Here is a 144,179-nt window from a genome sequence, read left to right on the forward strand (position 1 = left end):
AGCTAAAGGACCTACCATGAACTCAGGATTCTTCTCAGTACAGGGGGGAAGGACGTATGCCAGCAGTCACCTTTCCACCCCTGTATGGAGTACAAACGAACACACATAAAATGCAGCAGGGCAATGAACAGGATACTTCTCCTGGTCGCCCCCACGGGTTCTCAAGACGAACCTCTGTCACACTGTTATACTACCAACAGGCAGATTTCACAATACACAAGAACGATAAGATGCTGTCCTTGAGGCGACTATATAGTACTCCCACAACACCAATGCGGGAATATCGCTTTCCGAAAGTTAAAGCCCTCCGCCCTATTGTGTGTCAATTGAGAGCTATGACCGGAGTGAACACCGGACCTAGGTGTTTGCGACCCAGCACGCCGTAGTTAGGCTTCCAACGGGGCCACGGAAATTTAGGGCAGGGACAAACAAAGACAAACTCCCCTTCGCGAGGAGTGCTGGACCAGACCAACACGGAGAATGGCGACCCCGCACGCCTCAATGCGGCATCCAACGGGGCCACTGTACTCGGACCCTGAAAGACAAGACGAACCTCGCCTTGTCACAGCAGAAACAAACAACGAATGTCTGAACGACCGAAGCCAGCAAAGAACCACAGTTTTGGTGCTGAGCACCCCTACCCGAACGCTGTTCTCCGCTTGCACTTCCGACCTGGATACAAAATAACCGGCACCTGACTGCAGCCGGATGTTTCCCTTTTCTTCGCCGGAGCGTCCAGCGTGCTGACGTCACGCGCGTCAGCACGCATTGCCTCATGGGAATGGTAGTTCCCGTCATGTCCGCCGACCGCGGTTGGTTCCCGCTCGGACTGGCAGTGCTCTCTGGCGCAACCTGTGAGCCACAACATATTTCAACCCATACGAATGTATGTGAGTGGAGAATCTGGAACAGTAAAAAGTTTCGTAATTAAGTAATCACCAGTTATCTGCAGAAAACAACGGACTCACATTTGTCTTGTGTTGTAACTGCTCCAACTGGGTTGGCAGACCACAACATTAAAGGAATTACATTGCTTCGTTTACTTATGCTACCTGTGGAGCATTAAAACAAATTGGTATATCACAAGCGAGAAGCTTGTTATGAAGTTTCAAGAGTACTAAAAAAAAGAAACTTCTGATTATTGATGAGGTAAGCATGGTCTCAAACTTAATGCTTGCTTTTGTACATTTAAGAATGCAGAAAATTCTTAAAACAGAGTACAATGAGTTATTTGGAGGAAAACATGTCATAGTTTTTGGAGATCTACTGCAACTTACTCCCGTAAAAGGACAATCAGTATTTAAAACACTTGCACATAAAGACACCAAAAAGTCCTTGGGAAGTGTCGGAAATGTTAACATTTTGTCATATTTTGAGTACAAAGAACTCACTAAAAATATGCGACAGGCAAATGATGCTGAATATGGAAGTATTCTTCGAGATATAAGAATTGGAGTACTGACAGAACTTGGCAAACAAGCTTTGCAAAGTCGACTACTTACAAACTTGTTTCCAAATGAAAATATACTTCCTGAAAAAATATATAAAAAAGTTGCAGAAAATAATGATATAATCTGCTTAATGCCAACAGTGCGTGAGTGCTCTATTTTCAATTAAGAACTTTTGAAGCTAGAAAATAAACAAATAATAAAAATGGAAGCTATTGATAAAATAGAGCATGAAGGAATCACTATTATTTTGACGGACAAATTGAAAACAAAGTTGGATTTAGAAATCTCTTTCTAAAACTGCAGGTTTAGAAAATAATTTTTATGTATGTGTAAGCTGTCGAGTTATTTTGCGGCCTAACTTGGATGTTAAAAATGGGTTAGTGAATGGAGCAACGGGAAAAGTTGTTGATTTTGTGAATTATCAAAAAAAAAGATGGAATCGTATGTTTAAAAATAAAATTTGATCAGATTGAAGAAGTGAAAGAAATTGCATCTTGTTCTGCTCGTTTTTTGCTTGTTAAAGACGTAGGAAACAGTTCCCTCTTTCTTTGGCATATGCAGTGACTATTCATAAATCTCAAGGATTAAATGTAGACAGTGCTTTGGTGAACATTGGAAGTACCGTGTTTAAAGAGGGAATGGCATATGTTGCTTTGTCGTGAAGAAGTTTATCTGGTATGTTTTTGATTGATTTTGATGAGTCAAAGATTACTGCAGATGCAAACTGTGTAAAAGAGTATAATAGGTTAAGAAGAGCGTATGCTCCCCATTTAGGGCAATATCCTGTGTTTGAAAAGCGTGTGGTAGGTCAAAAAAGAAGATATGAGAATATCTGTAGTGAAGTTATAGAGAAGGAAAAAAATCATAATAATGTTGAGATTCAAAGCAAAAAGAAAAAGGATACTGTAGAAGAGATTGTTGGTTATCAGTTTGAAAATACTTCTGGTATCAACTGCTATGCTAATGTAGTGGTCAGTGTTGTTTTTTTTTCTTTAAAGATTGCAACAGCAAATTGAGGAGATTCAGCCAAAAAGATTTTGTTCCTTGTTGCATTCTGTTCATGAAAAATTGAGAACAGATAAAACTAAAATGCAAAGTGTTTCTGATATTCGTAATCTTTTGCATATATGTTCTGGTTGACAAATAAGTAACTTTCCTAGGCAGCTCGGGACTCATTGAGAATTAAGCCTGATACATACCAAACTGATAATAACATAAGATCAGTGTACCACATGAATCAGTAAAAAATTATTTTCATTTTTTTTTTGAAAAAGTAAAAAATGTGACATAATTAAAGATGATAAGAAAAATACATGACAAAACATACATAAATAATGTTGCTTGACTAACAAATACATTTAACAATAGTGTTTCACAAAACAAGGACAAGTCATTAATAAAAATGACCTCAGTGGCAAGAATGTAATACCATTTTATAACTTCTTGAATGAAATCTTCTACGCGCGTTTCGGCGACAAAAAGCACCTTCTTCAGGAAGAGCCACAATTGAATCTGTACAAAGACAACATATATATGAACAAATATAATTATAACACAAATACTGGTACACTGAAATTTATGTGAGGATAAGGGCTGTACAAAAAATAAACATGTATGACGTGTTCCAAAAAATAATGTGTTACAAAACAACCCAAAGTGCTCCAAAATAAAAATTATTCAAGAAAGAGAATAAAGAGAAAAAAAGGGAGAAAAAAGTCTCGCTAGAATAAAAAGAGAGAGAGAGAGAGACAATTATAAATGTCCCAAAATAGGTGCCATGCTGATTGAAACATCAGTGATAAATGAATCATAGAAAGATTCTATGGAATGATATACAGTCTTACCAAGAATACGATAGGGTAAAACCTCTTAGAGGTTTTACCCTATCGTAGTCTATCATAGTCTTGGTGTCCTGGAGTCATTGTTTCAGTAAAAAAATCAATACTAATTATCCACTTAGCCAAAAAAAGGTTCTTCAAAGAACAGAGATGCTCCTCCAAAGAAGGTCTAAGAAGAATGATTGAAATGGGTGGGATCTTTCAATAGTTAGAATAGGAAGTCTAATGAACCAATCAAATCTCTTTTTTTCAGGTCACCCTGCACATAGGCGGCACGCATCCAGCGCGACTTAGCGAAATCGCATTAAAAAGTTATATAGGTTTATTAAAAGTAAAAATATATTATTTTTATGAGTAGCTCAGATTATGTCTTGTCTTAATATTTATATTAAATACATATATATATATTTTCGACATAAACAAATTCGCAGGATTTGCGCACCCACCGCGCCAAATACGTATATTACGTCACGTGGAAGTGACCGAGCATTACGTAATGTACAACGTATGCGTCGCATATGCGCTTGAAGTCGCATACGGGTCGCATAGCAAACGCGCAGGAAAATACGTATCCATCGCAGACCCTATGCGGATCCTTATCAACAGTAGTAAAGTGGCGGCTAGGTTCCATGCATTGTTCGAGAACGGTACGCATTGGGTGGGCAACATCCAAAAAAACCAATAAAAAAATATTAACAATATATTTAAAAAAATATAAAATAAAAAAAATTGAGTTAAAATATTTTTACAAATACATTAAAAACATGTAACGTAATTAAAACAAAACAGGTAAAAAAAATAAGTTTAAAAAATGAAGAAAAACGGTATAAAAAACCTAAATAAAACAATTAATACACTTAAAAATTATGATTTAAAAAACCTATAAAATTCAGTAAAAAAACATAGGTTAGAGATATGTTATAGATCGAAATTATCATTTAAAAGACCTTTGATGGGACCGAGGTTTCCGGCCCCGAGTTACATCACGAACGTATGCGGTCGCGCCGGGCGCGCGGCTCCCGTAAAATGTTTATCTTTTAAAAGTATATATATATATAACTTTATTATGTGTATTAAAGGAAGAGATTATGTAAACTAAATAGAAAAATGATATATTTCTAATTGGAATAAAGTTATATTATTGTTAAATATATTTTCCTCAAGTCGCTCCGGGTGAGCGCTGGTTGAGCCCCTGGTGCGCGACCCCCACATGATTTGAAAAGAAAGCATCTTTTTGGTTTACAAGGTTTTGTTTCTAGAATGTGAAGTACCCCCTCCCTTTTTTTTCATTACTACATCTACATCCTAGGAGACACACCTGTTGTGTTCGCTAGCTACCTTATACCTTTTTTAATGTTTTTTAATCTAAAAAATGGCTTCTTCAACTGATGTCAACCTGGTAACAGAGAAAGAAGAAGAGATTCAGGAAAAAGTAAAAAAGAAAAACAAATCTATTGTTTGGGCGTTCTTCAGAATTCCTGACGGGGAGAAGAAGGTCAATGATAGAAAAGTAAGCTGCACTCTATGCCCGAGGGTGCTCTAACGCGGAAGGTAAAAAAATATTCTTGTGGCACGTCCAGCATGCTCAAACATCTCCAGACACTACATCCTCCTGCGAACAACAGTGTTGTGGCCAGGAAGCTGTGCAGCATGATGACCAGGCTGCTGGACCAAGCACCTCTGGAGAAAACCGCGGACCTGACATCCGTCCACAGTTCACTAATCTTAAACAACTTTGCATCAAGTGCAACGCTATAGTGTGTTTAGGTGAGTAGTCTGTTCATGCTGTGGTTTCTGCCGCAAAAAAACATAAATGTTAATTTTTTTTGTTGCATTTCTTCCTACAATGACTGTTTAGTTGCAACATTGGACACTTTCTTCTAATGCTTTTCCTTTTTTTTAAAAAACACCCCCAAATTTTCCAAAATATTAAAAAACACAAAAATATTATAAAATTGAAAAAAGGAGAAAAAAAACGGTTCTGTTTAGAACCACCTATTCTGTTTTAAAAAGTGCAATACGTATATGGTACTGCCTGGATGATTGCATGGGTACACATGTAGAGCTTGAGTGATTGAAAGAGTGCATGGGTAGTGCATGAGTGATTATATGAGTGCATGGGTAGAGCATAAGTGATTGTATGAGTGCATCACTAGTGCTTGTGTGATTGGATGAGTGCAATGGTAGTTCCTGGGTGATTCTATGAGTACATGGGTAGTCCCTGTGTGATTGGACAAGTGCATGGGTAATGCCTAGCTGATTGCATGGATAGTGCCTGGTGATTCGACGAGTGGATGGGTAATGTCTGGCTAATTGTATGAGTGCATGGGTAGTGCCTGTCTGGTTGCATGAGTGCATAGAAAATGTGTTGTGATTGCATACGTGCATGCGTAGTGCCTGTGTGACTGGACGAGTGCATGAGTAATACTTGGGTGAATGCATGGGTAGTGCATAGAGGAGTGTAGCAGTGCATGTGTTGGTGACTGTATCATTGCATGAGTACAGAGTGGATGATTAGAGTACTGCAAGGAGAATGCATGGTGAATTTATAAGTGCTTGAAAATTGGCAGAGTATTTGGATTAGTACATGGTAGTGGCTGTGTGACTGGAGGAGTGCACGGGGAGTGACAGGGTGATTGCTGGACTGCATGAGTACTACCAGGCGAATTGAAGGAGCAAATGAGAAGTGTGTAGGTGGTTAGAGGACTGCATGGGTAGTACACAGTGATTTTAGCAGTGCATGTGATAGTGCCTGGATCATTGCATGAGTACATGGGAACTGACTGGACGATTAGAGCACTGCAAGGAGAGTGCCTGAGTGAATTTATAAGTGGGTTTTGGCAAAGTGATTGTATAAGGACATGGGACTGGCTGGGTAATTGGAGAAGTGCATAGGTAGTAACAGGGAGATTACTAAACTCTATTGGTAGCACTCAAAAGATTGTAGAAGTGCATGAGTTAGTTCCTGGATAATTGCATGAGTACATGGGTACTGACTGGATGATTAGACTACTGCAAGAAGAGTGCATGGTGAATGTATAAGTGCTTGGGTATTGGCAGACTGATTGGATTAGTACATGGTACTGGCTGAGTGATTGGAGGAGTGCACAGGGAGTGACAGTGTGATTGCTGGACAGCATGGGTACTATCTGGGTAATTGGAGGAGTGAATCAGTAGTGTGTAGGTGGTTAGAGGACTGCATGGATAGTGCACATGTGATTGTAGCACTGCATATGTTAGTGCCTGGGTCATTGCATGAGTACATGGGTACTGACTGGATGATTAGAGTACAGTAAGGAGAGTGCATGGTGAATTTATAAGTGCTTGGGTTTTGGCAGAGTGATTGGATAAGGACATGGGACTGGCTGGGTAATTGGAGGAGTGCACGGAGAGTGACAGTGTAATTGTTGGATGGCATGGGTGCTACCTGGGTAACTGGAGGAGTGAATCAGTAGTGTATAGGTGGTTAGAGGACTGCATGGATAGTGTACATGAGATTATAGCACTGCATGTGTTAGTACCTGGGTCATTGCATAAGTATATGGATAGTGACTGGATACATAGAGTGCTGCAAGGAGAGTGCATGGTGAATTTATAAGTGGGGAAAACAGACAAGGGGCTGGACTTTTACAAATTAATTATACAACTCGAATCAAAAAGAAGGGGAAAAAGAAAATGACAAATAAATTAAGCTACTTGGGGAAAAGAAAGTAAAAAAAAAAGGAAAAAAGGTTTTCTTTTTTCTCTCCTTTCCCCTTCCTTTCCTATCTTTCCCCTTCCTTCCCCCCCCCTTTCATTGCCTGAGCCACTCCTCCAATGGAGCCCAAATCTTACGGCCCAACTCACACCTCCTTCTACCCCGCCTCAGATAAACTGAAGACTCCAGATTATGCAGAGCAAGAATCCGGGGTCTCCAGTTAAAGAAAGTAGGGGCTTCGGGACTAAGCCACTGTTATGTAACGCATAGCCGGATTAGAGACATTGTTATAAACAGAAAGGCTGAGACGTGCATTGTCCTTCCGACCGGGGCAATACCCTCACACCCCATTATCACCATCTGAGGAGAAATACTGAACGGTATATTAAGCATAGAGTTTATAAAACACTCAACATCAGATAAGTAAACCCCAACTTTGGGCACATATAAAACATATGTAGGTCGTTAGCAGCTTGAACCCCGCATCTGGCACAGCAATTGCCCTTGCAACCCCCCCATTTTGCAATTTTCGCCAGTGTATAATATAAATCGAATAGTGCCATATAGCTTTGGGTACGTAGACTCCCAGACACTAAGGCATAGCTTGCTAACTCCAAAGCCAAACATATATCCACACCAGTCGTACCCAATTTGCCTTCCCATTTGGCATTATGTAGTGCAAGATCATCAGGAAGACCAGCTAGCAAATGTTGATACAACGTCCCAATTCTAGCCTTTCTTTGAATTAATTCAAATAGAGTCACCTTGTCAAAGAGGTTGGAGGTTTGATGCTGCATTTTATCTATGAAACTTCTGATTTGCAGATATTTGAAGAAGTCATGGGTACTAAGATGAAACGTATCCTTTAAGAAGGAGAAGGAGGCCATTTGTCCATCAATGCCTAGGTCACCTATGACTCCCAACCCCAATAACTGCCACATAAAAATAACCTGATCTTGAAAAATAGCAGGCAGGAGTAAAGGGAGTATAAAAGTTAATATTTGAAATTGACCATTTACGACGAATTTTACGCCAGACTGAGAACACAGCCCCAGTGACCTTAAACTTTGTCTTCTTAAATTAACTTGGCTCTAAAATCCGCGTCAAAACCCCCTTAGCAGCATCCCGAGTCCTAGTTCATAAATAGTGGGTCTATTAGCGATCAGGACCTTAGCACTGTCACCCAAAAATGGCAGCCCAAAATGTTGAAGCATGGCAGACCAATAATATAATAAGAAATTCGGGACTGACCAACCACCGTGATCTCTAGAAAGGCACATCCATTTGGCAGCTCTGCGTGGGTGGCGGTATCCCCAGAGAAATCTATAACAAATACTTTCAGCCCTAGCCAAGCTTTGGTCTGAAAACTCCAGTGGGATGGTCCTAAATAGATATAAGAACTTTGGGAGGACCAACATTTTAAAAACATTGCATCAGCCATATAGAGAAAGATGTAGATTATCCAGTCTTCCCAACTTAGAGTTAACTGATTCAATAGTCGGAAGGATATTAAGATCTGGGATATTGCCGACTAGAGCAGTAATTTTGACTCCTAGATAAATTGCTTCAGGAACTACAGGATCTTGGGAGGGGCCCATAGCAGATGTTTGAATAACCTGTGTTTTTTTGACATTGAGCCTATAACCTGACAGCCGACCAAACTGTTCTGCTAGAGTCTTTAAAGCAGAGAAGGCGATGGCAACATCACGGGTAAGGACTACAATGTCGTCTGCATATGCCAGCGTCTTATACTCTGTTACATTAACCCTAACCAGCAAAATATCAACAGTGACTTCAATCTTACTAAGAAAGGGATCAATGTACACAGCAGGGAGCAGGGGCGAGCAGGGACACCCCTGCCCAGTGCCCCTGCTGATGTTAAAGGACGCAGAGACCAGGCCAGAAATACGCAGCGTTGCCACTGGAGAAATGTACAGCGATTGAATCGCCCGAATACACTGGGCACTAAAGCCCTTCTAGCGGAGAACTGCCCATAAACACCCCCAGGCGACCCTGTCAAACGCCTTCTCGGCATCCAACAGGATCACTCCGAGGGGGGAGCCAGTCACTTGAGCCCAATCCAGGAGTGCAATGACCCGCCGGACATGGTCGGCCGTATCCCTGCCTGGGATAAAGCCATGCTGGCGTAATGAAACCAATGGGATAATTACCAGCGCCAGTCTAGTAGATAGAATTTTAGAGTATATTTTACTATCTGTATTTATCAGGGAAATAGGTAGAAAAGATGAGGGGTTGAACAATCGTGGTTTGACGCCACGAGTCCGGTATAATACCCCTCTGTGCTGCCCTGAAGACTGATAAAATATCCTGCCGTATCTCCGGGAGGAATGCCCTATAAAATTCCAACGGGATGGCATCAAGACCAGCGGTCTTACCATTAGCGAGTGATTTAATTGCCAGCTCAACCTCCTCCCACTCGATAGGGGCAGAGAGATCTACGTTCTGCTGAGTTGTAACTTGGAGGGTATCGATGTCCTGAAAGAAATCCCGGGCTTTAGGTTCGATATCAGAGACAGGATTCTACTCTGTATAGAGTATAGTATAAAACTCCTGATAAACCCCCCATAACACCCTCCGGTGTATCATGAAAATTACCCTGGTGATCTTGAATTCTGATAATACGATTAACCAAGCTCTTCTGCTGAAGCCGTTTCGCTAAGATTCTGCCAGATTTTTCCCCAAATTCATAGATCATCGAGCCGTTCTGCAGGTATTTAGCAGCCAAGTCCTGCCCGAAAAATTCCAGGAGTTTAGACTTGATTATAGCGACAGATTGCTGACTTTGAGCTATATCGAGACCCTCCTTAATTATGCGTGTTAATTCCATCTCTGCCAGCCCAAGCTCCTTGATACGCCCCTTAATTTGCTCCTGTATAGTTTTCTGCCGAAATGCTGCAAAGCTCTTGGTCTCCCCACATACTGCGGGCTTGAGTGTGTCCCAGACTATACTGTTGGAAGCAGTGCCCCTATTAATGTTTAAGAACTCAATTAACCAAATTCTCATATGATCCTGATAGCCCTGCTCCAATAACAAATTCCCTTCAAATGTCCAGGTCCTAGGGACACTGGCCCTAAGAGAAAGGGGGCATTCTACAATCAGAGGATTATGATCAGATAGAATTCTTGGGGGGGGCAGAGATGGAAGCCACCTCTGCTACCTAGTCCGACATAAAAAATTAGTCCAAGCGAACCATTTTATTATGAGGGGCAGAATAGTATGTGTAACCATCTTGATCCTTATTATGGCAATACCAAAGGTGAGACAAGCGATGTTCTTGGATTAATGCTTGAAGAGCCCTAAAGATTGATTGATTGATTGATTGATGATGTATTTGTAGAGCGCAGCTATCACCCTACGGGCATCTTGGCGCTTTAGACTGGGGAACCAAAACCGGAAGGCAGAAGGAGGGACAGGGAGAGTGGAACCACGTTAGACTTTGGGATAGAGCCAGGTTTTGAGTCCCTTGCGGAATTCGAGTAGAGAGTTACACTCTCTCAGGTTCAGAGGGAGTTTATTCCACAGACCGGGGGCTGCTATGCTGAAGGCTCTGCCGCCTACCCGAGAACGTTTAAATCTCGGGACTACCAATAGGCCTGCTGTAGAGGAGCGCAGCTGTCTGGTTGGTATATGGCGAGCAAATTTGTCCTGCAGAGGGGCTGGGCCCAATCCATGCACTGCTCTGAATGTTATACACAGAGACTTGAATGAGACTCTTTCTACGACCGGGAGCCAGTGTAGGTCCCTTAATGCTCCGGTGGATGAGGAGCTGCGTTGTCGATCGAGCACTAGTTTAGCTGCTGCTGATTGTATCCTCTGCAGGCCCTGGAGGATGTACTGCGGGGCTCCTAGGTAGAGGGAGTTACAGTAGTCGAGCCTACTTAATACTGTGCTACGTACTACCATAGCGCGTAATTCCCTGGGTTTCATACCCAAATAGCCTATGCACTCCTCCAATCACCCAGTCAGCACCATGTACTTATCCAATCACTCTGCCAAAATCCAAGCACTTATAAATTCACCATACACTCTCCATGCAGCACTCTAATCATCGTGTCACTACCCATGCACTCATGCAATGACACAGGCACTAACTCATGCACTGCTACAATCCCCTGAGCACTACCCATGCAGTCCAGCCATCACCCTGCCACTACCCATGCACTCCGCAAATCACCCAGCCAGCATTATGTACTTATCAAATCACTCTGCCATAATCCAAGCACTTATAAATTCACCATGCACTCTCTTTGTATTACCCATGTACTCATGCAATGGCCCAGGCACTAACACATGCACTGGTATATTCCTTGGGCACTACCCATGCAGAACTCTAACCACACTACTGATTCACTCCTCTATTTACCAAGGTAGTGCCCATGCACTCCAGCAATCCTTCTGTCACTACCCATGCACTCCTCCACCCATCCAGCATCATGTACTTATCCAATCATTCCACCAAAACCCAATCTCTTATAAATTCACCATGCAGTGTCCTTCCAGCACTCTAATAATCCAGTCACTACCAATGTACTCATGCAATGACCCAGGCACTAACACATGCACTGCTACAAAACCCTGAGCACTACCCATGCAATCTAGACAATGCCCTGTCACTACGCATGCACTCTTCCAATCACCCAGCCAGAACTATGTATTTATCCAATCACTCTGACAAAAGCCAAGCACTTATAAATTCACCATGCACTCTATTTGAAGTACTTTAATCATCCAGTCAGTACCCATGTACTCATGCAATGACCCAGACACTAACACATGCAGTGGTACAATCACCTGTGCACTGCCCAGCCAGTCTTCCTATCACCAAGCCAGCACCATGTACTAATCCAATCACTCCGCCAAAACCCAAGCACTTATAAATTCATCAGGCACTCTCTTTGCAGTACTCTAATCATCCAGTCAGTACCCATGTACTCATGCAATGGTCCAGGCACTAACGCATGCACTACTACAATCCCATGACCACTACCCATGCAGACCTCTATCCACCTACACACTACTGATTCACTCCTCCAATTACCCAAGTAGTACCCATGCACTCCAGCAATCCCTCTGTCAATACCCATGCAGTTGTCCAATCACCCATCCAGCATCATGTACTTATCCAATCACTCCACCAAAACCCAAGCAGTTATAAAATCATCATGCACTGTCCTTGCAGCACTTTAATCATCCAGACACTACCCGTGTACTCATACACTGACCCAGACACTAACTCATGCACTTCTACAATGCCCTGAGCACTACCCATGCAGTCCAGCCATCTCTCTGTCACAGCCTATGCACTCCTCCAATTACCCAGTCAGCACGATGTACTTATCCAATCACTCTGCCAAAATCCAACCACTTATAAATTCACCATACACTCTCCTTGAAGAACTCTAATCATCCTGTCACTACTCATGCACTCATGCAATGACACATGCACTAAATCATGCACTGCTACAATCCCCTGAGTACTACCCATGCAGTCCAGCCATCACCCTGTCACTACCCATGCACTCCTCCAATCACCCAACCAGCACCATGTACTTATCAAATCACTCTGTCAAAATCCAAGCACTTGTAAATTCACCATGCACTCTCCTTCAGTACTCTACTTATCCAGTCAGTACCCATGTACTCATGCAATGGCCCAGGCACTAACAGATTCACTGCTACAATCCCCTGAACACTTCCCATGCAGACCTCTACCCACATACACACTACTGATTCACTCCTCCAATTACCCTGGTAGTACCCATGCACTCCAGAAATCCCTCTGTCACTACCCATGCACTCCTCCAATCACCCAGCCAGCACTATGTACTTATCCAATCACTCTGCCAAAACTCAAGCAGTTATAAAATCACCATGCACTGGTCTTGCAGCACTCTAATAACTCAGTCACTACTCATTTACTCATGCAATGACCCAGGCACTAACACATGCACTGCTACATTCCCCAAGCACTACCCATGCAGACCTTTAACCACCAACAAACTACTGATTTACTACTCCAATTACCCAGTTAGTACCCATGCACTCCAGCAATCCTTCTCTCATTACCCATGCACTCCTCCAATCACCCAGCCAGCACCATGTACTTATCCAATCACTCTGCCAAAAGCCAAGCACTTATAAATTCGCCATGCACTCTCCTTGCAGCACTTTAATTATCCAGTCACTGACCATGTACTCATGCAATGACCCAGACACTAACATATGCAGTGGTACAATCACCTGTGCACTGCCCATGCAGTCTTCCAATCAGCAAGCCAGCACAATGTACTAATCCAATCACTCCGCCAAAACCAAAGCACTTTTAAATTCACCATGCACTCTCCTTGCAGTACTCTCTTCATCCAGTCAGTACCCATGTACCTATGCAATGACCCAGGCACTAACACATGCACTACTACAATCCCCTGTGCACTACCCATGTAGGCCTCTAACCACCTACACAGTCCTGATTCACTCCTCCAATTACCCAGGTAGTACCCTTGCACTCCAGCAATCCCTCTGTCGCTACCCATGCAGTTCTCCAATCAACCATCCAGCACCATGTACTTATCCAATCACTCCGCCAAAACCCAAGCAGTTATAAAATCATCATGCACTGTCCTTGCAGCACTCTTATCATCCAGTCACTACACATGTACTCAGACAATGACCCCGGCCCTAACACATGCACTACTACAATCCCCTGTGCACTACCCATGCAGACCTCTAACCACCTACATAGTACTGGTTCACTCCTCCAATTAGCCAGGATAGTACCCATGCACTCCAGCAATCCTTCTGTCACTACCCATGCAGTCCTCCAATCACCCAGTCAGTACCATTTACTTATCCACTCACTCTGCCAAAATCCAAGCACTTATAAATTCACCATGTGAATCTTCATATGTGGTGAATGCCACTGTGGACTCCGATATATAGGGAGCAATGTGTGTCCCCTAAAGAAAATAATTCTGGAACATCTATGAGCAATACAGAATGGGGACATTAATTATGCAATTGTAAAGCATATAAACAACCACACAGATAAAATGAGACAAGACATCAAGAACTTTGGGTTAATAACTGTTCCCAAGCACAAAAGAGGAGGCAATAGAACTCTGAAACTACGAAGATTAGAATCCAGAATGATCATCAGGTTTAAAACCAAGACTCCATTCGGCGGTCTGAATGGAGATGAAGAACTGTACTTTCACCTATAAATTACACAAATAAGCAAGAATTGCAATCTAAAATCATGATAATGGTCTGCAGCATGGATCTATGAAACACAAGATGGAGTAAAGGAGGACTAAAAGGTTCAATAAAAATCCAAATCAAAAGAAAAAACACGAATTCAGATGCCACATGATATATAATGCAAATAATTTAGCACTTAGCTATGACTTAACACAAACTATATCGAGCACTAAAAGGACCATCATCATTTGCAATACATGCACTGAGCAATAAGAGAGTTACTAATAATAAATAAGAGTCATTGCAAATGATTGGTCTAATATATGCACTGAGCAAGGAATAGATTTCAATTTTGTTTGTGACAACAAACATCAATAAGGCATCATTTGAACTCTGTCCTTCAAAACAAAAGTAATCAACTCCGTATAAAAAAATGATAGAAACGGAACTGTAATCAAATATCTAAACCGACAACACTTGGATCAGGAACTTCTCGAAAAGTTAAAGAAATAATAAAGATGCCGTATTTGTAAACAACATTGAACAGTACAAAGAACATAAAACTACATCTCCCATAAGGCCTCTTAATTGGTCGTACTGGAAAAGAGTATAAATTGTAACACAAAAGAAGGGCTCACATACCATGAGCAAGACCTCGAGTAGGTTGATATGCGTTGGTGGAGGTTAATGGTGATAAATTGCATGTCTGCAATAAACCCTGTTTAACAAACGATTCCCTCAGAGTGCGGTGATTTCCTTGCTGGAAATGTTTGGTGTTTACATGAAATGCGAGGACTAGCCCGTCCTAGACACCGGCACCCACTATGAGAAGAGCGCTTTCTTTGTGGGATTAGGTGGAAGATATATAAAAAATATATATATATATATATATATATATATATGTGTGTGAACAACAGGTACCCGATGATCGTCGATACCAGATGGAAAGCACACTCTGGAACAAAGATTTGAAGTATAAATACTTTATTAGTGCAGACCCCCCTTCTCTGACAGACGCGTTTCGCCTTGCGGCTTTTTCAATGTCAGTTTCTCCGTGTCATTACGGCAGTATTTCACATAGAACAAATGTATCACATGACTTATCACTAACATAGATAATGCACTAGCCTTTCATTATGTTCCACTACTGCAATTGGTGGCCATCTTGTAATGTAGTGATTTGCATGTGAATTTTATACTGTCCCTTTAGTATAAAAGTGCGTGAGTGTAAAACAAATTCTATATATACATACAGAATATAAAAAAATTATTACAAAACAATTAATTAATTAATAAATCATACTTTAAAATATGTTGGGATCAATTTTAGGTCATGTAGGTTCTCAGTTCTTTGGTTTACCCGGTGGCATCTATGATAAATTCAATGTGCAATATCTGAACTGATGGCAATTTAAGAAAACTGCCATTAACTATTATTTTGAAAATTATACATGTACCTATGTTTTCTCTTACGAGACCCAGTTTGTGTCATAATTGTGCCAATGATGGGCAATTCAACAGGCGGTAACTTCAATTCATAACGCTTTTCAAGTATCCATGTTTTCGTTCACTTATATGGGCACGATGTTATATTTCAATTAATTAATTAGTCATATGCCACATCTATAATATATCTAGACTCCAAAATGCGTAGCTTTTTAATCCTGTCACCCCCTCTGTCTCCTCTCTCCTCCTGATCTATACAAAAGTATTTAGGAGATCTCGATCGCTGTGATGAAATTGTTCGAAGTGACGTGCCACTGCGTAACTAGCATCTTTATTTGTTATAGCACGCATATGTTCTAAAATACGTTTTTTGGCTGGATTAATTGTACTACCAAATGTAGCGTTTCTGACATGGGCATTCTAGACAGTATATTACATGATCCGAATTACAATTAAGGAGTTTTTTTATAACTCTTACTGGTCTAGGGTCCTCTGGTCTACCAGTATAGGTTGTGGTTTTCTTGCTAAATTTACAAGCCTTACATCGTAGGCATGGAAAAAACCCTGAGATATTAAGTCTATTTTTAGTTGTTGTACTGGGATTCAAATCGCTGTGTGTTAGACGATCCCTTAAAGATTGACAACGTTTGTAGGTTATTAGAGGGCGAGACGGTAAATGGTTTTTAAAATATTGTACGTCTGCAGAATATGCCAATTTTTTTGAAAAATGTGCACCACAGCATTTGCTATGTTGTTATAAGTGGTGATCATTCGTACATCATCATTCTTGGTGTCAGGTATTTTGGGTTTGGTCACCAATAGACTTTTCCGTTTGAGTCTATCGACTCTAACCTCGGCTTGTCTTAAAGTGGAATCACTATAACAGCGACTTTGAAATCTTTTCATTGCTGCATCCTTCGCTGCTATAAAATAATTTCTGTTCGAACAATTGCGTTTAATTCGCAATAGTTCTCCAAATGGGATGTTTCTAATCATGCTTTTCGGATGATAGCTAGCAGCATGCAGCACAGCATTTCCCGCAGTTGGTTTTCGGAAAAGTCTAGTTTGCAAATTGTCATTCTCAATAAAGACCTCTAAATCTAAGTAATTCACTGAGGATTCACTAATTTTGCCTGTGAATTCCAAGTTTAGCCCATTGTTGTTTACGGAGGATATATACTCTTCAGCCGAAGAGCGAGTTCCCCTCCATACGATGAACAAGTCATCAATGTACCTGGCCCATAGAATAATGTTGTCCAGCCATTTATCATTTGCCTCCCCCCAGGCCACGTGCTCCTCCCACCAGCCCATGAAAAGATTTGCGTAGCTGGGGGCGAAGCACGTGCCCATGGCGGTACCGCGTTGTTGTTAATACCGATTCCCAGAAAACAGGAATATATTGTTGTGTAGACAAAAATCAATAATTTCTAATAGCAAAAAAAAATATATATATATATATATATATATTTTTTCACTGAAAAAACCATAGGTTTCAGGAACGTTATAGTTAGTTAGACATTTCACTTGTATAAAACCATAGAAATTCCGGCGTTATAGTTAGTTCAGCTAACTATAACTCGCGCCCCCACAATGAACTGCTGATGACATCACATATTATATGATTCATGACATGGTCAGTGACATCACTGATGACACCACTGATGACATGTCAAATGACATCACTGATGACATCACTGTTGACATCATCCAGTGACTGTGTGTTTCTGTAAAGTTTAAATTTGTTTATATGTGTGCCAAGCTGTATTGAAGAATGAGTGGGTTATAAGTGTCTTTATGGAGGATTTAGTAGGTATGTGACTAAAAAGCGAGAATTGAGCAGTGGTCTTGAAGACTCACAGAACACCCAGGAAGTCTGTCTGTAGCAGATATGGACCTAATGTTAGGCTTTAAATGTATTGACAATGAAGACGGTCGATTTACAATGATGGCAAATCAAGATGAGAAAAATATTCCTTTGGATCAAGAAGAGGATTCTCCAATCTCCATGAGTCAAGCACTAGTAAATGCCAGAGAACAAGAAGTTGAAATCAGTGCAAATGAAGTTTGAACCAACAAATTTCAGACCACCATCAAGATTCATACCTATGACTGCTAAAGATTCTATTGACATTTTCAATGAACTAGTTATCAATGATTTGAAGAATTTGGAAAAATGTACTAGTGTGAAACATAAAGTCTATTCACAGCATGAAAAAGAGTACTCTGCGTTAGTTACTAAATTAACTTCTGATGGTAACTGCATTGTGAGAAATGCTGACAAAGGAGGGAATGTGGTGCTGTGGGATAGAACTAGATATCTGAGTGAGGCATATAAGCAACTGAATAATCGCAGTAATTATGTAAGGGTCACTGATCTTGTCATGCAAACCAGTTTTACTAGGTTTAATGAACAACTAGAAGACTGGTATAATCAATGTTTACTTACATCAGAGGAACGTCTATCTTTAAAAATAGATAAACCAGTTGCTCCCGTCTTTTACCTCATTCCTAAAGTCCATAAAAGTCTAGAAAATCCCCCAGGTCACCCCATCATCTCCGCCATTGGAGGAGCATTTGAAAATACCTCCAAATTTGTGGATTCGTTTCTGTGCCCCATAGTAAAAATTCTACCATCTTATATACAGGACACAGGGGATTTTCTGAAAACAATATATGAGTTGCCATGGGAGGATGACTTTCTGTTGATAACAATTGATGTGACCACACTGTATACGAGCATCAAACATGAGGATGGCCTGAATGCCATCAAATACTTTCTTAGTAGCCGACCCATCAAACTCTGGGCTCATACCCAGATGTTATTAAGCATGGTGTCTACATGTCTGAAAAGCAATTACTTCCTTTTCAATGATGAGCGTTTTCATCAAATCGGTGGGACAGCGATGGGCACCTGCTTCGCTCCCAGCTATGCGAATTTGCATATGGGCTGGTGGGAGGAGCAGGTGGTCCGGGTCGCGTACCATGCAGAGTGGGAAGAAAATGTGCTACACTGGAGTCGATTTATTGACGACTTGTTTGTGGTTTGGAAAGGATCGGAGGACTCGGCAAAAAATGTTATCAAAAAACTGCAGGTGAACAATTTAAATCTTAAATTCACCAGTACCATCAGTAACACGGCAGTCAATTTCCTAGATCTCTCCATCTATGTAAGTAATTCCAACTAGAGACTAAATTGTATAGAGAACCCACTGCAGGAAACACTTTGCTTCATGCAGAGAGCTTCCATCCCCAGAATTTGATCAAAAGCATCCCGTATGGGGAATGTTTGAGAACTATGCGTAACTGCAGTGAAAAGGAAGTGCCAGATGAAGAACTAGCCAAACTTGCCTCTAGATTTATAGCTAGGGGGTACACTAAGACGAACGTGCAAGCAGCAACTAAGAAAGCCAAGGAAAGATCCAGAGAAGAAATCCTCTTTAATCCCAGTAAGAGCAAAACTAAAAGGGCCGAGTTAGAGAATAATCAACCTAGAATGATTACCACCTATAACCGTAAACATGGCCAAATCAGAAGTATCCTCACCAAACACTGGCACTTGATCAGAAATGATACGATTCTGGGAAACTGACACAGAAAAGACCAGCAATCACGTTTAGAAGGGCTCGGTCCTTCAGACAAATGCTTGTAAGTAATGTGGTTAATAAGAGGCGTCCAAACAAACAGTCCATGAATTGGCTAAAACCCAGAGATGGGTTCACCAAGTGCACTAAGTGCAAAGCTTGTAGCTTTGGGAAGAACACACAGGTATACACATTGGGGCTATCTAAGCGCATGAAAAAGATCAAAGGACACTGTACATGTAAGACTGATTTTGCTGTCTACGTCCTTCAATGCCCATGTGGCTTGAGGTACGTGGGCAGCGCGATCCACCCAGTCCAAAAAAAGAGTGCTACAACATCTTAGAGCAATACGGAATGGGGACAATTCTTACCCCGTTGCGAGACATTTTGAGGCATACCACAATAAGAATACACAAGGCTGTGTGTATTTTGTGATAGACTGTATTCCTCTGAACCAACGAGGAGGCAATAGAGAGAAAAAGTTACGTAAGTCCTGCTACATTTTAGAGCTAAACACGCGATCCCCGGCGGGATTGAATATCGAAGAAGATTTAATCACACATTTATAATTCGATTGTTGATAGCTTTTCAAGATATAACAGATTACCAAGTAGGCAACTTCTCTGCCCCGTTTTCAAGTTTGTAATTTTTATTTTTTATTTTTATTTTTGCATTTTCTTTTTACAGGGAGACTTAGATAGTTAATAAAGTAGTAGATTCTTGACTATACTCTACTGTTAGCCCACTGGGGCTGAAGGTAATGAATTTGTTTTTTAGCGTGAATCTGTTTTTTAGCGTGAATTTATTAAATGGTATTTTAGATGGAATTGTCTGCCCACTGGGGCTCAATTGAGACTGGCACTTCAGAGGGGTAATTTGTGCTCTTCATGTGTATATAAAATGTTTTGGGGAATAATATATCTTTCCTAAAAACAAACCAGCCGTGATTTGATAATTTTGAATGGCCGTAATTTCTTGTGCAAACACAGTACTGACTTGTTTTGTGGGCTATTCTGTACCATTGTAGTACGACACAGTACTCTTCCAGGTCTTAATATATTTATTTTTTGGAATCATGAAGGGTATTCTACCCGCGGTAATTTCACCATGTAACCAGGTGTTTCATATTGTGATATTTTTGTACATTGCAACGTTGTCACGCTATCTATTTGTTTGAAAAAACTACAAGTCTTTCTTTTAATACACTACGTGAGTAGTTTCAGTCATGTGACATGACGTGAACATTGTATTTAAAAATGGCTAATCAAACGGGTAAGCCGTTGGTGAACAAGCCTGCTAGACAGGCGAAACGCGTCCTACCAGTCGAGTTCAATAAAGTTTTCTTTGCCAGAACACGGCGTCGTCATCCTTGTGCTACGAGGAGTTTTGCTATATATATATATATATATATATATATATATATATAAAATGGTGAATAATTTTTAGTTAGGAAAACTATAGTGAATCTTTTATTAAAAAATATTATACAGAAGTCGCGCACCCTACACGATGGCTGCGCGCATTCTGGTCGCCATTTTGAAACGTCGCGCTGGGTTCGCGACTTCGGCGTAATTTGTAAAGTATGAAATATCTTTAAATTAATTATAAATAAAAGTTTTCCTTTAGGTGTTTGTCTAAATTTATTAATAAAAGTATTTTTAAAGTATTATTTTCAATATAATTTCGACTAAAAATTATTCGATTGTTATTGGATTCGGAGGTTAGGAGGGATGGCAATTTTGCTTGATCTGTTTTGCAAGATTTTTTGGTCTAGTCAGGCGGACACCCTCCTCTGGGTGAGGTACGGCTTGGGGATTCTATTTAAAAGGTGTGGAATCCACAGGCAGAAGTATCCATCAGAAGAACAAGTTACTTACCTTCGGTAACGCTTTTTCAGGTGGATACAGTGTCTGCCTGTGGATTCCTCACTGTCCCACCGCCTCCCCGTTGTCCACCTGTTTCTACCAAAAAGGTGCTATTACTGTATGTCATGAATGTTTTTAATATGTCCTAATCATGCGTATTCGCATAGCTGGGGGCGAAGCAGGAGCCCATCGCAGCCCCACACACTTGGTGGAACAATTCTCCATTAAAAAGAAAGTAGTTGCTACCCAGGCAAGTGGCAGTCATAGCCACTAGCATCTGGGTATGGTGCCACAGCTGTAAAGGCCTTACACCCAAAAAGTGTTTAATCGCGTTAAGACCATCCACATGTCTGATGCTTGTATAAAGCGTTGTTGCATCAATGGTCATCAATAACAAGTCTGGTTCCCAAGGGATGTCGTAAATTTTTCTCAAAAAATCACCCGTATCCTCTATAAAAGACGGGAGTTTTTTAACCAAAGGATTAAGAAAAAAATCAACATATTTTGAAGTATTCTCCAGCGCACTAGAAATGGCCGAAATAATCGACCTGGGGGGCTCTCAATGCTTTTATGAACCTTGGGTATTAAACAGGCGTCACTGGCTTATTGATTTTTAAAAACTGTAGTTCATCAGTGCTAAGAAGCCCACGTCTATGCCAATCCACTACCAAGTTGTTAAATTTATCGTGGCTTGCAATCATCACTTCCCTTGTGACTCTTACATAGTTTGATTTGTTATTAAGTTGCTTATAGGCCTCCTTGAGGTATTGATCCTTACCCCACAACACCACGTTCCCCCCTTTGACAGCATTACGTATAATACATGCATCATTATTGGCTAATTTTTTGACCAAAGCATAGTATTCTTTGTCACGCTGAGTATATGCTTGTTTCTTCATCACTAGCTAGACCCAATGCTTGTTGTAAAGCATTGGGTCTAGCTAGTGATGATAATCTTTGTATAGAACAAAGTGTACCAACTAACTTTAAGTTAAAGTCCAAATTCACGCCACTGGCGAGCAGGGATTCTGTAGATGTGTTTAATGACTTGGTGGTCAATGATGTGAAGAATCCGTGCCATTCATTAAAAATGAAGAAACAAGCATATACTCAGTGTGACAGCGTGACAAGTGTGTGGGACTGCGATGGGCTCCTGCTTTGCCCCCAGCTATGCAAATTTTTTATATGGGCTGGTGGGAGGAGCAGGTGGTTCAGACGCAGTTTCCTAAGGAGTGGCAGGATAATGTACTATTTTGGTGCCGCTTTATTGACGAGTCGACCTGTTTGTTGTGTGGAAGGGCTCCCAGGAAAGTGCACGTGATTTTGTTAACGGATTACAGGTCAATGGTCTTAATTTGAAATTTACTTATGAGATCAGTGCAAGCAGCGTCAATTTCTTGGACGCGACTGTATACATTGAGGACGATAAATTGAAAACAAAACTTTATCGTAAGGCCACAGATGGTAATACCCTTCTCCATGCAACAAGCTTTCACCCTAATATTTAGTGAGAAGTATCCCTTATGGTGAATGCCTAAGAGCTATGAGAAATTGTAGCAGTACTGAAGATTTAGATGCAGAACTAGAATGCTTGAAAGGTCGCTTTGCAGCTAGAGGGTATCCCTGGGTGTGGGTGGATGCAGCCATTTGGAAAGCCCGCAAAAAATCGAGGGAGGAAATACTATTCAACCGTAAAAGCAACTCAGTAGGACAGGACAGTGATTGTGACAATAAATGCCGATTGATTACCGGTTTTACCATGCAAGAAGGAAGCTTGCGTAAAATCTTACAAAAACACTGGCATATTATTGCAAATGATCCCATTCTTAGAAAATCTGTAGGTCGGAGACCATTAATAACGTTTAGAAAGGCCAAGTCACTGAAACAATCTTTGGTCAGCAACTTGCTTCCAGGAGCACAAAGGAAAACAGCTCAAAATTGGTTGAGTAGAAAAGAGGAATTTATTAAGTGTGCGAAATGTAAAGCATGCACTCATGGCAAAAATACCTCTACTTTTGTGGGAGGCCTTACGCCGGAGGTGAATAAAACCAAGGGGTTTTCTCCTGTAAATCAGACTGTGCTGTTTATGTCCTTCGCTGTCCATGTAACCTGCGATATGTGGGTAGTACAATACTCCCGGTACATAAGCGAATCTTGCAGCACCTGAGAGCCATTAAAAATGGGGATAAAACATACCCTGTGGCTAGACATTTTGATCAAGTCCACAACAGAAGCATTAAAGGATTTGAGTACTACGTAATCGATGCAGTCCCAGTGAACGAGAGAGGGGAGATAGAGTTAAGAAACTGAGAAGGTTGGAGTCTAATTACATCATTAGGCTCAATACTAAGATCCCCGAAGGCTTGAACATGGAAGAAGACTTTCATACCCATTTATAAAATGATTGTGGTTTCACTCCCTATGCCTGAAGTGGAATGAATTTTAGAATGTTTTTATTGTATCTCTTTAAAGTGATGATTTATGATTTATACACGTGCACATTTTACAGACTTGTTTATTCAAACAGAGAGTAGATGAGATGGACATGTTAAGGGGGCTTAGAATTTTGCTAATAGCCCACTTGGGCTGAATTGTGTGAGATTTGGGTGTTCTGGTACTATTATCGTAACAAACGCAGGGTACTGTGTTTTTGTGATTGGGATCGAGTTGGCCCACTGGGGCATAACTTGCGCTTATGATTCACTTCAACCCAAACTTATATGACGGTCTGCCCTCTGTAAAATGCAAATTTGTACTATACATTAATTCTGTTTACAATTTTATTTTAGAATTCTTAATGATTGAGCAGAGGAGAGCAGACTATTTGTATTATTGTGAAATGAATTTAGCAAAAACATTTTTAAAATCAGCCGCCGGGGAGTCCGTGATTTAGTTTGGACTACAAGTCTGTTGTCACTCTTTATTGTTTAGTAGTTCAACACGTATCACGTTCACACGCAACGCTTATAATGGCGGCAAAACTTTATGGAGATTGTTAGTGAACAAGCTTGCAGGACAAGCGAAACGCGTCTAATGTTGTAGCTGACTGAAATAAAGGACATTTTGCGCATACGACACGGCGTCGACTCTCCTGCTTTGTAGGAAGTTTGTCAAATATTCGCTTCATCACTTGATGAGATTTCCACGAAAAACATCATGTTCCAGCATGCAACCTGCCAGGAAACGCTGCGTGAGGAGGTACACACCTGGTCACAAGGAGGAGCCAAGTAACTGCTACACTGGGAGTGGTCACTGAATGTTTTAAAGATCTCCTTGTGCATTTGAACCTTACCTATGACTCCGGCACTGATGAAAGCCGTCATGGCCAGAAACGCGTCTGCCTCAGCGATTCATGGACATCCTGTGTGCGCATCAACTGCTTCAATAAAGCCACTTTTTTAATCCCTGGAGCTGTGTCCTGCCTACTTCGTATAAGGGAGTGAGCATTTGGAGGTGAATGTTTAGCCGGTACTGTCGACACCGGCAAAGGACACGCCCTCTCGTTCTGGCGCTCTGCTGGAGTCGACAACTTTTGTTTGGCGCAATGACATTGCAACGCAGAGCCCCGTCCAAGCGGGTAATCACCATTCAGGTATTACTTTTCTGCATGGGTGAGAGAGGAGGAGTAATCGTACTGCCTGAGAAAGGGGAAACGAGTGGAAAGAACCGGAAAATCTCACCTTGGCAAGCCGCGGCGGAATATGGTGCATTTCGCCAAGTTTGGGGGCAACATTGTGTGCTTTGGATTCGCTTCATCACTTGATGAGATTTCCACGAAAAACATCATGTTCCAGCATGCAACCTGCCAGGAAACGCTGCGTGAGGAGGTACACACCTGGTCACAAGGAGGAGCCAAGTAACTGCTACACTGGGAGTGGTCACTGAATGTTTTAAAGATCTCCTTGTGCATTTGAACCTTACCTATGACTCCGGCACTGATGAAAGCCGTCATGGCCAGAAACGCGTCTGCCTCAGCGATTCATGGACATCCTGTGTGCGCATCAACTGCTTCAATAAAGCCACTTTTTTAATCCCTGGAGCTGTGTCTTGCCTACTTCGTATAAGGGAGTGAGCATTTGGAGGTGAATGTTTAGCCGGTACTGTCGACACCGGCAAAGGACACGCCCTCTCGTTCTGGCGCTCTGCTGGAGTCGACAACTTTTGTTTGGCGCAATGACATTGCAACGCAGAGCCCCGTCCAAGCGGGTAATCACCATTCAGGTATTACTTTTCTGCATGGGTGAGAGAGGAGGAGTAATCGTACTGCCTGAGAAAGGGGAAACGAGTGGAAAGAACCGGAAAATCTCACCTTGGCAAGCCGCGGCGGAATATGGTGCATTTCGCCAAGTTTGGGGGCAACATTGTGTGCTTTGGATTCGCTTCATCACTTGATGAGATTTCCACGAAAAACATCATGTTCCAGCATGCAACCTGCCAGGAAACGCTGCGTGAGGAGGTACACACCTGGTCACAAGGAGGAGCCAAGTAACTGCTACACTGGGAGTGGTCACTGAATGTTTTAAAGATCTCCTTGTGCATTTGAACCTTACCTATGACTCCGGCACTGATGAAAGCCGTCATGGCCAGAAACGCGTCTGCCTCAGCGATTCATGGACATCCTGTGTGCGCATCAACTGCTTCAATAAAGCCACTTTTTTAATCCCTGGAGCTGTGTCCTGCCTACTTCGTATAAGGAAGTGAGCATTTGGAGGTGAATGTTTAGCCGGTACTGTCGACACCGGCAAAGGACACGCCCTCTCGTTCTGGCGCTCTGCTGGAGTCGACAACTTTTGTTTGGCGCAATGACATTGCAACGCAGAGCCCCGTCCAAGCGGGTAATCACCATTCAGGTATTACTTTTCTGCATGGGTGAGAGAGGAGGAGTAATCGTACTGCCTGAGAAAGGGGACACGAGTAGAAAGAACCGGACAATCTCACCTTGGCAAGCCGTGGCGGAATATGGTACATTTCGCCAAGTTTGGGGGCAACATTGTGTGCTTTGGATGCGCTTCATCACTTGATGAGATTTCCACGAAAAACATCATGTTCCATCATGCAACCTGCCAGGAAACGCTGCGTGAGGAGGTACACACCTGGTCACAAGGAGGAGCCAAGTAACTGCTACACTGGGAGTGGTCACTGAATGTTTTAAAGATCTCCTTGTGCATTTGAACCTTACCTATGACTCCGGCACTGATGAAAGCCGTCATGGCCAGAAACGCGTCTGCCTCAGCGATTCATGGACATACTGTGTGCGCATCAACTGCTTCAATAAAGCCACTTTTTTAATCCCTGGAGCTGTGTCCTGCCTACTTCGTATAAGGGAGTGAGCATTTGGAGGTGAATGTTTAGCCGGTACTGTCAACACCGGCAAAGGACACGCCCTCTCGTTCTGGCGCTCTGCTGGAGTCGACAACTTTTGTTTGGCGCAATGACATTGCAACGCAGAGCCCCGTCCAAGCGGGTAATCACCATTCAGGTATTACTTTTCTGCATGGGTGGGAGAGGAGGAGTAATCGTACTGCCTGAGAAAGGGGACACGAGTGGAAAGAACCGGACAATCTCACCTTGGCAAGCCGCGGCGAAATATGGTGCATTTCGCCAAGTTTGGGGGCAACATTGTGTGCTTTGGATTCGCTTCATCACTTGATGAGATTTCCACGAAAAACATCATGTTCCAGCATGCAACCTGCCAGGAAACGCTGCGTGAGGAGGTACACACCTGGTCACAAGGAGGAGCCAAGTAACTGCTACACTGGGAGTGGTCACTAAATGTTTTAAAGATCTCCTTGTGCATTTGAACCTTACCTATGACTCCGGCACTGATGAAAGTCGTCATGGCCAGAAACGCGTCTGCCTCAGCGATTCATGGACATCCTGTGTGCGCATCAACTGCTTCAATAAAGCCACTTTTTTAATCCCTGGAGCTGTGTCCTGCCTACTTCGTATAAGGGAGTGAGCATTTGGAGGTGAATGTTTAGCCGGTACTGTCGACACCGGCAAAGGACACGCCCTCTCGTTCTGGCGCTCTGCTGGAGTCGACAACTTTTGTTTGGCGCAATGACATTGCAACGCAGAGCCCCGTCCAAGCGGGTAATCACCATTCAGGTATTACTTTTCTGCATGGGTGAGAGAGGAGGAGTAATCGTACTGCCTGAGAAAGGGGAAATGAGTGGAAAGAACCGGAAAATCTCACCTTGGCAAGCCGCGGCGGAATATGGTGCATTTCGCCAAGTTTGGGGGCAACATTGTGTGCTTTGGATTCGCTTCATCACTTGATGAGATTTCCACGAAAAACATCATGTTCCAGCATGCAACCTGCCAGGAAACGCTGCGTGAGGAGGTACACACCTGGTCACAAGGAGGAGCCAAGTAACTGCTACACTGGGAGTGGTCACTGAATGTTTTAAAGATCTCCTTGTGCATTTGAACCTTACCTATGACTCCGGCACTGATGAAAGCCGTCATGGCCAGAAACGCGTCTGCCTCAGCGATTCATGGACATCCTGTGTGCGCATCAACTGCTTCAATAAAGCCACTTTTTTAATCCCTGGAGCTGTGTCCTGCCTACTTCGTATAAGGAAGTGAGCATTTGGAGGTGAATGTTTAGCCGGTACTGTCGACACCGGCAAAGGACACGCCCTCTCGTTCTGGCGCTCTGCTGGAGTCGACAACTTTTGTTTGGCGCAATGACATTGCAACGCAGAGCCCCGTCCAAGCGGGTAATCACCATTCAGGTATTACTTTTCTGCATGGGTGAGAGAGGAGGAGTAATCGTACTGCCTGAGAAAGGGGACACGAGTGGAAAGAACCGGACAATCTCACCTTGGCAAGCCGTGGCGGAATATGGTGCATTTCGCCAAGTTTGGGGGCAACATTGTGTGCTTTGGATGCGCTTCATCACTTGATGAGATTTCCACGAAAAACATCATGTTCCATCATGCAACCTGCCAGGAAACGCTGCGTGAGGAGGTACACACCTGGTCACAAGGAGGAGCCAATTAACTGCTACACTGGGAGTGGTCACTGAATGTTTTAAAGATCTCCTTGTGCATTTGAACCTTACCTATGACTCCGGCACTGATGAAAGCCGTCATGGCCAGAAACGCGTCTGCCTCAGCGATTCATGGACATCCTGTGTGCGCATCAACTGCTTCAATAAAGCCACTTTTTTAATCCCTGGAGCTGTGTCCTGCCTACTTCGTATAAGGGTGTGAGCATTTGGAGGTGAATGTTTAGCCGGTACTGTCGACACCGGCAAAGGACACGCCCTCTCGTTCTGGCGCTCTGCTGGAGTCGACAACTTTTGTTTGGCGCAATGACATTGCAACGCAGAGCCCCGTCCAAGCGGGTAATCACCATTCAGGTATTACTTTTCTGCATGGGTGAGAGAGGAGGAGTAATCGTACTGCCTGAGAAAGGGGACACGAGTGGAAAGAACCGGACAATCTCACCTTGGCAAGCCGCGGCGGAATATGGTGCATTTCGCCAAGTTTGGGGGCAACATTGTGTGCTTTGGATTCGCTTCATCACTTGATGAGATTTCCATGAAAAACATCATGTTCCAGCATGCAACCTGCCAGGAAACGCTGCGTGAGGAGGTACACACCTGGTCACAAGGAGGAGCCAAGTAACTGCTACACTGGGAGTGGTCACTGAATGTTTTAAAGATCTCCTTGTGCATTTGAACCTTACCTATGACTCCGGCACTGATGAAAGCCGTCATGGCCAGAAACGCGTCTGCCTCAGCGATTCATGGACATCCTGTGTGCGCATCAACTGCTTCAATAAAGCCACTTTTTTAATCCCTGGAGCTGTGTCCTGCCTACTTCGTATAAGGGAGTGAGCATTTGGAGGTGAATGTTTAGCCGGTACTGTCGACACCGGCAAAGGACACGCCCTCTCGTTCTGGCGCTCTGCTGGAGTCGACAACTTTTGTTTGGCGCAATGACATTGCAACGCAGAGCCCCGTCCAAGCGGGTAATCACCATTCAGGTATTACTTTTCTGCATGGGTGAGAGAGGAGGAGTAATCGTACTGCCTGAGAAAGGGGACACGAGTGGAAAGAACCGGACAATCTCACCTTGGCAAGCCGTGGCGGAATATGGTGCATTTCGCCAAGTTTGGGGGCAACATTGTGTGCTTTGGATGCGCTTCATCACTTGATGAGATTTCCACGAAAAACATCATGTTCCATCATGCAACCTGCCAGGAAACGCTGCGTGAGGAGGTACACACCTGGTCACAAGGAGGAGCCAATTAACTGCTACACTGGGAGTGGTCACTGAATGTTTTAAAGATCTCCTTGTGCATTTGAACCTTACCTATGACTCCGGCACTGATGAAAGCCGTCATGGCCAGAAACGCGTCTGCCTCAGCGATTCATGGACATCCTGTGTGCGCATCAACTGCTTCAATAAAGCCACTTTTTTAATCCCTGGAGCTGTGTCCTGCCTACTTCGTATAAGGGAGTGAGCATTTGGAGGTGAATGTGTAGCCGGTACTGTCGACACCGGCAAAGGACACGCCCTCTCGTTCTGGCGCTCTGCTGGAGTCGACAACTTTTGTTTGGCGCAATGACATTGCAACGCAGAGCCCCGTCCAAGCGGGTAATCACCATTCAGGTATTACTTTTCTGCATGGGTGAGAGAGGAGGAGTAATCGTACTGCCTGAGAAAGGGGACACGAGTGGAAAGAACCGGACAATCTCACCTTGGCAAGCCGCGGCGGAATATGGTGCATTTCGCCAAGTTTGGGGGCAACATTGTGTGCTTTGGATTCGCTTCATCACTTGATGAGATTTCCATGAAAAACTTCATGTTCCAGCATGCAACCTGCCAGGAAACGCTGCGTGAGGAGGTACACACCTGGTCACAAGGAGGAGCCAAGTAACTGCTACACTGGGAGTGGTCACTGAATGTTTTAAAGATCTCCTTGTGCATTTGAACCTTACCTATGACTCCGGCACTGATGAAAGCCGTCATGGCCAGAAACGCGTCTGCCTCAGCGATTCATGGACATCCTGTGTGCGCATCAACTGCTTCAATAAAGCCACTTTTTTAATCCCTGGAGCTGTGTCCTGCCTACTTCGTATAAGGGAGTGAGCATTTGGAGGTGAATGTTTAGCCGGTACTGTCGACACCGGCAAAGGACACGCCCTCTCGTTCTGGTGCTCTGCTGGAGTCGACAACTTTTGTTTGGCGCAATGACATTGCAACGCAGAGCCCCGTCCAAGCGGGTAATCACCATTCAGGTATTACTTTTCTGCATGGGTGAGAGAGGAGGAGTAATCGTACTGCCTGAGAAAGGGGACACGAGTGGAAAGAACCGGACAATCTCACCTTGGCAAGCCGTGGCGGAATATGGTGCATTTCGCCAAGTTTAGGGGCAACATTGTGTGCTTTGGATGCGCTTCATCACTTGATGAGATTTCCACGAAAAACATCATGTTCCATCATGCAACCTGCCAGGAAACGCTGCGTGAGGAGGTACACACCTGGTCACAAGGAGGAGCCAATTAACTGCTACACTGGGAGTGGTCACTGAATGTTTTAAAGATCTCCCTGTGCATTTGAACCTTACCTATGACTCCGGCACTGATGAAAGCCGTCATGGCCAGAAACGCGTCTGCCTCAGCGATTCATGGACATCCTGTGTGCGCATCAACTGCTTCAATAAAGCCACTTTTTTAATCCCTGGAGCTGTGTCCTGCCTACTTCGTATAAGGGAGTGAGCATTTGGAGGTGAATGTTTAGCCGGTACTGTCGACACCGGCAAAGGACACGCCCTCTCGTTCTGGCGCTCTGCTGGAGTCGACAACTTTTGTTTGGCGCAATGACATTGCAACGCAGAGCCCCGTCCAAGCGGGTAATCACCATTCAGGTATTACTTTTCTGCATGGGTGAGAGAGGAGGAGTAATCGTACTGCCTGAGAAAGGGGACACGAGTGGAAAGAACCGGACAATCTCACCTTGGCAAGCCGCGGCGGAATATGGTGCATTTCGCCAAGTTTGGGGGCAACATTGTGTGCTTTGGATTCGCTTCATCACTTGATGAGATTTCCATGAAAAACATCATGTTCCAGCATGCAACCTGCCAGGAAACGCTGCGTGAGGAGGTACACACCTGGTCACAAGGAGGAGCCAAGTAACTGCTACACTGGGAGTGGTCACTGAATGTTTTAAAGATCTCCTTGTGCATTTGAACCTTACCTATGACTCCGGCACTGATGAAAGCCGTCATGGCCAGAAACGCGTCTGCCTCAGCGATTCATGGACATCCTGTGTGCGCATCAACTGCTTCAATAAAGCCACTTTTTTAATCCCTGGAGCTGTGTCCTGCCTACTTCGTATAAGGGAGTGAGCATTTGGAGGTGAATGTTTAGCCGGTACTGTCGACACCGGCAAAGGACACGCCCTCTCGTTCTGGCGCTCTGCTGGAGTCGACAACTTTTGTTTGGCGCAATGACATTGCAACGCAGAGCCCCGTCCAAGCGGGTAATCACCATTCAGGTATTACTTTTCTGCATGGGTGAGAGAGGAGGAGTAATCGTACTGCCTGAGAAAGGGGACACGAGTGGAAAGAACCGGACAATCTCACCTTGGCAAGCCGTGGCGGAATATGGTGCATTTCGCCAAGTTTGGGGGCAACATTGTGTGCTTTGGATGCGCTTCATCACTTGATGAGATTTCCACGAAAAACATCATGTTCCATCATGCAACCTGCCAGGAAACGCTGCGTGAGGAGGTACACACCTGGTCACAAGGAGGAGCCAATTAACTGCTACACTGGGAGTGGTCACTGAATGTTTTAAAGATCTCCTTGTGCATTTGAACCTTACCTATGACTCCGGCACTGATGAAAGCCGTCATGGCCAGAAACGCGTCTGCCTCAGCGATTCATGGACATCCTGTGTGCGCATCAACTGCTTCAATAAAGCCACTTTTTTAATCCCTGGAGCTGTGTCTTGCCTACTTCGTATAAGGGAGTGAGCATTTGGAGGTGAATGTTTAGCCGGTACTGTCGACACCGGCAAAGGACACGCCCTCTCGTTCTGGCGCTCTGCTGGAGTCGACAACTTTTGTTTGGCGCAATGACATTGCAACGCAGAGCCCCGTCCAAGCGGGTAATCACCATTCAGGTATTACTTTTCTGCATGGGTGAGAGAGGAGGAGTAATCGTACTGCCTGAGAAAGGGGACACGAGTGGAAAGAACCGGACAATCTCACCTTGGCAAGCCACGGCGGAATATGGTGCATTTCGCCAAGTTTGGGGGCAACATTGTGTGCTTTGGATTCGCTTCATCACTTGATGAGATTTCCATGAAAAACATCATGTTCCAGCATGCAACCTGCCAGGAAACGCTGCGTGAGGAGGTACACACCTGGTCACAAGGAGGAGCCAAGTAACTGCTACACTGGGAGTGGTCACTGAATGTTTTAAAGATCTCCTTGTGCATTTGAACCTTACCTATGACTCCGGCACTGATGAAAGCCGTCATGGCCAGAAACGCGTCTGCCTCAGCGATTCATGGACATCCTGTGTGCGCATCAACTGCTTCAATAAAGCCACTTTTTTAATCCCTGGAGCTGTGTCCTGCCTACTTCGTATAAGGGAGTGAGCATTTGGAGGTGAATGTTTAGCCGGTACTGTCGACACCGGCAAAGGACACGCCCTCTCGTTCTGGCGCTCTGCTGGAGTCGACAACTTTTGTTTGGCGCAATGACATTGCAACGCAGAGCCCCGTCCAAGCGGGTAATCACCATTCAGGTATTACTTTTCTGCATGGGTGAGAGAGGAGGAGTAATCGTACTGCCTGAGAAAGGGGACACGAGTGGAAAGAACCGGACAATCTCACCTTGGCAAGCCGCGGCGAAATATGGTGCATTTCGCCAAGTTTGGGGGCAACATTGTGTGCTTTGGATTCGCTTCATCACTTGATGAGATTTCCACGAAAAACATCATGTTCCAGCATGCAACCTGCCAGGAAACGCTGCGGGAGGAGGTACACACCTGGTCACAAGGAGGAGCCAAGTAACTGCTACACTGGGAGTGGTCACTGAATGTTTTAAAGATCTCCTTGTGCATTTGAACCTTACCTATGACTCCGGCACTGATGAAAGCCGTCATGGCCAGAAACGCGTCTGCCTCAGCGATTCATGGACATCCTGTGTGCGCATCAACTGCTTCAATAAAGCCACTTTTTTAATCCCTGGAGCTGTGTCCTGCCTACTTCGTATAAGGAAGTGAGCATTTGGAGGTGAATGTTTAGCCGGTACTGTCGACACCGGCAAAGGACACGCCCTCTCGTTCTGGCGCTCTGCTGGAGTCGACAACTTTTGTTTGGCGCAATGACATTGCAACGCAGAGCCCCGTCCAAGCGGGTAATCACCATTCAGGTATTACTTTTCTGCATGGGTGAGAGAGGAGGAGTAATCGTACTGCCTGAGAAAGGGGACACGAGTAGAAAGAACCGGACAATCTCACCTTGGCAAGCCGTGGCGGAATATGGTACATTTCGCCAAGTTTGGGGGCAACATTGTGTGCTTTGGATGCGCTTCATCACTTGATGAGATTTCCACGAAAAACATCATGTTCCATCATGCAACCTGCCAGGAAACGCTGCGTGAGGAGGTACACACCTGGTCACAAGGAGGAGCCAAGTAACTGCTACACTGGGAGTGGTCACTGAATGTTTTAAAGATCTCCTTGTGCATTTGAACCTTACCTATGACTCCGGCACTGATGAAAGCCGTCATGGCCAGAAACGCGTCTGCCTCAGCGATTCATGGACATACTGTGTGCGCATCAACTGCTTCAATAAAGCCACTTTTTTAATCCCTGGAGCTGTGTCCTGCCTACTTCGTATAAGGGAGTGAGCATTTGGAGGTGAATGTTTAGCCGGTACTGTCAACACCGGCAAAGGACACGCCCTCTCGTTCTGGCGCTCTGCTGGAGTCGACAACTTTTGTTTGGCGCAATGACATTGCAACGCAGAGCCCCGTCCAAGCGGGTAATCACCATTCAGGTATTACTTTTCTGCATGGGTGGGAGAGGAGGAGTAATCGTACTGCCTGAGAAAGGGGACACGAGTGGAAAGAACCGGACAATCTCACCTTGGCAAGCCGCGGCGAAATATGGTGCATTTCGCCAAGTTTGGGGGCAACATTGTGTGCTTTGGATTCGCTTCATCACTTGATGAGATTTCCACGAAAAACATCATGTTCCAGCATGCAACCTGCCAGGAAACGCTGCGTGAGGAGGTACACACCTGGTCACAAGGAGGAGCCAAGTAACTGCTACACTGGGAGTGGTCACTAAATGTTTTAAAGATCTCCTTGTGCATTTGAACCTTACCTATGACTCCGGCACTGATGAAAGCCGTCATGGCCAGAAACGCGTCTGCCTCAGCGATTCATGGACATCCTGTGTGCGCATCAACTGCTTCAATAAAGCCACTTTTTTAATCCCTGGAGCTGTGTCCTGCCTACTTCGTATAAGGGAGTGAGCATTTGGAGGTGAATGTTTAGCCGGTACTGTCGACACCGGCAAAGGACACGCCCTCTCGTTCTGGCGCTCTGCTGGAGTCGACAACTTTTGTTTGGCGCAATGACATTGCAACGCAGAGCCCCGTCCAAGCGGGTAATCACCATTCAGGTATTACTTTTCTGCATGGGTGAGAGAGGAGGAGTAATCGTACTGCCTGAGAAAGGGGAAATGAGTGGAAAGAACCGGAAAATCTCACCTTGGCAAGCCGCGGCGGAATATGGTGCATTTCGCCAAGTTTGGGGGCAACATTGTGTGCTTTGGATTCGCTTCATCACTTGATGAGATTTCCACGAAAAACATCATGTTCCAGCATGCAACCTGCCAGGAAACGCTGCGTGAGGAGGTACACACCTGGTCACAAGGAGGAGCCAAGTAACTGCTACACTGGGAGTGGTCACTGAATGTTTTAAAGATCTCCTTGTGCATTTGAACCTTACCTATGACTCCGGCACTGATGAAAGCCGTCATGGCCAGAAACGCGTCTGCCTCAGCGATTCATGGACATCCTGTGTGCGCATCAACTGCTTCAATAAAGCCACTTTTTTAATCCCTGGAGCTGTGTCCTGCCTACTTCGTATAAGGAAGTGAGCATTTGGAGGTGAATGTTTAGCCGGTACTGTCGACACCGGCAAAGGACACGCCCTCTCGTTCTGGCGCTCTGCTGGAGTCGACAACTTTTGTTTGGCGCAATGACATTGCAACGCAGAGCCCCGTCCAAGCGGGTAATCACCATTCAGGTATTACTTTTCTGCATGGGTGAGAGAGGAGGAGTAATCGTACTGCCTGAGAAAGGGGACACGAGTGGAAAGAACCGGACAATCTCACCTTGGCAAGCCGTGGCGGAATATGGTGCATTTCGCCAAGTTTGGGGGCAACATTGTGTGCTTTGGATGCGCTTCATCACTTGATGAGATTTCCACGAAAAACATCATGTTCCATCATGCAACCTGCCAGGAAACGCTGCGTGAGGAGGTACACACCTGGTCACAAGGAGGAGCCAATTAACTGCTACACTGGGAGTGGTCACTGAATGTTTTAAAGATCTCCTTGTGCATTTGAACCTTACCTATGACTCCGGCACTGATGAAAGCCGTCATGGCCAGAAACGCGTCTGCCTCAGCGATTCATGGACATCCTGTGTGCGCATCAACTGCTTCAATAAAGCCACTTTTTTAATCCCTGGAGCTGTGTCCTGCCTACTTCGTATAAGGGTGTGAGCATTTGGAGGTGAATGTTTAGCCGGTACTGTCGACACCGGCAAAGGACACGCCCTCTCGTTCTGGCGCTCTGCTGGAGTCGACAACTTTTGTTTGGCGCAATGACATTGCAACGCAGAGCCCCGTCCAAGCGGGTAATCACCATTCAGGTATTACTTTTCTGCATGGGTGAGAGAGGAGGAGTAATCGTACTGCCTGAGAAAGGGGACACGAGTGGAAAGAACCGGACAATCTCACCTTGGCAAGCCGCGGCGGAATATGGTGCATTTCGCCAAGTTTGGGGGCAACATTGTGTGCTTTGGATTCGCTTCATCACTTGATGAGATTTCCATGAAAAACATCATGTTCCAGCATGCAACCTGCCAGGAAACGCTGCGTGAGGAGGTACACACCTGGTCACAAGGAGGAGCCAAGTAACTGCTACACTGGGAGTGGTCACTGAATGTTTTAAAGATCTCCTTGTGCATTTGAACCTTACCTATGACTCCGGCACTGATGAAAGCCGTCATGGCCAGAAACGCGTCTGCCTCAGCGATTCATGGACATCCTGTGTGCGCATCAACTGCTTCAATAAAGCCACTTTTTTAATCCCTGGAGCTGTGTCCTGCCTACTTCGTATAAGGGAGTGAGCATTTGGAGGTGAATGTTTAGCCGGTACTGTCGACACCGGCAAAGGACACGCCCTCTCGTTCTGGCGCTCTGCTGGAGTCGACAACTTTTGTTTGGCGCAATGACATTGCAACGCAGAGCCCCGTCCAAGCGGGTAATCACCATTCAGGTATTACTTTTCTGCATGGGTGAGAGAGGAGGAGTAATCGTACTGCCTGAGAAAGGGGACACGAGTGGAAAGAACCGGACAATCTCACCTTGGCAAGCCGTGGCGGAATATGGTGCATTTCGCCAAGTTTGGGGGCAACATTGTGTGCTTTGGATGCGCTTCATCACTTGATGAGATTTCCACGAAAAACATCATGTTCCATCATGCAACCTGCCAGGAAACGCTGCGTGAGGAGGTACACACCTGGTCACAAGGAGGAGCCAATTAACTGCTACACTGGGAGTGGTCACTGAATGTTTTAAAGATCTCCTTGTGCATTTGAACCTTACCTATGACTCCGGCACTGATGAAAGCCGTCATGGCCAGAAACGCGTCTGCCTCAGCGATTCATGGACATCCTGTGTGCGCATCAACTGCTTCAATAAAGCCACTTTTTTAATCCCTGGAGCTGTGTCCTGCCTACTTCGTATAAGGGAGTGAGCATTTGGAGGTGAATGTGTAGCCGGTACTGTCGACACCGGCAAAGGACACGCCCTCTCGTTCTGGCGCTCTGCTGGAGTCGACAACTTTTGTTTGGCGCAATGACATTGCAACGCAGAGCCCCGTCCAAGCGGGTAATCACCATTCAGGTATTACTTTTCTGCATGGGTGAGAGAGGAGGAGTAATCGTACTGCCTGAGAAAGGGGACACGAGTGGAAAGAACCGGACAATCTCACCTTGGCAAGCCGCGGCGGAATATGGTGCATTTCGCCAAGTTTGGGGGCAACATTGTGTGCTTTGGATTCGCTTCATCACTTGATGAGATTTCCATGAAAAACATCATGTTCCAGCATGCAACCTGCCAGGAAACGCTGCGTGAGGAGGTACACACCTGGTCACAAGGAGGAGCCAAGTAACTGCTACACTGGGAGTGGTCACTGAATGTTTTAAAGATCTCCTTGTGCATTTGAACCTTACCTATGACTCCGGCACTGATGAAAGCCGTCATGGCCAGAAACGCGTCTGCCTCAGCGATTCATGGACATCCTGTGTGCGCATCAACTGCTTCAATAAAGCCACTTTTTTAATCCCTGGAGCTGTGTCCTGCCTTCTTCGTATAAGGGAGTGAGCATTTGGAGGTGAATGTTTAGCCGGTACTGTCGACACCGGCAAAGGACACGCCCTCTCGTTCTGGTGCTCTGCTGGAGTCGACAACTTTTGTTTGGCGCAATGACATTGCAACGCAGAGCCCCGTCCAAGCGGGTAATCACCATTCAGGTATTACTTTTCTGCATGGGTGAGAGAGGAGGAGTAATCGTACTGCCTGAGAAAGGGGACACGAGTGGAAAGAACCGGACAATCTCACCTTGGCAAGCCGTGGCGGAATATGGTGCATTTCGCCAAGTTTAGGGGCAACATTGTGTGCTTTGGATGCGCTTCATCACTTGATGAGATTTCCACGAAAAACATCATGTTCCATCATGCAACCTGCCAGGAAACGCTGCGTGAGGAGGTACACACCTGGTCACAAGGAGGAGCCAATTAACTGCTACACTGGGAGTGGTCACTGAATGTTTTAAAGATCTCCCTGTGCATTTGAACCTTACCTATGACTCCGGCACTGATGAAAGCCGTCATGGCCAGAAACGCGTCTGCCTCAGCGATTCATGGACATCCTGTGTGCGCATCAACTGCTTCAATAAAGCCACTTTTTTAATCCCTGGAGCTGTGTCCTGCCTACTTCGTATAAGGGAGTGAGCATTTGGAGGTGAATGTTTAGCCGGTACTGTCGACACCGGCAAAGGACACGCCCTCTCGTTCTGGCGCTCTGCTGGAGTCGACAACTTTTGTTTGGCGCAATGACATTGCAACGCAGAGCCCCGTCCAAGCGGGTAATCACCATTCAGGTATTACTTTTCTGCATGGGTGAGAGAGGAGGAGTAATCGTACTGCCTGAGAAAGGGGACACGAGTGGAAAGAACCGGACAATCTCACCTTGGCAAGCCGCGGCGGAATATGGTGCATTTCGCCAAGTTTGGGGGCAACATTGTGTGCTTTGGATTCGCTTCATCACTTGATGAGATTTCCATGAAAAACATCATGTTCCAGCATGCAACCTGCCAGGAAACGCTGCGTGAGGAGGTACACACCTGGTCACAAGGAGGAGCCAAGTAACTGCTACACTGGGAGTGGTCACTGAATGTTTTAAAGATCTCCTTGTGCATTTGAACCTTACCTATGACTCCGGCACTGATGAAAGCCGTCATGGCCAGAAACGTGTCTGCCTCAGCGATTCATGGACATCCTGTGTGCGCATCAACTGCTTCAATAAAGCCACTTTTTTAATCCCTGGAGCTGTGTCCTGCCTACTTCGTATAAGGGAGTGAGCATTTGGAGGTGAATGTTTAGCCGGTACTGTCGACACCGGCAAAGGACACGCCCTCTCGTTCTGGCGCTCTGCTGGAGTCGACAACTTTTGTTTGGCGCAATGACATTGCAACGCAGAGCCCCGTCCAAGCGGGTAATCACCATTCAGGTATTACTTTTCTGCATGGGTGAGAGAGGAGGAGTAATCGTACTGCCTGAGAAAGGGGACACGAGTGGAAAGAACCGGACAATCTCACCTTGGCAAGCCGTGGCGGAATATGGTGCATTTCGCCAAGTTTGGGGGCAACATTGTGTGCTTTGGATGCGCTTCATCACTTGATGAGATTTCCACGAAAAACATCATGTTCCATCATGCAACCTGCCAGGAAACGCTGCGTGAGGAGGTACACACCTGGTCACAAGGAGGAGCCAATTAACTGCTACACTGGGAGTGGTCACTGAATGTTTTAAAGATCTCCTTGTGCATTTGAACCTTACCTATGACTCCGGCACTGATGAAAGCCGTCATGGCCAGAAACGCGTCTGCCTCAGCGATTCATGGACATCCTGTGTGCGCATCAACTGCTTCAATAAAGCCACTTTTTTAATCCCTGGAGCTGTGTCTTGCCTACTTCGTATAAGGGAGTGAGCATTTGGAGGTGAATGTTTAGCCGGTACTGTCGACACCGGCAAAGGACACGCCCTCTCGTTCTGGCGCTCTGCTGGAGTCGACAACTTTTGTTTGGCGCAATGACATTGCAACGCAGAGCCCCGTCCAAGCGGGTAATCACCATTCAGGTATTACTTTTCTGCATGGGTGAGAGAGGAGGAGTAATCGTACTGCCTGAGAAAGGGGACACGAGTGGAAAGAACCGGACAATCTCACCTTGGCAAGCCACGGCGGAATATGGTGCATTTCGCCAAGTTTGGGGGCAACATTGTGTGCTTTGGATTCGCTTCATCACTTGATGAGATTTCCATGAAAAACATCATGTTCCAGCATGCAACCTGCCAGGAAACGCTGCGTGAGGAGGTACACACCTGGTCACAAGGAGGAGCCAAGTAACTGCTACACTGGGAGTGGTCACTGAATGTTTTAAAGATCTCCTTGTGCATTTGAACCTTACCTATGACTCCGGCACTGATGAAAGCCGTCATGGCCAGAAACGCGTCTGCCTCAGCGATTCATGGACATCCTGTGTGCGCATCAACTGCTTCAATAAAGCCACTTTTTTAATCCCTGGAGCTGTGTCCTGCCTACTTCGTATAAGGGAGTGAGCATTTGGAGGTGAATGTTTAGCCGGTACTGTCGACACCGGCAAAGGACACGCCCTCTCGTTCTGGCGCTCTGCTGGAGTCGACAACTTTTGTTTGGCGCAATGACATTGCAACGCAGAGCCCCGTCCAAGCGGGTAATCACCATTCAGGTATTACTTTTCTGCATGGGTGAGAGAGGAGGAGTAATCGTACTGCCTGAGAAAGGGGACACGAGTGGAAAGAACCGGACAATCTCACCTTGGCAAGCCGCGGCGAAATATGGTGCATTTCGCCAAGTTTGGGGGCAACATTGTGTGCTTTGGATTCGCTTCATCACTTGATGAGATTTCCACGAAAAACATCATGTTCCAGCATGCAACCTGCCAGGAAACGCTGCGGGAGGAGGTACACACCTGGTCACAAGGAGGAGCCAAGTAACTGCTACACTGGGAGTGGTCACTGAATGTTTTAAAGATCTCCTTGTGCATTTGAACCTTACCTATGACTCCGGCACTGATGAAAGCCGTCATGGCCAGAAACGCGTCTGCCTCAGCGATTCATGGACATCCTGTGTGCGCATCAACTGCTTCAATAAAGCCACTTTTTTAATCCCTGGAGCTGTGTCCTGCCTACTTCGTATAAGGGAGTGAGCATTTGGAGGTGAATATATATATATATATATATATATATATATATATATATATATATATATATATATCCGGGATGGGAAGCTGAATGTTTTCTTCTAAATAAAGGTGTTACCTACCTGCTACGGAGTGCGTCCTCGAATCTGGTGAAAACTTTGTGAAGGCAATTAATCACGGCGTCTCCAGGCCGTGGAGTGATCTCACTGCCCAGAGGAGCTGGAAAGGGTCCGTGTGAGGGAAAATTGTGTCCCTTCACTTTCGGCGCAGCAGAGAATAATTTGAACATTCAGAGTCTCATCCAGAGGCTCAATGAGGGGCTGCTACAATTGTCCTACCATCGACGTGTGCAACTTCAACCCACTGGAGGGTAATAACTTGAAAATAAGTACTGCAATAACCAGCGTGCAACAGACCAGTGAACTATTCAAATGGCACACCGGAGGCCAATTAAGACTTTTTAGAAGCACGCAGGGTGAAAAGCAGGCACGTAATTGAAGATGCACACGGAGGCCTCTGAGGAAAGGGAAAGGATTCCATGAAACGCGTCAGGCCGGGGACTGCATTCGGGATGGGAAGCTGAATGTTTTCTTCTAAATAAAGATGTTACCTACCTGCTACGGAGTGCGTCCTCGAATCTGGTGAAAACTTTGTGAAGGCAATATATATATATATATATATATATATATATATATATATATATATTCACTGAAAAAGCCATAGGTTTCAGGGGTGTTATAAGCTGGACATTTCACTCATACGAAACCATAGAAATTCCTCCGTTATGGTTAGTTCTACTACCTATAACTCGCGTGCCCGCAATCCACTACTGGTGATGTCACATATTACATCATTCATGACATGGTCAGTGACATCACTGGTGACATCACTGATGACATCTCAAATGACATCAATGATGACATCACTGATGACATCATCCTGTGAATGTGGTTTATTTTGAAATTTTAATATGTATTATATATATAGCAATCTGCATTGAAGAATGAGTGGATATATAAATATCTGGATGGACGATTTAGTAGCAGTGTGATTGACTTTTTACTTGTCTAATTTATAGTGTCTCACTAAATATATTGGATAGTTACTAAACTGTGTGAATATCTGTATCACTTTGTCAGTTGTTGTGTAAACTGCTGCACCAGTTGATTACTAGCTATGTGAAAGTCTATATTAGTTATTGATTAGTTAATTGAGCATTTGTATGGGAGAGTGAATGTGTGTCTGGTTCGGTGGGGTTGTGTTACTGCCCAAAGATGTGTGAATATTTGAATCAGTAGGTATATGAGGTTAAGACTACATGTTATAACAGTTGTTTGGGTGAGTGAATATCTTTATGGGTGTGGTGATGAACAAATATATCTCTCAATGGTACATGTCCAACAAACTAGAAAAATAAAAAGCAGTGTATGTGACAGCTGTTGTATATAAATAAGTATACATAAGACTCAGTGATTGTATGAGTGACTGTATGGATAACTGTATACTTCTAATGGTGATTTTATAACACACTAAGTATGAGTTACTGAATAAATGAAGTGGTGTTTGTATTAAGGGTGGGCGTAGTTCGCGAAGTAGCACTTCGCGAAGCTACGAAAAGTGCAGTTCGCACTACGCGAGCTTCGCGTAGCGCTTCGCGAACTGCGTAGTAACATGTTCGCACTGTGCAAGATGTTGTTTGGAATGATTGCACAGTGCGGACAAGCAACCGGCACTGTGCAATCATTGAAAATGGCATCTTGCACAGTGCGAGCTGTAGTTTTCTGCTGCTCGAGGAGATTTTTACTCGAGCGGCAGCTTTCTCAACGCGAACTGGTAGTTTCTCATCGCGAGCGGTCGCGAGCATGCGCGACCCCTCGCAATGAGAAACCTGACCTCCTCGCGTTGGGAATCTCGCCGGGAGGTTTATTTTCCTTGTTCGCGATCACCAACTTGATGTTGCTGATCGCGAACAAGGAAAAAGTCTTGCCGGGATGTCATTTTGCTTGCTCGTGGTCGCCAACTTGACGTTGAGGACCGCGAGCAAGCAAAAAATGACCGCAGCACTACGCAAGACTACGCTATGCGTGTTCGCACTGTGCTACGTGCAATTCGCGTAGTGCGAAGTAGCGCGAACTTCGCAAACTTCGCGAGCGTAGCGTAGTGCTTTGCCCAGGCCTAGTTTGGATAAGTGTGTAGCTGAGTAAATGTAAGTATGATACATTGTTTGCATAAGTAAGTAGGATGACTGCATAAGTGAATAGGATGTGTGCTGGTGTGTAATGTTGATATAGGTGTCCTATTGATGATTGACAGTATGTATGACTGAATCTATATGTAAGTGATTAGATGTGTGTGTAGATCTAGGAATCACTGAGTGGGTTTTTAGAAACTTGTACTGGTGTGTAAATGGATTCAAATATGGTACTCTGTATTTTACAGTGAGTGATGAAAGGTTATATTAGTGTATGATGAGGTGTATCTGATTCAAAACACTTTGACACCTCTGTTGGTGCCAATACACGCTGCACAGCCGACTTGAGGAATGAATCCAATCAATTAAACACTTCTTAATTCTTCCTTTGCAATTTAACTACATTTTTCTCCTTTGCTTAACTCTTGATATTCGTTCAATTCATTTTACTCAATCCGTGGACACAAACGAAGGAGGCGTGATAGATTCCACATGCCACAGCTTTATTAAAATCACCCAATGCATTTCGGGAAACAATTCCCTTCGTCAGGGGTATCTAAAATACAAAATAACATCATTGTCGTTTGTTTGTACCTTGAAACGCAATTCATACTGACAATCTTATTATGAACATATGTCTGTATAATACGATTAACTTGACGATTCCTTACTTCAGTTACAAGTTGAAAAATTATATACGTCTATGGCTGATCTCCCATTTATGTATAAACGCTAATTTAAAACCATTGCTGAACTAAACATGCGTATATGCTTACCGTGACACATGGCTAATCCTCCTCTAAGAAAAAGGTACGAACGTATTAAACATCCGTGCTCCTGGAAACATCTCAAACCGGTATGAAAATACCGCTTGCCTAATTGCAGAGAACCAAATCAACTACTGATTGCTGATGGAACTTATACCCCACCTCCCTTCATTTCCACAGGTGGATGAGCACGTTTACGCACGCTAGCAAGCACGATCAACACTAAAAAAAGACTTATCAGCTAGAACTACTAACGACCTTGATCATAAAATGCTTAGAACTACAGTTTAACAAAAACCTCGTAAATCCGAACTATTCTCGCTCGATAATTAATGTTTAAAAAACGCAGTTCTTAATTTCGTGTCCTACGCTCGTGCAGTCAGGTTCAAACAATTTTTAACAATGTGCTTAAAAGAAAGTGTACTCTGTGTCATGTAGCATATAAATCTACCAAAGTGAACAGTCCGTTATGAACATAAAGTACTGTAGAACTGAAGTATGATGATAACCTCGTAAATCAGGTCTTTTCTCACTCGTAAACTAATGTTAAACAAACACAGTCCTAAATTTCGTGTCCAGTGCCTGTTGGCTATCTTGTTCAAACAACTTTTCACAATATGCATGAAAATAAATATACTCTACATCAAATGGCATAAAAATCTACCACAGTCAATAATCCATTTAGAAATAGATAACAATTCTATTTCTAAATGGATTATTGACTGTGGTAGATTTTTATGCCATTTGATGTAGAGTATATTTATTTTCATGCATATTGTGAAAAGTTGTTTGAACAAGATAGCCAACAGGCACTGGACACGGTTTGAGATGTTTCCAGGAGCACGGATGTTTAATACGTTCGTACCTTTTTCTTAGAGGAGGATTAGCCATGTGTCACGGTAAGCATATACGCATGTTTAGTTCAGCAATGGTTTTAAATTAGCGTTTATACATAAATGGGAGATCAGCCATAGACGTATATAATTTTTCAACTTGTAACTGAAGTAAGGAATCGTCAAGTTAATCGTATTATACAGACATATGTTCATAATAAGATTGTCAGTATGAATTGCGTTTCAAGGTACAAACAAACGACAATGATGTTATTTTGTATTTTAGATACCCCTGACGAAGGGAATTGTTTCCCGAAATGCATTGGGTGATTTTAATAAAGCTGTGGCATGTGGAATCTATCACGCCTCCTTCGTTTGTGTCCACGGATTGAGTAAAATGAATTGAACGAATATCAAGAGTTAAGCAAAGGAGAAAAATGTAGTTAAATTGCAAAGGAAGAATTAAGAAGTGTTTAATTGATTGGATTCATTCCTCAAGTCGGCTGTGCAGCGTGTATTGGCACCAACAGAGGTGTCAAAGTGTTTTGCTTCATTGTTACGCGCAATTGGGCGGAGTGCGCTTCACGTTTTGCACGCCAATACAGGTTGAAAGAGTACATGACTGAAAAATTTCTGATAAAATCGGTGTGCATCTCACTACTTGTTTAGAGGTGTATCTGATTGTCACGTGGATGATGTCATCAGTGATGTCATCAGTGATGGCATTTGAGATGTCATCAGTGATGTCATCAGTGATGTCACTGACCATGTCATGAATGCCGAAATATGTGACATCATCAGCAGTGGATTGCGTGCGCGCGAGTTAAAGTTAGTAGAACTAGCTATAACGGAGGAATTTCTATGGTTTTGTACGAGTGAAATGTCCAGCTAACTATAACACCCCTGAAACCTATGTTTTTTTCAGTGAATTTCTAAGGTTTTTTAAATGCTAATTCCTAACTATAACATACCTGAAACCTATAGTTTTTTCAGTGAATTTCAAAGGTTTTTTAAATGCTAATTCCTAACTGTGACTAAGGGTGAGCGGAATTTGCGAAATTGCCTTTTGCAAAATTTCGCGAAACGGCAAAAAATCTCCGTGAACACGTGAAATTTTGCGTGCTCGCAGAGATTTTGGGCTGATTAATGCGTTACTGAATTTGACCTTCAACTCGGGCACCTGCTTTATATATATCTGTAAGTGCTTCCTGTTGAGGTTTAATTTTTGTGACAGGAGTATCGTGCCAGAAGGAATCCTGCCCTGCATATTTATCCAAGAAGATGCCACCGTCCATTTTGAGCAATAACTCTACTCAACTGGAGTACTTTCTACTGGCTAATCAGTAAGTGCTACCTCAGTGGGTAAATGTATAGTGCTTTTCCTACCCTACAGCTGTGTAAAGGGCCAGAAGAGTTGTCTCCAGCGACCATGTGTGTCTGTAACTTTTGCCACCGTGCCGATGGGCGCCGGGATCCCTCGAGTCAGCTGTCCATCATAGTGGGGAAAGGGCGGGAAGACGTTGCACACCGCTGGTGTGTGGGCTGGGGCCTAACTGCGGGGCTTCTATGCCGTTCACATGCCTCTTGTTTATAAAGGGTCAGAGACCGACCAGAGCAGCAGATGAGGAGACAGAACCTCCTGCTGTCAGAAACTACACAGGGATTGGGCTCGAGAAACTCATGGATGCACAGACCTCCATCAAGGATTACAGCAAATTGTTGATGGTGTATATGGGGAGAAAGCACTCCTGCCTAGCCTCCACCGTGCTCACAAATCTTTTGTGCTTAATAATGCATTACTGAATTTGACTTTCAACTCGGGCACCTGCTTTATTTAAATCTGTAAGTGCTTCCTGTTGAGGTTTAAAATGACAGGAGCATCGAGCTAGAATGAATACTGCCCTGCACATTTCCGTTCCGCGAAAATGTCAAAATTTCGCAATTTCCGTGAGCGGAAGGGAGATTGTCGCCCATCCTTAACTATTACTCCCTTGAAACCTATGTTTTTTTCAGTGAATTTCAAAGGTTTTTTAAATACTAATTCCTAACTATAATGCCCGTGAAACCTATGGTTTTTTCAGTGAATTACAAAAGTTTTTTAAATGCTAATTTCTTACTATAACAGACCTGAAACCTATGGTTTTTTCAGTGAGTTTCTAAGGTTTTTTAAAACCTAATTCCTATCAATACCTTATCTGTAACCTATGGTTTTTTACTGAATTTCATAGGTTTTTAAAATCATAAATTGTAAGTGTATTTATTGTTTTATTTCAGTTTTTATACTGTTTTTCTTCATTTTTTAAACGTCATATTTTTTTAAAAATTACATTACATGTTTTTAATGTAACATTTTAAAAAAATATTTAAAAAAATATTTTAACTCATTTTTTTAATTATAATTTTTTTTAAATTTAATGTTAATTTGTATTATTGTTTTTTTTTAATTTTCAATTTTTGTTTGGAAGTCGCGCACCCAATGCATACCGTTCTTGAACAATGCACGGAACCTAGCCGCCACTTTACTACTGTTGTTCAGGATCCAGCAAGGGTGTGCGATGGATACGTATTTTCCTGCCTGATTGATATGCGACCCTTACGCGACTTCAAGCACATACGTTGTATGTTATGCGACGCTCGCGCGCTTCCGCGTGATGTCATATACGTATTTGGCGCGGTGGGTGCGCGAATCCCGCGAAATTTTTCAATGTCAAAAAAGATATATATATGTATTTAATATAAATATTAAGACAAGCCATAATCTGAGCTACTCATAAAAATAATGTATTTTTACGATTGATAATCCTATATTACTTTTTAATGCGATTTCGCGAAGTCGCGCTGGGTGCGTGCTGCCTATGCGCAGGGTGCGCGGACCCCATGTCACCTGAAAAAAAGAGATTTGATTGGTTCATTAGACTTCCTATTCTAACTATTGAAAGACCCCACCCATTTCAATCATTCTTCGTAGACCTTCTTTGGAGGAGCATCTCTGTTCTTTGAAGAACCTTTTTTTGGCTAAGTGGACACTTAGTATTGATTTTTTTACTGAAACAATGGCTTCAGGACAGCAGTCATCACCTCAATCTGAGCATTCATCAGATGATGAATTTTTGGTTGAACCTCCACGCCCTGAGAGGTATACCTCTGTTGTTTGGAATTTTTTTTCGTTTCCAGAGGGACAAAATAGGACCAATGCCACGAAAGTGACATGCAAAATTTTTCAAAGAGTGCTGTCACGCAGTGATCCCAAAAAAAAGTACACATGCGGGACTGCAAGCATGATGAAACATCTAAAGACTTTCCATCCTGTTAACCTGGCACGTGAGGAATGTCAAAGAATGCGAGTTCTTCCACCACATGCAGCACCGAGTACTTCCAGGATGTCTGCCTCTGATGAAGATCTGGACATACGTCCACAATTTGCAACCCTAAAGGTGCTTTGCATGAAGTGCAACAAATTACTGTGCTATGGAGAGCAGTCCATAGATTTAATTTGCCGGTTGCAAGAGAATCATCGGTGTTAGAGTTTTTTTTTCCCCTGAAGTTCATTGTTTTGTTCCTCCAAAAAATCCAAAAATTGTTCAGAAAATTAAAAAAATATATAAAACAAAATAGAAGAAAAAAAAAATTCTCGTCAGAACTAACTTCTCTGATTAAAAAAGAGCTATATTTGTATGATAGTGTTTGAAAGTTTAGATGAATGTATGTGTAGTGCATATTTGACTGAAGGAATGCATTAGTAGTGTATGTGAATGTATAAGTGCAGAACTATGAGGAAGTGCTGCAGCATCACACAGTAAGTTCTTTAGCTGCAGTGTGCTGTGGTACTTCTGAAGCACAGGGATGCAACATATGTACATAAATATATTTCAAGTCTATGCTTCCCGCTGCACTGCTGCTTAAACAGCAGCCATGTGGTGACACAGGCACCCTTGCACCATGGTGCAAGGATATCTGTGTCGTGTGGAGTTTATTTGTGTGCAGGAAGACACATCTTCCTGCACAAAAAAACAATCAGTAAAGGCATTTTTCTCCTTCAATGTATGCTGAGCATTGTAGCACATATTGAAAGAGAAAAATGAGAAGAAATTAAAACAAATCTCCTTGTTGTGCCTTGCTACACCAATTGGAGGATGGTGCAGCATTCACACACATGTCCAGATTTATTATTTCTGATAAATCTGGAGATGTGTCTTTTTCTATGAATATTCTGTGCAATCACGCACAGCAACACCTATAGAACGCCCTTTCAACACAAAGTGGTGTGTATGATGAGGTAGTATTTACATGGAGAAGAAAAGGTACACAGAGTCCCTTTTCCTCTCTTTGTAAATATGAAAGAGTGCCCTGCACTATAAGTATGTTACAAAAAGGGACATATTTTTGGCACAGGATGCTTCTAAAATAGCCCTATAAGTGCTTAGGGATTGGCTGGCTATTACAATAACAACATTTTGGTAGTAAATTGTTTTAAAAATAGCACAAGAATGATAGGAGGTAAGCACAGACTATTGACTCCAAAGATGCTCAAAGAAGAATGATTGAAAAGATTGCGGTCCTTCAATAGGTACAATGGGAAATATTATGAACCAGTCAAATCTTTTTTTTCAGGTCACATGATATCCTATGACAAGGAGATTCCAAACCTACATAGATACAAACTTGCTGTTTTGAAGACGAAGACTGTATTAATACTTTAATGCTTTTTGCAGATCTTTTTGCAAAGTATATAAAGACATTTTCTTGTAGTAGGGTTAATGGATAGGCCAATCCTTAACTATATGAGTAATAAGTAGAGTAATTTCAGTACTGCAAACAGAGAACACGACAAATTTATAAGTACTTACGTTTTGGCAAACCATGTTCCATTTTATACCTCTCTCCAATGCAAGTCTTTGGCACTTTCTGCATATATCTGGTGGGTTACTTGGCCACAGGGACACTTAGTATTCATGTTAACTTTCTCCTGTAACTTAAAACACACACTGAGCATCTTTCTTCACCAGTGTGGAAACACGGCCCATTGTGCATATTAACACTCAGTTAAACTTACCTTCACATTAATTGAAAAAAAAATGCAACACGTTTTTTTCAGTTGTTTTTTATCATTTAAATTTCAGAAAATTTCAAATGTCATAATTAGTATCTGTGAAAGAGAAGAAAAAATACAGTTATAATATATAATAACATATTTTTTACAACACAACATCATTTTAACATTTTGTTAAATTATTTTCTTTGCCTTTTTTGCTGTTCTCAGAATAAATTGAATTTCACTACAAACTGTGATTTAAATCGTACTCATCACATAACAGCGGGCAAAAAAAACCAATCAATTGGATTGCTTAAAAAAAAAAAACTCTATCTAACATATTTATCATATATCCAACTGTTTTTGAATATTCCACAAAAACTACATCCTCAATAACAAACCATATAATACAAATCACCCAAATGTAAAATGCTTTCTTCTAAGAGAAATTTCTTACTTGAATATGAAAGAAATCAAATAATACGATGAACTATTATACATACATCGTCAATAACAAACCATTTCATTCAAATCACACATATATTTTTTTTACTTGAATGTGAAAGTACTCAAATAATGATTCAAGAATAATTCAAATGTATACCTTTCCTCAGGGCCAAATGGTATTGCTGAAATACTTTAAACTGAAATTGTCCAATAGTAATCATATTAAGACATTTTACCATATTCCTAATAAACTGAATTATATTCCTAAAACTTTGGCTTTTAAAATATTAGGTAGGAATTTGGTAATTCGCAAGGCAAATGTTGTTTAAAATCCAATTGAGCATCATTACAATATGTCCATCCATTATCATATTTTAAATACGCAGTGTAATGTCCAGATGTTGTAGAAGGACCATCATGGAAAATTATTGCTACTGCTACAAAAGTTCTTCCTAATATTGATAGTTGACTTGCTACAATTTTTTTAATTAAAGTTTCCAATTTTCTTTCATCAGCTGTACAACGTTGCATCATTAAAATTATATATTGTCCATATCTTTGTGTAAATAATGTTGATAACATTTCTGAGTTGCAATGGCTACACTCCATGTTCTGATTTGCTGCTTTAACTAGTTTGTTGAAAGACACTGATTTACAGTCTGGTAATGTCAAATATATAAATCTTTCAGTGTCTATGTCAGTGCTACATGTGAACATACAATTTTCACATTGATGTTCCCATTTATAACGAAGGCCAAAAAGATTTTCAATTTCTATGCCTTCATTTTCCAATACGGTAAGCATATACATTATAAAGTCCTGAGCATCTTGTTGGATATTCTGTGTAAATTGTGTACAACCAGAACATATATCCAAAAGAATACGAATATCAGAAACGCTTTGCATTTTAGTTTTATCTGTTCTCAATTTTTCATAGACAGAATGCAACAAGGAACAAAATCTTTTTTCCCGATTCTCCTCAATTTGCTGTTGCAATCTTTCAAGAAAAAAAACAACATTGACCACTACATTAGCATACTAGTTGATACCAGAAGTATTTTCAAACTGATAACCAACAATCTCTTCTACAGTATCCTTTTTCTTTTTGCTTGCAATCTCAACATTATTATGATTTTTTTCCTTCTCTATAACTTCACTACAGATATTCTCATATCTTCTTTTTCGACCTACCACACGTTTTTCAAACACAGGATATTGCCCTAAATGGGGAGCATACGCTCTTCTTAACATATTATACTCTTTTACACAGTTTGCATCTGCAGTAATCTCTGACTCATCAAAAACAATCAAAAACAAACCAGATAAACTTCTGACTCGCGACAAAGCAACATATGCCATACCCTCTTTAAACACGGTACTTCCAATGTTCACCAAAGCACTGTCTACACTTAATCCTTGAGATTTATGAATAGTCACTGCATATGCCAAAGAAAGAGGAAACTGTTTTCTACGTATATACAAATCTTTAACAAGCAAAAAATTAGCAGAACAACGAGCAATTTGTTTCACTTCTTCAATCTGATCAAATTACATTTTTAAACATTCAATTCCATCTTTTTTTTGATAATTCACAAAGTCAATAACTTTTCCCATTGCTCCATCACTAACCCTTTTTCAACATCCAAATTACGCGGCAAAATAACCCGACAGTTTACACACACATAATACTTCTTTTCTAAACCTGCAGTTTTAGAAATAGATTTTTCTAAAGAATCCAACGTTGTTTTCAATTTGTCCGTCAAAATAATAGTGATTCCTTCATGCTCTATTTTATCAATGGCTTCCATTTTTATTATTTGTTCATTTTCTAGCTTCAAAAGTTTTTCATTGAAAATAGAGCACTCACACACTGTTGGCATTAAGCAGATTATAGAATTATTTTCTGCAACTTTTTTATATATTTTTTCAGGAAGTATATTTTTATTTGGAAACAAGTTTGTAAGTAGTCGACTTTGCAAAGCTTGTTTGCCATGTTCTGTCAGTACTCCAATTCTTATATCTTGAAGAATACTTCCATATTCAGCATCATTTGCCTGTCGCATATTTTTAGTGAGTTCTTTGTATTCAAAATATGACCAAATGTTAACATTTCCAACACTTCCCAAGGACTTTTTGGTGTCCTCATGTGCAAGTGTTTTAAATACTGGTTGTCCTGATACGGGAGTAAGTTGCAGTAGATCTCCAAAAACGATGACATCTTTTCCTCCAAATAACACATCGTACTCTGTTTTAAAAATTTGCTGCATTCTTAAACGTACAAAAATAAGCATTAAGTTTGAGACCATGCTTACCTCATCAATAATCGGAAGTTTCATTGTCTTTAGTACTCTTGAAACTTCATAACAAGCTTCTCCAGATAGCTTGTGATATTCCAATTTGTTTTCATGCTCCACAGGTAGCATAAGTAAACAATGCAATGTAATTCCTTTAATGTTGTTATTAGAAATGAGATTTCTGGTTGGCTGAGACTTATGCCAAAGCCAGGCAGAAACCACCACACTAGTCAGGGCAAGGGAGTTACACGCCAAAGATAACCCCTGCTCACCCCCTTTGTAGCTTGGCACGAGCAGTCAGGCTTATTCCGGAGGCAATGTGTAAAGCATTTGTGCACGCCCACAGCAACAACATCTCAGGCCCACCACAAAAGAATCTCCACACAAGGTTATATATAAAAATAGCCTTTGTATTACACATTAGAATAGTAAGCACATATTATACAGGGTGTCACCTGGCACTGAGTCATATCTAAAAGGGATTATTTACACCTGACAGGGCCAACTGGACCACTGTCAGTTAGTAAATGCAGAATTTTATCATAAACATAGAACACAACCAGTAACTACTGGTAATCACTGTACTTAGCATCGGCCTGTAAAATAAACTACATTATGCACAGCATCACATCAGGCGCAAATTACATTCTGCGCCAACCTCACCAGCATAAACAAATTATGCAATCCTCTCACGAGTCTAAACACATTAGACCCTAACCTCCTAAGCGCAACTCACATTAGGGGCATAAATCACACAAAGAGACATAATCTCACTTGCTAAAACCATGATACGCAAAACAACCTAATAATCATAAAAGACTACATTTAGAGGTATAACACAGGGTGCGTAAAACATACTACATGAATTACATTTCCTAGCACCAAAACACTTTTAGCACATAGATCACTTTAGGGCCGGGTGCCCTTTTTACCTTCTAGTCCCCCTGGCCAACTGGCCATCTCACACAGGGGGCTCAAATGCCCTATGTCCACAGAGTTAGGGTGCGCTGCCGATGCAGCGAAAGTCAAGGCTGCACCACTGCACAAACCTAAACGTAGCAGCTGCCCACTACTTGCTGCGCAGCTGTGAATGTCAGGGGTAAAGGAGTGCATCTCACTCCTAACTCAGGCATGTCCCCCAAAGTAAAAGAAAGACCTAAATGGTGCAGCTGCCCACTACTTGCTGGACAGCTGGGAGTCAATGACAGGCCTGGGCTCTCACAGGCCCTTAAAACAAATGTGCCAAAACTGCAGGAGGCACGAGCACTGACAACATGCTCCAATCTGGGAGCCCCCACTGGGCTCTGGAATCACCTCATCATTGCAGTTTTGCCCACTGCCACGCGGGGCAACTCTGTTTCTTCTAACACTAATTATGCCCCTCGTTGCAGCTGCCCTCTAGCAAGCGGGGCAGCTGGAGAATATGACGAACGTTGGAGCCACACAGGGAATATTCTGGGCCCCTCTGGGCCCCCCAAGCAAATGTGCTTATAACGTGGGAGAGGCCCGCTGCCAGGCGGGAACGTCAAAATGCAGGTGTGTCCCTGTGCCTCCCCCGGCACCCTCAACACGGGAGATAGCCCCTACTCACCGGGACTGTGGGATCGGACACCTCTGGTCTCTTCTCCCTCTCCCTCTCAGCATGAGGTGATCTCTGGCTTCGCCCGGTCCCTCTTCTGGGACCGAGACTTCAAGGTAGAGCCCCCGGGGCTCCGGACACCTCCTGGCCACAGACTTCTTCTCACTTCACCCGGGCCCCCTCATGGGACCCGGGACTTTACCATGTAGCCTGCTAGGCTCCGGATGAATCTCCGGCGCTCCAGCTTCCCCCGAGGCTCCGCCCATGTCCGGGCGTCTCTTGCCTGGCTTCCTGTTTTTGCCCCACCACAGCGGTGATTCTCGCAGTAGAACACGGGGTGGGCTCCCGACGTTAACACAAACCCAGAATGCGGCAATACTGCGGAGTAGGCACCCGCTAAAGCATGCGAACAGCAGGGTGGGCACCCGTGATATTAGAAAAACGCTGGGTGGGCATCCGCAGTAAAAGCACAACGGGGGAATCCCTGGGCTGGGGATTCCTCCAGCAAGGGTTGCAGCGCGGTACTGCGCACCCCCCAAGTTCTCCCTCTCATTCAGGGGAAGTCCAGGTCCTTTCCAGAATTAAAGCAAAGCACTCACAGTGCGCTGGGAACACAAGAGGTCCTGGAATCCAAGCAAGGCAGAAGGGTCCCAAGAATCAGTCCTCCAGGCATCCAGGGGCAGGGCAGAGCCCAGGGAGGCAAGCCCTCCCCTGGGCCCCAGCATCAGCACGCCCCTGGTAGATTCAAGTCCACAACAAGAACATTTACTTGGGGTCACAGCCCCTTATTTATACAGCTAAATCCTGTGTCTAAAAGGTGCAGACAATGGGAGAACCAGATACAACTGGTTCAGGGGAGCTTTGGAGAACTTTGTTTTGCTCAGCTCCTCTCTCCCTTTCACAGGACAGGCTAGGTGCTCAGACGCACCACTAGGGGCGGAGCCAGCATTGTGGAGGGAAGGCACAGCTCTATTCAGTTCCCAGGTGCAACTCCTGCCTCCCATCTACATGCAGATCTGTCCATTCACCACCAGGCAGACTCACCCTGGCTCCTGGAATTCCCCAGCCCTCTCAGCTCCTATCATTCACAAGCCAGACATGCACTCCACATCAGGCAGGCAGACACAGTACACAGAAATGCCAACTTCTAGAAGTGGCACTTCTCCACCAGTCACCATAAATCTGCGCACACTATTGCGCAGCATTTATTCTCACGAGTTGGCACATACCAAACTCGACCCTGCACTCCACTCACATCAGGAATTACCATGGACACACATATCCCCATGCATTCCAATGGGAGAGCAGGCCCATCTCACCACACATACACAGAGAGCACACGCACTTTACACTGGACCCCAGTGCTAAAGTGCTCAGAGGCCTAAAATTACCAACAGCAGGTTACAGAAAAAGGCTAGGAGAACGCAAAAGGTTTCGGGGTGAACCTGCCAAAAGGGCCAATTCCAACAGTTGTGTGCTGCCAACCCAGTTGGAGCAGTTACAACACAAGTGTGAGTCAGTTGTTTTCTGCAGATAAGTGGTGATTACTTTAATTAAGAAACTTTTTCCTGTTCCAGCTTCTCCACTCACATACATTCATATAGGTTGAAATGAGGTGCACGTGCATTCTTTCTTTTCATGAAGAAATCCATAGTCAATCTGTTGTCTCACTTGCTGATATATTCCATTCTGTTCAACATTTAGTTGTTCTTCCAAGTTGGCTAAGTCCATAATATCTTCTTGAAATTCATGCATTTCTGTTTCCACCTCATTCATGGCGATTGCTGCTTCATTTTCAACAATTGTTTGTCCTAGTGGATCTTGACTCAGTGAAGCAGAGCTTTGATTGTCTTGAGAACTGTCCCTAGCAATCTCAGCTGCAATAGTAGCTTCTTGATCAATTTCATTGTTAAACATTTTAACATTATTTGCAAAAACAGAACATTCTATGGTATCTTTACAAGCATTGAATGAATCTTCATAGCTGTGAAACTCTCCAAGTAATTCCAATTCTGAACGCCACGTTTTGAACAGTTACAAAAGTGCTAAATCCCTTTTATCAGGAGTGTCACAACTCAGTTTCCTGTGATTAATTACATTTCCTTTCCTTTGTTTCACCAAACATCCTTCGGAATCAGTCATTGCATATTATCCATCATTGATGTTTTCCGTAGTATTCTGTTTAAAAGTGTAGTTTTGCAGCACTTCATAGAGACATATGTTCTCAATATGATGACTTCTATTCGGATAATATGTGTCCAACATATTTGCTTTCAGAATATCTGTACTTTCTGGTTCATTTAATGCTAAATATTCAATTTCTTGTACAGATTTAAGTACTCGATTTCGTGTTGCAGCAAGACCTAGACTCACCCAAATGATTCTTCTAGATTTGGAGTATAAACTTGCAGATGATAACCAATCTGAGCATTCATACGCTCCAAACTCTTGATGGGATAACATCTTCAAACTGAAACTGTATAATTTCTTACTTAGACTCTTCTCGTGAGAAATCTCTTCCCACATTTCTTTTAATTCCGTCTTTTCTGATTTTGTAATGTAGGATGTTACATACTGAGCGACAGCAATGGAATTATCCGCTACGTACTGAATATCCATGTTAGTATTCCACATAGAGAGAATAACCAGATTGTAATCATTTATGTATTTTGATTCTTCACATCTTGTCAAATTGTAGGAATTTTTGGGAGACTTTCTAGTGATAGTATGTCTCACTGCTGACATAAAACTGCTTACTCTTCCTTTTGATATTACAGGACATGGAAATCCAAAACAACATTTGGTATAAAACATTTCCTTAGACTTGTACTTTCGTCAACAGTATTTTCCACATCGATGGCTTTGGAATCGTATGACTTGTTGTGTTAAATTGTTTTCTTCTATGCTTTTGGGTATGGAACATGTGGCATATTCTTCAATGAACGACAAAACAGTATCATCAGAATCAGTCCCAAATTTGGGGGCATCTTTGATCCATATGAGCATATGAATGTGAGGAGCACCTCGAGCTTGATCCTCCTTTCTCCAAAAGAAATCCACAACTTCTCCAAGAGGAGGATTCTTTTTATTGCAGTTAAAAGACATCATAGCTTCAAATCTGTGATTGAAATACCTGCATATATTAACAGGATCCAAAGAGCACAATTCTCCAGGTGTCTTATATTCAAAATTTTTTGTATTTGAATTTGCTTCTCGAAGAAATTCAAGTAAATCATCCCAAGCGTATTCAGCACAGCTTAGGGTTAGGAACCACGTAGGAGTTCCTAAGTTCCTTAGTATACATTTAAGTTCTCCATGACAACGGTACCAATACTCATTAGTGCCACGCTGATATGCCATCAGATTAATCAGCTGAGATTCTAAATGATCATCTCTTTGATGTACTTTATCAATAAATTCCTTTGCAGAAACATTTTGAAAATGTACTCCTGTTTTCAATATGTGATTCACTGCATATGAAAGTCCCGACAAGTCACTCTCAAACAAAAGATGAAATATATATGGGATACATTGTCGAAATCTTGGTTCTTCTGCATACAATCTTGTTGTGCGATATTCAGATACAGGAATCTGCACAGGTCGTTCATCATATCGTCCACCTTTTCCTGTTGGGAACAACTGTGGAAAACAACAAGCTTCCAAGCTTTTTTGCCATACACCCATGGGAGTTTCCTTTGCTTTTTTCATTTGGAATAACGCAATAGTATTCCCCATCACTTCTTTGGAATGAAGTGGATGTACACTGTAATGTTCATAGATTCCTTCACTTTTGGACATGTCCACTTTTTCAATTTGACAAGTTGACGTTTCAGTGTCATCTCCTAAAAGTATGTCTTCTTCCATATACACATTTTCATAGTACTCATTGTTTTAAATCAGATACAACGTTGCCTCGTGCACTTTCCTAACATCCACTAATTCTTGCCAGATTTTCTTGCTCTTAGTAGGAACGCCTTTAACTAGAATAACTAGTGGTTCATTTTCTACATTCTCTACACCAATTGTTTCAATATTTTTCTTTAAATCTAGAGGTAAATATACAACTCTTCCTTTTAATCCTCTCTGTAAATCTGAAGGAGGCAATTTATCTGTTTTAGGCTCCATACGAACAATAGCCTGAAATGGGTGCACACATTGAATGAGAAAAGACTCATAGGTATTTAAATCTAACAGTTCTGGAGGAATAGTTACCAACTCTAGATTATTATGCACAGCTCTAGCAGGCATTTTATTCTCATCCAATTTATTATAACAATATTTACAAATACGCTGATCAGAACCAAAATCAAAACAATTCTCTACCAACAAATAAGTTGCAAATTCCTTCCACTTATCATTATTTTCTGTTTCACTTTTTAAATATAGGTCAACAGTCCTAGTCTGATTTTTATAGTGAGTTCGCCGACAACAAATACATGAATAATTTGGCCTTTCACCTGCTATCACCTTAAACTTTGTAATTTGTTCCTTAACATTTTTGGTAGTAGTATGTTGCACATTCTCTTCAACATTTTCTTCAATTAATGTGTCAGTTTCTGCAATCTCTTGTTGAGGTCCAAAGTAACAAAACTCAATTTCATCACAAACCTTCTTCACATTTGATCCACGCAAAAGAGCAATGTTCAACTCATTTAACATTAGTGCTGGACTTTTTGCATAATACAATCTTCTGACTAACTTCTGCATCTGAGAATGATGTACTGCTAACATCCTGAAATGGTGAAAAACACTTTGACATACTTTCCTAGAAAGACAAGCCAGAGAATGACCTTGCAAACCGGTAATTGTTCTCACTCTTCAAGGGTCTAGTCCTTGCAACATCTTAATCTTTTGTTTAACACTTTTTTTTTCTATATTCTCATAAGAAATTGCGTAAAATATCAATAGATTCTTGTCGTACACTACAACTACTACTGCAATCCCAAGTGTACACTGGGGCTTTAGGACGTCTCCCTAGAACTTCATCAGCTAACACTTCTTCCACATTTCTGGGAACCATCTTCTCTTTCTCAATTGGACAACCATTTCTAACCACATAAGCTCGACCACTGGCATCAACTGCATGCAATAAATTATTGGTCTGTAAATAACTCTCTTCATTAAAAAAAGGCTCTGAACTTGAACTGTGTTTCCATTCACCCCCAAAAAATCACAAAAATTAGTTCTGTTAATTACTCTTTTCCTCTTGCTTTTGGCCTTCATTGAATGGATTGGTTTAGCCAATGATCGAATTCTGTTTAAAACTAAAATGAATAGTTTCCTGTTTAGTTCAAAAGCCTTTTGAACAATGGATTCAATATGCTTCTTCTTTTTATAAAACAGTGCTCTTTTTCTATATTTTTTAACATCTTTAAGCAAGTTAAAAACAACTCTATTATAACAATTTTTTTATGGATTTCTTTATAATGATTTTGCCTTCTTTTACCATATATCAAATCTTTTGAATTTAAATTTTCTTTTCATCCTTTCCTGTAATTTGTACTCTTTTTTGTGGTCGAACCATTCTCAGTAGTTTGCACATTCCGCACACTGCTTCTAGGCTTTGTAAGTTTTTTAATGAATGCTTTTGTTGTCTTACCGGAAGACTTTTTCTTTTTAGCCACATGATGTTGGTCATCCAATACTTGTTGTTGAATTTTCTTCGCATAAGTGTCCTCAAACTGTTCTTTTCTCTTTCTTAATTTTTCAGGCATGATAACTTTATTGTAATGATGATAAACAATATCTGTAAAAAATAAACATAAATAAATCTATTGTAATACATTTATAAATTATACTTGTCAATTATTATACAAACACATTCTATATAAAAAACATTTAACCATTTTCTTTTCTCATCACTAATTGAAATTGTAATTCAAGGTGTATATTTAACTGTATAGGTGATTACAGGTCTGCATGTGTAATAGAGAAAGGTTCCTACCAGTGTTTATGTTAAGCCTTGAGACATCATATGAAAACTTACGCACTGACTGTATGAGTAGAGTACTGCAAGGTGAGAGCCTTGGTGAATTTTTTAATGTTTCGGTTTTTGCTCAGTGAATGGACTAGTACATGTTGCTGAATGGGTTACTAGAAGAGTGCAAGAGATGTGACAGGGTGTTTCCTGGAAATGTATGGATACTGACTGGGGAATTGAAGGATTGAAAAACAAGTGTGTAGGTGGTTACAGGACTGCATGCATAGTGGATAGGCGTTTGAAGCAGTCCATGTGCTAAGGCCTGGCTCACTGCAAGAGTACTTGGGTACTGACTGAATGATTAGAGTACTGCAAGGAGAGTGCCTGGATGAATTTAAAAGTGGTTGGGTTTTGGTGCAGTGAATGGATTAGTTCATGGTGCTGAATGCGTCACTGGAGGAGTGCAAGGTGAGTGATAGGGTTTTTGCTGCAACTGTATGAATACTGACTGGGGAATTGAAGGTGTGAAATACAAGTGTGTAGGTGGTTAGACATCTGGATGCATAGTGGATAGGGGTTTGTACCAGTTCATGTGCTAAGGCCTGGCTCAGTGCATGAGTACTTGGGTACTGACTGAATGATTAGAGTACTGCAAGGAGAGTGTCTGGGTGAATTTATAAGGGGTTGGGTTTTGGCGCAGTTAATGGATTAGTACATGGTGCTGAATGGGTCACTAGAAGAGTGCAAGAGGTGAGACAGGGTGTTTCCTGTAAGTGTATGGGTACTGATTGGGGAATTGAAGGTGTGAAAGAGAAGTATGTAGGTGGTTAGAGGACTGCATGCATAGTGGATAGGCGTTTGAAGCAGTCTATGTGCTAAGGCCTGGCTCACTGGATGAGTACTTGGGTACTGACTGAATGATTAGAGTACTGCAAGGAGAGTGCCTGGGTGAATTTATAATTGGTTGGGTTTTGGCGCAGTGAATGGATTAGTACATGGTGCTGAATGGGTTACTAGAAGAGTGCAAGAGGATTGACAGGCTGTTTGCTGGAAGTGTATGGATACTGACTGGGGAATTGAAGGTGTGAAAGACAAGTGTGTAGGTGGTTAGAGGACTGCATGCATAGTGTATAGAGGTTTGAAGCAGTCCATGTGCTAAGGCCTGGGTCACTGGATGAGTACTTGGGTACTGACTGAATGATTAGAGTACTGCAAGGAGAGTGCCTGGGTGAATTTAAAAGTGGTTGGGTTTTTGGGCAGTGAATTGATTAGTACATGGTGTAGAATAAGTCACTGGAGGAGTGCAAGGGGAGTGACAGGGTGTTTGCTGGAGTGTATAGATACTGACTAGGGAATTGAAGGTGTGAAAGACAAGTGTGTAGGTGGTCAGAGGTCTGAATGCATGGTGTATAGGGGTTTGAAGCAGTCCATGTGCTAATTTATAAGTGGTTGGGTTTTGGCGCAGTGAATGGATTAGTACATGGTGCTGAATGAGTGACTAGAGGAGAGCTAGGGGAGTGACAGGGTGTTTGATGGAAGTGTATGGATACTGACTGGAGAGGTCCTAACAAGTAGTGCAAAATATTGTGGCTATCGCGGAAAAGCTCACCCGTGTCCGTGTGGCTGCCGTGCAGGGTGCATCAGACCTCTTTGGGTGTCCCTCCCACTGCCGCAGCGCCAATCCATAGCGGCCGCAGTGCGGAGGGACTCCATTATCCAGACTGCCTAGCGCTCAGGGGGCTGCACCAGGAAAACAACGCCTACGCACCTGGAGGCGCTACAAAAGACTGCCTTCTTCCGGTGGAGTGGGGGGTCCTAACAAGTCGTGCAAAATATTGTGGCTATCACGGAGAAGCTTACCCGTGTCCGTGTGGCTGCCGTGCAGGGTGCATCAGACCTCTTTGGGTGTCCCTCCCGCCGCCGCAGTGCCAATCCATAGCGGCCGCAGTGCGGAGGGACTCCATTATCCAGACTGCCTAGCGCTCAGGGGTCTGCACCAGGAAAACGACGCCTACGCGCCTGGAGGCGCTACAAAAGACTGCCTTACTCCGGTGGAGTGGGGGGTCCTAACAAGTCGTGCAAAATATTATGGCTATCGCAGAGAAGCTCACCCGTGTCCGTGTGGCTGCCGTGCAGGGTGCATCAGACCTCTTTGGGTGTCCCTCCCGCCGCTGCAGCGCCAATCCATAGCGGCCGCAGTGCGGAGGGACTCCATTATCCAGACTGCCTAGCGCTCAGGGGGCTGCACCAGGAAAACGACGCCTACGCGCCTGGAGGCGCTACAAAAGACTGCCTTCCTCCCGCGTCGCGGGACAGCGCGCGGGCAGCGCCGAGCTAAGCCCGGGCAAAGGGCAGGCCGTTGTGTGGCCATTAGGGGGCCGGAAGAGGTCGGGTCGGGCCACCCCCCTAAGCCTTGAGGAACAATTTGATGTGGCAAGTAACCTTTGCGAGACATTGTGTGACGTATTGCGGGCTTAAATCAATTGAGATTGGATTATCTGTTTTAGTCCGCTGATATTAGATGTTTGTGGTGCATATATTTTGTGAGTCTGATTATAGTCAGTTTTACCTCTTAATTTACTGTTATCCATATCTGTCTAGTATGCCGCGTTCCAATAATGAAATATATGCTATCGGTCAGGGAACCATTGATAACTATCTGGTAAAGAGAGTAAGCCAGATTAATAGTGACCGGCGTGCTTCACTAGGGAGGGAGAGCCCAGCACCGGCTCTGGTGGAGTTACCCTCTCCAGCGGTGGATACTGAATGTGAGGCTTCAACGAATAACACAGTTACTGAAAATGTAACGAGACCAATGGTAGTGAATGTTGAGGTTCACTCAGACCAACATAACATGGCAGATGAGGTTATAGAGGAAATGCCAATAGTTTTAATTCCAGTGCGAAACTGCAGGAAAGCGCTGCCTAAACGGGGGGCAAAACATAATAAAAAAAGATGTGAGCCGGAGCAGTTAACTTGTACTGGTCCAACCCTAAACCCTGTCGTCTTTGCTGGAAATACTGAAAGTGGTCCGATTATGAAAATTGATCAGTTTGCCATTCTTATCAAAAACCTAGAGGCAAAGTTAGAGGAGAGGTTAGAGGAGATGATTAGACCTCTGACTACCAAGATAGACACCCTGACAAGGGAGGTGGCTAGGCTTGGCAGTCTTGTATCTACACACTTGGCAGCGGCCACAAGCGAAAGGGTCAAGGACAAGGTTACGGCAGAAGAGCTGAGAGACGTGACGAGGGGTAAAGGCTATCAGAATACCTGTAATATTGCCAACACTGTTGAAGGAGCCACTTCAGTGAACAAGACACTAATTACCCCAGATACGTTAGTAGTACCTACCCCGTTGGCGCAACATAATATAGCCCCTAGTATAGCCCTGAGGTCTAGATTAGATCATAGTACTCCCAGGACCAATCGCTATCTCAACTTGCCACCTAACTGTGCACCGTACGTGGTAGTCTTAACTAATGTTCCACATTGCGGCTCCCATCCTGCCTTACCGTACGGCGAATCACATGATTTACTTAAAAATAAGACAGTCGCATGGCTCAATAAAAACTGTGGCTTCCCAATTCCATACCGTGATCAGATAATGGCAGTGAGGAGGGTGGACTGGGTTGGCCCGTCTAAAAAGCAAGGAAATAGGGATTGTGTTGTTGTGAACTTTAAACATCCCCAACATGTGGCAACTGTACTTCTAAGAGCATCCACACTTATATATAACGAGAATAGTATATGTGTTCGTCCACTGGGGTATTTTTATACGCATTTGTGCAAAAAATCACCACCGCAAATGTTAATCAGCCCTCCGGTTGAATTTCAGTCCCCGATGACGAATACTCAATTTGTATTTAACACTGTAAAATCATGTGGGTCTGGTAATGTTGTCAAGGCTCAGAACGGGATTCATTCTGTTGGCCACTATCACCATGGGTCTAATGTTAATATACAGAATAGATATGAAGTACTATCCGGTCTCGAGATGTGCGACTGACATAAAGCACCAACGGGACAGGGTACTGAAGTAATAGGCGACTTAGCACCTGCTGTAAACTTACAGGGGAAAGTAATGACCAGTAATGTTGTCTCGTGGAATATCGCGGGACTGGCTACTAAGATGGCGGATGCTAACTGGGTTAATTATATTAAACAATTCAAGGTCATTTGTCTACAAGAGACCTGGTCGGTAGAGTGCGACCTGTTCATAGAAGGATATAAGGCCTTGTATGTGCCAGCTACACCATCATTTAGAGGTAGATCAAGGGGAGGACTGGTGACTTTTGTCTCTGTTACACTGCCCTGCAACATTCGTAGAATTGGAACCCATCATTTTGGAATGATGGGGCTAGTTTTAACTAGTGGAAACTGTTCGGCTGGCCTGGTGAATTTCTATAATGCCCCTAATGTTGGCTTAACGTCTAGTCCAATTACTGCGTTGCATGTGTTTATTACTACTTCTATGAAGGATTTTACTCATAACCTTATGATCATGGGTTACTTTAATGTACACCCGTGTGGTGACCCTTTGAGGAAATGTCTAACAGATCTGCAGTGTGAGCGCCTGGGTGGTTTACATCTGGAGCATACGGTAGATGGGGAACTTTGTAATGACTTATTGAACAATGTAGATCTTGTTTTGGCAATGTCACTTAGGGATCCTTCAAAATGTTTTGATATCCCTACTTTCAAAGGGCATGGAAGGAGCACTTTTATCGACCATATGCTTTTGTCAGTACCAATGCAGACTTTCTTGGATTCATTCAAAATAGTTCGTAGTGAATTTAGTGATCTTAACCCCTTGACAATTCGCCTAAAGGGCCGCTGGATTAATATGGAAAAACAGAACTGTAGTTCAGGCAGGCTGGGTACAACTGATGGGAGGAGGCAACTTAAATGGTCAATGGTCACACAAGATCAACTATATAAACATATTATAGACAAATGCACTGAAGATATAAAGACCTGTACATATGAGGGGGGAGACCCAAGGCAGGTGCTTATTGCATATCATAACCTGACGGAGAAGGTGTCTAAGCTGTTGCTGGTCCCCGCAAATAACACGCAGAAAGGTGGCCCAAGATGGTTTAATCATGACTGCTCCAAAGCTGCTCGCAATCTCAGGAGAGCCCTGGCAGTTAAACCGAGAATCCAGGAGGATGTAAAACTATGTAGGAGAGAATATAAATCTGTTATTACATCTCATAAGGAGACTTTAAGAGAGGAGGCTTGGAGTGAGATACTTGACCCCGCCACCCTAAAAAGTAGCTCCAGATTCTGGGCGCTAGTTAAAAAACCCTTTTTGCTAGAAGATCCTGGTCATGGTTTGGTTTGTTGCATAACCAAAGAGGAGTGGGAACACCATTTTAAACAACTATATTACTCAGCTCTCCCTGTAAAAACTAATCTAAAATTGTGTGTTAGGGGAGATATTATCAAGTTCAATAGTAGTGAGGTTATGGAGGCCATAGAGGGATTGACAGCTAGGAAAGCTCCAGGACCTTACGGGATCCCCCCAGACCTGTATAAGTCTGACCCGAGTTTCTGGGTCCCCATCTTGGTTGCAGTTTTTAATGCAGCTGCTAAATTGGGTTGTCCTTTGGCATGGGGGTTATCAACGATTGTTCCTGTGTTTAAGAAAGGAGATAAGGGCAGCCCTCTTTGCTACCGACCAATTTCACTGATCGATTCTATGGTCAAGATCATGGGGAGAATCCTGCTGCAGAGACTGTCATGTTGGGCGAATGACAATGATATTATGTCAATCTCTCAATATGGATTCTGCAGTGGTCGTTCTACCATAACTCAGTGCCTCAATCTCTTTCTGGTTTTGAGTAAATATACGGTTGTTCAGAAGGGGACGGTCCACCTTGCCTTTATGGATCTGTCATCAGCCTTCGACTGTGTAAACAGGGGAAGTCTGTGGCAGACCATGAGGGAGAAGGGGGTGGACAGGGGGATTGTTGATTTCCTGGTGGACCTGCACAATAATACCAGTGCAAACGTTAGGTACTCTGCAAATGGGGATACTACTGGTAACTTTGACAATAAGAAGGGAGTACGGCCGGGCTGTATTCTCGCCCCATTTCTTTTTAACTTTTATATTAATGATCTAGATGTTGTTTTACAGGAGGGACAGGCAGACTGCCCTAGAGTTGGCAGGCGGAGTATTCCAGTTCTTTTATACGCAGATGATGCGGTTTTAATCTCTAGAACAGAGAAGGGGCTCCAGGCTCTCCTAAAAGCTTTTAATATTTTTATGTCTGATAGAGATTTAATGGTCAATAATGCCAAATCATTCATTATGCATGTTGGCCGTCAACCAAAAAAGAATTTTGTTTTTAAACTAGATGATGCCTTAATCCCCACTACACAATCATTCTCATATCTTGGTGTCTTATTTGACTCCAAGCTTAGTTGGGGCCCTCACCTGGCTAAAAAAAAGGGGGAATTGTTGAGGGCAAATGCCTCTATTTTTAATTTTGCGACAAAACTGGGGAAGAAGACAACTAATGCAATGACTAAACTTTATAATGCTAAATCTGTAGCTACCGCTGTTTACGGTAGCGAACTATGGGGCTACGTAAATGGAGAACACTTACAGGTCGCAGAAAGTAATTTTCTTAAACGTCTACTTTGTGTTCCCAGTAGTACACCGAATATGGCAGTTCATGAAGAATTGGGGATAAAATATTTATGTGATATATTTGTCCTAAGGCCACTGATCTGTTGGGTAAATTTGTGGTTAAACAAAGATATACCGCTTACCCATCTAATTGTGAAACACCTTGTATCCCATCGTAACTCAATGTGCGTCCCCTGGTTGAAATATTTGAAATCTTGCTTTTTCAGGCTTGGCCGTCTGAATCTGTTTGAAAACCCAGGCGTGATTGTAAAGGGGGATGTGGTAGCAATTAAGCAAGCTTTCTTAACGGATAGGGTGGCCCAAAGAGAAGGGGTGGAGCTTATGAAACCCAGTATCAGAAAATATGTGATCCTTAAAACCTGTGATACAATGGAGCCGTATTTATCGTATGGATATGCTGCATTTTATATTTTTATGTAAATTTTATGAATACCCGCGTAGACGTTATCTTGTTGCCCTTTTAAAAAAACTTAATTTTAATCAAATTAGACCTGCCCTTGTGTATCTTCAGCTCCTGTATAGTGATAGTGTTTTACATGTAAAAGAATTTTTAAAATTAACTGTCAAAATGAGAAATTGTCTGGATCAATGACGTTGCACTGTTTAGCTTATGATCAGTTTATCCTCTGGAAGATCTTTTTAACACCTACCAAACCTGACATTATTTGCACTTTACTCTTAATCTGTTATTTGCCTCATGTACTATGAATGTTTTTAAGTATGATTAATGTTAATATCTAATGTGTTGTAAATGTGTACTTTTATGGTGTGAAATAATATCGAAATAAAGTCTGGATTGATTGATTGATTGACTGGAGAATTGAAGGTGTGAAAGACAAGTGTGTAGTAGATTAGAAGACTGCATGCATAGTGGATAGGGGTTTGAAGCAGTCCATGTGCTAAGGTCTGGGTCACTGGATGAGTTCTTGGGTACTGACTGAATGATTAGAATACTGCAAGGAGAGTGCCTGGGTGAATTTAAAAGTGGTTGGGTTTTTGGGCAGTGAATTGATTAGTACATGGTGCAGAATAAGTCACTGGAGGAGTGCAAGGGGAGTGACAGGGTGTTTGCTGGAGTGTATAGATACTGACTAGGGAATTGAAGGTGTGAAAGACAAGTGTGTAGGTGGTCAGAGGTCTGAATGCATGGTGTATAGGGGTTTGAAGCAGTCCATGTGCTAAGGACTGGGTCAGTGCATGAGTACTTGGGTACTGACTGAATGATTAGAGTACTGCAAACAGAGTGCCTGGGTGAATTCATAAGTGGTTGGGTTTTGGCTCAGTGAATGGATTAGTTCATGGTGCTGAATGGGTTACTAGAAGAGAGCAAGGAGAGTAGGTTTTTAAGCAGTTATGTGTCAGGAAACAGATGAAGTAACCACATGGCTCTGTTAGAATTCTTGCACAAGTGCACATAGACTCGCAGTGTGATTCTAGATAAGCAAAACTATTCCCTGGACTTTAGTAAGAGAAACTCAGTAGACTGGAAGGAGTAAGATGACTGCATACATTCTACATTTTTCACTACTGCACTCTAGTGTGAATGCCTGACTCATTCTCTGAATGCATAAGCAATGACTGGGTTCTAATACTACTGAAACTTGACAACAGGATAGATTTTTCAGCAGTTATGTCTCACCAAAGACATGAAGTAATCCTTCTGTCACAATGGTTGCAGAAGTGCACAGAGACTCACAGTGTGATTCTAAGCAAGCAACACTATTCCCTGGACTTTAGCAGGAAAAACTCACTAGAGTGGAAGGGGTAAGGTAACTGCACACATTCTACATATTTCACTTCTGCACTCTAGTGTGAATGCCTCACTCATTCTGCAAATGCATAAGCAATGACCAGCTTCTAATACTACTAAAACTGGAGAAACAATGTTTTTTTTAACCAGTTATGTTTTTGCAAGGACATGAAGTACCCAAATACTTCTCTCACAATGTTTACCCAAATGCAGACAGACTCACAGTGTGACAAGCAACACTATCCCTTGGATTTTACCAAAACACATTCACTACTCTGGAAGGGGTAAGGTAACTGCACACATTCTACATATTGCAGTACTGCACTCTAGTGTCAAAGCCTGACTCATTTTCCAAATGCATAAGCAATGACTGGCTTTTAATTCTCCAAAACTTGAGAACAGGATAGGTTTTTAAGCAGTTATGTGTATACAAAGACATAAAGTACCCAAATGCTTCTGTCACAATGGTTCCCAAATGCACACAGACTCACAATGTGATACTACATGAGCAAAAGTAACACATTACTCTTATTAAAAACAAAGTCACCACATACAACCCCTCACAAATTATTAACTCACCTTTCAAATTGATTTGTAGATTAAGAAAAATGTCAGTCACACACCAGATTATCTTATACAGAATATTTGTACTGCAATGCTCTTAGCAAAACCCAAAAATGGCAAACTTTCGCGACTTATTCGACACACATATACATTTAAATATCAAATCACGTTGCTTCCCACATTAATTCAAAAGCTAACACACATTTCTATTGGTTACACATTTCAACCCTTTCCAATTGACATCAGTTTGAACCCTACCCCCAACCGGCCTACTGCCTGTTACCACGGAAACAGTTCATGGAACAGTCAACTGAGCACAAAGGTCACAAGTTCAGCACACAATGTTGCTACTCCAAACACCAAGTGTGCTTGACTTTTCAAAATATCAGCTTATACTATGCAATGTTCCTTTCAAATAGTTTTTGTTAACCAATAAGAAACATGCTTTTAACAAATACAAACATGCACCCTACTTTTCAGTCTAGAATGTTCTCAAACAGCCAATCATTTATTTTCTTTTTTCAAAACTACATTTAATCCACCATTTTAGAAAAATCTTACTTTTCAAACTGCCATTTCACATACAGACACCTTCTGAGTGCATCCAGACGTCCTTCCAAGATGCTTAGAGTGTGGATTGTGGGACACAGCTATATTTTCTGGAGCCAAAGGTATGCAGAAAACACAGGTATTGACAAAGTCCTGGCTTTGCCAAATGTTGACATTAAATGGATTGGTCAGAGAGGATTAAAGTGGCACCAATTGATGCCATTTGTTAAATCCTTTTTGCATCTCCAACACCCTGATAATTGTGCACTGTGGTGGCAATGACCTAGGCACTTTGATTGGGGTAGGTCTGGAAATGCTTATGAAGGACACCTTTGGCAAATTAATGTCACTTTTCCCCAAAACTGCCTTTGTGTATTCTAACATATGCCAAAGACAGAAATGGAACTGGTCCAATCATTTTTGTCCACAGATTCCAAAAGCTAGGAAACATGTCAATAAAACTGTTTCTGCTTATCTCATAGATTATAGGATGGGGACCATTCACAACAACAGTCTGCGTTTTAATATGCAAGGCATCTATAGGAGAGATGGTGTACATTTTACTAATGAGGGTAACAGAGTCTTCCTCAACAACTTTAGACTCTGTATAGGTACTTACTTGTAGGTACCAAAATCTCTCAATAAACACAACGGCTCTTTTTAGAGCCACTCAAGATCTAAACACATAAGCTTGATGTTTATCTCAAAAATATTTCATTTTTTTTGCTTGGAGTCGCGCAACCGACACGTTAGGAATCGCACACCCTACGCGAGAGGAATCGTGCACCCAACGCGTGCACACCAGGGGCTGCAAGCGGAATCGTGCACCCAACGCGATAGGAATCGTGCACCCAACGCGTGCACACCAGGGGGCTGCACTGGGTGCGCGACTCCTAATTTGCATGTAAAAAAAAATACCACCTATCACTATTTTCTATTCTCCCCGGGGACCCCATCCGCCGGGACCTATATACAACGTTGGGGACCGTGGGGGGAGGCCCAATGCCCCCACGGTCCCAGCCGGCTACCCACGTCCTTCGGGAGCCGGCAGTGCGTTTCCACACGGGGAGCTGCTAACATGCAGCTTCCCGTGTGGAAAAGCAATATGGTTTGCATTTTGAAAGAGAGAGCAGGTTTCCTGCTCTCTCTTTCAAAATCCAAACCAAGTTTGCTATGACAGGGCAGGAGCCTCGGCTCACGTCCTGCCATAGCAAACAGCAGTGTCCCGGGGTGGGCACCCCGAGACACTGCAGGAGCCGGCCCTGGGGGGTGGTGGTCCGCAGGGCAATCATAGGCTCCAGGGGGGGGGCACGCAGCCCCCTCCCACAATATAAAAAGCCCCGGGGGGTGGAAGTCCGCGGGACTTGGGGGGACTTTGAGCCCCCCCACCCATTTATTTTGAAGCCCCGGGGGGTGGTGATCCCTGGCGCTGGGGGGCCACTCTGGGCCCCCCCATCAAATTTTATATATTTTGCCCCCAGGATTTTGCCCCCCCGGGGTCTAATTATTAAAAGCGTGGGAGTCCACGCTTTGTTTTTGTTTTGTTTTTACGGAAGGATCTGCGCACCCAGTGCGCATTTTGCCGTTTTTGTCCAAAAAAAAAAAGTTTGGGCCCTGGGGGTTCTTGTCGGACCCCCTAAGCAGGTCTAGAGGGTCAGGGTATTTCTACCCTGCCCCCTTTATACGTTTTGCGCACTTCATCCACTGATTTCTTAAGCCTCGCTTCTACCGAGGCACAAAATGGCTGCCAACACTTCCTGGTTTGGAGTGTTTACAGCCAGTTGACAGCCAATTAGCCTGCAGCTCGTGATCGGGAGGGTGCGCTGGGTGCGCATAGGGTGCACGGATGAGGCCATAGATATATCTATGATTATACTTTTGATTTTCTCAGCAACTACTGAACGGATATACACCATTTAACCAAAAGGCACAAGTGTGAACCAAGGGCTACCTCTTTGCCAAATTTGGTGTAAATCCGTTCAGAAGTTTGGGCTGCAGCTGCGATTAACGGTTCCTATGAAAAATTGCATGGGAAAAAAACATTTTGGGACCCATCTTTCTTCTCAGCCCCCGCTTGACAAATCACCCAGAGACTTTCAGAATAGGAGCGGACGGGAGAGCCTCACCAGTTTTGAAAATTTCGCAAAGGTTTGTCAACCGGCCCAAAAGTTATTCCAAATAAAATGTTGCAGATTTCCTATAGATAGTAGGTCCTAACTATAACTACCTACTGGCGAGCGCCAGTACGTAATATATATATATATATATATATATATATATATATATATATATATATATATATATATATATATATATAAAGAATCCTCGCTCTTCTGCGCTCCCTTTTGTTGAAAACAAGACGAGAGTGGACCCAAGTGAGTGCTTATTTTTCGTTTATTGCAAGTAGAAACCCTCCGCCATGACTCGTTTCGGCAGCTCCTCTGCCTTGATCACATGACAGCGTTAACCCAGTGATTCACCATTTTTAAAGTGCTAGTGCCTGATCACATGATAAAATAAACATAGAAAAAATATGTATCATTGTATTTTACATTGCAAACTTTCTCTTAATGTTAAAAAAGTATCATGTAAAAAACCTGTTCAATGGATGCATAAATTCTGGATGGGTATTAGGATAAAAACAAATCATTATTTGCATTTAAAATGTTTGCAATTGAAAGTTATTTAGCTGTGAGTAAAATGCATGATTGCATATTAAACACATGAACAAAACTCCATATACACCATCTCCATATCAATTGCTTAAATGCACGTCAAAATCCAGTTACTTATAAGCTTATAAGACACCGGTGCACCCGTATACATATAATTTCAAAAGGCCTGATCCTACAAAAATCATTTCATGAATGCAAAAAAGGATCTTATATTAGACCAATGTCTATTCCATAGATTTGGCACTGCATATAAAGAAGAAATAACCATTAACATACCAAAAAAAGTGGATGAATTAAAGAACAGGTGCTAAAGTATAAAGTGCATGTGCAGAACAATTAAATATGATCTAAAAAGTTTTACATTTTTAAGTTTTTAAAATTGTTTCCTTGTCCCAGACCTGATTATCATAACCGTTGGTTGTATTGAGTATGGTTCTGGAGACAAGTCGAATAGATGTTCCAATGAATGTTATCATCAAGACTATTAGGAAATATCTAAACATTAGATTGGTTATTTCAATAGGCTAAACTTGTTGAGGTAATTGATTCCCACTATTGTATTAATAAAATCGATAGAATTAGTATATAAATATTAAATATATAAATATACAAAATTATCAATAAATACAATTCAATTCCTAAAATTCACCATAAAACAATCTAAATAAGAACCTTTTGTTAAAATGAATCATATACAAATTCCTTAAATATCTCAAGTACATGAGGTTTAAAACACTATATCTTTCGGATGTTTTAGATATGATATGTAATGGTGTCAACATTATTAGCTATGATAGGCAGTGATAGTAAAACAGTTGCTATGCTTAGAGTGGTCTAACACTCACCTAATCCAGATCAGTGTATAAGTCTTCACTTGTGTTTAGACCCCCTGGCTATTTGGTATCTAGCTCCAGAATGTAACGAGTTTCAAGGCGCCTCAATTTTAGTTCACAATCCCCACCTCTTTTCTTCGGGGGTACCGCGTCAATGACAAAGTATTGTAGATGTTGCAAACTATCATCATGATGTATTTTGAAGTGCCTAACCACGGGATAACTGGGATCAGTATTATTAATCGCCCTGATGTCCTGTAATATGCGCTTATGGACCGATAGTTAGTGCTGCCTATGTATAACAAATTGCAACTGCATTGTAAAACATATACAGCATAATCTGTCCGGCATGTCAGATGCTGTTTTATGTCTAGGGCCCTCTCACTGAAAGCAGTCTGATATGTAGTTCTATTAGAGCCATAATGACATGCTTTGCAGTTGGAGCATTTGAAGAATCCCTTCCTTTTATATATATATACATATATATATATGGAGCTCTGTGTTGTCATTTCAAGTGCCTCTCGAGCTGTGGGATACAAGCAAGAGCGTTGATATATATATATATATATACATATATATATACCCTCTTCTCACAAAGTCCGGTAGTGCGGGGCTCAAGCTCGCGGTGGTCCTGAACGGATCCCGGACATCCTTAAAATTACCTCAATTATTCCTTTTTGAAAAGAAAATAATTCAGGACACTCCGCAGTACTCAAATGCTGTTTATTGCAGACACGATCATATATATATATATATTCACTGAAAAAACCATAGGTTTCACACGTTATAGTTAGCTGTACATTTCACTCGTAAAAAAACAATGAAATTCCATGTTATAGTTAGTGCAGGCAACTATAACTCACGCGACCGCAATCCTCTGCTGATGATGTCAGATATTACATCACTGATGACATATGTGTCTTTATGAAAAATAAATATTTGTAATATATGTATAGCTAAAGATACAGTATTAGCATCAACAGAGGATTGCGGTCGCGTGAGTTATAGTTGCCTGCACTAACTATAACGTGGAATTTCATTGGTTTTTTACGAGTGAAATGTACAGCTAACTATAACATGTGTGAAACCTATGGTTTTTTCAGTGAATTTGCAAGGTTTTTTAAATGCTAATTCCTAACTATAACGTGTGTGAAACCTATGGTTTTTTCAGTGAATTTGTACGGTTTTTTAAATGCAAATTTTTTTTTGTGATTTTTTGTAAACCTATGTATAAAATAATATATGTACTATATCCTGCATTATGACAAGGTTTTTTTTTTTTTTTTGCATTTTTATCTGTGCGCGTACGGTAAGCTGACGGTACGCGCTCCGTACGTCATAAGTACGGTGCGCGTACGTAATAGCATACGCGTACGGTAGGCTGACGCTACGCGCTCCGCACGTCATAAGTACAGCGCGCTTACGTGATATGTGCGTGACGTACGCGTACACGCCGAAGCAAAGTCGCGGTTACGCAGGGGCGTGTAATGCACATGCGCGAGTGCGTCTTACGTACGCGCTCCGTAAGCGCTCCGTAAGCGTCACGTTTGCGCATGCGTACTTGTTTACGAGCGCGTACCGTAAGCTTACGGAGCGCGCACGGTAGGTCATGTGATCCACAAAGAACACTTTTCATTGGTTGAAATTACTTTCAGTTCCAGAAACTTCCCACAACACACCCATTCCCCTCATTACTGGTTGAAAGAACACTTTTCATTGGTTGAAACTACTTTCAGTTCCAGAAACTTCCCACACCACACCCATTCCCCTCATTACTGCTTGTGATTCTCTAGGAGCAGGAGCTGAATTGTCTTTGGGATACAATGGCAGAACAGCAGACCTCTTCTGAGAGTGAGGCTAGCAGCACCACCATCATCCAGAGAAGGAGGAAACAGAAGAATTCTTTTATATGGGAGTATTTTACTTTTCCAGAGGGGGAGAAAAAGGTCAATGCTCCACTGGTCACTTGCACACTTTGTGACCGTGTTTTATCAAGAGGAAATCTTAGGAAAAAGTATTCCTTTGGAAATCACTCTATGATGAGACACCTTAGGGATAAACATCCCAGGACCTTTGCTCGACATACTGGAGAAAACTCTTCAGTAAGTCACCAGAGCCCAGCCTCAGAAGCTCAGCCGAGTACATCATCGGCAGCTCAGCTGAGCCCTTCCTCTGAGGTGGGAGCATCACCTTCTTCTGCTCCTCTGGATGTTAACCCTCGTTTTGGGAGGGTTGTAATGAGGTGTATAACATGTTCTGGTCTTATTGTTTTTGGGGAGACCAGTGTTCCCCTTATTAACAATAAGATAGACCAGCACGTTTGTAGACGCTCATAATATTCCCATTCTTTCTTTCCTCCATCCCTCTATGAACCCAACGGCTCTTTTAAGAGCCAACCTTACCTCACAATTTTTTTTTTTTTTTTTTAAGCTTTCCTTTTTGAAAAAATTGTTTTACCGTGCGCGCACGGTACGCGTAATTTCGCGGAATTTCTCCGTTTACGCCGTGCGCGTACGCTACGCGCATTCGGCGTTTTTTTTTTTTTAAATTTAAATTCATTTTTTGCCCTTGGGGGTCCTTCTAAGACCCCCTGACAAAGGCTAGGGGGTCAGGAACTGTCCAGCCTGCCCCCTTTTCACGTTATCCACCTTTGTTTTACACCCCCTCAGACTGCGAGAGACAAAATGGCGGCCGACACTTCCTGATTTCGACCGATTCGAATGTTTACTGATATCTAACAACCAATCAGAATCCCGCTCGCGCACGGCACCGTGCGCTTACGGTAAGCTTACGGTAAGCGCACGGAGCGCGCTCACAGATATATATATTGATTTAAATGCTATTTTCTCAGGACCTACTGAACAGATTTACACCAGACCTACAAAAGGCACTTCCTTGACCTGAGGACTACCTCTCTGCCAAATTTCAAGTAGTTCTATTCAGCCATTCCGGCTGTAGCTGTGTCTAAAGGTCCTATGGAAAAATGCACGGGGAAAACGCGTTTTGGGACCCCCCTTTTTTCTCAGCCCCCGCTTGACGAATTCCCCCAAGACTTTCAGGGTGGAGGTGGCAGGGACAGGTTACAGTCATCTGACAATGCTAGGCAGGTGGGAGGGGAGTGTCAGCTCAACAGAACACTCAGAGTAGATAGGAGTGGCAGGTCCATGGAACATGGTGGGCAAAAAGGATGGAGCAGGGGCATACACAAAGACATCGGAGGGCAGGGGGAAGGAGAATAGGGGCAGCAAGCTAAGCACAGAGTTTAAGCAGGAGGTCAATGATGGGGCATAGAATTGGGCAATGGAGGGCAGGAGGAGTGGACTGGTACATCATACTAAATTGAGGGCAGTGGCAGCACATCAGACCATGCATGGCAGGAGGGAGGAGGCTAGTCCATGGATTCACACAACAGAGGATAGGGAGGAGAAGGATGGGGCAGCAAGCTAACTGTTCAGAGAAGGCGGGTATTGGGAACTTTATTGTTTTTAAAACGTGTGTCTGTGCGAACTACTTAAAATATGAACAAGTATGCAGCATAATCTCACTTTTATTCAGGAAGAAGAGGACGTTTGTGACTGTGACTCCGGGCTCACTTGGCAGAAACACCCCCTGACCCTCCACGCCTATCGCAAAATGTAATGCCCGTGAAAAGGGTAGGTGAACACAGTGTTATATAGAACATAGTCCTGAGAGCACGATTGAAAATGAAAACTAGATATAGTGTATGGTATAAACTATGCACCAAAAAGTGTGATATAAGATGAACCGGGCATGAAATATAATATGCAATACATTGTGCGCAATGACAGATTCATTGGAGAGCGCGAGATAGCACAGGCACTAGCGCGTGCTATGCGATATGCGCCTTGGAGTGTAATATGCACAGGGCAGTGTTGTGTAACTCAACTAGTCTCTAAAGTTGTAATATAAAATATGTGCTGGGGAGTGTAACGTTGCATATGCACTGTGACAAAGATATGGATCCCTTATTGTAATATGTATGGCATAGCACTGTGCGTTAGAACATAGGCATTGAGGAAGGCACGTTAGATGGGGCAATATAACCCGTGCGAAGACAAGTGTGGCATGACATATTCACGGGGTGGTGTTACAGTGCACATGGGCTAGAGAGTGTCATAGCATATGCACTAGCTAGTGGGATACAACACAGAGGTGTGTGGCACTCAGCAGGCAATGGTGGGTGTAACACAGTATTGGGCTCTACCAGGAGCGCGCTGTGACTCTCAAGTGATGTTCGTCCCCTTTCCAGAGAGTAAAATAAAAAGTATTACACATCCGGCAGTGGATGTGTGTTTTATTAACCGTGAGGGGGGTTTCTTGCATAGTTTTGGTCGAATTTTTGTCGAATCCCCTTTGAATGGCTTGGTGTGCATGTGTATTAAATGTGCCCGTCAATAGCTACCCATGTTTGTATAAATAAACGACAAGGGTGTCTACCGGGATTAGGCACGGTAGGGCATCAGACATGTCAGAGCTTCACTAGTGGTGTAAATACATTCCATGTGGATTCATTGTATGCATAGTTGCCTTTTAATGAATATCACACAAATCGTCATGGTGATAGGTACGTACGGTTTGTCCAGCATGTCCTAGGTGTGTCTATAAATATATATTTTTTAAAAATAATAAAAAACAGTGGCCGGCCCTGGGGATTGGGGTCAAAAAAATATAATTAGGAGACAGGCCCTGGGGGATGGGGTCATCAGGGCCAATAAATTAGAATAAGAAGGGGAACCACACAGCCCTCCTTCTTAAAAAATTTAAATAAATAAAAGACTGGCATCGTGCTGGAGGCCACGCCCCCTCCTTGCAGCACTCTGCAAACGCGCCCCCTGGCGGGTTGTAAGTTGAGGAATTAATTCCTCTTCAATACTGAGGGTCCCTGAGGGCCAACTAGCCCAACAGGCATCTCCAGTATGCACCAGGTAGCTGCGCTGCAGACAGGTGTTCTGAGGCCAAGCCCCTTTTTACACCTCTCTGCAACGCAGCTCTGTGGCGCTTACTGGAGGTACCTAGTGGTCTAGTTTGACCCTAGGGACCCTTAGGATTCAAGGGGACTTAATCTCTCAACTTAGAACAGCCACAGGGCGCGTTTACACAGTGGTGAAGGGAGGGGACGGAGCCTGAGGTGACGTGTGCAAACACGCACTATGGCACGTTTTAAATTTAATTTTCCTTCAATACTGAGGGCCCCTGGAAGCTAACTAGCCCACCAAGTGCTTTCAGTAAGCGCCACTGAGCTGCATTGCAGAGAGGTGGTCCAGGCCGTGCCACTTTTTACACCTCTCTGCAACGCTGCTCTGTGGCACTTACTGGAGGTACCTAGTGGGCTAGTTGGACCCTAAGGACCCTCAGGATTCAAATGAACTTAATCTCCCAACTAAAATCGGACACAGGGCATGTTTACACAGTGGTGAAGGGAGGGGACGGGGCCTGAGTTAACGTGTGCAAAAACGCCCTGTGGCCTGTTTTAAGAGGTAGTTTTAATCCCCCTGCCCTATTATATACTAGGGGCTTACAGAGGAGGTCATGCTAATCACAGGGGGACCCCAACGCATAATGTTCCCATTACATTAAACATTACATTAAAATTATTTGTAACGCGCACTATCACCATCGGTTTCTTGGCGCTCATTGACAGGTAACGTGATCCAGGATGAGAGGGTTAGTCATATGCGGATTGAAAAAGCAGGGTTTTTAAAAGTCTGCGGAAACAGTCGTACTTTGGGCAGAGACGGAGTGAAGGTGGCAGGGAGTTCCAGGTGGAGGGGGCCTGGACAGAAAAGCTCAAGCCACCGTGCTTTTTTCTTTTGAATTTGGGGACCTCAAGGAGATTAAATGATGCTGAGCGAAGAACTCTAGAAGGGATGTGACGGGTCAAGCCCGAAGAGATGAACGCGGGGGCTGCATCCGAGAGGGCCTTGAAGGTAGAACATGCCAGTTTGAAAATGCAACGTTTGGAAATGGGGAGCCAATGCAGACTATGGAGGAGGGGAGTGACGTGCTGATGTTTGGGCTGGCGGAAAATCAGGCGGGCAGCTTGATTCTGCACCAGCTGTAGTCGGAGAAGGTGGCATGCAGGAATTCCCGCGTACAGCATGTTGGCATAGTCGAGCCTGGAGGTGATGAGTGCAATGACAACTTGGGTCAGGGCTTCTTTGGTAAGAAACCTGCTGATCTTGCGGATCCGCCTGAGGTGGAAGAAGCAGGCTGAGGTGACCGCGTTGATTTGCGGTCTCATCGAAAGATCTTCAGAAATGATCACCCCCAGGCTTTTGACTGAGCTCACAGGAGTGGGTGCTGTCCCCAGAGATGTTGGCCAGAAGGTGGAATTCCATGGGTGATTGGGGCCTCCTACCAGGACGAGCTCAGTTTTGGTAGGGTTCAGCTTTAAGTGGCTGTGGTACATCCACTCCGCAATGGTCAGCATTGTGGACTGGAAGTTAAGACGGGAGGAAGGAAGGGAATCTATGGGAAAAATTAACTGGAGGTCGTCCGCGTAGTTAAAAATTGTGACCGGGGAGTTGCGGAGGGAGGCTAAGAGGGGTTGGAGATACAAATTAAAAAGAAGAGGGGATAGTGCAGAGCCCTGTGGGACGCCGCAGGGAAGGGATGTGTAGGGTGCGGAAAAAGTGAAAAGATGGACGGACTGTGATCGCTGGTGAAGGAAAGATCTGAGCCAGTCAAGGACCACTCCCTGAATGCCGGCATTGTGGACACGGTCGATCAAGATGGTGTGATCGACCGTGTCGAATGCCGCCGAGAGATCTAATAGGACAAGGGCCTGGGAGATGGTATTGTCAGCGCCCTTCCTGAGGGTGTCCATGACTGCTACTATGACCGCCTCGGTGGAGTGGAGGGGTCTAAATCCCGCTTGTTGAGGGTCCAAGAAGGAGGATTTCTCTATAAAAGAGCTCAGGCAGCGGGTGACGTAGGTCTCCAGAATCTTTCCTAGGTAGGGGAGGAGGGAAATGGGTCTGTAGTTGCTGAGTATTGTGGGATCTGCGTTGGGTTTCTTTAGGATAGGTAAGACGGCAGCTTGCTTGAAGGAAAGAGGGACCTCCCCAGTGGCAAGAGAGTTGTTAAGTAGTGCTAGGGGGGGGCCTGGACATGCGAGAAAGGCTTCTCTCAGGATCTGCGGGGGGCAACGATCATTGGGGGATCCCGAACTGACTTTGTGAAGGAGTGAGGCGAATTCTTGTAAAGAGATAGGTGGGAACTCCGACAAGGTGCTGGTATTTCTAGGGGGAAGAGGTGGGGGAGTAGGAGATGCCGGGGACGGGATGTTGTTTTTTATTGTTGTAATTTTCTCTATGAAGTAGGAGTTTAGCGAATCACAGAGGGTTTGGGTCGGCTGGGGTTGGGGGGTGACCCTATCCGGCAAGGAGAGCTCATTTACAATTGAAAAAATATCTTTCGTTTTGTTATTTGAGTCCAGGATTATTTGTGAGAAATATGCCGTCTTAGCTACCAGGATCGATTGTTTATAAGATTTTAAAGCCTCAGTGTAAACAAGTTTAAGCTGTGGGTAATAGTGGCGACGCCAGCGGCGTTCAGCTTGCCGCAGGGCAAGTTTGTCCGCTTTGAGTTGGTCCGTAAACCATCGTTGTGTGTCGTGGGGGCGCTTAGCTTTGATCTTTTTTAAAGGGGCAACTTTGTCACTAGCCTGACGTATCCATTCATCAAGTTTGTCAGCCTGATCCTCTAGTGAGGTCAAAGACGTGGGTGCAGTAGAAGCCAGTGAGTCGTGAAATTCAGGCAGATTGGCTCTTTTCCAGTTGCGAGCCGTAAGATTCTTAATGCGGGGGGGAGGACACAGAGTGTGCAGATGTAAGTGAAAGGAGATGAAGTAATGGTCAGACCAGGAGCAAGGGAGAACTGAAGGAGGTGAAATATCGAGATTAGATGTCCAGACTTGGTCGAGGATATGACCTTTCTGATGGGTGGGGGTGTGAATGTGTTGGGAGAGATTCATGCCTTTTAGAAGGTCAGTGAATTCCACCGACTATTGGCTTTCATGGACATCAGAAGGCCAATAATTAAAGTCACCAATCACCACGATGTTAGCGTGGTTGATTGCTAGTTGGGCGATAGAGTCGCTGAAGAGTTTGGGAAAGAGAGGCATATAGTCGGGGGGTCTATATACAAGAACACAAATAAAAGACGACTTAGGGGAGGTAAATTTTAGTGCTAAGTAATCAGTTTTAGGGATAGAAGTCACCGTGATCTCGGAGAAGATATGTTCAGAGCGGATGATAGCCGCCACTCCGCCACCAGTCTTCCCCGCGGGCCGGTTGGCGTGCATAATGTAGTATCCCGTAGGGATTGCTGCGAGAATGTCGGGGGCTGAGTCTTCAGTGATCCAGGTTTCTGCTAAGAGAAGGATATCGATGGAGCTCTGATGCAGTAGTTGGAAGATCTCAAGCTGATGGCGGATAAGGGAACGTGTATTAAGATAGTAAATCAGTAAAGAGGCGGAGATCTGCGGTAGTGAGGGGGAAGGGTCGTGAAGAGAATCAAGTGCCGAGAAGTCAGATGGAACAAATATGCCACATGCCTGAGCCGCTCTGACAGCACGGGCGGGAATGAGTCCTGAGGATTTGAGTCTCAGGAGATCGTAGGAGGAATAAGAGTAAGATTGGGCATTACGACAGGGCCCTGGGCCTGGTCGGCCGCGGACGGGCGCAGACGGGCTTGACTTGTGCGCGACTTCGGCGCGAAGTCGGCGCTCCCGCTGCGCTCATCCGCTGCGCTTCCTCCATACTGCCATTATATACTAGGGGGTGAGGGAGCACTAGACCGCTAACCTGCGAAGGTTTCGTGCAGGGCGGAAGTGGTGTCACGAGCAGGAAGTGACGCTCCTCAAGCTGACCCTCCGCACAAACGGCACAGAGCCGGGGCGGAACGGGGTCACGAGGGAAAGGAAATGCAGGTAAGTGCAAGAAGTGCAAATTACAATTTTAAAATGCTTTCTAGGCGTGCTATTAAAATCAGCAGCAAAATACAGTTTTTAAAAACAGCGTCCACAACAACACACAACCGCAGCCTTGATCGCCGCGTTTGTCAATGGGGCTGGGAGCTGAAAGCGAGGTCTATATACTCTGCAGGCTCGGCAGCACTAGACCGCTAACCTGCGAAGGTTTCGTGCAGGGCGGAAGTGGTGTCACGAGCAGGAAGTGACGCTCCTCAAGCTGACCCTCCGCACAAACGGCACAGAGCCGGGGCGGAACGGGGTCACGAGGGAAAGGAAATGCAGGTAAGTGCAAGAAGTGCAAATTACAATTTTAAAATGCTTTCTAGGCGTGCTATTAAAATCAGCAGCAAAATACAGTTTTTAAAAACAGCGTCCACAACAACACACAACCGCAGCCTTGATCGCCGCGTTTGTCAATGGGGCTGGGAGCTGAAAGCGAGGTCTATATACTCTGCAGGCTCGGCAGCACTAGACCGCTAACCTGCGAAGGTTTCGTGCAGGGCGGAAGTGGTGTCACGAGCAGGAAGTGACGCTCCTTAAGCTGACCCTCCGCACAAACGGCACAGAGCCGGGGCGGAACGGGGTCACGAGGGAAAGGAAATGCAGGTAAGTGCAAGAAGTGCAAATTACAATTTTAAAATGCTTTCTAGGCGTGCTATTAAAATCAGCATAAAAATACAGTTTTTAAAAACAGCGTCCACAAAAACACACAACCGCAGCCTTGATCGCCGCGTTTGTCAATGGGGCTGGGAGCTGAAAGCGAGGTCTATATACTCTGCAGGCTCGGCAGCACTAGACCGCTAACCTGCGAAGGTTTCGTGCAGGGCGGAAGTGGTGTCACGAGCAGGAAGTGACGCTCCTCAAGCTGACCCTCCGCACAAACGGCTCAGAGCCGGGGCGGAACGGGGTCACGAGGGAAAGGAAATGCAGGTAAGTGCAAGAAGTGCAAATTACAATTTTAAAATGCTTTCTAGGCGTGCTATTAAAATCAGCAGCAAAATACAGTTTTTAAAAACAGCGTCCACAACAACACACAACCGCAGCCTTGATCGCCGCATTTCCCTAGTGTATGTAGGTGTTTTCACTGTATTCTAAGTGTCTTTTAACATAGCACTGGCTCTAGGACTGGTTAGTCAGACTCAGTTACCACCAGTATCCGTCTGAAAAAGTTGAGGGTACAGGATGATTTTGCAACAAGGCTTCTTTCTGCTCTTCTTTTAGTTCTTTCTGCACGTTATCCTTCTTCCTGCACTTTTCTTCGTTTTTGAGGACTTCTGTTGCTTCTTTCTGCACTTCTTTTTTTTCTTTCTGTGCATTTTTTCTTCTTTCTTCACATGTCCTATCTCTGTAGGCATAGTTAGAAATTAGCATTTAAAAAACCTTTGAAATTCACAGAAAAAAACATAGGTTTCAGGCACGTTATAGTCAGGAATTAGCATTTAAAAAACCTCAGAAATTCACTGAAAAAACCATAGGTTTCAGGGGTGTTATATTTAGCTGGACTTTTCACTTGTACAAAACCATTGAAATTCCCCCTGTATAGTTAGTTCAGCTAACTATAACTCGCGCGCCCGCAATGCACTGCTGATGACGTCACATATTACATCACTCATGACATGGTCAGTGACATCACTCATGACATCACTGATGACATCTCAAATGACATCACTGATGACATCACTGATGACATCATCCTTGTGATAGAGTGGCAGACCTCCTCTCACCCTAATATAACCTTTGGTACACACATTCAAAAATAGAGACTAAACTTTACAAAACAATGGACATACCTATACCAGTTACAACAACCTCTTCAGTAATTCTAAGATCCACATACACATCCACTCATTCACCAACAGACCTATACAGTCACTCATACATGTATTCACTCATCATATGTACTCATACACCTATACATCCTGTTACACAATGCCACTCATCCATAGAGTTACTCACGCACATAGTCACTCATGCTAATAAAGAATCAAACATACATTTATTTGCATATACAGTTATACACACACCACCACACTTACTTCTACGGAAACTTACACATACTTAGTCTTTTAAACAATCACTTATAGAAACACATACTTATTCATACAGGAACTCTTTCAATCTCTCAATCTCACATATACTCACTTATATACACCAATAGTCACATATACTAGTTTAAAACATATGTAGTTACTCATAAAGACACTATTGAGACAGTCATTCACTCACTAACACACCCATACACACAGTCATCCACCCATACAGTCCTGCACACATGCTGTCTTCAACACATACAAAGAGTGAGTCACTCATTCATGCACCTATGCACTACGTAATACCCCCCACGGAACAATGCAGACACTCAGACTGATACTCAAAAAACCAACTAATAACCTATATAGACACCCATGTAGCTACTCACCAACCCATGCAGCCACTTATACACAAAGTGAGAGACTGATACAGATATTTACATATTTAAACATTACTCACTAAGCCATGTATTCACTATGATACACTTAATCAGTCAGTTACACAATCAATTTTTCAAAAACAAATCATCCATTTAGACACTTATATACGCATTTATTCTTCCATCGACCTTGAGATATACATATATAAAACATATTTAATTTTCAGAAAAACACACATTCACTGGATGATGTCATCAGTGATGTCATTTGAGATGTCATCAGTGATGTCATGAGTGATGTCACTGACCATGTCATGAGTGATGTAATATGTGACGTCATCAGCAGTGCATTGCGGGCGCGCGAGTTTGTGATGCTCCATATTCACCAGGCAGGCACTAAGCACTAAGCCAATTGTCTTGACTTAATGCTGTCTTGTAAATATTGTTCCCTTTACGCAGTTTTCTGTGGTTAAAGGGGCCTGCAGTTGGTGTTGCTGGGGGAGTCCCCAGCAACATCCATGGCTTTTTGACACTGCCCCAGATTCATGAGAAATTATTACTCTGAGGCAGTACCAAAAACGTACGACTCCCCAGGGGTGGTGTAAAGGAGGCCCAACAAGGAGAAATATCTTTATTTCTCCTCGTTTTTTGTGTGTGCTTCATTCTGCAGCACACATAGAAAGAGGAAAAAGCCTCTTGTGATTGTTTTTGTGCAGGACCTTTTCCCTTCCTGCACAAAAATAATCATTCCCACAATGCAGGGACCCCTGCAACATGGTGCAAAGGTGCCTGCGTTGGCGCATGACAGCCCATTGTGCACCAGCACAAGGGAAAAGGACAGGAATGCGCCATATCTGATAGATACGATGCCTTCCGCGCCTTTTCTTTTGCCATAGGGTAGCGCTGTAGGAAAGGCTGTGGCGCTGTCCTATGGAAAAAACTCATAAATGAGGCCATATGAGTAGTTACCCACCAAGCAAAACTTTTCATAGAGCAGAGCAATGCTGAATGACCCTCTCCCTGCTGACACATATTCTTGGCCCCCACATATCTTACCCAAAGTCCACCTAAAGAGATTTCTCAGTAGCCCTAACTTCTCTGTGTAGAGAGACACAACCAAACCCTGCCCATCTGCTGTGCATGCCAGCCTACATCATGGCACCCCACGTCCTCCCTGACTCCACACTGTATTAGCAGCCGCTCGCGATATCTGCTGATGTCCTTTTGGGTGCAGACATCTCCTTGCCATTTCCCATACCAGGACACAGTTCTCCGCATCATTCGTCAGCACAAAACGGTCAGGACAAGTAGAGCACGTTACAAAAATAGGAGGCTCTGGGTTTTAAGTGGCTGATACATATAAATGAAATGTAACCGTTGTCTCATACACAGTTACAATTTCACACACCAGTAACCTGGATCCCAACTAAAGTTATTATAGGCTTTTAGGTTTTGGGCTTCGATGTGTATGTTTTAGCAGGAAGCCAAACATAGATTATGTATCACTAGTAAAGATGTGTCAAGGCAAAAACAAATACAAAAGAAGTCCGGTCCAACCAGGCATTCTCAGCGAGAGTCTCATGTGGCATAATGTAAAACTTCTACATTTCTTAGTTTTCTGGAAGAAGGTCTCCTATTTGTCTGCTTAATCAATGGGAAAGGAGGGTCGGATAAGGGTATCATCAAATGGCAATTCCTCCAGTATGAACTGGCAGGAATTACATCTATGGTGTACATTCTATTGCTTTAGGTTTTCATGGGTATTATACATTACTAGCCTTCCATACATCTGGTCCACCAGCAAAACCAGCTAAACCTTTTTCAGATACATCAGAAACCTAAATAATAGGAAAATAATTTACAGATGTGCTAAATAAAGTAAGATTGTTTGGTATACAAAAGATTACTGATTGTTCAAATTAAGCTAGCAAGAAGTTGAGCAAGACCTTAAGCCTCAGTATCGTCAGCTCACAGTCCAATTAGTAGCAATGCATATATTGAACTTCCAGTACATCCACTGTGATCTCTTATACATTATCAGACTAATCATTTCAAATAGCAATAACTATACTAGAAATGATTCTCCGTTCTAACTGCAGTCAAAACATGGCAGGGCTGGTGGGATAATACATTCTCAATGACATCCCTGAAATAGTCACTTTTTTTCGCTTTCTCCGAACAAGCACATACAGTGGAATCCTTTGTCTTGCTGTAAATATTGAAGGGAAAATAGAGTTGTTTTTCTAAATATCAGCTGCTGAGAAAAGTATAGTTCATCTTAAGACATTTCTGACCCCCCAGTGTTTGCCTTTCCATTCCCTCTCCTCAGTGGGTCTTTCTTGGTGTAAAATCAGTATTTGATTGTAAGTTATGTTTGTTTTGCTAGAATGAGATGGCAGCAATATTCCAAACACACAGAATGCATTGGCCAGGGGTGACCTAAGACTCTTAGTGCTATCTCACAGTGTTTCAATTTAAAAAAAGGTAACTTTAACTAAGACAGACCTGTAAGAAACAAGTTAAAAATTACATGTTAAAGGATAACTTTGAGATCATTGATATCTAATGAAGATATACTTCCCCCTGAAAATCTAACAGGACAACATTAACTCCTCTAAGGTGCATCTGTACTGATGACAACATTTATGAAAAGATGGGTGCACTGCCCTGTATTGTGCTTGAGGACACTTTCGGGCATATTTAAAACGAAATGAGCTGCACTCTGACATTTCCAAAACCCTGGGATGTGCCGTATTTACAACAATACAGCCCACCACTATGTTTTCCCTAGCACTGGTGTTAAAATTAGCCACCTAGCACCAACACAAGGCATAATGGCCATGTGTTACTTCTATATGTACTACAGAATGCAGCACACATAGAAGTAGCAAACTATCATTATTTAATGATTGTTTATCTGCAGGAAGGGACACCTTCCTGCACATAAACAATCATAATGACATTTTGCTCTTTCTTTTTTTAAATATTTTTTATTTTCTTCGTCAAAAAAATGATCAAGCGAAAAGAAAGAGCAAGAGTAACAAAAGTCCATTCACATAGTGGGCTTGAGTACAGCTGGGATTTGACAGTAAATCAGTGAACACATCTCATATTCATTATTCCGTTTACTGATACAACAAACAGACCACATATAGAAGAACAAATTTACTTTGAAACAAAAAAGTAAAGAGAAGAAGATCCGAAAACAGAAAGATTCCTTTTCTAAAACTGGTATTCAATTCATAAGTCTCAGCAAGTCACTCAGCCTAAAAGAAAATTGATGGAATTAAATCTGATTTCTTGGATTAGCATGTTGAGAGGATCCCAACTAAGACTGTCCAAATAAAATCAAGCTTTCTGATGGACTTAGCCAGGGCAAATTCTGAATCTGTAACCTTGTGAGGTAGACCCAAGCTCTTCCAATATATTGCCTGGCGGCGAAAATATTGTTAGCCAGAAGCTGCCTCTGCAAATTAGCTTTGTTCATCCTACAGGCTAAATGTAATCTATAACATAGCATGATCTCCTTATGTGTAAGCTGTATGTCCATGCCAGTGCTAGAACTAGTAAGTTGTACAACCCCTGTCCAGAGTTCGTATAGCATAAGGCAGAAAGTAAACATCTGAAGGATATCAGCTGCTAAAAGACCACACTTAAGACATTTGGGGCCAGATGTAGGTAACTTCCATTTAGTGAGTCCTTAATAGCGATTATTACCGAATCGCTATTAAGGACCGCTAAATGGAATGCAGGAAGGAATCGCTAAAATATTAGCGATTCCGTAACATTCCGTAATTCTGATTCGTTATTAAGGAATACCTAGCCATTCATTCCTAAGGGCTAGGAGGCCCATAGGAATGTATGGGAAGAGAATCACTATTAGCGATTCGGTATTACCGAATCATTAATAGCGGGAGCTATTTCAAGGGTGCCAGGGTGCCCAAAGGACACCCTGTTGCACCCCTGAAAAATACATGTGTGCACGGGCATGGATGTGTGCCACATGGCACATTAAAAAAAGCAAAAAAGTGTTTTTTGTAAGAAAATCGCTACTTACCACCAAATTGAAGTTGGTGGTAAATAGCGATTCCTTAAGGCTGAGGTGCACTGTTTTCAGTGCTAAGTACATTGCATTTAAGGAATCGGTATTTCCGATTCCTTAAATGCAAGAGCAAAATAAGGAATTGCTATTTTGCGATTCCTTATTTTGCATGTAGGTTTAAAGTCACCTACATCGCACATGGCTAAATACCGGTCGGTAACGCAGAAATTTCACGAATTTCGGCGTTACGACCGGTATTTAGCTACCTACATCTGGCCCTTGGTCTTATCCCACTAACAATTTCACAATATTTAACAATTTTATCTGGTGTATAATACAAAAAAACATATCGTTTTGAATTGCTATAATTTCAAATTACTTGAATGTATCGAATGGTCAATGGTATCTCAAGCTGAGCTTATTTCAGAGGGTGAGACTTCATCTGAGAGGAGCTGAGACCACTTGGTGGCAAGAGTAGTAATATTGTTAGAAATATGCCGGGTAAGAGCTAGATCTACCGTACTAATACACGATTTCTGAAGTAATCTAAGTAAGCTATCTAGTATATACGAGCGGGAAGCCAAAGTAGTAATCTTGCAGCCCGTCAAAAAATAGGGTTTGATCTGTAAATACTTGAAAAGAAACTATGTGGAAGGTGATCAGAAGCCTGAAGCCAAGCAAATGAATAAAGGCCATATAAATATTGCAGAAAGAGTTAATACCATACTGAGACAATGCTCTACCTGCCCGATCGTAAAAAATTACAGAGAACATTGGATTATCCAAAGCGGTGTATCTGGGTGCTTAAGGGTAAAGACACATTTGATGGACATTTCCCGAAAAGAGGAACTATGTCCCAAATGACCTTAAATCTCACACGTTTGAACTAAAGTCTGATCCAAGAACACATCGAAAGTAGAAATCAGCAGAGTCAGAATTGGGAACAGTCAAAATGCTGCAAAGGTGCCTAGCAAATGCTGTCCTGAAATAAAAAAGTCCACCATAGTTTTACTGTAGTATAAAGAGCTGAATTGCCCATTGGCTCTTCAAAAGCCCCAGATAAAACTACTGAGGAGTCCGTCAAGTTGTATAAAAAAAAGAAAATGGGACACGTAAAGGGATAGCCGAAAATAGATATATAAGTTTAGGGAGAACATTAATTTTAATGATACTCCAGGATAGAAGCCTGCGTTCTAACCATCCATGGTACAGCACCATGATTAGTAGCATCAATACTATAATCAATGACGCAATTAAGTCCCCCATAAACAGTAATTCTCCAGACCAATCCAGCAACTGTAACAGTCATTTATTGAGCAGGCTGGGTTCAGTAAAATTAGAGCCATACGCTGTACATAGCACAATTTTAGAGCCATAGATTGATAAATGAGCTATGACCTACCTGCCTCTGGAGTCAGCCTCTATTTTTAATGTCTTATATTCTAGTTTACTATCTGCCAGAATGGCAACCCCGGAATAGAGACTGCTTGAGAAGTACATGCAATAATGTTATGTCCTAGTTGATTTAGGAGGGCTCGATCCATGTAGGCAAGGTGGGTTTCTGTTAGAAAATTAATCTGAGGCATTTACATTCTTATTTCTTCTCAGACTAGCCGTCACTTGCTGGCAGAACTGAGTCCCGAGACATTCCAACATAAACAGGTCAATCTACACATTTGTATAATGTAAAATTATGACCTTAAATGAGATGTTTTGATGAGCTAATTGACCCCAAGCCCTAAAATGAAACAAAGACCAGGATTAAGAACATATAATAATGTTTTACCATTTTGACTTAATTCACCCTAAAACGCTGAAAGAATGATAAAGACAGACTCCTCCAGACCTCTCCCTCCCACCCAACCCCTCCCAGGTGAACCCAACCCTCGGTCTCTTGCTTAGGGAATCATCTCTTGCTCAAGACTACAGCTGGAATGGCAGTCTAGGGTGCAAGCCTTCCCAAACCCTTCAGTCCCACCTACACCGTGCGTCTAGATCCACCACCTATCCTGTGATAATAAAGATTACCCATCTACTTCCCCTTTGTTTGCCATTATCCCTCCCCCTGCGGGAGGAGAAAAATGAGAATGCGAAAAGCAAGAGTAGCTTAACTAGTGTGATTCAGTATCACATGATTGACTCGCCTCTGTTCAGGGTCAAACGGAAGACGCTGTCATTCGGCACCTCCCACTTCCTCCCACTTCCGCCTTCAATTCACTGGGAGCCGCAAGCCGCGAGCAACACAAGTGACGCCGCAGGAGTAGCGGTTAATTACTGTGCAAATTGGTTTTTTGGACGGCACGAGAACCCACCTTATAACAGAATAACGTGGGGATGGCGAGGCGAGGCAGCGGCCACTGGAGACGTGAACCCGGTTGCACGAGCCGCGGGCTGAAGCTGCGGGCCAGAGCCGCTAATAAATCGGAGTGAGTGAATCGGATGGGCTTCCCTAATCAGGCCACAGCTAATAAGTGCTTTCATCCATTTAAGGGGCATGTGGAAGCAAAGGAGTCGGTGAAATGAGCAATGGAGGTCTTTAAACCACGCACAGTTGGCTCTTCATAAAAGTATAATACTAATTTAAGGCTCAAGTGGCAGAGGGGCCATTAATTGTTTGTGGTTAACTCAGAGAACGGAATTGTGAAGTAGTGGTAGAGAAGTGGTGGAGGTGAGAGCGGATGACCTTCAAACAGTGGTTTATTATTGCCTACGAAAAATTCCCCGCAAAAAGGAAGTAAAGGGGAGAATTAGTAGGCATATGTGGTGTTGGGCTCCAGAATCCCCATAGTTATCACTCAAACTTAAGGCACCTAAGGAGAAGAACTCTCTAGCTGTTTTTTTTACCTGTAGGAAGGAATTCAGGGACGGAGGGACCCTAAGAGGAAGGAAAAGAGATGGCCTTAGGGAAATCTAAATCCCAGAAAGTCCCAAAAATTCTAAAAAATCAGGTAATAAAAGCCCAAGGCTGGAAGATTCAACTGAATTACCGAAAGGATTGAGTGAAGGGAATGGTAGCAACGCAGCACCATTAGGAACCAAAAAACCAGTGAAAGGAAATACTAAATCACTGAATTTAACCCCACAGTCAGCGACGACGTCTACAAAGTCAGTGGGTCTAAAAGGAGGATCAGTAGTTTCAAAGTCGATTAAGGATTTTTTAGGGAAGCATTTTAAAGGAAAGGAGACACCTGAGAAGGAGCAGAGCATTGCAGAGACTCCCCTAATCATAGAGGGCCCGGCAGCTCTAAGCTTGGAATCTCTGAATCAAACGAACTTTAACATCACAGAGATTTCTATGGAACCACGTTTATCCTCCTCGCCTAGGTTATTCCGATCATTGTTTGGTCATGACATTGAGGCAGAGGTGGTGGAGGAAGAAGGAGCCCCACAAAGTAAATCTTTGTGCGAGGGAGACGCTAATCAAAGGAAAGACTGTTCTAATGTAAATGGATGTCTGGAAAACTCCTATGTTGCTCGATCTGACTTAACTTGTCCATCACTGCATAGTCTGGAGGTTACGGGATCCTCCAGCGTATCAATGTTAGAGGTTATGCTGATGCTCCAGAAAACCCTGCAGGGTATTTTAGAGGTTTCAGTTTTTAACAATGACATTTTAAAAACACAAAGTAAGCAGTTTAAGATTATGACTGGGGAGCTGACACAAATTAAAGATCGAATGCCCTCGTTAGTAAGGCCAGTAGAAGCCCATCGGGAAATAATAGCTGGTGGGGAGGAAGAAGTTGCAAGGAACAGAAAATCACAGAAGGATGAACCTATGGTATATATATCACGTTGCCCAATGATTATAAAAAGATGTGGGGAAAGGCGGTATAATAAACAATACATTCCACAGGCAAGAAAGGGGAGGAAAGGACCACCTTAAGGTCACCCCTTAAGGCGACAGGTTAACGGGAAAGGGGGAAAGTTAGAACAAAGGTCAAATGGTAAGGCAGTGACTCCAGAGTCTAAAAAGATTAGTTCTGTAGAACCCTGTAGTCCAGAGTTACAACCTAGATGGTTAAAGGGAAAAATATCCTCAAAGAGTGTAAATGATAGGAAACCTTCAAGGGAAAATAAGGAGGTAGTTGCAGAAAGAGGTTTGGGTATGTCCTTAGGTGTAGGGCCCAGCAACCCCAACTCTGACAGGGCCCTTAAGAAAAGTAGTATTGATGTGGCAGATAGACAAAGAATGGAAGAGAGGATTGATGGATACCCACCAAGTTTATATTTAGAACGACGGGGGGACCTCTGGCTCTTTTTGGAGCCTATGGGACAGGGCAAAGGTGGGAAAAGAGTTAGGAAACTAAACCCCCTAAATCATACCCAATTACTCTCTTCTTTTTCTAAATGCCCAAGTCTACGATACGTTAGCTCTGAAGACCTAAAAGAAGTTGGGCTTTTAACAAATACTAAAGGGGAAGAGGTAACCAAAATTCTACTTCACTCTGCATTAGTAAAAGTAGCCTTGGAAAAAGCTGAACCTGAGATGTTAAAAGAAGGCATAAGAATAATAAAAAGAGAGGAAATGCCGACAGATAAACAGGGGAAAGCTTTTCTTAGGAACCATGCTGGGATGGGTGATCGCCAAATAAGAATGATCAACTCCGGATGGGGTAAGAAGGATGATCTTGAAATCACAATAGCCCCTAAGCATCTAGGGTGGGATGATGAAGATGTGCTGGTCGGGAATAGATATAGAGAGCTTGCATATATGGAATGTCAAGAAAATGGGTATATGAGTGATATCGACTAGGAGTTGGGGGGTCAGTTGACGCTAGTCTCTACAAAAATTGCTAGGAAAATAGAATCCCTTGAACTTAAATGTAAGTGGGTGCTAGGTAGCAGAGTGTTGACATTGAATAATAATCCATGTTACGAAGGCATTTGTATCGTCAATGTATATATCCAGAAGGGAAAAGGGAAAGATTACAAGGTATACCTGGAAAGTCTAAAAAAGGACTTAGAGGGCCTTTGCGATACTTACACAAGAGATGTGCTTTTGATTTTGGGTGATTTTAACCACAGACTAAACCCCTCAAAAACAGACTCATGGTCTAGAGATTTGCTAAGAGCCTACAATATAGAGACCGCTAAGTTTCCCAGCAGTGACATTTCGCCTTAAGATGTGGCACTTGGACAACTGTTGGGCTCTTTAGGCCTGGTGTGTTTAAATGGAAGAAAGGAGGCGGATAGACCTGCTAAGCCTACCCTTACAATAGGGCAGTAAATGTGTCCGATAGATTATATATTTTTACAGACTTGGAGCTTTGAATTAGTAAAACACTTTGAAGTAGCAGGGGTGGAAGGTAGTGATCATTACCCTTTACTGATGAAATTATATGCAAAAAGGGCGCCTTGGAGACAAAATGCCATACAAGTACAGGTAGAATACCCAAAGCGACTTACAACTCGTATTACAGAAGAACATATACAAAACTAAGGGAAGTCCAGCTGACATTCATACATGGAAAATTGATATCAGAAGAGGGTATTATCTGGTATGAAGATATGATAAGACAATTGGTAGAATGTCTCAGGATAAAAATGTAATGGGGTAAACCTGGGTCAGAAAGTAAGGAAAAACCACATACTAATAATAAGCCTTGGTTTGACGAGGATTGTCGCAAAGTAAAAGCCAGCATTAGGCAAAAGGAAAGAAGCCTAAGGGGGAGATACAATGACGATCTGTTACTTAGCCTTCAGAAATTAAGGATAAAATATAAAGCAATTATTAGAGATAAAAAAAGAACTTATAAGGACAGATGCTGGGTGAAGTTACTCAAGGTAATCGAAGAAAAAAATGTGAAAGGCTTCTGGAATTTTTTACAAGAGAGCACTGGAAAAGTTCTAGGGTCTTTACAGTGCTCGGTGCCAGAGGATAAGTGGGTGGAATATCTGGAGGAAATCTATGGGAAATGGCCAAGGATGGAGGAAATAAATAACATCGTATGGCCAGGTGCAAGGGATGAAGTAAAAGAGCACTTCTCCCCCAGCCATATTAGAAGTATAATATCCAGGTTAAACCTAACTCAAGCTGCTGGTCCAGATAATCTGCTGGCCGTGATTATAAAAACGAACCCAGTGTGGTGGTCAGAGTTCTTTTCGAATATGTTCTAGGGGATTCTTAATACAGGGGTCATGCCGGAGAGTTGGAAAGGGGCGATTGTAAAACCTATACCTAAAAAAGGTGATGTAAACTCCCAAAAAGCTATCGTTTAATAAATCTCCTGGACGTAGGCGAAAAGGTGTTTGCCAAAGTAATCCTGGGTTTGCTCAAGGACTGGTCAGAGGAAAAACAGATAGTGCCTCCAGAACAGGGAGGAGTTAAAGAGGGTCATTCGACGGTTGATCACTGTTTCGCTCTCTGGTCCATTGCGTGGAAGTCGATTGAGCAGAGGGGCAATTTGTTTTGCTGCTTTGTGGACTTCCGTGCAGCTTTCAATCTGGTGAACAGGGGGCAGCTGTGGTCACCCTTGTTAGGGTGCAAAATTAAAAACGATTTATTGGCCCTGATCCAAGCCCTGCATATTAAAAATTGGGCCCAGATAATCCAGGATGAGAACGGAGGATTGTCCAGGAGGATCCAGATTGGTAATGGGCTAAGACAGGGGTGTGTACTTGCCCCCTTACTTTTTTCCCTGTTTATAGCTGACCTGCCCTTAGAATTAAGAAAGGTTAGAAGGGCCAGCCCGAAATTAGGAGGAAACCACATCCCCTGCTTATTATATGCAGATGATCTGGTCATTATGGATCAGATGGAGTTTTGTCTGCGAAGAAAATTAAACATGTTTAAAGAATATTGCCAAATCAAAAAACTAGTTGTGAACATGGAAAATACCAAAATTCTGTGTTTTGGAAGAAGTAAAACAAAATTGTCCTGGTATCTGGGCACTGAGATGCTGGAAAAAGTAACAGAATACAGAAATCTGGGGATGTGGTTCGCGAGTAGCCTCCATTGACATACCCATCTGGATGCACTAAAAATGAGGGCTTCTACTTCAGTGAAGGGATTAAAAAGATTTAATAGTGTATAAGGTGAAAGTCCGATGTTAAAGGCCTATCAAGCAATGGTCCCTCCATAATTTGTGTATGGCGCAGAGGTACTCTATATAAGTGGCAAAAATAGATGGGATAAAGGGGAGGAAAATATCCTCAAATGTTTGTTTGCACTGCTAAGTTCGTCTATGGTACAAGCGGTAAGATTAGAATTGGGAACCACCGCATGGAGCATCATAGCCTGCATGTCTTTATTACGTTTTTGGCAGCGGCTAGGTTTGGGTGAGGACCAAAAAATCTCACAGTGGTGCAATAATAAAAATTGCCAACAGTGAACTTACGTGGGCAAAAGAGACGAGAGCCTCAATTAATGAATCGTATGGTGTTTTAAACCTAAAGTGGGGCCCTCAATCCCTTGAACTGAAGTTAGATAAGAAAGATCTTAGGAATCTGGGATTAGACGTTTCTCGAATCCTTGATCAAGAGTACCTATCACGGAAAAGTTCAGTCTCCCATATGGCCTCAGCATGGAAAAATTATCTACATTATCCTTATATCGACAGGCTACCTAGTTGCCAGTTAAGGCGTGAAGTGCTACGATTGAGAATTGGGATAAACCCTTGTTACATGAACAAAGGGGTAAAAAACCGTATGATAAACAGCAATGGAAAATGCACTTGCACTTTAGGTACTACGTGTGATATATTACACATATTGGTAGATTGCTGGAGGACGTTCGATATATGAAGAGAGATTTTAGGCCCGATTTTTAAAAAATATGATATTAAAAATAGGATGCAAGCTGTAAATCTTTTAGTGGGAATGATGAATTTAGATATAGCCTGTGCCATTGGTAAATATCTAAATAATGTTAAAGAGTTCCTTAAAGGTAAAGAGTATTGATGAAATATAGATCTTTTAAGTGATAGGGAGTGTGAGGTATATATGGATAGAAGTATGGTGTAAGACATACTTGAAGGTCAATGAGACCCAAGAAAGGACCGCTTGTTTTAAAAAAGAATTTTTAAAGATATTTATCTCTTATTTTAAGGTTATGTTAACTATAAGTTTAAGAAATGTATTGTGTATTTTATGGTTCTAATTCCTTACTTTATTGTCTTATATGCTGCTTAGTGTATACTTTTATGATTGATTGACTGGTATAGATTAAGTAAAGAAGCTTCACTGGCAGGTCAAAAACACTCCTCTGGAAGAAGAACATTTGCTGGCAGACTTGACCTGGTATATGTAGGAGAAAATATTAACAGATTTGGAAATATCCTTCAGTAAGGAGTGGCAGAAAATAATTCCTCCTGGGAGTAATAGTGCGTTTTGATGCTCATATCAGCAATATTGAGCTCGAGGTCCACAAGGTTAGTCTTTGTCTATGCACTTAAGTTACAGGGCACACAGCTATTTGCACCCAGGCTTGATGAGAAGCAAAGTCAATGAGATCAGGTAGGGGAACACCACTCTCCAGCGTGCCTAGTAGCCTGATTAGAGGGCTAGAGTTATCTAGAAATGATCCATGCAAAGTCACGTTCAACCCCTGTGAGATCTACTACTGCCATACCTCTGAAATCCATGGCAAGAGTGGCTCTCATACTAGCATCAATACTAGCTCTGTCCTAAGTAACATGTATCCTCCACTCTGTAGTGCTCATTGAGTAGACATAGTAAAGATGCACCTATCAACCTCATTCAACAAAAAGTGCTAACTGGATCTCAGAGTCTGAGCCCATCCACAGGCTCCTTTGTCTTTCAGCAATGCCGCAGTGACTACTTCACCTGCGCATTTGACAAGTAGGAACATCTGTAACTTGCAGCACACTTAAGTATCATACTGCTAAGAGGGAAATCACTCCTTTTGATTTATTACAACTTCAATATATTGTTGGCTTAAAGAGGATACATTTGCATTGCTCCTAACACCTTGATCCCAATTACTTTACTTTTTATTTGGACTAATATCACCCACTACCGGGACCTCACCCTGATGCATGACCAGTATGAACAAGTAAACTAGGAAAAGTTTTTAGTAAATGTGTTAAACTTCATAATTCTTTTCCCAAAATTATGAAAAATGTCCAGAAAAGTATGCAAAATAGGCTTTGTGGTATTTCAAGGTAAAACTGAACATGGGGGCATCCCTCCTTGACTTTCAAAGTCACTTAAGGTACCAACAGGAGGACAGATTCAATTTAATTTCTGCTTGAGTGAGTCCTCGCTATTGAAAGATTTTGTGAAATTTCACCCAGGTGTAATTCCTAACTGTTTGAAGAATTACTGTAACACAGAAGTTTGCGAATTGTGAAATTTACATTAGCAGAGCAGAGCATTTCCTCTGGAACTAGTCTTTAGGTCAGTATGATGATTTTGTGTCTATATACCTCGATAGGACACATGTGTCTATTGTAGTGAGGCACTTATTGTCAATCAATAGAGAGGACCCACTGTCTATGGACATTGACTAGTCGTATACATATTTGATAAGCAGGAGCATCAAGACACATGAGGACATATTCTGTATGAGTTCAGTTAAATGTTCGTTCCCTTACCTTGTTAATGTCTTCTACCAATAAATTCGACCGTCGTTGGGTATTCCCAGAGAAAAGAGGAGATAGCTCACAACTCAGCAAATAAGAGGACCAGTGATATCATTCAACGTTGTGTAAACATAATCATTTCAAGAAGACATCTTACAGACTTATGTGCTGTTAGACAGCATTATGTCGCAAATGCTGTGTGCAACATGCCTGCTGCTTCTCCCTACTTATACAACCTAGCTTAGCCTTACAGAAATATTCAATCTTAGGGCGGCAATAACAAAGCAGAAATGTTGAATGATGACTATATAAATATATGTGAAAAAAAGTTATCTACTGGCGGTCGCCAGTAGATAGTTATAGTTAGGACCGAGTTCCCTTAGGAAATCTGAATATTCTATTTTGAATAACTTTAGCGCCGGTTGACTTATCTTCGTGAAATTTTCAAAACTAATGGGGCGCTCCGCTCAGCTCCTACCCTGAAAGTCTCGGGGTGATTCGTCAAGCGGGGGCTAAGAAAAAAGGGGGGTCCAAAAACGCATTTTCCCCATGCATTTTCCCATAGGACCTTTAGTCGAAGGTACAGCCCGAACGGCTGAACAGAATTACTTGAAATTTGGCAAAGAGGTAGTCCTCAGGTCAGGCATGTGCCTTTTGCATACATGGTGTCAATCTGTTCAGTAGTTCCTGAGAAAATTGCAGTTAAATGTACATAAATATCTATATGCGCGCACCGTGCGCGCACGGTGCTCGCACGGGGCGCGCACCAAATGTCCGCGAGCGCAATTCTGATTAGTGGTTAGATGTCAGTCAACATTCCAATAGGTCGAAATCAGGAAGTATCGGACGCCATTTTGTGTGTGACAGTGAAAAAGAAAGGTGGAGAACGTGAAAAGGGGGCAGGGTAGAGAGTTCCTGACCCCCTAGCCTTTGTCAGGGGGTCCCTGAAGGTCCCCGAAGGGTGAAAAAAACATTTTATTTTTTTACGAAAAATCACGGGGTGCGCGCACGGTACGCGCACCCCTCAGTCGCAATTTTGAGTTTTAGAGGCCGAAGAGAGCTAAAAACACAAGTGGAGAACGTGAAAAGGGGGCAGGGTAGAGAGCCCCTGAGCCCCTAGGCCTTCTCAGGGGGACCATGAAAGACCCCTAAGGTCCCCAAAAAAAAATTAAAAAATTATAAATATTGCGCCGTGCGCACACGGTGCGCGCACGGCGGCAAACAATTCATAAAAAAATAGAATTAAAAATCAAGTTTAAGTGTTTAGATGTTGGTTGGCTCTAAAAAGAGCCGTTGTGTTCATTGAGTGTTTTTTGTACCTACAAGTAAGTACCGATGCAGAGTCTAAAGTTCAAGAGGAAGACTCTGTTCCCTTCATCTGTGAAATGTACACCGTCTCCTCTATAAATGCCTTGCATGTTGTAACACAAGTTGTTGTGGTATATAGAACCCATAACATAGTCTCTGAGGAAAGCAGAAACAGACTTATTGACGTGCTTTTTTGCTTTCTCAATCTGCGGACAATATTGGTTGACCAGTTCCACTTTTGCCTTTGGCATATATTAGAATATACAAAGGTAGTTTGTGGAAAAAGTGACATCAATTGCACAAAGGTGTCCTTAACAAGCATTTCCAGACCTACCCCAGTTAAAGTGCCTAGGTCATTTCCACCACAGTGCACAATTATAAGGTCAGGCTGTGGGAGAGGTAGAAAGGATTTCACCAAAGGCATTAATTTGTGCCACTTTAACCCTCTCTGTCCAATCCATTTAATGTCTACATTTGGCAAAGCAAGGTCTTTCACAATACCTCTTTTTTCTGCATACTTTTCACTCCAGTAGGCATAGCTATGACCTACAATCCACACTGTGAACATCTTTCAAGGAGATCTGGATGCACTCAGAAGGTGTCTTTCAGTAGAATGGCAATATGAAAAGAAAGATAGTTGTAAAATGGAGGCTTACATACTTTTTTTTAATAAAAAGAACTAATTGGCTGTTTCAGACCATTCAACACTAGAAACTAGGCTGTATGTTTAAATTTTTAAAAGCATGTTTTGTATTGGTTCAGAAAAATGTGTTCCCACAGAAGATTACTTTGGATATGCTGTTAGGTTTGAAAAGTCAAGCACTCTTGCTCTTTGGATTAGAAACATTGTGTGCTGAACTTCTGACCTCTCTGCTCACACCAGTGTTCCATAATCTGTTGCTATGGTAGCAGGCAGAAGTCATGTTGGGGGTAGGAATCATTTGGAAAGGGTTGACATTTGCAACCAATAGAAATGTGTGTTTCCATTTAAAAAAATGTGGGAAGCAATGTGATTTGAAGTTAACATGTATATGTGTGAAAAAAGAGAGGGGAAATTTTGCCATTTAGTGGTTCTGGTGAGAGGAGTACAGCTCAGAGATTCTGGCTCTGATAATCTGCTGTGTGAGTGGCACATTTCTTTCTCAACTAACTACTTTTAAAGGTGAGTTATGAATTTGAAAGGGGATGTATGTGGTGTATTTTGATATAAATAATAGAAATTTGTTTCTTCTTTTAAAGTTGTGTTTTACATTTTATGTTTTGGAAGATATTTAACTGCCTTGAACTTGTAAGATATTATGGAGTATGTTTTCACCATAAGTTAAGGTGTACTGGTATCACCCAGGAATACTGTTTTGTGCCTAGAATCACATCATGAGTCTGTGTGCACACAGGAATTGTTGTCAGAGATTTAATTCGTGTTGCTCTTGTTCTGTAAGACTTGCACTCGTAGGAAAGGGGCAGCTTGTTTTCTTGAACTGTGATGGTTAGCATTCAGCAGAAATGACTATCTCACAGATAAGAGGCAAATGCTAACACATTTGAAAACAACAGGGTAGATTTTCCTTCCACTCCTGCAATGGGTGAGGTGGTTCCTACATGTTCAAAACTCCAATTAACCCTTACCACAGGTGATCTTACATACATCTCTGCAGTCTTCATGCAGTTGTGCAAGCGTCCATGCAGATCTCTCTTGCACCTGACAATACACAGTCTCCAGAAACACACTCTTAGCACACAGCCAGCTGCTTCTCCTGCACTCCCATGCTTACTATTCAGCACTGTGTGGTATTTCAGATAGCAGTGTGTAACGCTAACACATTCAACATCACCAAGGCTCATTTCCTTTGCTCTAGTCTAATCACTCACCCAGGTTCCACATGCTCATGGTCTCAAGTAGCTGTTAGGACATGTGCTCTTTTCTACCTCTCTAAACTATAAGGAAAATGTGTCAGGCTGTTACAGTAATTATCACTTGCTCTACCACAGTAGTAAACGTGCTTTGAAATTGCCAATCAAATATTGTGTTATGAAATCCGATTGGCCGCACTCTGCTAGTCCTACCAGCGTGTTACCCCAAAGAATTGTGGTCCATGAAGTAGCGTCGGCAGGTACGCCTATGCCAAATGTTTAAAATGAAAATGAGTGTCGCGTTAGCCATCCCTGGACACGTGTTTCAAGGTAGTTGCCTCTCGTCAGCAGGGAGTAGGTATGTGTGTAGGGTTGCTGCGTAGGCTGCCAAAAAATATTATCAGGTAAAGTACCACTCAAGGCGCGCAGGTGCGTAGCCATGGGCTCGTCAGCCCCACCGGCTCAAGGGAGCCTGAATATAAACAAAAATCCGATTGGCCGCACTCTGTTAGTCCTACCAGCGTGTTACCCCAAAGAATTATGGTCCATGAAGTAGCGTCGGCGGGTACGCCTATGCCAAAAGTTTAAAATGAAAATGAGTGTCGCGTTAGCCATCCCTGGACACGTGTTTCGAGGTAGTTGCCTCTCGTCAGCAGGGAGTAGGTATGTGTGTAGGGTTGCTGCGTAGGCTGCCAAAAAATATTATCCGGTAAAATACCACTCAATGCGCGCAGGTGCGTAGCCATGGGCTCGTCAGCCCCACCGGCTCAAGGGAGCCTGAATATAAACAAAAATCCGATTGGCCGCACTCTGCTAGTCCTACCAGCGTGTTACTCCAAAAAATTGTGGTCTGCCTAGAATCACACCATGAGTCTGTGTGCACACAGGAATTGTTGTCAGAGATTTAATTTGTGTTGCTCTTGTTCTGTAAGACTTGCACTCGTAGGAAAGGGGCAGCTTGTTTTCTTGAACTGTGATGGTTAGCATACAGCACACATCACCATCTCACAGATGAGAGGCAAATGCTAACACATTTGAAAATAACAGGGTAGATTTTCCTTGCAGTACTGTAATGAGTGAGGTAGTTCCTTCATGTTCATAAGCCCAATTAACCCTTACCACATGTGCTCTTACATACATCTCTGCAGTCTTCATGCAGTTCTGCAAGCGTCCATGCAGATCTCTCTTGCACCTGACAATTTACAGTCTCCAGAAGCACATTCTTAGCACACAGGCAGCTGTTTCTCCTGCACTCCCATGCTTACTATTCAGCACTGTGTGGTATTTCAGATAGCAGTGTGTAACGCTAACACATTCAACATCACCAAGGCTCATTTCCTCTGCTCTAGTCTAATCACTCACCCAGGTTCCACATGCTCATGGTCTCAAGTAGCTGTTAGGACATGTGCTCTTTTCTGCCTCTCTAAACTATAAGGAAAATGTGTCAGGCTGTTACAGTAATTATCACTTGCTCTACCACAGTAGTAAATGTGCTTTGAAATTGCCAATCAAATATCGTTTTCTGCCTAGAATCACACCATGAGTCTGTGTGCAGACAGGAATTGTTGTCAGAGATTCAATTCAAGTTGCTCTTGTTCTGTAAGACTTGCACTCGTAGGAAAGGGGTAGCTTGTTTTCTTGAACTGTGATGGTTAGCATACAGCACACATCACCATCTCACAGATGAGAGGCAAATGCTAACACATTTGAAAACAACAGGGTAGATTTTCCTTGCAGTACTGTAATGAGTGAGGTAGTTCATACATGTTCATAAGCCAAATTAACCCTTACCACATGTGCTCTTTCATACATCTCTGCAGTCTTCATGCAGTTGTGCAAGCGTCCATGCAGATCTCTCTTGCACCTAAAAATACACAGTCTCCAGAAACACACTCTTAGCACACAGGCAGCTGCTTCTCCTGCATTCCCATGCTTACTATTCAGCACTGTGTGGTATTTCAGATAGCAGTGTGTAACGCTAACACATTCAACATCACCAAGGCTCATTTCCTTTGCTCTAGTCTAATCACTCACCCAGGTTCCACATGCTCATGGTCTCAAGTTGCTGTTAGGACATGTGCTCTTTTCTGCCTCTCTAAACTATAAGGAAAATGTGTCAGGCTGTTACAGTAATTATCACTTGCTCTACCACAGTAGTAAGTGTGCTTTGAAATTGCCAATCAAATATCGTTTTCTGCCTAGAATCACACCATGAGTCTGTGTGCAGACAGGAATTGTTGTCAGAGATTCAATTCAAGTTGCTCTTGTTCTGTAAGACTTGCACTCGTAGGAAAGGGGTAGCTTGTTTTCTTGAACTGTGATGGTTAGCATACAGCACACATCACCATCTCACAGATGAGAGGCAAATGCTAACACATTTGAAAACAACAGGGTAGATTTTCCTTGCAGTACTGTAATGAGTGAGGTAGTTCATACATGTTCATAAGCCCAATTAACCCTTACCACATGTGCTCTTACATACATCTCTGCAGTCTTCATGCAGTTCTGCAAGCGTCCATGCAGATCTCTCTTGCACCTGACAATTTACAGTCTCCAGAAGCACATTCTTAGCACACAGGCAGCTGTTTCTCCTGCACTCCCATGCTTACTATTCAGCACTGTGTGGTATTTCAGATAGCAGTGTGTAACGCTAACACATTCAACATCACCAAGGCTCATTTCCTCTGCTCTAGTCTAATCACTCACCCAGGTTCCACATGCTCATGGTCTCAAGTAGCTGTTAGGACATGTGCTCTTTTCTGCCTCTCTAAACTATAAGGAAAATGTGTCAGGCTGTTACAGTAATTATCACTTGCTCTACCACAGTAGTAAATGTGCTTTGAAATTGCCAATCAAATATCGTTTTCTGCCTAGAATCACACCATGAGTCTGTGTGCAGACAGGAATTGTTGTCAGAGATTCAATTCAAGTTGCTCTTGTTCTGTAAGACTTGCACTCGTAGGAAAGGGGTAGCTTGTTTTCTTGAACTGTGATGGTTAGCATACAGCACACATCACCATCTCACAGATGAGAGGCAAATGCTAACACATTTGAAAACAACAGGGTAGATTTTCCTTGCAGTACTGTAATGAGTGAGGTAGTTCATACATGTTCATAAGCCAAATTAACCCTTACCACATGTGCTCTTTCATACATCTCTGCAGTCTTCATGCAGTTGTGCAAGCGTCCATGCAGATCTCTCTTGCACCTAAAAATACACAGTCTCCAGAAACACACTCTTAGCACACAGGCAGCTGCTTCTCCTGCATTCCCATGCTTACTATTCAGCACTGTGTGGTATTTCAGATAGCAGTGTGTAACGCTAACACATTCAACATCACCAAGGCTCATTTCCTTTGCTCTAGTCTAATCACTCACCCAGGTTCCACATGCTCATGGTCTCAAGTTGCTGTTAGGACATGTGCTCTTTTCTGCCTCTCTAAACTATAAGGAAAATGTGTCAGGCTGTTACAGTAATTATCACTTGCTCTACCACAGTAGTAAGTGTGCTTTGAAATTGCCAATCAAATATCGTTTTCTGTCTAGAATCACACCATGAGTCTGTCTGCACACAGGAATTGTTGTCAGAGATTTAATTTGTGTTGCTCTTGTTCTGTAAGACTTGCACTCGTAGGAAAGGGGCAGCTCATATGATAGGATTTGAAAAGCTCAAAAAAACATATAGTAATATATTTAAATTGCATAAAGGTATTTTTTTTTAGTTTCCTTTAGGTATTGCTGAACAACACTAAAATAAATTAAACATGCCTATAAAATCAAGAAAGAGAAAAGAACAGCAAAAACATCTATATTTGAAGACAACTGGACAACAGAAATTAGTTGAAGAACCTCATGTTGGAAAAAAGAAAAAGTCTTCTGGTAAGCAGACTAAGGATTTTTTAAAAAATATCCTCAAACATTGAAAAAATGTACAAAGTATATCCACTGCAAATAGTGTTTCAAGAAGAAAACAACAAGACAATAGAAAGAAAATACTAAATGCTAATGTACAATCAGAAGCAAGAAAGAGTGACTTAAAAAGAAAAACAGAATTTCAAAACATTCGTTAAAAAATGTTTCAGAGAAGAGTGGTGTTCAATTTGCTAAAGGATGTGAAAAAATATAGGAAGAAAGCAATATTTTATAAGAAAAAGAAACATATTGAATCAATTGTTGCAAAGGCTTTGGAATTAAAAAGAAAATTATTCATTTAAATTTTGAACAGGATCCGTACATTAGATAAAATAGTCAATGTAATGAGGTCAAAAAGCAAAAGGAAAAGAGTAGTGAAAAAAAATAACTTTTGTAATGTGTTCTTAGGAGAATGGAAGCATAGTTCAAGTACTGAACCATTTTTTAATGAAGAGAGTTATCTTCAAAGTAATAGTTTGCTGCATGCAGTTGACACCAGTGGTCGAAGTTATGAAGTTAAAGATGGTTGTGTAATGGAAAAGGAGAAAATGGTTCCAAGAAATGAGGAAGAAGTGTTAGCTGATGAGGTTATGGGGAAACGTCCTAAAGCCCCAGTGTACACTTGGAATTGTAGTAGTATTTGAACTGTACGACAAGAATCTATTGATAAATTACGTGACTTTCTAAGAGAATATAGTAAAAAAAAGTGTTAAACAGAAGATTAAGGTGCTTCAAGGACTAGATCCATGCAGAGTGAGAAAGAATTCTGGTTTGCAAGGACTTTCTCTGGCTTGTCTTTCTAGGAAAGTTTGTCAAAGTGTTTTTCACCATTTTAGGATGCTGACAGTACATCATACTGAAATGAGAAAGTTTGTGAGAAGATTGTATTTTGCTAAAAGTCCAGCACTAAAGTTAAATGAGTTGAATAGTGCTCTGTTGCGTGGATCTGTATCAGATGTAGAGAAAGTTACTGATGATATTCAGTTTTATTACTTTGGTCCAGAACAAGAAAGTGCTGGAAATGACACAGTTATTGAAGTAAATGTGGAAGAGAATGTAGAACCCACTGTTAGTAACATTTTTGAAGATCAAATGACAAAATTTACTATCCTCTCTAATGAAAGACCAAATATTACTTGTATTTGTTGCCGGAGTAGCCATTATAAAACTCAAACAAGGAATGTTGATCTCTATAAAAAAAGTGAAAAAGAAAATAATTATGAGTGGAAGGATTTTGCTACATTTTTGTTTTTGGAAAATTGTTTTGATTTGGGTGAAGATCAGCGTATTTGTAAATACTGTTATAACAAGTTAGAAGAAAATAAAATGCCAGCTAGAGCTGTACATAATAATTTAGAATTGGTTGATATTCCTGCAGAACTTAGGACCATATGTAGATAATTTCTATTTACCGATTCATAAATACCGAATTTTACCGATTCTGTATTTATGAATCGGTAAATATAATGTAGGTAATATAATGTAGGTAAATACCGAATTTTACCGATTCTGTATTTATGAATCGGTAAATATAATGTAGGTAAATACCGAATCGGTAATAGGGGGAGCATATTCATGGGTGGCAGGGTGTCACATTGACACCCTGTTGCACCCCTGAATCGTGCATGTGTGCACATGTAGCGCACATACATGCCCTAAGGGCATGTATGTCTGCCACATGGCACTTTTCAAAAAGCACAAAATTGCTTTTTAAAAGGTATTCGTTATTTACCATCAACTTGTAGTTAGTGGTAAATAACGAATCCAGAAACCAGAAATGCACTCACTTGAGTGCCCCCTACATAGGATTTCAGGATTTGGTAATTTACCGAATCGGTATTTCACCGATTTCTTACAATTCCGATTCGGTAAAGGGAATCACCATCACCTTTATGTCTGTCTATGCCCCCCGGGGCTACAGGCCACTACATTCTCAGATCTCAGTGCTGTGCTCCGGTCACTGCCTGAGGGACACCCAGTGAATGGGGGAGACTTCAACTCAGTGGTGTCAGGTACATTAGACAGATACCCCCCTGTACACTGCCGCCAGCCGCTCACTCTTTCTCTAGCTTTTTAGAAGCAATGGGACTTGAGGAATGCTGGAGAGCTTACCACCCTACCCTAACAAGATCCAACACACCTTCCACTCGGGTGCTCATAATAGCCTCTCGCGGCTAGATTATGTCATCGTCCCAGCCCCGCAGGTGACGAACATACACGAGATACGACACTTGGCTAGGGGCATCTCTGACCATTCTCCCCTTTGGGTTCACATTGTCCTTGATGACACCCCGGTGGGACGCATCGCCCCAATCAATCCTTGGCATCTCTAGTGCTCTAAGATGCGGGCCAGTCTCATTAAATCCATTGACAATTATTTTCTTGATAATGAACGCTCGGTAGACTCTCAGCAGACAGTGGGAAGCCTTCAAAACAGTGATACGGGGTAAAGTCCTCTCCTCAATAGCAGGATCCAAAAAAGATAAGTTCAGGACATTTACCGTCTGGAAAATGATCTTGATCCCGACCCCAAGCCGGAAGCCCTCCATGCCCTTCACCTCAGACAGGAGGAGGAATATCGAGCCCTTGTCACCGACCGTGCCAAGATACTAGGACAGTGCAGACTGGGACGGATTTACGACTGGGGTGACAAATCCGGGAAATTAATCACCTGGCTTGACAAAAAGGAGCGTGCTAGCCGACTAGTTCCCGAACTAAGGGATTCTGGAGGATCAGTTATAGTGGATCCCCAAGAAATAGTTGACCACTTTGCAGCCCATTTCCGTGCAGTCTACCGCTCCAAAGTGCCATACACCGAAGCAGACTCCTCTGAACTCTTACAGGACATCTCTTTACTGGTACTATCTGACAGTGACCGTGCTTTCATGGATAGCGCTCTTATAGCTGATGAGATCGCGACTGCAATCAGAACACACCGCCCAGGCAAGGCCCTGGACCCTAATGGCCTCACGATCGAGCTCTACAAACTCTGCCCTGACAGATTAGCAACACATCTGAAATCAATGTTCGAGGCCAGCCTTGAGCAGGGATCACTTCCCCTAGACCAGCGAATCGCGACTTTTGTCGCGATCCATAAGGAAGGGAAACCAAAAACTGACTGTGCCTCCTACAGGCCTATTTCATTGTTAAATGCTGAGCCCAAAATACTGGCTAAGGTGCTCGCAAATAGATTGATCAAGGTTATAAGCAGCCTGGTGCACCCTGATCAATCGGGATTTATGCCCTGGCGAAATACCGCACTTAATATTCGCAGACTGCACGGGGTACTGGGCAGGGCACTGATCTTGCGCGAGGACGCCGTCGTGGTTTCCTTAGACGCCACGATGGCTTTCGATACACTTGAATAGCCCTATCTATTCGCAGTGCTCAATAAATTAGGATTTGGGCCTGGCTTTATTCAATGTATACGATTGCTGTACAGCTCCGCAATGGCTCAGGTGGTTGTGAATAACAGGAAATCTGATTCCTTTATAATCAGTCGAGGAACGCGCCAAGGATGCCCCCTTTCCCCTCTGTTGTTTGCCTTAGCCCTTGAACCCCTTGCGGGTTGGATCGGCAGGGATGTAATTGTTATATCTTATATGTTATATGTTATATCTGATCCGCGGGTTGCGGTGGTCGGCTGACCGGGAAGACTGAATATCCCTGTATGCGGACGATATTCTGCTATACCTCGCTTCTCCCAAAAGATCCCTTATTGCACTATTCGATATCCTTTCCGTCTTTGGTAGATACTCCGGGTTTGGCATCAACTGGCAGAAGTCTCTCCTCTACGTCTTGAGTGGAGAGGTCCCTCCGATACCTCAGAATTGTCCCATACCAGTAGTTTCAGATGATTTTAAATATCTGGGTAACTTTATTTCACTAGATAAAACCCTCCGATTCACCCGAAATCTGGCTCCCCCGATACAACGACTGAAGCAAGATATCGCAAATTGGAAATCACTCCCCCTCTCCTTATTAGGCAAAGCGGCCCTCTTCAAAATGATGTCCCTACCCCGCTTTCTCTATGTCCTCCAGAATTCAGCAGATCCAGTACCAAACTCTTATTTTCAACAAATAGAGGGATTACAACGAGACCTTCTATGGAATGGGAGGCCTTGTATTGCTCTTAAAAAGCTCACCCTCAACTGGTTCGACGGGGGGATAGGATTGCCTGACATTAGGAAATACTATTGGGCCTCACATCTAATAGCAATAAACCACTGCACCTATGGGCGGCCTTACGATCCCGGGTTCAGTATGGACAGACACCTCCTCCCCAACGGTTCCTTTACTAGGGCCCTTTATTCCAAACCGAATAGATACCCCCTCACCGGTCCCACTTAGCATTCCGTCCACATTTGGCACACGGCGACCGCCTCAATGGGCCGGACCAATAAACTGACCCTTTCCACACCCCTGTGGGACTCCCAGAAGCTTGGGGACTTGGGCAACTCACAGGGTTTTGATAAATGGGACCTAATCGGTATTTCACATATCAGGGACATGTGGGATAAAAACGGGGTCAAATCTTTTGACTCCCCACAGCTTCAATATACTATGGTGGACTCAGAGCGTTTCCGATACTTGCAAATAGATCACAAACTGTTAGCAGCACTGCCCCATGACACCCCCCCACCTGATTATACACCGCTGGAGGACAGGCTGCTGGATGGCTACTTGCCCGTGAGGGCCATCTCCTTAACATACAGGAAACTCATCAACAATATGGACGACCCGCTGGTGCCTTTGCGAGAGAAATGGGTAAAGGACGGTATAGAATTGGATAAGGAGAGTTGTCAGACCGCAGTTTCCTCCCCTAAAACTGTCGCCATCTTGGCGCGCCTCCGCCTTTTACAACTGAAAATCCTACATCGAGTTTACATCATGGGGCCCCAATTGATACACATGGGTAGTTCAGCGGATGGTTCTTGCAGAAAGGGATGCACGCAGCTAGGCACGTTCACTCATATAATCTGGCACTGCGACCCCATACAGGCTTACTGGCGGGACATCCATAGCATTATGAGCCAAGTACTCAAGCTTACTATACACCCGGAAGCCCCTAGATGCCTCCTTAATATCTGGGAACCTACTGACCTAATCTCGCACGCTATACAATGGGTCACACTAGGCTGCATGGTCGCCAAAAGAAACATCGCTCAACTCTGGGGGGCTGCACAAGCCCCAAGGGTCATAGATTGGGAAACTGACCTTGACTGGTGCATGCTGAGAGAAAAGATAGTTTATGCAGCTAGGGGCTGTCCCCGAAAGTGGTCTAGGATTTGGTCTCCCTGGAACGCATATCGTGGCTACGTATGTGTCCCACCAGATGATCCTGAATGTGATAGGCCCCCTCACCATAACTTCCACCCTTCATCCTTTTAATTTTGTATGCCTTTGTGTCGCTGTGTTCTCTGTCATTGATCTGGTGGAACTGTACCCATGCTGAATACATTGAATAAGTTTAATAAAAAGAATTATAAAAAAAAAATAATACTTGCCTTTCAATTTGCTATTAGAAAGAAATACAAAATCAGGGTGGCAAATTAATAGGTTACTTCTCAATGATAATTATGGGAACACACACATAAATGTTTATGTTAAGGAGATCTTTGTAATGAACTTGGCTACCTCAAGCATTGGTATTGTACATGGTTTCCAGAACAATTGCCATATATAGAGAGAAGAAAGGGATACAGATGGAGTTGCAAGACATATTCGCGCAATTCCAAGGATTTTTGGAAATCATATCACACAAAAATGAATGTGTCTTGGAATCAGCGAAGACAGCTTCGAGGTTTTGTAATTTTCCAATTGGATAACTGTTAGCAATTCATTTTGCCTAGCAATGGTATGGAGAAAGGGAATATACTATGAAAATGGTTACCTAGGCAGCAAGGCTTAAAACAGAAAATAAAAAAATGTGAACGCTTCTTACTCCATTAACTAGCGAACCTACATCGCACATTGAAGAGTTTAAGCAACTCTTTACAATTCACTACACACCAGTTTACAATCATGAGAAACCATAGGGGATGATGGGATCATTTATTATATAAACAAGCATGAGATACCAAGATTTGAAGAATTTGACAGCCAGCAAATAATATCTCCTTTTTTAGGACAGGAAATAGAAGAGGTAAGTAAGGGATTGCCTAATGGTAATGCAACCAGAGAAGACAGGAATCCCTTTTAATGTTATAAAATATTTAATCAGGTATTATCTCGAATAATAGCAACAATATTGTAAAAAATGCATCCTTTTTTCCCTATCACCTCCAATCAATTTTTTTAAACTGATAATGATGGTAGCTGACTCTGATTGTGCCCTATGCTCTGCTTACCAGATCCAGGGCCAGTGATCTGTGTAAAAGGTATATGGTAATTAGATTTAATTACAATTGGTATGGCAACCCACCTGTAAGCCCCTAGTAGGTTTAGAGGTCTAGCAGATTTTATACACTTAGGTGCCGATTACGATCCGGTAAAAACCGGGTACGAACCGTCGGTCGGAGAGTTTTCTCCGTCCGACTCGTACCTGGTCGGAAAACTTTACAAACATGGAATTACGATTCGCACGGAAACATCATTTCCGTACGAATCGTAAAAAACACCGACCGACGAAAATATACGTACGAATGTGATCCGGGAATGCTGCGACGTGACGTCGGGACGCTTTCAGGCAGCGTTTCACGACCCAGGAAGTACGATTCGAACCGACAGCAGTCCGGACGGGGATATTTTCACGGCACCCAAAAAGTGCCGGAAAAACGAAGTACGGCGCGAAACGACCAGAGTAGGTGGCCCGGTACGCGCCGTACCCCCCCCAGCCCCCGTATGTATGCGCCAACCCCCCCAGCCCCGTACGTACGCGCCGACCCCCCCAGCCCCCGTACGTACGCGCCGACCCCCCCAGCCCCCGTACGTATGCGCTGACCCCCCCCAGCCCCCGTACGTACGCGTCGACCCCCCCCAGCCCCCGTACGTACGTGCCGACCCACCCCAGCCCCCGTACGTACGCGCCGAACGTACACGGGTGTACATACACGGGAGGGTATGACACGTACACGGGTGTACATACACGGGGTGTACGACACGTACATGGGTGTACATACACAGGGGGTACGACACGTACACGGGTGTACATACACGGGGGGGTTCGACACGTACGTACGGGGGCTGGGGGGGTTCGACACATACGTACGGGGGCTGGGGGGGTCGGCGCGTATGTACGGGTGCTGGGGGGGTCGGCGCGTACGTACGGGGGCTGGGGGGGGTCGGCGCGTACGTACGGGGGCTGGGGGGGTTGGCACATACGTACGGGGGCTGAGGGGTCGGCGCGTATGTACAGGGGCTGGGAGGGGGGTCGGCGCGTACGTACGGGGGTGGGGGGGTCGGCGCGTACGCACGGGGGCTGGGGGGGGTCGGCGCGTACATACGGGGGCTGGGGGGGGGTACGGCGCGTATGCGGGCACATGTCTCCATGGTTGCTATGGGTGTTCGGTGCGGACGGTGTTTTTTCCATACGGTTGTAACATCGGACGCACGGGATGGATCGTGATTCCACGGTCGGACTTCACATTTCACATTTGTACGGTAAATCGTCAGAGGACGTGTCGGACACATTTTCCGACCCGAGGACGTGTGGGGAATAATTCCCAATGCGGTTCGTATGGACTTTTTACCATGCGAATCGTGATTGGCAGTTTGTACGGCACTTGTACGATTCGTACGGTAAAAAGACCGGATACGAGTCGTACGGGGAATTTTTTTGCCGGATCGTAATTGCCACCAATATGGGCACTGCGGTAATGCCTGCTGTCATTTTAAAGGCGGCCCTGCTTTCAAGGCTGCTTTTAAATTATATCCAAGTTTGAATTTGGAACTAAAGGTACTTTCAAAGTCTTAAACTACCCTATTTATACATATGTGTCTACCCCTAATGTCACCTCTAGGTGCCTCAGGGGTAGGGTGCCTTAATAAAGTATAACTAGTCAAAAGTAGTGAGCTAAAATATGATTAAAATTATATTTAGAATAAATTTAATAACTTGCCACGGTTGGATTTATTATAACTATCACAGAAAATACGTTTTTTAACACGCTTTTTGATAACCAAACCCAGCTTTACAGCAATTTCTCCGCAGCACTGGCCAGCGTTTGAAAGGCTGAGACAAACTGCTTTGAATGAGGTGTGAACTGGCCTGCATAAGGACACATTAAATCTACTGAGAGGAGATCTAAAGCTGCAGAGCAAAAGGCAGGATAGGGGTGGAGTAGCCAAACTGGTCTTCAAAGATGAGAATGACAGTAAGGACAGGAAACAGGCTCACCCCATATCCTGCACCTCAGCCAGACAGGAGCACTAGTAATTGAATTATCAGAGTGTCTGGAAGGGGAGTGTTAGAGAAAATAAGCTACACCAGTAGATTGGCTTAGCCAGATCTTAACCTCCAGGAGAGAGTTTCTCCATTTTGGATTTTAAAAGAGCAGTGCTTTCTGGGACAAGAAATCTGCCACACTTTTGAGGAAGTTATCATACTTTTGGGTGGCAGTCTGTACCCAATTGGTCAGTTGTGCCCCCCTGCTTGTCACCCAAGAACACTACATAAATATAGGAGAGCTGCCCAGAAGCTCAGATCCCTGCCTGAAACACAAGAAGAAGAAAGACTGCCCTGCTGGAACCTGGACTGAAGATGGTTGAATTCCCTATGACTGCACCTGTACAGCCCTAGACACTTTGCCTTGCTTTGAAAAGTGTAAGAGTAGACTTCCTGAAAGTAGCAGGTTAAAATAGCTTCACCTGCATCATCTCCAGCAAGAAGAAACCAGCTGACCACCTTCAGCTGGAAATTAAAGGATTTGGAATGGTGTATTATAGGAAACCTAGCCCCAACATTCCAAACATTAACTTCCAGGAGGCCCATAAAGCTGCACCTGGGGCCGAGTCCCTTGTTGAACTTTGGGACGCATTTCCACCAGGCTTAGCTCCGTGGTTGTAGCTGCTCTCCCTGTTGCCGGGCTTGCTTCGTATTTTCTCCTGCCCACGTGATTTTACCCAGAATGGGACCGGCCGGGCCTGGCTCCGCCGGTCTCCTGCTGCCAAACTACAAGCCCCAGCCTTCCAGTGGGCAGGTCGCCCTTACCTCTGCGCGCCAGGAGGCGCATAAAGCTGCACCTGGTCCCTCCTCCCACGAGGACGCACGCGGGAAGTGCCGGGAGAAGCCCGGGACAAGGGCGGGGCCGTCTGTGGCCGTCAGAGGCCGAAGGAGGCCGGGCTGGGCCACCCTATTGACAGTCTTCCATCCGGACTTGCTTCAGTGTAAGGTATTTTAAACAAGCGAAAACCAGTACAGATTTGAAATCCGGACATTGCTGTTGAAATCAAAACTTTCTGGCTATAGGATTCATACACCTAATATTCAACTCCTTTTAGTAATTAGCGTTGCCTAAGTCTGTAGGAAGAAAACTTTGCAAATAGCGTGAGCTTCCTACCCCGCCTGTAAATATGAAAGGGAATGGTAAAAATAGTAAATATCCAAAATCTGTTACATCCTGCCCTATGACCAGGCATCAGACAGCAACGACACAATCCCTTTCAAGTCTTACAGCCATTGACAAAATGCTTCAGAAAACAATCGGGGTGGTGGCAACAGCTATAGAAAATACGGAGAGGCGATTGTCAATCACCCCCGCTAATCTACCTCTCCAATCTGTGGAGGATTCGCCAATTGCTATTACTAATCCCCCTGATTTGAATTCCTCACTTATGTGTTCCTTTGTTGAGTTGCCCTGTGCCCAGCCTATTCTTAACGAAACCAATGCTCCAGAGGTTGCTAAATCTCCACTACACCCCGTAGCCAAAAAGGTGCTTGTAACCCATCCCGCAAGCAGGAAATTTAGGATTGGGAAAAGAAAAGTAACAAAAAAAAACTACGCCTTCAATCGATCTTACACCGGCTGATGGTGGCCCTTCTCCTTTGTTTTCTATGGGGGCACCTCTCTGGGCTACCCATCTGTAACTTGACTTCCAGGCTCATATGGAAAAGTTACTTGGCTCACATTTTAAATCTTTGTCATCCAGGTTGGACAGACTAGTTTCTACCATTAACAACGTAGGTCTAGGGCGAGCCCATCTGACTAGTTCATTAGGGAACCCTAGTACTAGTTCTGTTTCCAATCACGATAATCCCCTTGTTAGTAAAAGCATTCCACCTGTACCCCCCCAGTTAACTGTCAAGATTTCCCCTGACACAACCACATTCTTGTCTGGGGATATAGGCACCGGTAATCTTACACCGCAGAGGGGGGTTACCGAAGTGGGGGTAAAACGCCTAGATAAGCAAGCACAAGTGAGTAGAAATACCGTTGGGGAGGGGTCTCAAATTACGCTGCCCTGTATATATCTCCCTCCAGAGTCCTTACCATACGTTGTGGTGTTTGCTGGTGTCCCCCCCTTAAACCAGGGAAAAAAAGAGGACTATTCTGAACTAAAAAACAAATGTGTACATTGGCTTAACTCCAATAGGCCCCTTCCCTCTAGCATCTCTGGTGAAATATTGGGCGTAAGAAGAGTAGACTGGATCGGGACCGCACCTAAAACCATCGCAGGGAATTGTGTCATTATCAACTTTAGACACACACTCGCTGTAGATTATATCTGCAGCAGGGCACCAACCAGGTCTAATACTCAAATTATTCCACTACATCTGTCATACTACCCGGCACCCCAGCCAAGAACAGGGCAGAATAGAGGTGTTTGGTGTGAGGGGAGCAAGAATATTTTGAAGGCCAGAGTACAACAGGGAATGACAACTTGGGAGGACTGGTGGCAAACTACCCCCCTACTCTCACTATTCCTCCAAAAGAACAGGTTTAGCATGTTGGAAGTGGCTGATTGACCATATGTGAGGCAGAGCCCTGTACCACATATAGATAAAATTTGGGGTACCCAAATAGCGACAGTGGTGGGTAATGGTGGGAGTAGTACCTTTGAATATGCATTAATACCCCACTCACTGAGTAGGGATGGGGGAGGGATGGAAGCGAGAGAAATTATTGAATATGTGGGGGCTCCTCTTTCATCTGAGGTGCCATTGAGAGATGAGGTAAGGGAAATGGTATTTGAACCTAATATTCGATCACGAAGAATCAGCCCTAACCAAAATGAGGGTGATTCATCGGCTAGTAATAGGGTAGAAGATGTGAAAATAAAAATTCTGTCCTGGAATGTGGCCGGGTTGAAGAATAAACTATCTATACCTGAGTGGGGCAATTTCATAGACAGGCATGATATTTGCCTGATGCAGGAAACATGGGCACTAGAGGAAAATGTAAGGACTGGTTTTGCCACTTTTGACATCCTGGCAACCACAAGGGGCAGGGGGAGAATCTCGGGTGGTCTGACAACATGGGTGGGTACGCATTTTGGCGCTCAGGCAGCTCAAATATCTACGAACTCCCCTGACGTCCAATGTGTACTCTTAACACTTAAAGATATGTCACAGGTTGCCATAATAAACATCTATTGTAGACCAGTTAAGAGTGGTCAAGAATCTGGCACCATTGATGCACTAAAGCACTTTATAATGTCACTCGACCCCTCAGTGGCTCTATTAGTTGGAGGTGATTTTAATTGCCAATTTGAGCCCCTCGAGAGCTCGGATATGGGAGAGTTGGATGACGAGGACCAGTTCTGGCATGTTCTGGATCCTCAAATCCCTCCTGTTAGAGCTTGGACCCCCCTGGTCCTTCAAATTAAGTCCTTCTCCCTCGCATTGTCTCTAAGGGCCTGTAACGGGAGGCTGAAATCAGATCGCCCGGGGTCAGCTACGTTTAATAGACCAGGGCAAACTTCCATCATTGACTATATATTGATGGAAACCAGACACTGGGATAAGTTGTTGGAGTTTACGATATATCCCAGACAAGATAGCGACCACAACGCCCTTGTCTTAACTCTTAAACCGGGAAGTTTTGGGTTAACAAACCCTGTCCCTGACCCCAATGGTCTATCGCTTCCCTTGTTGATATCTAACAATAGGCGGAGGGTCAAATTGCCCCATTTCCAGAACTCCCCCGTTAAACTTGCTAAAATATATCAGACAGTTATACCGTTTCTTTCTGATATGGGGGATATAAGCGAAGGTAACTTAGGTGCAGTTCCCCAGGGCACCCCCCTGGAAATTCATAAGCAGCTGGTTGCCAAGCTGGTGGATGTGTTCAATCCCGTGGGAAAGGAAAAATGCCACCAGGATCGGACACATCCCTGGTATGATGCCTCCTATAGAAAAGCAAAAAAAGATCTGCTTTTGGAAATAAAAGATGAAGATGGAGCCAATATTAAGAAATTCCGCATAGAGTAAAAAAAGGCTATCCTCAGGGGAAGAAGGATTGGGAGGAGCATAGATGGGAGGAACTTAGATCAGCTCTCTCTCGAAGGGATCCCAAGGCGTTTTGGGCTATTGTGAGTTTCGGTGTGAGTAGGGGAGGCTCATCCCCAATTGCAAACATAGCATCCGGAGTGTGGGAAGCGCATTTTGGAGCACTATATGGTGATTCGGGTGAAGATACCACACTCCTTTCTAATCCCTATTTACTTTTCGAGCATAGACCGGTGAGTGGGACTGACTCGGCCTTTGGTGAAACCACGATCCGCTCTTTGTTTGCCGTCTCTGAGCCCCAGCAGGAGTATCGATTGCTGGGGTTTTCGAACGGCGGACTGAGTGAGGACTCCCTGGTGGATGGGGGCGAGTTTCACTTGGATCAGTCGGAGGTCATTACCCTCAAGGAAGTAGAGTCTGCAATAGCAAGGCTACTACCTAATAAATCTCCTGGATTAGATAAGATGCCCGGGGACCTATTTCGGTCCCAACCTAAAATATGGGCACCGTATCTGGTGGTTCTATTTAATTCAATCTTTATGGGGGCTGATCCACCAGACACTTGGCTAGGAGCGGAGATTGTCCCCATTTTCAAGAAAGGCTGTCCGCTAACCCCAGCAAACTATAGGCCCAATAGCCTTCTAGATACTTCCCAGAAACTAATGGGTAGAATTATTCTAGACAGAATTCGAGGGTGGATGGAAGAAAAAGAAATATTGACCACACTACAGGCAGGGTTTAGGTCGGGTATTTCAACTATAGACCACATTTTTCAGCTGCAGGTCCTATTTTGGAAAACGGTGAGAGTGGAGGGTGGTAGCCTCTACCTCATCTTTGTTGACCTGCGTGCCGCCTCCGACCTCGTCCCAGGAGAAAAGTTGTGGAAAGTCTTAGCAGATATGGGTCTTCCACACTAGCTACTGAACATCTTAATTAGACTCCACAAAGGTAACTATGCCCAAGTTAGGTGCGGGAGGCATGGCGATCTGACTGCACGTTTTCCAGTCAGGAAGGGTGTACGACAAGGGTGCGTTTTGGCACCAATGTTGTTTAGTCTTTACATCAATGGTCTTGTGGACCAATTAGCCAATGTAATTGACAACGATGCCCCCAGGTTGGCCACCGGCCGAGTGCCCGCTCTGATGTTTGCGGATGACACTTTGTTGTTATCCAAAACATCATCGGGCATTCAGCGTACCCTGGATGGCTTTGCAGCATTTTGCACTGCTCGAGGATTGGAGATAAACTTGGATAAGACCAAGTTTATGATTTTCAATCCTCCAAAGAAGACCCGCCCAAACCCCATTCTAAACGGTTCCGCGCTTGAGAGAGTTAAGACTTTTGTTTACCTTGGGATCAACTTGACGGAGAACTTCGACTGGGATTCTCAAATTTCGATTAAGTCAGAAGGTAAAATCTTTACCAGGCCCTAAGAATAACTGTATTCAACCTGTGCTACATCGTGGTTGGCATCAAACTTTGACTTTTCCTTGGTAAAGCTTGACCAGATGTCCCAAAGTGGCACTTTTGGCTTTGAGGCACTAGAAAGTGTTCATTGTTTGAAAATGCATTTCTCTGATTCTCTACATTGGAATTTTTCTTTGTCATTTTAGTCATAAAAATATTTCATATGTTTACAAATTGGTTTTGGATTTCTATTGTGTGTTGTGTCTTACCTATTTAATGTATTGGTGTTTTAAAATGCTTTACACATCTGTCTCCTAACTTAAGTCTGCCTGCTCGCAGCCAGCTCCTAAGGTTTGTGCAAGGGAATCATTTTTTGAGACCTTGACTGGGCCTTATATTGTGATTGTGGTCTCATTACTAGTGGTAGGTGCCTACTTACCCCTACTAACAAACCACATTCCAACTATTTATTGTATGTTTCTTTATGATAGATAAAAATCCATCTGACGTCAACTGATACAGACCCATCACTTTACTTAATTTGGGTCAAAACATAATATAAACAAATTTAGCAGTCAGGATTTCTAGAGTGAATATAAAAGCCGAAAATAAGGATATTCAAGCAGCAGTAATACTGTTAGTTGCTGAAAAGGGATGTGATCTTGTTTCCTGGAGTGCCTTTTTAAAATATTTTCCACTCATTTGGATTTCCTCCTCAGCTCATTAGGATAATCACTAACTTACTAGAAGAAATTGACAAAGTTGCCCAATGTCTTCAATTTTCCAATCTTATTCACTTTATTAATTGAATTAGTGCCTATGTCAAAATGCTATCTTCAAGATAGCCAAATCATTCTCTCCCCATTTGCTAAAATTAATCTATTTGCACATGATATTACTCTGTGTCTCTATGAGAAAATCAATTACATAAGTAGCGCAATGGATCAAATTCAGGAATTCACTGCAATAAGGGGATATAGAATCAATCATCAAAATTCAAAGACCTTGGTGTTTAACTGCTCCAGGGATGAACTAAAAAATACACTCAAGGTTGGGTATTCTCCTCATCCTAAAAGGTATAGAGAGTATTTATGAGATTGAGAATTACAGAGACCCCCATTCTCTCAATAATAAACAGATGGAAAAAAAAGTTTGCCTACTTTTCGAAATATGATGTATTTTTTATTAAGTATCTTTGGGTGGGTTGCATTAGTTATGATATTTATTGTTCCTTTGATCATCTTTCTATTTCAAAGTTTGCCCATAATTCCTGCATGCTAATTTTCTTTTAAGATTAATTCCTCCAAAATGACATTTGACTGTGCAGCAAACACCCATTATTAGCTATGAGTTGGCTGCATCTGCCAAAAGACACCAGGGCCTCGCCTTACAAGAGCCAATACTTTATAATATGGTATTTTCACCAGCTGCTCCTCCATGTAGTCTTTCTCTGTATGTTCCCTTATGTATGCCAACTCTAAAAGGGAAGAGATGTGCGATATCACAATTTGGGATGTACCATGTCCTCTTAGATGTCCCAAAATTCCAACAATGTTAGATATAAAACACTCTCTTTCTTTCATTTTTTTAAATGCAGGTTTTTCACCATTTTCAAGATTTCTTGAACTAATTATCAATTAATATATAATACAAGGTGAAACTGAATTACATTTATTACCTAACCTGTAGTGAAGGTGTCGACATACATTGCCATGTTAGCATAAGCGCGTTAGCTTTTAGAAAGCCATCTTGCCACTTTTGCTGCTTTTGCACGCGACACTGCAGATACATGTTATTATTTGAGAAACTGCTTGCGTGTCTTTGCTTCACATGAGAACCGTCTGTTGTTCACCTCCCTAGACGTGCAATGCGACCTTGGTCTGAACATTGTGTGCAAAACACTTTGAGCAGCCAGACAATGTATGTTTTTGAATCCAGGTTGATCGGCCCACTCTCTAGCCATAATATGCACACAGCTGCAAATACCTGAATGTCGAGAGCCTTTAATATTACAGTTTGCATGCGTTTGAAACACATTCTGGAGAAGAACATTTCCAGGCACAGAGCAAAGCTGATCCTGTGATGTGATCCACCTAAAGCTGATCTTTACGGCATGGGGTTCCCCATTCAAGCCTAAGAGACCTTGCACTAGTCTAATAATATTAGTTTACTAGCGAAAGGAAGGTGGCTGTATGCCACTGTCATTTATACTATGATTTCTCCTTTCACTTTCTATGGTATTGTAACAATGCTGGTGGTTTTGATTATAATCATTTGTCTGCTTATGTTAGCCAAAGTACTGCATCTTAGAACATGTAGTTTATAAAATAAACCTTTTAAACTTCACCGTGTCTCTGATTACTTTGTTGTGGATTGAAATATGTATAATAGCGAAAAGGTATTTCCGATTCCCACCATTCCTGAGAATACCCTTAGTCGCTAGTTCTGGGTTGTCTATACATTGGGACCTCCGTGATGATACGGATAATGAATGGGACACTGATGCTGGTCGGATGGGGGTTCTGGGTGCTGAGGTGAGTTTTTGGTACACCACAATTCACTGAGGTCCCGGTTTCCTGCACATAGTTCTGTGCATAAGCAGAATCCCTGCAACATGGCACACCTAACGTTTGGTCTTTTGATTTGAAACGCCTTAGTAGCGCTTATATTATTCCACAACACCCTCACTCTTGTTTCCGGATAACGGGAGTGACGGATTTCACCTACCTGTTTGTAACGTAATAGGTTCATACAAGCTTGTAAATTAAAAAGGTGTTTTTATATTTCTGAACCCATGTGCTACAGTTACAATTACATTGTTGTTCTTCTCTGTGTCCTTATGGCGGTCGAAATTGCAGCGCATAGTTTGCGGCATCATTTGACACAGTATGGGGTACCGGACGATGGGATGGCCATTATTTTTGTGGTGAGTGCTGATGGCTCTCACCCTTCTGAGTTGTTTTACTCTTGGGTGACGCTCCCGGCAGTAAATGCGGATGATAAAACGTTTCACTCGCATACTCACACACGGGTCCCAGCCAATTATACGTCATATAGGACACTAGAGATTCCACTTTCTGCCTGGCAGCATAGCATTTGGTTTAATGGCGCCCTTCCCCATGCGGTTGCACCGGCTAGACTCGGCCCTTTGTCAATTCCAGGGGCCACGTGGCCGGTGCTGGCCAGCTTTACGCCTCACCCCCGCTATTTGACTATTGCGGTGGATGAATTGCGATCACTCCATACAGCCCTTATAACAATATATAGGGCTTTGGTGCAATTTGTTTCGCGCAACGTGCAGGTGGGGGCAACTGCTTTTGTGGGTCTACCAGCTGGTCATCCTGCGGTTGTTATTAGCCCAGTCATAGTTAATTCGGTGATGGGCAAGCACCCCCAGAATAAGGACGATTTGCCTTATTGGCTTGCCGAGAAATTTGACCAACTGGAAGCAGTGTTTCCACACTCTACAACAGTGGAGAGACACAGAATACTCACCATAAGTTTGCCCAAGGACTTGGTCCCAGAAGTGTCCGATTGTGACACCTGGGGTAAGGTTTTTGCAGCGGTCTACTCGAAGTGCTTTGGCACTCCGTCTATGGCCGTGCTCCCCTCTGTTATTAAACGTGTTCAGGATAATCACGGTCCGGAGGCGGCGGTTGAGTTGGGAATGCGATTTGTCGGGGTGTTCGACATAGTTGCCTCTCTCGTCCTTGGTAATCTCAAGGGAGATGCGGTACAGTTCCAAGTGGCTAATGGCTTAGCCCGCGTCGATGAACTCGATAAGCCGAAAGAGTTGCCTAAGATTATTGCGGAAGCATATCGAACAATTGGCCACAGTAGTTTAGGGGTCAAACCAACTATTGTCATTCCTGACCTGATACAACAAACTAATGTGAGCTCGTCTGTTAAAGACGATCGTCCTAATTTTCCAAAGCAAAATTGGAGACAAAAGAAACAGGGGAAGCAGCAACAGAAGCAGGGGTCTCGTCCTGCGTCTCCCACTCAGCCACCTAGTGAGCGCACATACGATTTGCGTGATCCCACTAGTATTAAGTCACCTGATAGATTTCAGGTTACTGAACGTTCTCCTCGTTCTTCACAGGATACATTGGCTTCACAGTCCGGTGGAGGAGAACGTGGCAGAGGTCGGGGTGCCCAGCAAGTGGGTGACCAACCCCGTCAGGCTGACGGTAGAGGCAAGCAAGACGAGTTTGCACGTCAACGTCCCCCGTTTCAAAAGAAGAAGGTTGCTGCATTAACAGCAAGGTATGCCACAGATAGTACGGACGCAACTTCTGAACCTGACATGGGCGATAACGCTGCTCGACAGCGCGGCGGAGGTTACAGTAGTGCGGCAAGCACTACGTCCATATCTGGCCACGACAGCAACTGACACGTTCATTACTGTAGATACTAGAGTGGCTCCCCCTGATAGACTATATGACATAGTCCTCTTAATAGAAGGTGACATACAATGCACAATTCAAGGGATTTTTTGGGATAATCTGACCTCTTCCTATGACATTCTCTTGGCGGAGGCGGACTGGCCCCCGACTTTCATTTAGATGCTCCTAGAGGAGAGGAGGTTATCCTCCCATCATTTGCACATACAGTGCCGAGGGAGCATGCTGAAAGGTTTGCCGCGAAGTGGGCTCAGGTGCTTGCACCGGCTTTGTATCGTACTCCGATAGGCTGGGATAAATTGTCCCCCAGCCATGAGATTCCCTTACGGTCTATGCCCCAGCCGCAACCCCAATATCCCATGCGCCGCGAAGCGAGATCTCACATCGCGGAAATCCTTCATCAATTGGAATATCAGGGTGTTATTGAAACATGTGTGTCACCAATGAATAATCCTTTGTTCACTGTGACGAAGCCTGATGGGTCGTACCGCCTAGTTTTGGATTACCGGCACCTAAACTCTCATTGCCGGACATGCGCGGTACAGAATACCCACAGTTCTGCACTAGTGGATAGTCTTGTACGTAAACGATTTAAAACCACACTTGACATATCCAATGGCTTTTATAGCCATAACCTGTCCTGACTTAGTAGTCAGTGGACAGCCTTTACATCTGGCGGCAAGCAAAAACAATTTAAAAGATTAGCCATGGGCTATAAAAACAGCCCTGGCCTCTTAGCCGCACGTGTAGTCTCCCTGTTGGAGAGCATAGACCCTGATGCGTACTCGTATGTTGATGATATCTATCTCACAGACGACGAGTTGTGGCCGCACCTGTGTCGCGTTGATCGCATTATTGTAATGTTTGCAGACTTCGGTTACAAATTCAACTTTGCGAAGTCTCACATTGCAGAGTATACAGTGTTATTTTTGGGTTACGAGCTCAACAATGAGGGTCGAGGACTGGCTCCCCACTTTTTGGAAAAGTGCGCATGTTTGCGTGCTCCGACAACATTAAAAAAATTACAGTCTTTGCAGGGCTTTCTCAATTTCCTGATTATGCCTAGCGTATCAAGCCACTTTATGCCTTGGTACAACCTACTTTTTCCAAATCAAGCCGGCTGCCAGAGCATTCAGCCATTTTGCAATCATTACAGGCTGATCTTCTAGCTTCAAAGTACTTACTGACGCGTGATAACCACACAAACCTGGTAATAAGAATTGTGCCAGGCGCAGTGGGTTTCACGTTCTTAACGTTCAATGAGGGCGACACCGTCCCCATTGCATACAAATCACACCTGTACACTTCGGCTGAACTCCCTTTTTCCTCCGTCAAGAAAGTTTTGACGGCGGTACAGATCTCGATTCTGAAAGAACGAGCGCTGTCGCAAGGAAAACGCATGTTGGTGGTAACACGATATTGTTTCCCTGGAGGCAGTGACGAAAGCAAGTGTACCTAATTCTAAAGCTTTGCATCCACGTTGGATACAATGGGCCACTTCCTTGACATCGCCAGATGTCACCTATATCTTTGTTGCCTCATTACAGACTCAGGAGTATTTACAGTATGAGTTTGTTCATCCTGCCCCTCTGTCTTTTCGCCCGCTCGAAGATTACCATTGTGTCATTTATATCGACGGTTTGGCGCAACCGGCGACTTGATCAAAGCATGCCTATTCGGCGGCCTGCGCAATTGTGGCAGGTACTTTCGTAAATGGTGAATTCCTATCTGATGTCGTGCATACGCTGACATTGGGCGACTGTACCGCACAGTTAGCAGAGCTACATGCTCTGGTGCTTGCACTGGAGTTTGCTGATCCTCGAGTCACTACTCTTATAGTAAGTGACTCATTTTACTGTGTGGTACTGAAATTTCTGGACCCGTGTTATGTACATCGTAGTATCATGACGATTTTGGTATCAGCAGACCACAAATGATTAGGATACTATGCATGAATATTTACGCCATATTCGGGTGAAGAAATCACCCTGAAATCATAGTTTCCATTCTGACACCTCGGGTTCCATTTGTACGGCAGCCATTTTGTGGTTGCCCTCACATAGGCCAATGACTAGGCCAAAAACGAGTCTGAAGGACACATACACCTTTGCTGACTCCTCTGTGACCTGGGCAAGCTGACTCCACCGCCTGAAGCCAAACCTGTTCGGCCAGTTCCTTTCCCAGTGACCGAACGAGATTAGTATCAAGGAAGGCATATCATAAAACCTTTTCATCACACTCAAACCATGCCTAATCTTACACACACCTGCCCCTGTTTCTTGCTTTATGGCTTGCTTTACGAGGAGGAGGTGCCCGTTTTTATTGGGGGTTCGTCGATATCTGATGAAAGAACTAAGCCTCGCCGGGTAATTGATTGAGGGCTGGACAAACTGAAATATGGGCTTGTCACCATGACTCTGCTTTTTCTTTGTAGTGAAAATATGTGAATGGTCAACTGTAAAATAAGGAATGTTTGCCTAAAGCATAATATTTTGTATAAAAGGAGAAGGCTGGCTTTGTAAGTTTGAGCAGTCTCCTGAGAATATACACCGTGTTGTACTTCTAGGATACCTGTTACTGGTTGCAGCCAATAAATACGATCTTTGACTTCACCAAGAAGATTCTGTGTTTCTGTAGTCTGAAACAGGAAGAACTCGAAGTCTTAGGGTGTGTTCCCTGGCACCGCGGGGTTCGGAAAAACCCAGTACTTCAACTGTGTACAGTCATTTAACGACAATCTTTTCTTTTGGTCTCAAAATGAGTATCGTGATCCCAAAGGTAGCACAATTAAGCATAAAATGCTTTGGGTTCGAGTCGCAGAACTTAAAGAACGTCTGCCTCTCTTGAATGTAATTCACACTCTTGGGCACCAATGAGTTGGTGTCCACGCTGTCTGAAACAGCTTAGCTGACGAAGCAGCGAAAACAGCAGTGGTGACATATTTAGTAGCAGCAGTTACAAGATCCAAAAGTAAGATCGATGATGACATCTTGGCAGCTATTGCTGCTACAGAGAAGGGAGGTAATTACCCAAGAGGGTTCCCTTCTTGTTACCATTATCACTTAAGTCCTGATAAAGTCCCATTAGTGAGAATTAATGACGTTGGTGACAGGTTGATTCCCAACGCGGACTGCAGACCATCTCTGATATCAGCGGCTCACGAGGGCATGGCATCTGCCCATGCCGGCGTTGCAGCAACTGTTTCTATGTTACAACAACGTTACTGGTGGCGCAGGTTATATAAACAAGCTCGCACTTATGTTCTTGATTGTGACATTTGCCAGCAGATTAAACCTTCAACTGCTGCGCGTCCACCACAAACTCAGTTGTACATATCCAATAAACCACTTGGGTGTGTTTATTTGGATCACTGCGGCCCTTTCTCCTCTGATACTGCGTACACGTATATCTTAGTTGCAGTGAATTCGTGCACACGTTTTCTGTGGGTATGGCCACAAAGGAGTGCTGATGCCTGTACTGTCATCAGGGTTTTGCGTGTCTTTGTGGGAAGTTTTGCATGTGGTACCTTTCATTCTGATCAGGGCCCTGCGTTCGCCTCTAAGGCGTACAAAGAAGCCATGAAAAATTTGGGGATCCAAGTCAAATTTTCGTCTTCATACCGGCCTGAGGGTAATAGTGTAGTGGAGCGGATGAACCATGACTTAAAGCAATCTTTGACAGCAAGGGTTTTTAGTTACTGGTCGGAACTGGCTAGCCCATTTGTATAACGTCCAACGTGCACTTAATAATCTCCCTAGAAGGTCTCTGGGTGGGCGGACCCCGTACATGATGCTCTTTGGCATAAATATGTTTGTCCCGGACCTTGATGGTCTAGACATGGCGGCGTCTGCCGCACCCTTTGACGTAGATGATCACTGTGCTGTATTACAGACTCTACAAGAGACCAGAGACAGTCTCGCGAAGGAACACGTGCCCTCCACATCTGATGCTGCGCTTCAGATTCCGGTAGTCGGCTGGCTACCTCGAGTTGGTGACCTGGTCCGTGAGAAGGTGGAGAACAAGAAGGAGTTTGGCCCCTATTATAGTGCCCCGGTTCCAGTGCTTGGAGTGAAGGGTACAAGAACAGTCATTTTACCTCCACTTCCTGGTCGCAAGGATAACAGGTACATCTCCATTGACAAAGTCAAACTACAGCGAGTGGCCGATTCTTCTTAGTATGATTCCAGCGGTTTCTTGCCCTGCGATGCTGAGAAATTCTGTGTTGGCTCCAGCTCCTAACACCATGCCTGATGTTGCCATCGAGATGCATACAGTTACTGCTCTTTTATTGCTACCACCGGCTGGTGGTCAACCTGAAGATACTAAGTATGCTTATTCTGCAGATGTAACATTACCTGTTTTACAATCTACCGCAGTTACACAGTCACGTTACTCCTTTGACACTAACTCTATGACTTCCAGGGCCCCATCAAAAGTTTCTATTTTTGCTGTTTGGTTTAAAAAAACATTTTTTGATTCCTCCTTGGACTTACATTTGGCTGATGCTCATATGTGTTTTTTTGTTTATGTCCATCGGATTTGTGGTGGTATTTTTTTGTCTAGTGAACGGACACTACCTAAAAGAAAGATCTACAATTAGACTAATTGATGGAACTTTGGCCCCTCATTCCTCGTCACACATCATGAAAAGGGACCAGACATTTGTGAATATTACTGCCTGGCCTGTGTTAGATGGGATTGCGTGGGATGCTGTTAAATTTCAAATTCATGGTCCGACTGAGGTTATCAATGTACCAAATGTATTTCGTGTTTCTAAGGGGGATGTAGTTAAACAAAACATCCGTTCTGATGATTGGGACGTTCAGGCCATTGAAGCACTGTTTTCTGATTTGAAATATTATGCCGCATTTGATGCTGAGGATTTGTACTTAGATACTGCTAATTATGGAGAGCAGTTTTGCTATCAACATTATGGCAATCATTTCCTACATAAAGCCAATACATTTCATAATTTTGTAAATTATACACAATGGGAACATTGTCCAACGCCAATGTTAGGCAGCTCAAGCACATTGGTGAACAAATTTGCCTATTTTACTGATTTCAGTATTTCTGAACCGGCCGCCTTTTATTTTAAAATGGCAGCAGAGTCTGCCTCGAAGGTCAGGCTGACACACACTAAATTATTATATTCCAAATCCTTTTTGGATGATTTAGCGCTCAGGGGTTATGATCTGTGGAAGGATACTATGGATCTGAAGTCTGTCTGGGGTTCTAAACCTTAGCAGGTACAAGGAACAGCAGCTTTGCATCGTGCCTGCCTTATCCCGAACCACATGTTGTTTTTTGGTTCAACTATTTTTCAGACCGCCTGCTTTGGATTGGCTACTTCTAAAAAACTGAATTCCCCGTCCATTCCGGATCTGGGTGCTTACCCAAATTGGGATAATCATACAGATCTGTCCCTTGATGCGTTGCAACCACTACAAAAAGGGGAACCCCTGTATGAATAAAGGTAGAGCAGCAGGGGATAAATAACAAATTAACACAAAACCTCTGCTGTACCTAAATGTTTTGATACCTTCCAATAAAGTAGATTATTGAATAGGACCACTCTTGCTTGACCATGCCGTTAAATAATCACACAAATCTAATTGTCACATTGATATTTTGTCTTTTCTTTATTTTCAAATTAATTGAAACAAATCATAAATGTATCCATCACGTGTTGGGAAAAGAGGTTCAAATGATAAGAAAACTTCGGAAACCTGCTAAAGCATAATTCCCATGGACAATCTAGGACACAAAACATTCAAACACTTTCTCTTTCATTCACAACCATTCAACCAAGAACACACATTAAACGAACATACATCCTAAAATCTGGAAAGTCATAATTCAGATGCCCAAAATTAACTGGCATATCTCGTTTAAGTCCCTAAGAAAACGAACAATAATAATATGCTGTAGATAATGATTTATAGTCGAAGTCTATAGAACTGACATCAATGTATTGAGATACTAAATAAACATGTAAATTCGAGACGCCAACGCGTGTTTCGGTGTAACACCCCCTTTCCCCGGGGTAACACCTTCTTCAGGGCATGAACTTATTCGCGTCCGATGTCCATGGGACCTGTTGGATGATAAACAGAGTTGACAAACAATCTATTTCATGGTTATAATTAAACTAGCTGTATAGCACATAATATAATGATGGATAACTTCTAATCCCTACTGGGTAAATGCATAGGTCCAGGCGCAAGGGTGGTAAAAACAGGATAGGTAGGCTAAACCAAATACATACAACAAATAGAAGTTCAGAAAGAAAAAAGAATAACATACTATGGAAACAACCATTACAAGTCTGAGAGTTCTACACACATCTTTAACCCCTTCGCCGCGGCGGGAATTCCGCCGCGGCGCTAGGGGGTGCGGGGGGCAGCGCGGTGGTGCTGTGCTCATGACGGAGCCGCTCCGTCATGAACCACAGTTGAGCTGTGCTCATGACGGAACGGTTCCTTCATGACTCCGCCCAGTTGCGTTGTCCCCCCGCACAGGCGGGGAAACAGCGCCGCGTGGGCGGAGCGGCCGCCTACGGTCGTGTCATGACGGAACCGTTCCGTCATGAGCACACGGCAACCGTGGCTCATGACGGAGCGGTTCCGTCATGAGCGGGGAAGGGGTTAAAGGACTGATGGTTTCTAAGATTCCTAATGTAAATATTCCACCATTGTCGTAAGTGACACTAATGAGTAAAACAAAAAAATAATTATTAGCCAAAGATCGACATGACTACAATCAGTTCTTAAGAGAAACAATTAGAACAGAAATCCAAGCTAGCAGAGGGTATCTCTTTGCCCTTGAAACATAAAGAGTATCGTGTGCCACCCCTGGGGCGAAAAAATGGAAATAGACAAGGTTAATAGTTCATTATGAAAACTCACCGTAAGTAGAAAGAAGGATGTTAATGGGCCGTGTTAATAGGCTAATACAAGCTTGTCGAATGAGCCAGGCAGAGAAAATATTTTCATCCACTAGAGGGGGATGTTGGTCTAAATCTAAAGACAAAAAGCAATAGTGACTCTAGATTGCTGCCTAACGAGTATATATGAGCATAGGAAGCACCGAAGGGCAAAGAAAGGGAAGGTTTCCCCAGTGCAAGAGTTGATAACTACCTTTAATGATATGGTTCGACTATCTCTTTGGATAGGATTTCCAAACAGTGTTTAAAGAGAATCTGAAAAGAACAACATGGAATACAGTAAGCCCCAAGTAACAAGTTTTCCAAGTGCAAACTGTTTACGCTATTTAGGAGACAGACTGTTTACGCTATTCAAAAAATTATACAACCGAAGAGGCAGAATCGAAAAAACACCTACTTCATAAGTCAAAGTTTCTAAAAATCAGCTCTAATCCAGTGGCGAAAGGGGTTCAAGTGTTAAACAGGTCTAATGGTTGGTAATACAATCCTAAAAGTCTAAGATAATCATAAATTTGAAATTAGCCATTGCAGAACACGTTTCAGGCCAAAATAGTTCAAGTTACAGAGATTTCGAATGCTGCTAGGGCTCACCGTTAGAGTTGCCTGATGCCTCTTCTTCCAATTAGTCTTTCCCTGATGCAAAGAACCTTGGTAACAAACAGCCAGAGAGAATTCAGCTGTTTAAATACTGCACGTGTAACGACCTACGGACGTCACAGTGGTGAGTTGGAAAAGGCGGTAGTGGATCGGGTAGGATAGACTGAAGTTATCTAAATTAGGAAAATGATTCACAGAGTTCAAACATCGGGAACGGCTCGAATGTATAAATATACATGTTAAATGCTATTGAAACAAAGGAAAAATTGGGAAAATCATACAGATCTGTCCCTTGATGCGTTGCAGTCGTACGTTACTAATTCATCCTTCAATATTTCCAAGTTCGACTCCGAAGGATGGTTGACTTGGCAAATGAATTCAGACTCCTGTCAACATCGTTTTTTGGGTCTGAAGCCTGGGTATACGCAAGATCGTGTAGACCCCCGCTTTGAATCTTCTCATTCTGCCACTACCTACTCTGTTGGGAAGTTATGCCAGTCTTGGCTGCAACACTCCACCTTAACATTTGTTAAAGTTCATTTATCTAAATTACATGACAAAATAGATTTGAATGATTTTGTTAAAGGTCCTGTGGGTGGCAGGTCCAAGAGATTGGTGTATGCTATTTATAACGAGGTTTTGGAAATTGTCGCAAATTGAAGCTGCTTCCAGATTGAGAGCTATTGATCAAGCTAATATGGAAAAAGTGCTAGCTGTTATAGATAATAACATTAACACCCTTTCTTCCAGAATTTACAAATTAGATAATATTGTTTCATCTGTTGTTGATATTGTGCAGGATGAAGTGTCTGTTTTATATTATGGTCAGAATCAATTGCGTTCTATAATGCAGTTTGCGTGGACATTGCAAACGTTAAAAGCTGAGAAAGTCCCCTGGTACTATATGAATACTTCATCGTTATTCCTTCCTTTTAATTTAACTGCGAAACAACAATTCATGTCCATGAAAGACGCAACATATTCATTACTACATATTGAAAAGTTAGAACCTTTACCTTTCTCAGTGGCCGAATTGAACTCAGCTGTGTTAATCACATTGCCATTTCCATTGTTCAAGTTCAGTTTGTGCATGAAACATTATGCCCTAGGCAGATATGAACCATTGGGTACTGCTTTCCTGCATGAAATCTGGTCACTCCCATTTACATACAAGTGCATGAGAGACGGTAAAGAGGTCTACTTGAAAGGTGAGGAATGTACTTCCGCACCTGATCACTCTGTAATCTGTAGGCACATCCAATTGCATGGTGCGTGCAATGTGCACGCTCCTAATTTAGCATGCATCCTGAAAGGGATTCCAGTGCCAGCTATTACACCTTCTTTCACGTTGCTAGCTAACGGTAGTTATTTGCTTTTGAATAACGAGGCTTGCTGCGGAATGCTAGTGGGAATTCCCTACATTGTGACTGTATCACAGAGAGTAGTCTGCGGTAAAAATGTCTTTTTCCCACCCACACATGGGCGGATGGATGTATCCATCTGGCCTTCCATTTCAACCTTGAAAGCAGAATTCAACAAGATGAGCAGAATAAGGGCTCTATTGTCTCAAAAAGAGGTCGCTCTGACTTCGTCCCGTGAAACATTTGTCCTTCACGTAGCGAGGTGCAGGCTCTTCTAAATACTGATCTCCCACTTCATTTTGGTGCCCTGATTCAGACTATATTCAACGCCTCGTCAACAACTGGCTTGGTGCATTTTTTCGTTCTATTTTTTCCAGCGTCTTTGGAGGGCTTCCATTGATTCTCGCTCTCGTGGCTGGCGTACTGCTGTTGGTCTGTGTACTGCGCAATGGCTGCACACTCTGTGTCACGCGACAGCCTGGTCCGGCTCCTCCATCTTCGTAACTGGATGCTTGAATACTATGGAACCTTACCTCTGGCAACCCTGAGCATTGCCTATGGATTATCTTTCCGGTTTGCCTACTTTACATGCGTACAACCTGTTTTTCATTGCCTAGATTGTCCTTTTGAATGGGCTCTGGATTTGTGCTTGTCAAACTCGGTGTCTCCTGCCCCGGATTATGATCGACTAATGAGTCCATTAGTGGCTCATGAGTTGGACTGTTCTGGTGTCAGGATTGTGGCCTCTGGAGCGGCACATGGAGTCCTTGGGAACTGAGACATCGGAACGGCAGCGTATGACTTCTTGGCACGAAGTTATTTAGAAGAACACGTCGGTTGTCCTCTGAACGTGCTAGAGGCTCCAGTGGTTCAAGAACATGTATGTTCGTTTACCTTGCTGAACTGGATGGTGGAATTTTTTGCATCTCGTTCCAATGACTTCCTTTTGGAAGCTGTTGCTACGTACTGTGCTTACACGTTTATGGATTAACTTGAATATCGTCCAGCTTTCTAGCACAAACCAAACATTTTTTTTTTCTCCCACCATTTTGTTTTTTTTTAACGGTTTTTTCGAACTTTCACTGCTCCTTTTGGATATACAATGGATGCACTTGGTTCTGCTCTGTCGATCTTGAACTCTGCGTTCTTTATTGTATCCCTAGTTTGCTCGTAGTCCGATCAAGAGGGGGTGTAGTGAAGGTGTCCACATACATTGCTATGTTAGCATAAGCGCGTTAGCTTTTAGAAAGCCATCTTGCCACTTTTGCTGCTTTTACACGCGACACTGTGGATACATGTTATTATTTGAGAAACTGCTTGCGTGCCTTTGCTTCACATGAGAACCGTCTGTTGTTCACCTCCCTAGATGTGCACTGCGACCTTGGTCTGAACATTGTGTGCAAAACACTTTGAGCAGCCAGACAATGTATGTTTTTGAATCCAGGTTGATCGGCCCACTCTCTAGCTATAATATGCACACAGCTGCAAATACCTGAATGTCGAGAGCCTTTAATATTACAGTTTGCATGCATTTGAAACACATTCTGGAAAAGAACATTTCCAGGCGCAGAGCAAAGCTGATCCTGTGATGTGATCCACCTAAAGCTGAACTTTACGGTATGGGGTTCCCCATTCAAGCCTAAGAGACCTTCTACTAGTCTAATAATATTAGTTTACTAGCGAAAGGAAGGTGGCTGTATGCCACTGTCATTTATACTATGATTTCTCCTTTCATTTTCTATGGTATTGTAACAATGCTGATGGTTTTGATTATAATCATTTGTCTGCTTATGTTAGCCAAAGTACTGCATCTTAGGACACGTAGTTTATAAAATAAACCTTTTAAACTTCACTGTGTCTCTGATTACTTTTTTGTGGATTGATATATGTATAATAGCGAAAAGGTATTTCCGATTCCCACCATTCCTGAGAATACTCTTAGTCGCTTGTTCTGGGTTGTCTATACATTGGGACCTCCGTGATGATATGGATAACGAATGGGACACTGATGCTGGTCGGATAGGGGTTCTGGGTGCTGAGGTGGGTTTTTGGTACACCACAATTCACTGAGGGCCCGGTTTCCTGCACATAGTTTTGTGCATAAGCAGAATCCCTGCAACAAACCTTGTGCTGAACAAAACCTAGAAATCATTGCAATGGCTCGAGCAGCAGGATGGATTGCCTTTTTCACAGCTTTTTAGTGCATTCTATTAAACGGCATTAGGTGCAATGGATGACTTGGCAGAAATTATTAATAAATTATTCACTCTAATGAAAAAGAATGTAGGTTTTAGGTATGGGATTTTAATGATCCATTCACATGCCTCAACCTTCGAAACATTGCTAATATATGGAAAAAGACACATAAATTATTCTAAGTGAAAAGCAATGGGAAATTAATTGCTTTTTTTAATATTAGCATTCTTTGATGCGCTAATGTATACACTTTTTTTTAGCAAATCACTGTTATATTAAACACCTGTGTATTTACATAAAGTTGGGGTAAATTCTAATCCACTGTGCCCTAAATGAACATTACTGATACAGGGAGATTGGGTGCATATGTTTCGAGCCTGCCCATACCTCTTGAAATTCTCGCAAAAAATATTTCACCTGAGGAGTCAATCAGGACAGATTTCAATGCTAATTTGGCCTGTGCTCTTCTAGACTATTCCACAGATTATATTAATTTGTCTAAGGTTCGCTCTAACCAAGTGTTTCTTGTAATGGTATTGCCAGAGTTCAGCAATGTGACAAATCTAAGCAGAAAGGAAGTGCCATGAATAAATTAAATCAAATCTAATCCTTTGGGACTCATTTTCAAATGACTAAGGAAAAATATTTAAATACCACTATTCATATTGTTCTCATGGTATTTCTACTATTGTCCGTTACTCTATGTACTTTGACCACATGAATTGTATTAGCTATATTGATCCTGAAGAAAAGCTATATATTTTAAAAAGCTATCTCCAGTGAAAAACACTAAACGTAAACAAATGCTTTCAATATAACTCTCAATGCAATAAAGAACTATGTATGAGATGTAAAACAGTCTATAGTGTATTGCCATGCAGGCACTACCTAAGAGCCAGAATGTAAAAAATATAACTGTTATATTAGTGCACAAAATACGATTCGAAAGGTCCATGACCTTGTTCAGGAAGCTTCTCAGTTGGAGACAAACCCGAAATAAATGTAAGGAATCTGCCTCCACGTCCATCATTTTAGGGGAATAGTATCTGAAATGGACGGAGATTGAATGGTGGCTCTAAAATTTCATACATTAAAAAAAACTTTTCAGTCACTTCATGAGATCTTTTAGAAATGTGTACACCTAGATATAATCCTTCCTCTCCTAATTTAAAACAATGGGTGTAGCGCAACCTTCAACTTACTTACCCAGTACCTAATTTTATTTGTATCACTTGATGGCATTCAATTTCACTGCAATAAACTGTGACCTCTTGGAAAGTATTTTGTTGTCATGATTTAATGTACTGCTCAAGCCTGGCAGTTCTATCTCCAAGGTAGTGTCTCGTGTGAGACAGTTAGAAGGAGGAGAGCTGACAGCCCGGCAGCAGGAGTTGGTGCTGCTACGTTTACAAGAAATAAAACTCTTTGAAACTTACCAGTGTCTGGCTTCGTAACACTGGCGACGAGTGACACTTGCGAGGGACAAGCTCACCACAAATTTTTCCCTTCTTGAACCCACGGATTTGGTTTCCTTCACCATGACAATCTGACTGTTGATCAGCCCCTTCCCCATCTACCCCGAGGATTTCTGGATTTCCGCTGCTCTTTTTACCGCTTTCTGGTAGGCTTTTGGCCGAATTTAAGCCATTTTTCACTGTTAGCTCTTATAACGGCTCTTTGTGCTGATGATACCCCTACTCCAAGTAGCATTCATGAACTAACTCAAATGGAAATACCTCAAGACTCCATTGACAATGTCTCCAAGGTAGTACGTGGGACTAGAATCAATTCTTCCACTGATTTTTCAAGGATGAAGTGTAATAGGTGTGGGAGCCTTAACCACTCTTCTAACTACCCTAATTGCTATGCTAGAAATACAACATGCCACGAGTGTGGGATCCTTGAGTGCCAGAGTGTGCAAGTCTGGTGGTAGAGTACGCACAGTGGAAAGCGTTAAGACCACCAATGACACTTCAAGAACCATTATGCTGAGCGTGAGAGGTGATGGCAAGGTAGATGCGGATCAAATTAGTATGCCTGAATGTGAAGTGGTGATTGGAAATAAATTATTTGTGGTCCTAGAAGATTCTGCCTCCCCTTTTACCATGTTAGGTAACTAGCTTTAGAAAAAAACCTTTCCCGATTCACAACTTTTTGCCCGACATCAGCCCGGTCAGCTATGGTGGCTCACACCTTGACGTAATTGGGTATGCCATTAGGAAAATACACATCAAGGGAAGGGAGACTATTGGAAAGAATTATGTTGCCAAACGAGGGGATAACCTCCTTGGGTGGAGGCATCAAAGAGACTTGGGGATAATCCTCAATCCTAATGCTTGTTATCCCTACGAGCAAGTCATGTTAGTTGATCATTCTGCAACCTCCAATAGATTCTTTCAGGAGTTTCCACAAATCATATCTGACAACCTTGGATTACTTTAAGACTTCAAACATTGTATTGTCCTTAAGCAGAATGCAACATCTGTTGTACACAAAGTTAGGAAGGTTCTCAACATGATGCTGGAACCTCTGAGGAATGAACTCAAGAGACTGCTAAAATTGAACATAATTGAGGAAAATGAATCCTCGGAATGGTTGACCCCAGGGGTTTTGGTCCCCAAGGATGGAGGGAAAAATATCAGGATGTGTGTCGACTTACGGATTCTGAACAAATGGAAATAGGTGGACCGTCAACCCTTTCCTAATATCGTAGAATCAATTAACATGCTTGAGGGTGCGAAGATTGTCAATGTGTTAGACTTGTCCTCCGCGTATCACCAAATACACCTCCATCCAGATTCCAAGCACTTAAGGTCTTTTGTGACACCACTAACAGTATTCCATTCCATTAGAATGGTGTTTGGATTAGCTTCGACAGCTGCCTGTTTTCAGTGTCTCATGAAGATGATCCTGGGAGACATTTCTAATATCTTGATTTTTCAGGACAACATCTTAGTTTACGGAAAGAATGATTTGGAACATGATAGTATTTCAAAAGCTGTCCAGCAAAGACTAGCCAACAAGGGTTTAACTGTAAATGAGCTAAAGTGTAAGATTGGTGTGTCCTCTGTCAAATACCATTATCTCTGGGGAGGGCATCCAACCGAATTTGGATCTTGCAAAGGCTATTGTTGATGCCCCTGCACCAACTGATAAGGAGCAACTGAGGTCTTTCCTTGGTCTTGCCGAGTTCTATTCTAAGTTTGTTCAAGATTTTACCACCATTGTTGAATCAATCTGAGCCCTTCTGAGAAAAGGTACACATTTTGCCTGGTTGCAGGAATGTGATGCGGCTTTTATCTCTATCAAGCAAGCAATAGGGAAGATGCCCACTCTTGGCCATTTTGATACCAAGAAGAAAACTGGCTGACAACTGATGCCAGCCTGTGTGGCCTTGGAGCAGTGGTATCCCAGATCGATGGAAATGACGAGAAAGTTGTTGCATTCGCCTCTAGAGCACTACAAAAACCAGAGCAACAGTATTGATGCATCGAAAGGGAAGCTCTGGCCATAGCGTGGCAATACAGCATTTTAAATTTGACTGATGGGGAATACCCTTTTTGGTGAGGTCCGATCATCGCCCTTTGGTTCAGGTATTTTTTTGTGCACAGAGTGAAAGACTGACACCCAGGCTTAAACGCTGGAGAAGAATTTAACTTCCAAGTGCAATACCTTCCTGGCTCTGCCAATAAGGCTGCGGACTGCTTGTCAAGACTGCCCATTGAAAGCTGCAAGGACTTTCCAGACATGGAAACTGTTGGGGTTTGTTGGGTCAAAGAGCCTGCTATCCAAGAATTTGAATGGGAACAAGCCTTATCCGAAGATGTTCAGCTTCCTATTGTGGTAGATTTTGGTATCAAAGGGTGGCCTGACTGCAAGAAACTTGACTCTGATTTATTGCCTTTCTGGTCCATCAGGAATGAGCTTACCCTTTGTCTTGGTCAACTCATGCGTGGTGAGAGGGTTGTACCCCATGATATTTTGAGAACCAAGCTTGTAAACCTTGTACATGAAGGACACTTGGGTAGAAATCTCACCAAGTCCCGACTCCGCAAGAGGTATTGGTGGCCTATGATGGATAGTCAAGTTGAGAAGGTGGTTAAATAGTGTTGCCATTGTGCCACCAGTGATAAATCCTAGGTCACCAATACTACTCCTTTGTCACCTGTTGAGATCCCACGTGAGCCTTGGATTAAGCTTGGTTTGGATCTCATGTGTTCCTTTGAGCTATAAGGACCCATAGAAAAATATGTAATTCTTTTGGTGGATTACTCATCCAAGTGGGTTTCCACCAAATGTGTGAGTTCTGTCAGCACCAGAGTAGTTATTGACTTCCTTAGATATGAGTTTGCCGGTGAGGGTTGAGGTTCTGTAGCGATCCGAGCCCGTGAAATCGGTATCGTAGTACTGACATGATTTTGGTACCAATGAACCGCAAATGATCCATTACATACATGACAGTGTTTTCGCTATGCAACTAGCATGAATTCACTGAGAAATAGGGCATTCTGTTGTAAAGTCATGGCATCCATTTTAGTTACGGCATCCATTTTGTTTCTTGCCCTCACATAGTCAATGAACGGGCAATGACCCCGACAGAGTCACCTTGTTAAGGACACGTAAGCTCGAGCCCCGAGAAAGGCTGACGCTGCATGACTAGGCAGAATCAAGCTGCCTCCCTTGCCTGAGGCCAGTCCTGCTATACTGGTTCTCGTGTCCGTTGTCCTGACTGAAAGGCCGAAGACGGTAGCCATGCCCGTTTATGATCCATAAACACCTCTTATCCTACTTTTCAATCCTTTGCATCTGGCTCTGCTCCTCTCCTTCTGGGCTTTTACAATGGGGAGGTTACGATTTTTATGATGGGGAGGATCGGGTAAAGAATGGAAAACTGACAAGGGGACCTGATCGAATACCGAAAACCTACAACTAATTATTGTTTGATGTCTATTTACTGTTTATTTGGGATACCGGGTTGGGCATGAGAAATATTCATGTAATGTTGCCTAAAGACATTTTCCGTGTATTTAAGGAACAACCCACTTAATGCAATTCGAACAGTCTCGTAGATTCTGCCTCTGTGTGGTTCCTATGACTTCTGTGTCCCTGCAGTAAATAAACCTTGGTCTTTGACGCCACCATCGAGAAGCCCGTGTCTCTGTTTATTTGTGCACCGAGACAGGAGGAACTCAGGGGTCTTTGGGTGTTGTTTCCCTGACACCTCTGGACTCTTAAAAGTCCAGAACCTCAAATTGGCGCCCAACGTGGGGCGACGTCATCCGGTACCGGTCCAAAGCCTGAAAAGTTCGAGAAGTTTTGTGTGAAGATTCCGGAGGGAGGTACCCCGCTTCATCGATCCCTGCATGTCGTAAAAGTGGCCCGACGATCTCTTCCACGAGGGTTCCCGTTCCCAGACAGCTACAGAGGACCGCTGCCCTGACTGTCGCCCTGTCTTGGACCCGAGGTGCAGACCTTAGTACGGCGAGACGTAGACGGGTTCTCCTTGGTGACGTCTTCCACATTTCAGTTAAGTATTAAGTGGGTTACGCTCAGTTTGGTTGTTCTTTGTTGCTCTGGTTTAATTCGTAGATTATCATTGGTTGCTCTTGTTTAGATAATCTTTGTTTTGGTAATAGTTCATTTTGGTAGGCCTAAGTTCTTTGCGCATTTTGGTTGGAATTTGTCTTTGTTTGTCATGACTACCAGTAGTAATTGTTTCCTGTCCTGGTTACGTTGCAACAGGGATTCCCGGTTGGAGGATTCGTGTTCGGTTCCTCCGATTGGAACTCCTACATATGAGCTCTATTGTAAACATGGTGTGGGTCCTATTACGTATAATGAAGTATGGGTCCGTTATACCAGAAAAGATGGTGTCCTTAGTTGGCCACCGCATGGTAGCTTCGAAACCGAAATTCTAGACAATCTAGAAATGAAGTTGTTTAAGAGAAAAGCCCGGCCGGCAATGTTTGATTCTTTTTGCGTATGGCGCAAAGAAGCCAAACAGAGAGAAATTAGGAAGACGAAGAAATAACAGAAAGAGAAAGGGTTGACTTTAATGGAGTCTGCTAGGCAGCTGCATGTCAACGAGACTGAGAAAACAATGGAGATGGCGAATAGAAAATATAATTTGGCAATTGATAAATGTTACCCTGTATTGCCATCTTGTCCTACTAAGCCGATGGAGGATCATGAAAAGGATCCTATGTTGTCTTACCTGTTGAATTCACCTCCACCGTATGCACAGGGTATTACAGTACCACAGTTACTACCTGTTGTACAGCCAGCTGCTGGTCAGCCTGGAGTAGTTGCTCCACTTCCTTTGATTCCAGCACCTGTCCTTCCCGTAGTTAATGTTCCTTCGGCACCCCCTCTTCCTGGGTCGCCTGCTCCGCCTTTGCCTGTCGTTACGCAAACTGCTTTACCTGCTACTCCCACCCTTACTGTTTCATCTGCTCCCAGCTGCCCTATCCCCGAACCCTATGAACATTCTGACTCCGCTTTCCGTTCGTCGGAAAATAACCGACTCTGTAACTAATATCTTAACTCCTCTCTACAGGTCTTTAATTGGGACCCCCGTTTCTGACTCTATACAGAGACGTAGCCAGCTTCCTGGTCCTCAGGAACGAGACATGTTAGATTCGACAGCTCTTAGGTGGATGTCGAAAGCTGTGAAGTATGATGCACAAAGAGTGTTAGATACTTTTATGCAATGGAATGAACCAACTCAACGTTATGTTTTTGACGTGATGTGTTCTCTTGTGCGTGAAGAATGGGAAGATGATGACTTAGATTCCGTCCCCTCTGATCTGATAAATATTCAACAGAAGTTCGCCGCAGGAATGGTGATAGGTTCAGGAGTAAGGGGAGCGATAGAACTGATTTTAGCTTATAGGGATGATTCCCCTCTTCGAGCGACAAGGGACCCTGATGGTTCACCGATTACTACTAGGAAAAAACGAGGTCAATATCCGATGAGGGAAGTTCCACCGATATATCGTGATGCAGTTCAAGCTGATGCGGCTAATGGTATTGCAGCTGCCCCGGCACAATTCCAGAGAGTGTGGATACACATCCCTTGGAAACGGGCTGAAGTATTAGCAGTAAAACAAGCGTTGCCAGACCCACGTGAAAATCCTGCTGGTTATTACAAAGAGTTAACGCAGACAGTTCAGGCGTGCGTCATGAATTTGGCAGATATTGAAATGTTATTTGGTAATGTAGTGCCACAGCCTATATGGGCCAAGATTCGGCAAGAGAACCACCCAGTCGCCTTAGGAGGTGATTGGCCAGCTATTGTAGCAGCAGATGCGCAACAAGTTGGCGGTGCTAAACCTGAACCTCTGATTGCTGCCCTACCTGGCAGAATAATTAATCTGATAAAAACGCTGATGCCAGCGTTACGAGTTAATTGGGATAAACTATCGGCATGCAAGCAAAAGAAGGACGAAAGCGTCTCTGACTTTTTCACTAGATTTGAAGAGACCTTCGTAGACCACAGTGGACAAGATATGAGTACTGAGGGAGGCCAGAGATTGTTTGTCGACAAGTTCGTGTTTAACTTATTACCCGAACTTAGTAACAAGTTAAAGGATTCTGAAAGTGCATGGGCAGTGTCGACGACAGCACAGATACTTGCAACTGCTCAGTATTACGAGAATAGAGAGAAGGAAGAGAAGGAAAAGTCAGAAAAGAAAACGAAAGATTTAAAGACTAAAGTTCTTTTGCAACAGGCATACCCGCCTCGCTCGAATCAGTCAGATTCACAGCAGCGACCCCAGTTTCAGCAGCAGCCACAATTCCAGCAAGGGACGTCCCAAAGATTTAATTATGGTTTTTCCCGACAACAGTTAGCATGGAATCAATGTGCCTATTGTAAAAAGGAGGGCCATTATAAGAATGAGTGTCCGGTACTGCACGCACAGACTAGTGGTGTCCCAGCTCAGAGAGGTAATGTTGGGTTTATGCAAACTCCTAGAGGTAGAGGACGTGGTACAATGACACCACAGGCTGATCGCCAATCGAATTATTTCGATCAGCGAAATGCACAATCTGCGCAAGCAGGTAGATCTCCACAGTATCATGTTGAAGATTATTATGATCATAATGAAGAGATTCAGAGAAGCGAGTACTAGGACAGCCACAGGCAAAGAGAGGGAGTAGTATCAGTTCCAGTTGATCAGAGTGGACCTTATGTCGCAGTAGTTACATCAGGCGTGGTCGAACCGTTTCTGTTGGATACTGGTGCGGCAAAAAGTTCAATTATGCATGCGAAACTCCCTGGCGCACCTTTGTCTGGCTTAACGAACACTTCAGTAGGTTTCTCAGGCGCCCCTGTTCACAATCCTGTTTCTAGTCCGTTATCAATTTCTGTTGGGCCATGCGAACTAGAAGCACCCCTTATCCTAACAACCGGTTGTAATGAGAATCTGCTTGGTTTAGATCTGTTGAAACGCCTACATGCGACACTGTACTGTTCTCCTTCGGGAGTACAGCTCACATTAGGCAAAAGAGTAATCTCTCCAATGTATATGTCGATGGATAAGCTCCCACCGGAGCTGCGTTCTCTCCCTGATACTCTTTGGGCAACTGGTCCTAACGATGTAGGCCTCTAGGAAATTCCCCCTTATGTGGTAAGTCTGAAAGCGAATGTTAAATTCCCACGAATTCCACAGTATCGGATTTCGAATGAAGGGGAACGTGCACTCTTGCTGATTGTGAAAGACTTGATACAGAAAGATGTGATTGAGGAAACTAGAGGAAATATCTGCAATAGTCCTGTTCTACCGATTTTGAAACGTACTGACCCTTCCAAACCTCCAATCTACCGGTTTGTGATTGACCTCAGAGAAGTTAACAAAATAGTGATTCCACAGTTTCCTGTGGTACCAGATATCACTGCATTATTAACGTTGATTCCTGCCTCAGCCTCATGGTTTACAGTGATCGATTTGAAAAATGCATTTTTCAGCATTCCGATAGCCGAGGAAAGTAGAGACATTTTTGGTTTCTCCTTAGGAGGTCGCAGTTTCAGATTCAAACGCGCTCCACAAGGTTATTGTGAGAGCCCTTCAATTTACAGCCAAGCATTGAAGAGTCAATTAGATGCTCTTGTACTTCCTCCTGATGTTGCTCTGATCCAGTACGTAGATGATCTTTTACTGGCTGCTGATGACAAGGAAACTTGCAAAGCAGCTACAATTTCTCTATTACGTCATTTGTCAGACTTACATCACAAGGTGTCACCTTCTAAACTGCAATATTGTTGCCATGAAGTGACCTACTTAGGTCATCTTTTGTCAAAGGAGGGAAGAAGGTTGACCCCAGAGAGAGTCAAAGCAATTTCGCAGATGACTGTACCTAGCACACAGAGAGAAGTGCGTGCGTTCTTGGGTATTACGTCATACTGCAGGCAATGGATCCCAAATTTTTCTCTCATGGCAAAACCATTGGTAGCCCTGACTGGAAAAGGTGTTCCGAGCCCTTTGCCATGGTCTGACGAATGTCAACAGAGCTTCTCTGACTTACGTGATGCGCTGTGTTCAGCTCCTGTGTTGGGTACTCCTGACTACAGTAAGCCGTTTACACTATATGTCCATGAAAGAGAAGGTTGTGCTTTGAGTGTTTTAACGCAACAATTTGGTGACAAACAGCGACCTTGCGCATATTTCTCATCCACATTAGATCCGGTAGCCAGAGCATTGCCAAGTTGTTTGAGAGCTACAGCAGCAGCTGCAGTGTCTATTCGACAGTCTGCTGGACTAGTCATGAACAACATGTTAGTAGTCATGGTTCCACATACTATGGATACACTCATGAATTGAACGAAAACTCAGCACCTCAC

This window comes from Triturus cristatus, chromosome 3_2 (assembly GCF_964204655.1).
Source record: "Triturus cristatus chromosome 3_2, aTriCri1.1, whole genome shotgun sequence".
Taxonomy (NCBI): Eukaryota; Metazoa; Chordata; class Amphibia; order Caudata; family Salamandridae; genus Triturus; species Triturus cristatus.